The sequence below is a fragment of the Manacus vitellinus genome, unplaced genomic scaffold (assembly GCF_001715985.3).
Source record: "Manacus vitellinus isolate BGI_N305 unplaced genomic scaffold, ASM171598v3 scaffold_56_pilon, whole genome shotgun sequence".
In the NCBI taxonomy this organism is placed as follows: Eukaryota; Metazoa; Chordata; class Aves; order Passeriformes; family Pipridae; genus Manacus; species Manacus vitellinus.
In genome coordinates this window covers 2,571,459-2,715,637 of record NW_021940660.1, presented here as the reverse complement: position 1 = coordinate 2,715,637, position 144,179 = coordinate 2,571,459, and the positions used below count along the sequence as shown (strand labels likewise).

At 38.8% G+C, this 144,179-nt stretch overlaps 2 protein-coding genes and 2 long non-coding RNA genes across 5 annotated transcripts in view; 1 reads left to right on the top strand and 3 right to left on the bottom strand.

Moving 5' to 3' along the window:
- Positions 1-29,221: 29,221 nt before the first annotated feature.
- On the bottom strand, positions 29,222-42,796 carry LOC108641206. 2 transcript variants are annotated; one of them, XR_001921829.2, is made up of 6 exons: positions 42,713-42,796; positions 41,080-41,208; positions 39,222-39,318; positions 34,620-34,697; positions 34,279-34,342; positions 29,222-31,185 (listed from the first exon to the last, which is right to left on the bottom strand). It is a non-coding gene; the product is annotated as an uncharacterized LOC108641206 (long non-coding RNA). The 2 variants fall into 2 exon arrangements; XR_001921828.2 differs by lacking the exons at positions 41,080-41,208; positions 42,713-42,796 and adding an exon at positions 40,619-40,797.
- On the bottom strand, positions 42,794-65,515 carry LOC108641207. The gene is made up of 5 exons (XR_001921830.2): positions 64,850-65,515; positions 64,381-64,455; positions 60,046-60,323; positions 54,225-54,321; positions 42,794-42,915 (listed from the first exon to the last, which is right to left on the bottom strand). It is a non-coding gene; the product is annotated as an uncharacterized LOC108641207 (long non-coding RNA).
- A 576-nt stretch (positions 65,516-66,091) lies between these two features.
- On the top strand, positions 66,092-94,294 carry SNX7 (sorting nexin 7). The gene is made up of 9 exons (XM_029963218.1): positions 66,092-66,168; positions 71,557-71,739; positions 73,636-73,746; positions 74,172-74,336; positions 75,278-75,479; positions 77,353-77,552; positions 80,865-80,951; positions 86,073-86,225; positions 93,900-94,294. Exons 2-9 carry the CDS (start codon positions 71,596-71,598, stop codon positions 93,978-93,980), a joined length of 1,143 nt encoding a protein of 380 aa, XP_029819078.1. The 5' UTR covers positions 66,092-66,168; positions 71,557-71,595; the 3' UTR covers positions 93,981-94,294.
- Positions 94,295-125,978: 31,684 nt separating this feature from the next.
- The window catches only part of PLPPR5 (phospholipid phosphatase related 5), a 44,746-nt gene continuing 26,545 nt past the window's right edge, over positions 125,979-144,179 (bottom strand). The window contains exons 4-7 of the mRNA XM_029963230.1: positions 137,803-137,979; positions 136,000-136,119; positions 131,350-131,477; positions 125,979-128,174 (exon numbers count right to left, since the gene is read on the bottom strand). Of these exons, the coding sequence (XP_029819090.1) occupies positions 128,081-128,174; positions 131,350-131,477; positions 136,000-136,119; positions 137,803-137,979 (519 nt within the window). The 3' untranslated portion in view covers positions 125,979-128,080. The remainder of the gene's footprint in view (positions 128,175-131,349; positions 131,478-135,999; positions 136,120-137,802; positions 137,980-144,179) is intronic.

Here is a 144,179-nt window from a genome sequence, read left to right as displayed (position 1 = left end):
TTCGCTGGCGGCAATGGTAGATTCGCAGCTGAACCTCAAAAGTTTTCCATAGCTCCCATACAGGTCTGGACCTCCCTAATAGCCAGAAACTCTCAACATTGCAGTGAATTTCTGAAAAAAATAATGTCTCAGTCATGCTCCCGCTATGGCAGCCAGAGGAGCAGAGCCACTTGAAGCAGCATGTGCAGCTCTCCCCAGGGACCAAAGAGCTGAACTGCTCCAAACCAAAGCAAGCCTCAGACAGCTCTGCATGTATCACACCAAGATACATTCTGTTGCATCATCTTTGGGTTTGGTTTTCAAATTAATCTCATTAAAAAACCAAACCAGTTCTTTTCCTTCTCCCAGTTACAGGAATCAAAACTGAAGATCATAAACTAGGACACTTGTAAAGTATTATTCCAGCTCTTGAGAAATAAGAGTAGTGGTAAGATTGCAGTCTTATATTTAAAATAGCAAACTAAAAATCCTGATCTTTAACACCTTGACAACTGAACTAAGGACTAATGTCATCAGTAGGAATCAAAGCAGAAAGAATAAGTTCTTAGACCAAGGTAACAAAAGCAGAACGAGGAATGCAGCCTCATGACTTTATGTTGTGTGCTAGATTGCAAGCCATCTATTTGGAATGATGTTTTCTTTTTCCCCCTCTGCTAAAAACTTCTGTGTACAATGTAGAGTCATAGCATCCTTAATGGCCACTTCTGTCTTTTACAGCATGAGAAACTTTTTGCTTTCTTTTTCTTAATCCTAAGGCATGTTGAAATATTATGGGCTCACAATTAAACCTTAAAACAAAAATATGAAGTTGTCTTTGTCCTTATAGCTTCATTTTTTTTACTAGATTGTATCATCTACAAATTTGTCCTGTATGAAAAGGAAATGACATTAAAAATTATCAACAACACCACATGGTATAAATTATTGAACAAAGTCTCGCTGCTTTATCAATAACAAGAACCAGTTCGGAGAACATTACAGAGAGTGTGTAAAATTCTCTCACTTTACACACTGTATGGTACCATGATGTCCAATTACTTCTCAGAAGCTACCCACATCACTTAATCTCCCCATCACTCTAAGAAAGAGATGATGTTTGCTTGCTTGTGCATCTAGGTTTGTTGACTCTTCTCAAGCTACACAAAACCAAGGATGAGCACATTTCACATGTGAGCTTCATGCTCTGCAAGGAATGAAAGGTCAAAGGGTAGCAGGCAAAAGCTATTTGCCATTCAGTTCTAATTCCCCTCATAAATTATTAAACAATCCCTTATGCATTTCCATCTTTGATAGTCTTGTGGTATAAAGTGTAAGTCAATGGATAACCTAATTGCAATAAGCAGAAGTGGTATTTAATGCACTGGACACTTTCAACAGCAAAGTAGTTCTAATTAGTGTTTCTAACTGATGTGACAGCAGTTTACAGAGTGCCAAAATAGTTCCTCATTTGTCAAGTGGGTCCGAAGCTTATGGCAGCTTTCTGATCATCTCCCTTGCCGCAGGACCTGAAAGCACCTTCAAAAAGCTTTCTCTCATTGATCTTTAGTCAGATGCTGACTGAAAGGCTCACAGCTTTGCCAGAAAGTAGATAGGTAGATGCTGCACTAGCATGAAAATGTCACTTACTAAATGAAAAAGGGTACCTGTTTCTAACCCCTCTGTATGCATGTATATGAACACACATGCACACACACAAGCCCAAACCCAGAGAGGCAGTGAAAAGAGGCATTTATTAAGCATTTGAATGTGTGTGTAAAGTATTCTCTGCATAAACTTACCACATCAGATCATGTATGACACAGCCTTATATATACACAAATGATATCACACACTCTATGACTGAAATATTTTCAAAATTTCATTAAGCTTTTCACTCTAGATTTTTCATTCAGTGCATCAGATGAACTACATCATTAATTTCAAAATATCATTTTACTTTGTGATTTTTTCTTCTACTATACCAATAGTTCAGCTATCTTGCTGTTCTCTGAGGGTTGAGGGAGTAAATGATGGCATGTCAGATAAAGAGCAAGTATTTGCTGAATACAGTGTTAAGAAAGTTCAGAACAGTTTTCTCTTCGTTGCAGCTTGTTTTATAGCCATCATTAAATTAAATATTTTGGTTAGTTATGGGATAAACTATGACATCTTCCGATGTAGCTCAGACAACATTCAAAAGAGCCCTAAAAGCACTTATGAAACTTTAAAAATAGTTTTTAAATTCACTACCAACTGGGTTTGCCAAAAGCAACTCTTTACTGAAATACATGCAGTAAATAGCAGGAGCTGTGCTGATGTGGTACAACCAGAATTTTTTTATGGTACCGTTTATGAACCATAAGCTTACTTGGATGCTGGAGATCCAGCACTCCCTGTGATGTTCCAGGGGTGTGTTCCAAAAGTCTCCCAGTTTCTAAAATGAGAAGAGGATGTATAAAGATTTGGGACAAAACAGCCGAGTGGTATCTGCACTTTCAGACCACCCATCTCTCCAGTGCCTGCACTAGGTGGCTTCTGGCCAGGTACCTTAGCTCCTGGGGGGTCTTTCTGGCCATCAAACGTCTGCTACATCCTTGTCCTGCTACATTCCACCAGCAGCCCTTCTTGGTTGGATTTCTTAGGAACAGCACTAAAAAGCCAGCAGATATTTCAGGAGTGCTACATGGAGCCTCCACCAGAATATTGAGGGATATTTAGTACTATTTTTGGCTTCTTATGGAGGGATATCTTGTCCCACTGCTCAGTGTATGTGCTTCCTTAAAACAAAAGCTGAATTGAAAATGCCTAATTTGTGCCATATAGGGGTTAAACCAGTAAGAAAGAAATAATAATGAAGGAATAGCTACAAAATCTTTTTCTTGAAAAAGAAAAGAGATCTTCACAACACATTTTGTATCCAGACTGAACACTGAAAGGGCAACTGTTCCTTCCAGAGACAGAAGACTCAGTATCTAGAAACAGAGACCAAAAGAACACCAAATGAACTTCCATTCTCTTTCAGCTTTACACCCATAAGCTTTACTTCAGCAGTTTTTCAGTCCCAAAGATCTGGTGGAGTCAGGAGCTACTTGGCTGATGCCAACACTCTTTTCTCCCTCAAGGCAACAAAAAAAAATAATAAACAAACAAATGAAAAAAATCCAAAACAACAAAAACCCCGCCAAACAAAACCCATTGCTAGTATGAAGAGCTTTGAAGCAAACATGATTGATACAAAAGGATGTCCAGCTGAGAACAAGACTCACTGTCCCAAGAGGTGATCACTCTCTCCCTCTGGAGTCTATCTCTGCAGATATTCCATAGTTTTTAAATATGCAGTTTGACCAGTTGAAGTAACAGTGTCATTTCAGGTCAATCATGGAGGCTGCTACAGATAAATCTCTCCTCTTGCAGGAGACCACAGCTCATAAAATTGTGTGAAAGGCGACATCACTTAGTGCAGCACAGGCAATTAGGAATATGGAAGGGACTGGGTCAGAACACAAGTCAGAAATAATAGAGAGTATGCACTAATTGGAGAAGCTTTTTATTTTATTAGTGCTTCCATGTCAAATTAGTCAGACTGCTTAGGCACTTACCGAGTAGCAGTGGAGTATGCATCCTGAACAAAGCCATGTGCACCTTCACATCTCACTACCTTTGTTTTCTTCTCTCTCTGCTTTCTGCACTCAGGACTCTGACCCTCATGTAGTTCCTGTCTGTGTCAGCCTGGTCACCTTTCAAAGGCAGTGGTGCTGCAAAACATGTCTATGCTCTGCACATTCCATGATAAGAGACAAAAATCAGTGATATACTTCAATGAACGACATCTCAATACCCAAATTACAAGGCAAAAACCTAGTCTAAGCCAAGTGAGTATTGAAACACCTGCACCACAGCACAGGTCCCTGAGAAAGGAAGAAGAGCTGGTGGCGCAGTCTGTGGTTACTAACCCAGGACTTGCATTTGCACTGCTTTGCTCTAATTTAAGGCATTTGCATGCCTGCTTTCAGGCCAGGCTGAGGATGATCAGTGACCCTTCTTCCCTTTGAAATTCTCACATCAATTTTCTAAAAATGATCCAGAATACTATGCAGCTTTGTTTAGATTTAAAAATATTGCTGGAAAACTTCCGCAATGGAACTGCACTCTCTGCTTCTTCTGATGTTTATGGTTTTGAAAAGCAGATAGATTCTGGGAGATGGAGCAGGAAAGCCTGTTTCTGTTTCCCCTCTTCTTGCTTATTTCCCAAAGAACTTTGTATCACACAGGATAGAAGCAGCCAAGCCACTATTTTACCATAAGTTTATGGTACTTTTTTGATAAGACCTATATATCATGGGGTCAGTCATAGAAGCCCAGCTTCTAACTTGTGCTTTCCATGCTTTGAGAAGTGTTATCTGGTTTAGGACTCAGACCTCTCTTCCAAGTCCCTGTCTTAATTATTGTTCCTGTATTTTAGGATTTGTCCTTCTGTTGTTTGATCCACTTACTGACATATCCATTTTGTGTTCTCCCAGCAAGCCCTCCTATCCTTTTATCAACTAATGTCCTATACTTTCACACTAATTTCTTACTAAACAATAGCTCTCCAGTTTCTTTTGTAGCTCTAGATCTGTTATGAATATTAATAGCTTCTTGCAAGCTCTATTTGTGGGAGAGAGGGCTGGTCTTTGATCTGTGGCTTTTTCTTGAATACACTAGTATCTCTGCAACTGGGTTTTGGGCCCCTTTTATGTTTTCCTACCAGATTCCTTTCTTCATTTCCATCTTTTGCTTTTATTGCAGAGTTGGAAGCTGTGGAGGACCTTTATGCATTTTTCTTTATTAAGTGAACCCTCTCATACTGGCACAATCTATGCCGATTTCAGCCCTCATTGTGGACTATTTCTGTACATTCCCTAAAGACATCAAGCCATTCAGGTGGTAGCATGTAATTTGTTTTGTACTGTAGAATTCCTGCCATGCCTATATGTATTTAGACCACAGGCAAACCAATAAAGTTGTCATAGAAACAAAGTACTTCATGAATAAATCAATTCATAACAAACTTGTAAACTTCGAAGAATCCACTGTGCTTTAACAACACATCTATTATATATACACACTAATCATGTTTGTAATGAACAACGTACATATTCTACACATGTCCATTTGTTTTGTCCTGTTGGGCATCTTATAAATATTATTCAAGTCTTTCCTGTATGTTGTGCATGTCTCCACAGCAAGGAAGGACAGAATTGGATGCTTGCATGATAATGTAGCAGCAGGAATTTTTCTATTTCTTTTTTGATGTGCGCAAGGCGGAGGTTCAGTAAACTCTAAATGCCTTTTTTACAAGCCAGTGAGGATTGAAAGTATCAGTGCAGTAATTCTTTTTCTAGTCACAGACAACTTAATAGGACTTCATCCACTCTTCGTGTAATTATAAAAAAGCCCACACGATGAGAGCCTGATAAAAGAAGCAGATAATATTGCTGAGAGCTGATAATACAAGCACAAGTTCACAGGTTGATAAAATCCTACTTTGTTTTACTCCAGTTTAGTCTTACTGAAATATATGCATTTATGGTAGAAATGTTGCTAGAACTGATCATAATACAGTCTTGATTTTTCACTTCGCACATCGTGCTTTCACTAGCACTTGGGTGAAATGGGTGCAAAATACTACCTCACTGACACAACACTCTGTTTGCCTGGGTGGGAATGGCAGGGAAAACAGGATGGAGATTTTTTGGAGTGTCCCAATCTAATAGTCCCCTGATTTCAAATGGATGTTCATGTGGTAAGGTGTGTATTTGTTGTGAGTTGCGCAGTGAGTTTGAACTCTTAGCTATCAATGCAAAACCAATGGAGGTATTTTCCTGTGTGCCTATGAGAAAGGTGCCTACGAACAAGATGAAAGTAAAGGAGCAGATGTTTCAGGATGCAGGGGAATAAAAGAAAAAAAAAACATTATTAAGGGAGAACATTTAGCATTCGAATTCAGAGGCCGGGTATCTTCCTGCTGATAGATACACATGATTAAAATACGGTTCCATACAAGGACAGCCTTATGGGCCCTGCCCATATGGGTACTCAAAGCCACAGCAGGTCCCTCCCCAGCACCATACCCTCTTTTCAGTCTCTGCAAAGAAAATGGCAAGCTGAGGTTTTTATTACAGTGAAACACCTACCTGCCTTCTCTGTACAACAGCACTGGTAGAAAAAGATCAGGATAATAGTCTTAAGCATCTATCCCAGAAAACACGTGCCTGAATAATAAATTTCTAGCATAAATTGGTAGTGATACACCAGAGCACACGAATCTGCCAGATGAAAGGTGGAGTCTCATTCTACTGATCTCAGTAGTTAAGCAGTAGGTTATAGTTTAATACCACTCTGTAATCCATTAATGTTATGTAAACTTGATCACAAATACCATTGGCTATATATACCTATCTCACTTCAAGGAAACAACAGGGAAAACACAAACAAATTGGAGCAATATGTTTTATAACTACAAGTTCAAAAACATTTCCTTTCTTTGCAAGCCATTTAATTGCCTTTTCTAGTTCACCAGGATATTCATTATTTGCCTCGCAGTTAAGAAAATTCCAAGTATTTATTTTGTTAAATTCTTGCATATTTAAGGAGACAAAGAACTATTTTAAAAACAAAACTCCCCAATACATTTAGGCAGCCTATTTCTCTGCAGAATTCTCCCTTATACGAAATGGGAGGCTGCAGTAAAGAACTTGGCTCACAGACTTATGCTGCGGGTTGGGTGATTTTAGTGTTGCCCATGCACGAGACAAGAGCTCTGATTCAGTTAGTGCTGTCCAGGAATATTCTATAGGGAACACTGGGAACACAACTAAAAAGCAAAGATCATCGGCTTTCAAATTCTCAGTGCCTTCTTTTAACTACATATTTTACACATATGTTATTTCCATAGAACAATACATTACCCAGTAATTAGGTTCATTTACAAAATCAAATCAAAGCTGTCTACATTTCTGCTGGGTAATGTTCTTCACAAACAATCCTCTCTCCTGGTTTCTCTGATTATTTTATGATTCCTCTTGCTTCTTGTCAGTACAGATTAAAGGTAACACATACAGCTGGGAACAAACATAATTTACCAGCAATAGCATTTTGTTTTCCTTAATAATTAACAAGTGCCGCTGACTAACCTTCCAGTATAAAATGTGCACCTTATCAAAAGGGAATGGACACAGGTTAGAACAGCTCACTTGGGATATCAAAATAAGAAGTGTGATTAAAGTATTAAAGATTTAGAGGTTGACATTAAGGGATGAAAGGTGGAATTACTGTAAATATAAAACTGTTCAGCATTAAATGGAATGTGTTGCACTTGAAACAGTCTTTCAAAGTGCTAACATTTGAGCATTAATTATTAATGGAAACTGACAGCTCATTTTTAATTTGAGCCTAATGACAAGGTTCCTTAAGAGATAAATACAACACACAGGCTCAGAGGGTTTGTGGATCTTTTGAAAGGCTCTCTAAGCTGTCTCGACCTTAATCTGAAAATTCCCCATAAAATAACAGTTTGTCAATAGAGGTAAAAAAAACAAACCAGTGAGCACCAGCCTGCCCACTGGCTGGGGACACCTGCTCTACCCCAGCAGAGTGCCACTGGCAGCACTTCTCCTCTCTGCTATGGATCCAGATGGACATGGAGAAGGTTCCAAGGGTGCACCCCCTTCCTCACCAGATAAGAGCTTGGGAAAACGTGTATCTATTCTTCTGAGTGCTTTTCTTATCACAAATACATTCACCCATCACTAATCACTGAATGTCTCTAAAACAACTACCCATCTCATTTTCCTATTTATCATAATTTTGAGTTATGGCACCAAAACAATGATTTTTAGGATCCAGTTCTGATCCCACCTCAGCTCCATTACTCAGTGGTAAAGTCATTGCCATCAAGGATACCAGAAGGACATACACCAAAAAAAAAGGACAGGACCCTGGGTCAGGCCAGGCAAAGGTGCTTTTGCTAAAAACTTCTGTTGCTGCATTTCCTCTGTGGGTCTGAATAAACTTTTGAAGTGTCAGCTATCGATAAAAATATTATTTCTGCTATTGAAATTTGTATGATGACATTAAAGGAAAAAATGCATTTTAGGTATGAAATAGGATATATTCAATCACATAGTAAATTTTTTATTAATAGAAATATTTGTAGTAATACTCAGATGTTTCTTTGGAATGTTAGAAATCTGCTAGGAGTGTGAAGTCCTAAATAAGCAGTCAGAATGAGGGTCAAACTTAGTTCATTAGCTTTGGCAGGTGTAAAGGCTCATGAGTGACAATGTACTTTCTTTCCAGCTATGCAAAAAAATTGCAGCAAGGAGACTAAGTGAAGATATATGGCCACTGCATTCCTACAGGGGAAGTGAGAAATGGGGAAGATAGAAAGTGGATGGGGCAAGGAGTGGGCAAAATAAAATGAAAAAACACCCCATGTTTTAGGATATGGCAAAGGAAAATTTTCAGAAAAAAAGCAGAAGGAACATGCTGATAGTTTTATCTGCTCTTACTGACACATTCAGAATTCTTCAGGGGCTAAAAAGAAATGAGGCAGTTTGCAAGCTGGGCTTTCACTGTGCACAACCCTGTCGCACAATACAACGTGAATTAACTAGTGTCTATGAAAAAGCAATATTTGGCAAAAAAGGGCACCGAGGCCAAGAGACTGTCAAATTAAAGGACATTCAGAGAAAAGCACTTGTATACTGGTTTAATTCCAGCAACAGTGTAAAGGAAGAATAAATAAGGGTAATAAGAAGGAAGTAAGAGAAATCATTGCTTGAGAGTACACTGTGATTTCACTGGAAAGCCTGCTGATGTGAATCTTTGTGGGTGTGTCTTTTCTGTTTACTCTGTGCTTTTGTTCTGCATCAAAGGAATTTGTGCTAGAAGTAGCACGTTAGGAGGATCAAAGTTACAACATGACTTTTGGGAAAAACATTTAGCTAAAACACTCAGACCTTTATTTGTGCTGCTATCTTGTAGTTAGTGTTCACTCAGTTGCTTTTTGGCACATGCAATTCCTCTACAATAGCTTATAGGAAGCCTGATGGAATCAGATGCGTTCCCATTAGTGTCAATCTAATTCTACCTGCTTGTGGTAGTGTCCAGTTAGTGTCTCTGCAGTAATTAAAAATATAATTTGGGAAGCAAGTATTTTTGGTTTTGTTAAAGCATCTTGTGGAGAATTTTCCTTTGCATGATCTCTGTCAATAACTAAACACCTGTATTCTGGCAAGTGGAAAAGCTGAGCTAAGAAAAGCTTTTTCAGTTTATATACAAAATAAAATTGCTAAATTCACCTAAATGAACCATTTAAAGCAAATTGCTTTCCCAGATATGACTCAGGACTATTTGCCATTTAGGAGTTGTTAGTGAAGTATGAAATATGCCTAATGAAATACACAGCTATACAAAAGTCAAGGCTTTTTTTATAAGTCATTCTTTAATGAAAGATGAGCCATTTTCTTGCAAGAGTGTTGCCAGTGTGTATATTTCTAAAGCATATTAAGAAATGTACAATCAGAAGCAGCATGCTGTTCTACCTTCTGCTCATTTCCTTGAAAAAGTTCCTGTCACAAATAGAAATGGTATCTGAAAAGACTCAGCGAGTGCATCTTTTCTAGGAAAAAGAAAAGATTTCCTCTTCATTTGAAGATTTGATTCCAGGGATGACAAGGCAGTTTGCAATTTCAGCATGTCTCCTGATTTTGATAAAAGAGAGGAACAACAGCTTCAAAGGCCCAGCTCCCAAGTATGAAACCCTTTTGTAAATTTATCTCAGCTCCTAAATACCTGCTTTAATAAGCTAGCGTCAATACATACACACCACTTGCAACATGAGGGTTCACATACAGGCCTGATAGTTGTCCTGACAGCCTCATCCCATTTCAGCTTTCCCAGAGCCTTCTGGGTTCCCCCATCATATTTTACACACACATCAATCACAAACCTAAACTGCAGGCTTCCTGCATCCCAACACAAAGGCAGCTCCCCCTACAAAAGGGGAACACACAGGTGTTATGCCATGTTTGGAGGCTGCTCATAGCACAACATGTATCAATATTTTCACTTGTCACAAAACAGGATTTAATCTTTATTTTGGCCACCTAACAGATGCGTACCAGAAAAAAGGTTGTAATATACTACCTACACATACTTTTTGGAGGCTATATAGCCTGCTTCTGCACCAAGTACATACATCCCATTTTATGACATTTCAAATAAGGGCAGCAAGTGTTGATATCGCACATATCTTATTACATCAGAGTCCTGCCACATCCTCTTGAGGGCTTTTAAACTAGCAACATACACTGTAAGTGGCTGCCTTGCATGCAGACTAAAAAGTGTACCACATTTCTCACCTCTCCTTCCCTCTGCCTAACCTCACAACCACCTCAATTGAACATCTATAGAAAACAATAATGTGACTTGAAACAGACAAAAGAGATCAAAAACCTTACTCTCAGGAACTGCAACAAACCTTAGCTGGCAGAGTCTTGGGCTCCTTCCTCACTTCTCCACTACATAGGACAGACTACCACCAGCAAATCTCATGTATACTTACAGGGTAATGCCTCATGCCAGGATTTATAAGACAGCAGCAGCTATAGGCTCATGAATCCCAGTATTTTATTTTTGTAACAATATATTTATCAATAAAACAAATGTGAAGAGCATTGTGCCCACGCTTCTCATTTCTTTTCAGTAAGAGCCTCTCGTGTTCTTTTTTGTATCTGCAGTGGGTTTCCAAGAGAGGTTAAATGGCCCCACTATCTATCTTCTTGCTTGCATTACACAGCTCCCATTCAAGGCCAGACCTTCAGCCAGCACAAACCCAGGCTACATCCCCTGCTGTTATTGGAGCTTTTCTGATGTGCTGCAGATGGGGATTTGGCTCCTGCAGTTCTGATGTACATGATAGCCCTTCTCAGTACACAATACTTTATGGAGGCAGCATTAATGCAAACACAACTCCTTGCTCTTTGAAAGCCAGACACATCTCTTACAATCTGACTCCAACAATTTATACACCTGAAGGGACCCAGCTGAAATGGCAACAGGAACCTTTTTTATTATTATTTGATCTTGTCAAAATGAGAAGATTAGAAGGTGTGTGTTTTTGAAGTGGCACACAAAGGCTGGAGTAGTGGGAGTTTAAGAGGCTCTGCCAAGGAAGAAGAATGCAAACTGCATGTTTGAAGCACTTGGCAATAGGTTATGCAAGTCCCTAGGAAGCAGTGAGACTTGGGGAGTGAGGAAGAGATGAAACCAAAGCATGACAAGACAAGTCTGAGCCCTGGAGACAGACAGGGAGAGGTACCAGGCATTAGCCTGGAAGGAAAGGCAAAAAGTTCTTTCAGTCAGTAGTCCTGAAGGACAAGGGAACATCAGTGCGAGATGTCTTGGAGACAGCTGAAGACCTGAGGATTTGGGGTGGTGTAAAGAATAAATTTATTGAGATAGGAGCTGTCAAATAGGTGCAGCAGGTTAAATCACGTAAGAGCTTGTAGGGGGAGAAATAGACCTGTAAACCACAAGAATCAATAAAATAGATTTTAAATGGAAAGATGCTGCTTATAGTAATGCTGACTAAAAAAATTGAATGGGACAATGAAAACCAAGACACAGTAAAGCAAATACAAATCACTGCATAAATAGGAAGTTCTAGCACATATCTTCTTGGAGAACCAAGAAAAATGCCCACACTCAGCTAGCGTAAACTGGCACAACTCCACTGAAAGCCAAGGATATCAGCCTCAGTGATGCCTTTAGACTTCTCTAAGCTTCTTGTGCATTGTCCCCCAGTACTTTATTAACTACATCACATCATATGCGCAGGCATACCAGGCTAACACAGTGGTCTTCCCCCCAACCTTAAGAAGTGTCAATAAATTGCATTTGAGGTAGGTGGTAGAAGGAGAATAAAAATATGAATATTGACTTTTATCCATTACTGACAGATGCTCCCATAAAGAAAAAAACTAAGGAGGCTTACTGTGTAATTGTTCAACACAATGATTTACTGTACAACCCTCCAAAGCTTATCATGTAACTCATTGTGAAACTCCCTGATTTACTGCGAACACAGCAGAGTTTATCACAATGTTTCTGTGGGAAAGACTTGGCACTAGCTTGGGATAGGGTTTCACAAGCCATTAATGATGACTGACAGGTTCATTTCAAATGAGTTATAAAAGTTCTCTGTACAAAATCATCATGCTGTCTGTGTGATAGTCAGATATTTTAACTTCAGTGCTGTATAAACACTCCTTAACACCAAGAAATTACCAAACAAGCACATATATTATCAGATTGGTTTGATTTGCATTTCTCTTACATTTTTTATATTATCATTAGAGTCAGCCTTAACCTTTTCATGGTCTATAATTGAAAAATTGAAACATTTCACTCTTCCTTCAGATTGGACTAGGTAAGATATGTAGAACCCTCCAACCCAATTATGAAAAGTTAAATGCTCTCAGATTAGGTAAAATATTTTCAAAATCATATATCTGCATTCTTGAGGGCTGGGAGACATGCTTAAAAAATGTAAAGTGTGTGACATGTCAGATAACGCCCAGCATAAAAATAATGTAAACACCATTTAGCTAACTGTTCACCTGTTTTCCTTTTGCTTGGCTGAGCACATTAAACTCGGACAAATAGGATAAACATCAGATCTTTGCAGAACTTCTATGCTTGAGGCAGTCCTGACAATTATATCGTAGTCAAGTACTGGTTGCTACAGATAAGAGGAGAGATACCGTCAGATTTGGGTGGCTCTCTTAGCCAGTGCCATGCTAGAACTACACAGAGATAGCAAGTCTGTCTTTCTACACAAAGGACTGAAAAGGAATGGATGAAAATACTACACGAATTACACGGACAATATGTTAAAAGTTAAATGCAGAACTGAAGAGGGCATCCAGCAGCTACCACCAGTTCAGGCCAATTCACTGTCAAATGTTGCATACAACAGAAGGAGAGAACACTGACTGCTTGCTGAAGCAGTTTGCAGGGGCCAATATCTACTCTAAATACTCATTTCCCCTTTATCTGTTTTGTAAACAGCAACCTGGGCTTTACACAGGATCAAGTGGCTGGGCTTTACACAGGATCCCACTTGACCACACTATGAATTGCACATTATTCTACAGTGGAAAATCTCATTCATTAATCCTGCTAGCATGAGTAAAGGGAAGATCAGGAAATGCCTAATGACCGGTTTACTCCCAACAGCCCAGTGCATGTCACTGTATAGCATAGCCACAGTCTTCTCTTTTGTTGTTCAAACAGGTGGATGCTAAGAGTTGCTTTCCTCATACTGGCCAAAAGCCAAACCTGTTGTAAGTCACCAGATGCTCTCAGTGCACATTGCACTGTAAGGATGGCCATCTCAGACCCCATGTATCAGGGCAGGCTGCCTTTTCCACTCCCGGCAGGGCTCAAAGCAGCCTTAGAGGGAGCAAAGTATGACCCTAAGAACAAAAATGCCCCCAACAAAACAGGGCTGAGCAAAACTCCCATTCCTAAACCATACTCAGTGCTGATATGAAAAAAGTAAGAGCACGGCCCTGCTGCCATAGCTGTGACCATTCATCAGTCAGATATGAACTTGGTAAATAGACATGGGCTGTAAAAACTGCAGCTGAAAATGACAGCTTGGGTGCATCTTCAACTACTCTGTGCTTCTATAGAAGAGCCTAACTTTAAGTGGCCCCACGAACAGCTCACAGCTAATTAGGCAGTGTGATGAGAGACACAGCAAAAGCATACTAATGGCATGGAGACTCACCCAACCCCAAGACCACAGCAAAAAGCAGGTTTGCTTTACAAAAAAGCTAAATTCGCTACGCTATTAAGGTTTTCTTGGATCACACTATGTTAGCTGTGACCACAAGAGGAGTTTTAAAGAAATTTGTTTAAAAAACAAACAAACAAACAAAACCAACAAGCCCAGTTTTCATTGCTCCTGTTGCAAAAAAACATTAAAACAGACCTTGCACTGTTACAAGCAAAGAGCACTGAGCTAGCATAGCCACAGAACTGCCTCAGCTTTGTCTTTTCCATGAGTGAGTGATTTACTTCCCTTATTTATACTGGAAAACAGTAGGATTTCCAACTCCTGTAATTAATTTTCAATACTGTGTAAGACTGGGCACCTGATTCCACTGACTACAAAGGGGACCAAAGCACACATTTCAGTTTAAGCATGTGACAAACTGTTTCAAGTAATTGGTGCCAAGGAAGTGTGCAGTAGTATTTGCTGTAGGTGCTTCCACAGCATCATTTTCCTCCTCATATGCTAACATGAATCAGTGCTATCTTGCCACTGGACTGGCTGACCTATTAAAAATGTATCTGGACATACAGCTGTACCCTGTGATATACAGTTAGCTCTGTTCCGTCAGATTGATTTAGGGAAAGGAATATGCTTATCTGGAAAGGTAAAAATCACAAGGCAGGAAAGGAACAGCTGGCAAGTCTTAAAGACAAAGGGGAGGCTCTCTTCAGACACTTTTCTTGTATAATTTATGCTGTAGACATTTTACTCTGTCTAATTGCCCCATTTCAATCTAATGTCAGTTAATCAATGACTTCTGCATAGCATGGAGGTGAACCCTGGATGCAGAACAAATGCATAAATTTGGTCTGCTTTTTTGCAGGCTCTACTTACAGAGCCTCATCTTTTGCATTTGCTTTCTGGAGTTGAAATTTCTTCTCTTTTGACTCATCCTCAGCAAACACCCACACTCTCCCTCTTTTGAGTCACAGTGGTTTTTGTATTTTTAAATCACGATTACACTTGTGTAAAATGTAGATTTTTTTTCAAGTATCTCATCCCTGCTTTTTACTATTGTTGTTTTATTATCCTGCTATTTTTATTTGGGAGGTCTGCTTCTCAAACCTTTCCAGGCGGTAAGATCCCAGATGTACCATGAAACAAATGTTGTGACTTTTTGCTTCGCTTCTAAAGTCTAGATTTCATGCCTTTCTTTCCCTTACTCAATATATTCAACAGTACTTTTAAAATGAGAATATATTATCCCAAGTGCTTAGAGGGACCCACAGGTTTTTTAATCTGGTAGGCTAATCTATGTAGAGCAGTTGGAAACAAAAAACATTCAGAGATTATGCCAATTAACCCTACATGTAAGGGATCTGATTTGGCAAGTGCTCCAGTCTACAACTTTGGGGGATGAAGCCCATATTCTTCTATTACCTTCACACTACGTTTAAACACACACGCATCCAAATTCACTTGTAGATATCCTGAAGAACAACACTGTGCCTATCCCAGGTGAGCAGACTCTTGCTTCTCCCTCAAACTTGCCCTATCATAATTTGGCAAAATAAATAGAGATTTGTTCATATTTTTTGAGGAAAACAAGAAAACCTGCCCAAGCAGTAGTTAAACTGAGTGTAAGCCTTGAAACCAATAGGCAATGTTCTTCTGTCTTCCCCCGGATGCTAGATCAAGCCTTGTATGGAGCTGGAAAAAAGTATGGGCAAACTAGTTAAGCGACACTGTTTTTTGTATTTTTTTATAAATGGTGGAGAAAGGCAACATAAGGCCAATCATTTATCCAATTTCCTTAAATGGCCTACACATCTAAGTTGTTCTGCTAAATATCTGAAGTAGTGCCATAGGTTTCTTAAGAGCCTGATGTTTACTGAGGAGTATTCAGGGGAATTTTACCTTGATCCATTCTGCTGAAAATCACTACAGCTACCTTGAAACAATCCATGAGATTTTGATCAACTCATTGCCTCACACTTTGTCCAAAGAAAGCAAACTAAGACAAACCATCCAACTTCTTCTCAGCTCCCAACCACCACTGCCCCATCTCTTCTACCATGACCTGCACAAAAGACATGGATGCCAGGAGGCTCATGTCTTCATTTGTGAAACTCTTGAATAATAGTTTAGGTTTGCATACAGAGTAAGTAGACACAAGGTCAGGCAGGTGAGCAAGCACTGATTTCCACAGAAACCTTTTGGCTCCACAGGATAGCACAAACTCAGCAGTAGGTCTGTGTCAGCTCAAGCTTCCTCCAGCTGCATCCTTGAAGGAGCTGCAGCTCTTGTCCCTGTGTTTCTGGCGAAAAGTCTGGAAAACTAGATCTGAAAAGCTATCCCAGATTAGTTGCTCTAGGATATTAAATCTAGCTAATTTTTGTTTTCCTAATGAAGTTCAGCCTTCTAATAAGTAGTAGTGGTTGGAGACATGGGACAAAGCAGGTTCCTTCAGGTTAAGTAAACTCTATTAACAGATTTATTTACCTTGACTAACCCATGTCTTCTTCCAGCAGGACGGGGAGGCAGGAGCTGGTGGCAGTATCAGGGCCAGTCCCATACCAGCTGATGAGGAGAGCAGGGCAGCTTCAACCTCAAGTCCCAGTATCAGGCAAATTCATGGCAACAATGTAGGCCTGGGGGCCAAGATTAGTGGTCAATATAAAGGTCAGGGTCAAAACCAGATACATTCCACAGACTGCCAGACAGGTTCATGCTGACAGGACAGCTCTGTCACCAAGCTTGGAGGTCCATACGCAGGCCAGAACTCACATCAGCAGGAGGCAGGGACCAGGAGCTAGAGACCAGCAGCCCTACAGCATTGTTCAGAAAGAGGCTGCTGCCAAGGGCTGAGCTTAAATCCTGATCCATGGAGGGGGTGGGATGCCCCAGGTGAGGCTGGTCAGGGCCATTAACACCTATCAGTATCTCAGGGCACCTGACACCTCATTTTTTGTTCAATTAATTTCTGTGTACATTTACAGCAAAGTGGGGGCTTAGACTGCATTACAACACATGCTTAAAAAAATATAACACATACTTAAAAAAAAATACAAAAAACCCACCAAAGCAAACCCCAGGTAAATGAAATTATAGGGAGAGACCTCTATTAAAAATACCATCTGTGATATGGAACCTCAGAGGGGATGTGAAGTTTTATTCAGTATTTCCTAGTTGAACTCAACATTCTGCTCAGGGAGCTACAACAGTGCACAATCAAAACCTTCTCTTATTTACCACAACAGACTATTGTATTGTGTCACATTGTTGCTGGTACAGAAGTTATTTAATATCAGTTTTGTAGTTGCAAATTACAGCTCTGAAATTTTCAGTATCTTTTATTCAATACACATTGAACTGCTACAATAATTGTTCCAAAATATGTGGAATTTGCCATAAAAGAACTGATCAAGATCCCACTAATTTAAAATAGCCTTTTTCTTTTGCCCATAAAGAGTAGGACTACCTGGGGATATTTTTTCCATTGCCAAAAGAGAGAATCAGATCAACGATAGTTTGGTTCATCAGGAAGATGTATAATGTATTTTATCTTTAGTTTTTGAGAAAACCCTGTGTCAGAAACATGTACTGTAGGTGGAATAAATTCACTGCTGTATAAAATTAGAAATCATTCTGAGATCACATGTATAAAAACATGGTCAACAATAAGGTTGTTTTAAAAGCTATTTGATTTGTGGTAATATTCCTCTTTTAATACACTATCATTATTATTTTATTGATCTCAAAGTTCTTGATATTTCAAAGCCTATGATTAGAATTTTTTCCATATATGAGGAGAAAATCTGTTGTATCACTTACATGAGCAATCTGAAGTCTGTAGTGTGTGTCACTTTACAGGACAAAACAGTAGCAAAAGGAAATAAAAGCCAGTGTCAATCTTCGATGAAATTAACACAATTTAAAGATGCTCCAGGCAAAACAATGAAATCTGTAATTTATCAGCACAGGATAACATCACCAGGGGAATTATTTAATGATTAACTACAGCGGGCTGGAGCCTGGGGTGAGGCGTGTTGGCTTACGGCTGCGCTTGGAGTGTGTTCTGCCTCAGAACTGAAACACTGCTCATTTCCATGGGAGAATAAGCCCTAGCAAGGGCTGTTCCTGCATGGGACACAGCTGGGGTAAGGGAAGTATGGAGATGACCTCTTCACCGGCTTTGCGAGTGTACAAGTGCTCTGGACTGGCAATGAAAGCACTGACGTATTGGAACAGCTTTAAATGCAAAACCAATAAAACCACTCACCATAGGAAGGGCAGAAGCTGCTCTGTCGCTGCTGCAGATTTTATCACTGACCCTTGTAGAAACAAGATTTCACACCAAGTATTTTTTGCTATAAAGAACTGAAAAGGGGAAAGAGCTTCATGTTAGTATTTAATATTGTAGCGTAAGTACTGGCAAATTACATTTCTGCACTTCATGGAAGCAATCTGCTTCTGTGACTAAACAGATTTTTGTGTCAGAGTTTAATGATGGGGCTCAGAGTGACCTGGGGAAGCCACAGGGAGAGGTGCCACGTTTATCAGCCTCCCACGGGGCGCAGAAACACAGACGGCATTCCAGAGCTGAAGACCAATAACCTGTCTGTACCCTCAGAAAAAAGGAAAACAGGATAACTATTAAGCTGCTGGAATCACAGGCAGGCAAAACTGATGTAACCAAGAACAGACAGCCTTGGGAATGATCTAACATGGTTTGTGAATATATGTACACGCAGCCCTCCTCCTTGTCCTTGTGTGTGGATGGGTTGCTCAGGTTTTGTGACTGCTGCTGGTAGTTCCCCTTCCAGCCTCTTCCTGCACATTTCACAGTGCCAGCACAGCCAGCCCAGCAGTGCAGGGAGCCTGCACCAGCACCCTGTGGGGCCACCCATGTCCAGGCTGCTCTCAGCACCTGTTTCCTGCTGCCTTGGAGCACAGTGGCCTCAGTGATCCACATGGAGGGCACACTTCAGCCAGGTAAGGTAGAGACATCCATCCCAGCAGTGCTACATAGCATCTGCTATTGGGGGCAGCAGGTAGGATCACTGCAGACCCAAAAGGGATGAATTGCAAGCAGTATTTGCAAAACTCAAAGAGCTGTTGGCTTTTCCATGTGGCTGAACTTCTCCCAGCTGAAGTCTGAGCTCCAGGCTTGGCCCTGGCCCTGTCACTGTGGTTTGGCTGCAGGGTCACTTGCTCTTGCCTAAGGTTGCTGGCTTGGTCCTGGCACCTTCCTAGTCACACAGCTTTAGGATGGTGATTCTGATAGCAGGTGTGTAAAAGACTCCACCACGATGGAGCCACAAAGCTTTGGAGCAAGTGTATTTCCTCTGCTGGGAGAAGCACTCTGTGAAGTTATGCCTCTGTGTGGCTTTCCATAGCCAATGAGCAAGGAAGACATCTAATTTGTTTTATTATATTTTGTAGCCTGAAGACAGTGGAAGTGTTGAGACAGAAATACCATCAACTTCTCCATCATGGTAATCAAATAGTGCATGAGTTGTTCATTTAATAATGCATTTTTGTTATAGAGATGCTAAGAGTGTGTGAAGTATCTTCATTTTTAAGTATTATAGTCATTACAAACCGTTGGGATATTAGCTATGTGTTACCTTGGTCATTTTGTGTCTGGGTTCTCTTCAAATTTGTCATTTTTATGCATTCTCAAAATTGTCTTCAAATTGGTGGATCCTTTGTCATCATAACTGCTGGAAGAACACCAGCAAAGTTCTTGTTTCTCCAATTAACAAAACTAAGGCTGTTTCCCCAAAAGACTATTGACAGCAATATCTATACACAGATTTTACTATTCTCCCTCTAAATCTTGTTGCTGATTAACAGGGTGGGTTTCTTCCTGAGGAATATGTTGTTTTTCTAGTTTGCTATTAGCCTCCACGAATGACTGTGTGATGCAGTTTTGTGTCTCCAAGCCTACAGTAAATGAGAAACATTTTGTAGAATTTTCTTTTGCTCTTGAATTTTTCAACATGCACATGGGATAAGAATGTAACAAGACTCCAATAGAATTTTATAATTGGATCAAAACACAGTTCACCCACATATGAGCTGGATTGGTTGTGATAGATGTCAGGAGAAATTCTAAGGCAATACTAAAATTCTTTTATTCCATAACTGCCAAATAAAATAGTACTAAAAGCCTGTGAGCAAAAGCCTCCTGGTTTGGCTGGGTTTAAATAGGAAAAGAGTAATCAGATAGTGGATGAGGCATCAGTAAAATCAAATTATGTGAAGCCAAATGATACGATTGCTGTACCATCCTCCCTGCCTCCATTTCTATTTCAGTACTGAAGACATTAATCATGGCTAGATCATTTGCACCTTGAATCCAAACCAGGTATGGTATCCCATCTTTGGGAATAACCAAAGGCTAAGATTCCTTTCAGCTGTGTGTAATATCTCCTTGCAGCTTGTCCAGCTGCTATTAAAACCATATCAGGTCTGGTCGGCCACCCAGATGCAGAACTGGCCAGAGCATGCATGTCCTTCTGGGTTATTTATTCTAAAGCTGAAATACTGACTTGCCTCCTTACAAGGAAGAGGCAGTAATGTTTCCTCAGGGGTCTGAGGAAACCTGAGGTGCCTGGCCCCACCAGTCTGGACTGCAGGACCCCAGTGGCCCCACACTGCAAAGCTGAAGTTTCCCCCTGCATCAGTCTTGCCCCACAACCTGAACTGCTGCATAGCCCCAGCCTGTCCAGGAGCCTCCTGGCACCAGAGCTCAGCCTCTTTCCTCTGCACCATGTACCCCCAACCTCATGCACCCCTGTGCTGTCCCACACAGTGTCACGTGTTCTGAGCCAGGGAGCTCAGGTGGGTGAGCTACGGATAACAATAACCCTTCCTACACTGGGAAGCCGACTGCCAGGAGCTGTGTGCTGAGCTGTCTGCCCAGGCACTCCAGGCACCATCTCTGAGACATTGAACTCAGCTTCAAAAGCATCAGTTCAGTAAGACAGACACTGCCAAAGTGCCCCCATTTCTTCACAAAGCACAAGGAGAAGGCATCCTGGAGCACCCATGGTCTGCAATAAAACTCCTCCAAGCAGCATCCTTGGTGGAGGCCGGAGCAGTGGTAACGCAGGAGACGAGGATGAGCTCATGCTGTCCTGCCTGTGGTGCACAGCTAAAGCCCCGTCTGCTTGCATTAGCCTTTCCTCAGTGGAGATGTTGTCACCCTGACCCGCAGTCCCTGAGGAAAGCAAAGAAAAACAGGGAAGGCAAAGCAATCCCCAGCCGTGCCGAAGCCCCACCGCAGCCGACCATTGTAGTGTGCGGTGCCTGGATTTTATGTCAGTGATGCAACATAATTAATTAGATTTAGATTAGATGAGAATACATTACACACAGTGAGACGCTACCTTCTTGCCTGTCCATCCTTGGAAGAACTGGGCACACTTTCTTTCCTTATGCATATTCCCTTAATAATATATTTGTCACAAGGATTCTTCCTACACCCATCTGGCATATAGATATTTTTCCAAATTTGTCATTTTTTATGTTCCAAAACCTATTTTACTTCAGATGCTTTCATAATGAAGCAGCAAAAACCTGCCATAGCTTGATATATGGAGCAGAAATCACATCTGTGCCAGGCTGTTTTCTAATCAGATAAAGCACTGAGTACCTGCAGTGCTTTTTCTTCTGGTCTTTGAATAGATGTACCTGAGCAACTTCCAGTGCTAGTCTAGCATTGCATTTACAATTACTAAGAAATACCATTCTTAATTTTAGCTTTCAGCTAATTTCAGTCCTTTTAAAGCAAAAGAAAAAGAAGCATTAGAATTGCCTAGTGGTCCCCCGCACGACACAAACTATGGAAAGTCATTCTGTAACTTGGGCTTGAACTAGAGTGTACTCAGAAGGGCATTTGCCCCTGTTTCTCCTTTTAATGCTGTCATTCACACCATATAATTTAGACATCTGTTATGAGTGAGGAGTGGACTTCAGTGAGTTCATACCGTACCCCAGACAGAAGGATAAAAAGAGTTGTGATGTCACATTTTCACCAGCATCTTAAGTCTGTGGTGGAAGGAACTTCACTTAACAGTCATAAGGAGATGCTTCTACTTTTCTTGAGGCTTCACCTGCCCTGCTGTGCCTGGCTTCTTTGCGTGCACACAACCAACAGGCAAGATGGATTCTGCAGGAGATAATTTCATCTGAAGCCACATTAACTCCCCAGACACACTGTCTGCTCCTCGTGGTACATCCCTGGAGAGGCTCCGTTGGCACAGCAGACAGGAAGGCTGATGGTTTGTGGCACTCCCTGGTGCCAAATCCCGAGAGAGAGTTCCTCCTACTTTGAATTTCCTCTGTTCATATAAAGCAAAAGGACAATCTGAGGCATTGCTCTCAGCATAGTTCAAAACACAGTTTGAAGTGTGAATTTTTCAATATTTGAAGCATTGGCTTTTATGATTTATTTATTGATATTCCAGGACAAGCATCACAGAGTGAGGCTGGTGCCTACTCCAGATGTAACAACAATCATTGAATGGATAGCAATATTTTCATAGACATTTTGTCCATTGCTATGCAGATAAATTTTGTCTCTGTATAATAACACAAAGATGATAAGATCAAGCATATTGGAGAAACACTAAAAAAAAAACAACTCTGAAACAATTTGGTTCATATTGTTTCATTTCTGACAACAGTATGCACTTTATGAACAGAATCTGACTTTATAGCGGGTGTGACTCAGGCATAGGAGGTGTGCAGGTTTTGCTGTCTCTTATCCCTTGAGTCCACCTTGTAATATTGCTGGTATCCGTGTGTAACAGATAGTGTTGTGCAGTGGGCTGGAAGATAATAAATAGATGTGAGCTGATGATTTACAGGAGGGTGCTTGGAACTCCTTGAACCACTGGGGAAGGGAAACTGTGCTGGTGCAAGGTTGTGCTGTCAACCTCGCAATAGTTTTTCCTCTCTCCTGAGGGCAATTTCTCCAAGATGTAACTTGCTTCCTGCCTCATCATCTGGAAATTCACAAATCAGAGGAATTGTGGTTAATTACTAAAATGGCTGATCCATAGATTGTTAGCTGTCAGAGCCTGGGGGGAGGGGTTTAATTGTTGTTTTCCTCTGAAAGGATTTCTCCTAAAGTGATGAAATGACTCTCATTAATGAAACTTGCAAATAGAAGACTTTTGTGATTATTTCCAGTTGTTGGAGAATTGCTTATTTAAAATGCATTCCTTTCTTAAGTGAAGAAACTTATATTTCTCCAAACATCCAGAATAAATTTATCCCTAAAACATTCATAACAGAGGATGAATGCATATCCAGGCTAACACTGCATGTGATCTCTGATCATACAGTAGTTAAGTTATACAATCACAGTGATTTATGGTACTAAACTGTGGAGCCTCATATCTGCAGGGGTGTGGGTAAAGGGGTGGAACTCTCATCAATCAAAAGACTATACTTGTTCAGCATTTGGATAATTAAGGCAGACAATAAAAAAGCATGAAATAATATTTAAAAAAATGAAATCAGAATATCTATTTGCATAGTGTTATTAAGCAATACGGTGCTGAGACATCTTTTCAAAAAGCTTGCCTAGAAATCCACTTATTATCTTGTAGCACTCGATATATGAGTTCTTTATATTCATGCTGAGGGTATTTGTAGAGTAGTTATATAATACACATACTGTCTTCAACTTAAAAAAACAAGATTACAAATAATGGCTATCTTTCCAGTTTATTCCAAGACAGAGACAAAACAAGAAGGGAAAAAAAACAAACCCATAAGCAGTTTTAAAGTGCAAAATTCTAAAATTTCACTTATCCTATTGATAGTGCTTTTCTTCCAATTCACCAACCTCAGGTAGAGATAGTCAGGCATAATAAGGGGCTAGCACAGGGGAACTGTATTAATCAAACAATGTTCAAAAAAGAAGTTTAATTAACTGCATATTTTGTAAAAGCCACATTTCATTACTGTTTGTTAGGAAGATGGAAGCATGCACTGGAAGCACTAATTCTAATTATTACTTCAAGTGGGAGTTTTTGGCAGAAGGTCAAGGAATAATAGAAGAATGTGTGAATCTGTGCTACAGCATAGCAGTAAGACTAATCATTTGAATACAGCCAGTTGCTTTTTCTTGGACTGTCTGTGTGCTGTTCAATGTTCTGGATGAATCTAACACAATCAGCCTGTTCTCTGGTGTATATCCACTTCCTGCTGACTCAGGGCAGCTTGCCCCTTCTGCCATTTATTAAAATGAAACATTCCTATTAAAACAACATTTTTCAGAGAGATGACCAAATAGATATTAGTAATGACATTATTAAAACTATTTTGTTTAAAATGAACTGTCACACTTGTGTGTTGCAAAGCAACACAAACAAATCTATTTCATTTAGTGAGAGATTGCTTTGAAGAGCTGGATTTCTTTCTTTGTATTAGAAGGTATTGCAGAGGGGATGTGATGTGTGCTCCAGGAAACTGCTAGCTTTTATAGCTACTAGAAAGGAAGAATATTGTTTCTAGTACTCTCCATAGCAAATAATGTATAATTCATGAATTTCATTAACATGCAAATATGATCCATGGCCTCCTATGTTTGTATCTCCTAATAATCTATTAATGCTTTTAAAAGTAAAGGGTAATAGAAACATTTTGTATGAGCAACATTTACTCATGGTTCTCTGTGTTTGTCTCTAATTGTATAGTATAAGCATGTATAGAATTAAAACAGAAACAATGGAAATTAATTAACCTATAATTCTCAAATAAATATTTATTGAACATAAGGTCACATGTCCAATAACTTGTGATCCACTAATGAAAGACTCCATTATCATTAGATGACAACATGTCTTAGAAAAATTGTGCTGGGGGATGGAAAGGTATTCATACCATAACTATTGCTTGAAATGACCCTTAGATTTGGAAATAGTATTGAGATTTCAGCTCCCCCATCAAACATGGATGGGACAAGAAAACAAAGAAAGTATAATGTGCATCCTGAAGACTTAGACTTTTCAGTTTTCTTTGTCACAGCAGTAGATAGAAAAGATTTTATACTGATGCAACCTTATTTAGTGTTTTAGGATCAGCTGCTCTCCACTTCCACATTCTGACTGAAACTTTAGAGTTGTCCATCTGAAAAAATGTGAAAACCCTCTTCTTGCTTTGTCAGAGCAGACATACAGCATTACCAGGCAGATAATTCCAGGTTTTGGCCAGGTTTTTTCCTACTCTGAGCACTTGGTGCTTGCAGGTTTGCATGCTTTGCCTCCAATTCTTTGCAGTGCCATTGTACCCCTGTGCCCGAGTGCTGCCACCGCTGCCCTGCCCTGCATTCCCAACTCAGCAGGTACCCCAGCCCCATCACTGAGCCCCTCACCTTTCCCTCTCCCTTTCTGAAATTCCACGGGAGGGATCTGCCAAGATAGTAATTTCACTTCCATATTTATCAGAAACCACATGAAGAGAAACAGTGGACACATCTGCTCTTTGTAAAAAAATACATTTAAAGTAATGATGCTGTAGGCAACAATAAACCATTTTAATCAACTAATCGAAAGAAACATCCTGTCAAGGACAGTTTTGATGATTTTCATATTATAACCCATAAGCACTGGACAGTATTTTAGACCAGGGTTGAGGACTTTTTCTCTGAGTCTGAAGAATTTGTCTGAGCACAAGGAGAAAAAAAATAATACATCAATCCCCACAGCATCTCTCTTTATTTTTAATAAAAAATTTTCTCATATCACAGGAATATGGGAGAAATGATGGACTTCTGAACATCTTTTAACAAATAAATATAGTCTTTTTAAAAACAAATGCATATGTGACGTAAGAGTCCTTTATTTTACCCTTCCTATGATGCTGTTTCTCAGAGAAATGAGAACAAATTATGTCAGGCTGGGAAACACAGGACTTTTACTCAGTGCCTGAGCTCACCCCTTTGTGGGTAACTGTGTGGCGTGCAGATCCTGACCATAAGCTTGTGCCAGTGTTTTAATATTCTACTGTGATGATCTTTTTCAGGCTCACTGTGACTTAAAAGTCTCTTATCCACACTCTTATATGTCACACCTCTACTACATCCTCCTCCAGTCTGAAGCATGGAAGAACACTTCTGTCTCAGAAATGAGAATTGCCTGAAAGCTACAACTGTGTGAACTGGGGAAGCTGGGTGGTGGGTCCAACAGGAGAGAGGTGGTTCAGAAAAGAGCTTATATGCTATTCATATTGACCTATCTGTGTAGAAAAAAAAATTTGTTTGTTTAGTAGAGGCTACCTGTCAGTATAAACAGTCACAATCACATTCACAATGAAGATATGCCAATTTTACACAACAAAAAAGCCTGTTGGTACATACATTTCACAGTTCGTTACAGATTTCCTTAATTAAATGAATGTAACAAGTTGATTAGACTTGAGAAGCTCGGAGAAAAGTCAGATCCATTTATATTGAAAAGTAGGACTAAGAAATAAATTATTCACAGTTGATTAGACTAAGACAAGCATTTCTCAAACATTTCTCAATACTTTAGAAAAAGCGACATATTGAACTCTATTTTACTGTGAGGCTCAAAATGGCAATTAACAGTCCTAAGCTGCATATAAAACTCAGTATGAACGACGTTTACAAGAACATTGTGTGTGAATCAAATTACTTTATCTTTGGTTTGAAGAACTTAGAAATAATTGCCAATAAGTATTCATGTATAGGACCAGTTTTTTGAAACAAGTTATTTTAATTACTACTAGTGTCAGGAGTACGTGTAGGCGATTTTATTAGACTTAATGTGTTTAGTGAAGCTCCCTGAACTGTAGCTGGTTTATTTCTGTAGAGGATGAAATATTTAATATATCTTTATTATTCTTACTTTCTAATATTGTATTTATCTTTACATCAAATCCCAACATTTGATGTTTTTGCCACTTTCATGGAGAATATCAGAATGAAGCACAGGGATGTATTACCCTCAAAAAAATCTGAACACCATATAGCTATGGGTTTCTGTATACCCCACTTGAAAAAATTAATACCCTCCAAGCTGCTCTCCATTTGTGCCCACACCTGGACCCCAGACACAGTCATGAGTGGGAGCCCTTCCATGAAGGAATGTGAATGGGAAAAAAGGGAGAGAGAGGAAAGGTCCCTCAGAGGTGAACATCTTGGTCCTGAAAAATTATAGAAATCCTTGTTGATTTTCATTCAGCAGCTCTTTCAGCAATGTTTTTCGCAAACATGGAGCTGGGGAACCAAGGCCACATCCTGCCTGGCACAACATGCAGTGAGGGGTCACAGGCACAACGCCACTGCCTCCCCCCTCACAGAGGAGCAGACTCAGCTGGCCCTACACCTGCAGGAGCTCTGAAGGAGTAAGGCAGTAAAGGAAAAACAATGTGGCACTTCATGATAATCCATATTTTTCATCACCCAATTCCAAAGGTATTATCTTGCACATGTCAATCCCATGCGAAGGTTTTACAGACGTCTGCAAACATTCATAATTCAAGAAACACAATAGTTATGCACTTTACTGATGTGATATAAATTAGCAGTTTCCCACTCTTCATTGCCACAATAAATCCACACAGAAAGAACTGTTGGTATATACAACAACATCAAAGAGCCTGGAATAGAAATAGTGAATTGCAGTTATAAAAATAAATTTCTAAAAAGAAGAGAGAAGCAAAAAGGGAGACGAATGTTCTAATCTTACCTTCATCATAATCTTATTAGCATTTCTCAGTGAGTAGTTCAAGTATCAGTCTATACTCTTATGAATCTGTCTCATAAATATGTCAAGTGCAAAGTATAGTTATTTTAATAGTCTGTGTTGGTGGGCCATCATGGATTTAATTAAGAGACAACTAGTGTATGAAATATGACACAAAAGCACCAAACTAAATGGAGAAATGTTTTACTGCAGATTTAAATCAGTGACACAGAAGTAATGATGATCTGGCCTTAGAATCCTACCTAGATTTAATTAATGCAGACCAGCACAGACCTGTTCTTATAGAGGAAAAAAAAAAGAAGCATTAAAAATAATGATTTAAGCTATACCATGTTATTTATAAAGACATTTGCATTATCTCCAACTTCATTATGTTATTCATAAATGTGTGTTGGTTTGTGGCTCTTAAATTAATTTTAAAAAGCTGGAAATGCAAGTCCAGTAAAAATTGCTAAAATAGTACTTTCAGCTATCCATTTTTCCAAAATGAAGCATTTATTAAGGTTTCTGCCTTTTTTTGAAGGTTCTCAGAATGCTCAAATGATTCTGCTATAAAATTGTCAATATCTTTCTAAGGTTGCAATGAAAACTGTTATTTTCCATCCAAATCTGCTCTTTCTCCATCTTTTCAAAGAATGAGGGCATAGTCAGCACTGTGAGTATGCAGGATTAGATTTTTCAAGCACTGCACAATTCTTCCTGCTATCATTTTGGTGCACTGTTTTGACTTGATAGGAGAGATTTGGCAAGATACACTGTTTTTAAGAAGCAATGCAAGAGCATATATTTTCGCGTTTAAATTCTTACTACTTATATGAGTTTAACACTATTTTAGAAAGAAAGAATCCAATAATTCCATGAAACTATTCCAATATCTTGAACTGATCTTGCAAAATCATCGACTGCCAACAACCTCAGTTGCACTGAAGTTGAAAGCAAGGCTTACTATTGATTTTTAAGGGCACAGAAGCAGACTCTGAGAATATACAGCTAAGTATATGCCTATCTGGCTCTAGGAATTGATGCCTTGGACAACTACAGGGACCATATTTAGACATGATTTTCATCTCTAGGACTTTGCATTTTATTAATCTGATCCAGCAGGTACTAGTTACTGCATGTTAGCTTTCTCAGTTCAAGAGGCTTCCAGTAACTTAGATCAGAATAACCTTTTATTGGTTGGTTGGTCTAGCAGGCAGTTAAAGTATTCATAGATTTTATTAACCTTTTATGACAAAGGAGAAGAAAAAAGACAGTGGCCAGAAAGCATCACTAAGTGAACTTCATCCCTATTTTCAGAAAACTCAGAGCTGTGGACTCTAGGTGCTCTCCAAACACCATAATTTGGACTGCCAGAAATGTAATAAAAACTGTAAATTGACACAAAAATGGAAGTGCTTGGGAGAAATAAATTCATAACTACTTCTATTTTTTGGTGAAGAAAACATCAAACATTTGCAACTCAGCCTGGAAGGCAAAAACAGATAAAAGGATAGTGCCTATAGTTTCAAAATATCTTTCTCTTTAATGAACAGTTGAAAATATCCATAAATCTCTTCCAGTATCACTGTATTTAAAAAGCAGTCAAGTCTTTTGTGCCTGGCATGTTTATAGTAAATCTATTCTCATCTGTCATGTTTGCATAAATTGTCCAAAAGTTCACCCGTCTTGGCTGTCTTTCAGTTTTCATTAGTACTGAAGTAATTTTTGGAGTAAATGAAGGGGAAAAATGCCCAGAAATTGAGATAATGCATAGAAAGAACGAGACTTTGGATAACTAACAAGAACAAACACAGCTTTATTCAGCCAAATTCACAGAAATTTGTTTCTTATTGAACTAAACAGTATGAATTGTGTATGTAATAAATGAATTGTGTGTAATAAATGTATGAATTGTGTATAATAAATACATGAATTGTATGTAATAAATAAATGTATGAATTGTATGTAATAAATACAGACAATCAGGATGAAATTCCAAATAATATATGATGAGGTAGTAATATAGTGCAAATAGGTATTTATATGGACATCTAACTAATCGCATGGCTCCTGTCAGAGGTCTGCTGTGAGACATCACCTGGATTTAGTATAGCTTTGCACCTTCATCTGATAGTGAGAACTACAGTGCAGAAACACAATGTTAGTCCCAATCTTTCACCTTCTTCCTCAGTTAAGGAGACTTATATAACAAAAATGAAGAAAATAGCATTGCAGAACTGCCATGTGGGTATAGCCTGAAATGTGGGGCTGGCTGAAGCCCCTGGGGAGTGATAGAGGGAGGGGAGGCACTGCACAGCTGAGCCCCCCTACCTTCTCATGGAAGAGAGGATTCAGGTGCCTCCAGAGCTTGTCCTGGGTTAGCTGTCCGCTCCATCTGGGATTTTCTTCAGCACCCACAGCCTGGCTGTTTCCTCTCCCAGCCCCAGCAGCTGGAGGCATCCCCAAGGCCCTCCTTGCAGTGCTCAGCTGGGCCTTGTGTGTGTTTGCAGGAGGCAGTGCGAGCACAGCCCCCTTCCCATCGGGGAGGAAGGAACAAACATGGAGCTTTCATTTTCTCAACAAACACTCCCAATTCAAAACTTTCCTCTCAGGAATAATTAGAGCCACTTTGAGTGGCATTGTAACCGCAGCATCTAAACACCTTTTAGATTACTTTTAGCACGAGGTAGTGACTTGATAAAAAGAGCTGAAGATCAAGGACAGCATTTTGCTGAGTCCCCCAAGTAATAAAGAGGTGAATAGGTAAGAAACAACTGTGCAGCTGCACTGCAACCAAAGAAACAAGGAAACCCAGAACTTTCCACTCTAGACTCCCATGGAATCAAACCTGAAGATATGCAGGAAGAAGTTTACCCCGGTCTACATTCTGCACAATGTGTTCATTAGATTTTAAAATAATAGGGCACGATATCTCTTAGCCTCAGGGCATAGTTTCCTGTGATTTCCATTAAAAGTCTTGTTGACAGCAGGGTTTGTTCAATGAAGTGCGAACACAACAATGATCTTGCAAAGAGTTTTACAGAGTAACTTACATTCACAGAAAGCGCCCCACACCTCTGTATCAAAAACAATTCGCAGAATTAAATATTTAACAAACAAGTTTGAGATATGCAGTGATTAAATTAGTGAGATAATTAGGTAGATATTTAAGGTTAATGTTTACAAGTAGGTTAATTATATCCTTTCCCAAATTTCTGTTTTCATTTCACTTGACACGTTGCAATAACAGTGAAAGTGAGGCCATACTTGCAGGCATGGCAGGCAAGGCAGCAAGTGTCACCAAGGGCGTCTAAACACACGCTTCTGAGGGAACTTTTCTCCAACATACAGTCTTAGAGCTTTATGTTCTTCATGTCCCAGCAGTTCTCCATCTTTTAGGGTAAATTCCTTTGAATAACACTTAAGATCTGTATAAAGAAACATTTTCGACAGGACTTGCAGGATTTCATAGCTTCAAGACTTCATACAGCTCTCTGATGTTAATTACAAAAGAGACAGCATTTAATGCTCTGTGCTGAATTTAGTTCACTTGCACAGCTCCAGTGTACAAGACAGCAGACACAAGGCAATATAAAGAGCTGAAATTCCCTCTGATTGGACTTTGCAGAGGTTATTTCTCATTTACTGTAATGAAATTAAGAACAAAATCTGTTGCAATGATCAGCTGGATGGTTGTAGAAAATCAAGGAGGGAATCAAGTGCTACAATAAAGTTTTAAAAAACTATTTAACAGTTATTTTTGCAGAGGCAACAGGACACAGCATCTGAATTAACTTACATAAAACTATCTTGCAAACATGTCAAGTCAATATACAGATCTTATTTAGACAGTATGTATGGTTTGTAACCATTACATCCACCCCAGCACATTTTACAAGGCTTTCCTCTTGGTAAACATACAAAGTGTAGTCCACTGAAGGCCTCCCAGCCCAGCCACCCTCCCCCAGTGACAGGCAGCCTCAGAAAAAGTTAATTTGTCATTCATAGTAATTTTTTTGGATTCTTCCATATGGGAAGACAGCTACATTTCACATCAGAGTCAGGGCTGCTGGGGAGCCCATGCTCATGAGCTGTGGTATCTGTCCTGTTCCAGTCCCTTGGAGTGAGTGCCTTCAGCTGTCACTGCACAGCAAGGGTGGCTCCTGGACAGGCTGTGCTACTTCTTGCCCTAACACAACCCCAGCGCTGCCATCCCCTGGAAGAGGGCCCATTTCTCCCCAGGAGGAGGGTGTTTTCTAGCTGTTAACTGACATCTGCTTTCTCTCATGTTGACTCACGGCCCAACCTTCCCCACACAGACCCCTTGGGAGAAGCACATGCCAGGCAGCCAGGCCCAACCTGCCCAGCCCCTCCATCCCCTTGATTGTGGAGTCATAAAGCTGTTACTAGAAAAGCAAAGCATACTCATTGCACTACAGGGGAAGAGGGAGGCCAGGACTGAGGGACAAATGAATAAAATGTTTTGTGTCAGATTTTCTCCTGCTACCATTTTGTTGAGCATAAGAATGGATATCCATGTCTTATCACTATTCGAGGAGGATGTGCTTTTCTATACCTCTGCAGCTATAAAAATCAACCTTCTGAGCAAAAGGAGTCACCTTTTAAACTAGAGTAAGCCACAGCAGCTGGTTCTTGGGTTCTGCACTGCAAGAAACTCACTGCACACTACGTTGAAATTTTAACTGCCTTCTGACTTTTTTTAGGCTGTAAAATCTTACTCAGTGTTGTTTTGTTTTGTTTCAGTTTTTATTTTTCATTTTATTCTAGTATGGTGCTGCTATTCAATACATTATTTGATCAATTTGCCATAGCATTAGAAAACACTAATGTGCTGATGCCTGCTGGACCCTGCTGATAAGAAGGCTCACAAGACAGGAGCTGGTGAAAATCAGTCTCTGTCCTTTTGAAAAATTAGTTGAAGTAATTTCACATTTTTACTTTCCCAAAGAGACACTGCAACCATTTCTCTTCCTTTCTTATTTATTGTTCAAAACACTGCAACATAAGCACATGCTTCTCTATCGCACAGACCTACTGCCACAGACACAGCCCCGCTCTGTAGCATTTCCGTGGTGAGCACGGAGGTGGGGATGCTCTGGGCTGCACTGTGTTTGAACAAGTGACTGCTGTGAGTACACATGCAAGTAGAGCAACTGATTTTTGAAAGGCAGTTAGATACCCAACCAGTAATTGTGTGCACAATTACTGTGATTACACATGTAATCATGGTCATTGTGCTTTCAAATGATGCATGTGCTATTCTAAAAATTCGCTGCTGTATTACTAAAATTAATGGGAGCTTTGCCATCAATTTAAACTGATGGAGGATCAAACAGTATGCATTGTGGCAGTAGTCTTGATATATCCAAGAGCAAATGCAATTATTGCAACCCAAATGCAACCCAATTTTCAGTGTGTTTTAAAACAGTAAAAGAGGGATGAAGACATAGTTTCTTAGCATATCCAGATACGTATTCATTATGCATTTGTTAATAAATTATCATTTTTGACTAGAGTTCTCTATTTGATTCAAACTCAACTGACATTAAGCGAAAACCAGGACTCTGGCTCAAGGCTTCTTCCTTTAATGTTTCCAATTAGCTCAGGTTATACAGCCATGCATGCATTTTTTCATGGCAATATCTTTGGTTTTTGACTGCCTTGTCCTTCAAGGGTTAACCAGGATTTTGCAGTGACAATGGTGTGCAACACAGTAAGTATAGTGATATGTAGTATTTAATGTGTAGTCTTTGTCCATGTTCTAACAATGTGCATTAAATTTCTTACTATTGTCTCTTTTTCTGATTAGTTTACAGCCCTGTAGTTCCAGCTGTTTTATTCTGAAACTCTAAAACCCTGTCACTAGGGAGTTCTGTGTAATTGCCCATAATACGCACCACATTATCCATTTCAGGAACTGTGCTGAAAGACAGCAGCAATAAGGGGTTTTCTAAAGGCAGTCTGGTTTACGCTAATGGATCTAACAGGAAGGAAATGCAATTTGAAAGAAGCTGATGCATATGTTCTATTGTTGAATATAATGTTTGATTTAATTATTAACTGTCTGTGATGGAAAGTCAGATCCTGCTCAGTTCTGCTTACAGTTTGGTACTCTCCTACCAGCAAAAACAGATAAGATTCAGTCTAAGGATTTAAGAGTTCTTTGTAAAGTACTGACATATAATTGTCCTTTTATATATATCAGCTGAAGAACCTCAGTTGCATGCTTCTTCCATACAGGCTGGCTTCCTTTTATCAAGCTAAATATACAATATAGAAGCTAACATTCTATCATTTTTCCTTGCAAAAATCAGGAGATTCTCACAGTTAACAATCTGCTATAATTATTTAAATAAATATGATCCAAACTGAGTTCATATTCACTGCTGTTCATGGTCTAGTCCTTTATTTATTTTATTTTATTTTATTTTACATTTCATGTCATACATAGCATGGCAGTCAATTTAATTCTGTATCACCAAGGAAGTACACAATGGACCCAAGTGAATTTTTAGGAAGGAGTTAAAATGTGCTGGCATGACTATACCTACCTTCTTTTATCAGGAACAGAGTATTTGGCAGCCTATTTCAGTCCAATTCTATAACTGGTGTTTTGTGATGTCTAGTAAATTGTTGCATTGTGTTACAAAGGTCCTTAATTCCATGGGTGGGTGTTAACATGGTGTAAGGAATGAATTCATTATGAAGAACTCTTACCTGAAATTCCATTATCCTTTCCTCACCATGGTGACTCCTATCAAACTCATTCATGTAACGTAATCTGGAAAGAAATAGGTACCGATGCTAAATGGCTGCATTTTCAGAGGAGTTTGAAGGTAAAAAATCATAGCTCTTCTGCATGATTCAGAGAAATACAGTAGTATAACACCACTAGTAAACAAAATAATTGAGCAACGTAATTTGTTTTGTATTTTGTATCCATCTGGTGAGATTATTATCTTTGACATAATCTTAAACAGATGCAGGACTGGAGTTGAAATTAAACAATAGTGATGATATTTGGAGTGCATCCAGAATGCATCTTTTGTTAAACATACCTGTCTACAAGTGGTGCACATAACATTAGCTCTGTGGGATGCACCTTCCTTTGCAAGCTCCAAAGAGATTGGTTACTTCTGTCAGGAGGTAACAGAGAGAAGTTAAGTTCCTAGGAAATACACCACCATGCCTCAGACACCTAATTGATTTGGGCATCTTAAGAAAAAGTCGAGACCCCTTCCATCAGGTATTTGTGTTATTGTGTCAGTCAGCAGACTTCAGTCAGAGAGTATGAAAGCGCCACCGCAGCAAAATCCATCTCAGATTTATCTGGAAACTTCTACTTGTAATCTGTTCTCTCTTGTAAGGATCTGAGAAGATTTTAAGCTTTTTAAAAATATCAAACATTTTGAATATTTTGGTTTAGAGAACTACCTGATAGCTCAGATCAAAATATATCCAGACTGCTTTAGCCTATGATTCCCATCAGAGCAGATTTCTGCTGGGTCTTTCCTGGGTCAGAACATCATAGAAACAATCTTTCTTTGGCTGTTTCAGGACTCTTGAAAAGGATTCCTTCTAGAAATCCTTGCCAGAAACCAACAAATTCCAAAATGTGCAGTTTCTTTCGAAAAGTTAACAACAAACCTGCAAAACAGGTATAAGCTGAAGTCACTTCTCATTTTGCCTAAAGTTTTCCCTTAGTTTCACTGTTACTCCTACTCCTAATTAAAACTTTATTGAAGCACTTTGCATACTCTAGTGTATTGAAGAAGCAATTGTTGGAGTGAGAAGGAAAACTGTCAGTTCCGAAAATAGCTTGGACTGCTCATGTGTCATTCTCAGTATATGCTGAAATATCCAGAAAAACGTGGCTCATGCTGAGGATTGCATCAGATACCAACACATGTATAAGCAACCCTCTCTCCACCTTCTCCTCCTGAGGCTCATTTTTACAAAACACACGGTTAGAACTGAGCTGTGCCTCCTGCCATTGGAGTAAACTACAATGGAGCAGAGTACAAAGGAAGTTTATTCCCCATGTATATGTAGGATCTGTCTGTAGAGCTCAGTGTGAGAATTAAGAGCAGACACGTGTAACCAGCACACTGCAGGGAATGGGGGGAAGCAGCCTGGTTCATTTTCTTGGATCCCACGACCAGACCTCAGGTAAAGCTACATACGTGCCAAGTGTCAGATCATTTGCAGATCACAAATGCTAGGTTCTTGCCCAGGTCCTGCGAGCTCATCCTCCTATCTCAGCCATGCCAGAGCACATCTGGCCTGAGCATTCCCAGGGCTCCCCCAAAGCACCTGTACAGTAAGGGTGGTGGGACCAGTCCACCCACCCATTCCCTTCTTCCCTTCTCAACATACAGCTCCCTGCACTGTTTATGCTTTGTCTTCATCCTGAAGTACTATTCTGTGTTTGATGGCTTAGGCATGTCCAAGAAGGTGACTGAAAAGCATATCAGTGGCTACACACAAGGGCAATTGAAAAAGGTTGCTGTGAAAATCATATTCACAGGGAGACAGAACTGAACTCACGCAGGTGTTTCTCCATGTCTGCTGTGACTTCTCTAGGCAGCAAAACAGGTGAGTTTGCTGCATGCTAATCAGGAAAAAAAAAATCTGAAATATGCATCTGCACATGAGCATCTGTGCAGAGTTTCTCCAAACCAGTTCTCAAGTGCATTTTTTTTCCCTGTATGGGCCTCTTTTGTACTTTGTTGTGCCAAGAGGCTTATTTTTTATAGGTGGAGAGACCCTATCCACCAGCCATCAGGGAGTGCTATTAATATGCAACATCTTGAATGCATGAGCTGAATGACAAGCTGGCAGTGTTTGAGAATGTGTGGTCCAAGTTTATGTCTCTCCCTGAAGAGGCGAAAAGCCCCTTCCTGAACTCTCTGCCAAACTGTGCAAGAAATGAGAGAAAGGAGAATGGGCAACCTATTTTTCTGCTTCTCTCTTCCTAATATCTTCACCGTGGCGTTTCCTTCACCTGGCCACAGTTAATGTGAATGGCTGATTTCACACAATTTGCTACTGAGCTTCAATGTCAGAACACAATAGCAGAGTTGTTCTTTTATTGAAAAAAATGCTTGTGGAAGAAATTGGAAGTATTTACTAGAATTTTATACATACATCGTGTTTTGGATTCATGTATCATTCTCCATCCTGTGTCTGAAATGTCCTGACAATAGTGAATTAAATTGAGGTCCTGAATTCTAGACATATTTGCACTTTGCTTTTGGTCCTGCAGCGTCACCATGCAAGGCTCAACTCAGTGAGTTTTTGAACCTGGAAAAACTTGCTGAGTGTTTTATGTGCCTGAATAGGAAGAAAGGATACTGGCATGTCTCATTATGGACTAGTTACAGTTTGATCTAGGAAGAGTAAATGGGTGTTTCTTACTCTCCTCACCAAGAAGATGGGGAAGGAGGGAAGAGGAAGAATCAGATAGTCACCATCCCTGGCCTCTAAACCAACCTATGGCTGTTCCCAGACATTCAGTGGGGCTCAAGAACTGGACTCTGCTTGTGCAAATTAGCTGCACCTACCTGGGTGTTCACCTAGGTCTTCCTGCACAAGAAACACTCTGGACACTTTTATGACACAATCTAACCATGCTGTGGATTGTTTGTAGTGCTGGTAGGTGCCTTAAAGACATACTTCTAGCTTTCACCAGCTGTTCAGCTTTGGGTGTTCAGAGGAATTAGAGAAACAATGAGCCACAAATTGAAAATTTGCTTCAGTCTCGTGATAGAAGAGCCAGAAGCACAGAGATGGGCCAGCATGTGTCCACATAATCTAGGAGCAATGTGTGAGCAGAACTGAAAGAAGTCCACCTCAGAAACTTTTCCTTAATGCAGCCATTCCCGATGAGTCCACGTGGTCAAGCAAGGAACTGGTTTTCCAACTCTCCATGGCAGTGTGTAGTTAGGATCTGTTTTTGCTGTACTAGATGCCAGCTGGCTGGGGCCTCACAAGCCATGAGTTTTAGACCAGCATCTGCACCGCAGTACCCGTGCTAGAGCCTGGCCTGATTAGTGAACGGCTCCGCCCCAGCCTCCACACAGAGCAGTAACGGGGATGGCAAACTGGGCTTTTCAGACACCAGCTGTTTCCCTGGCATCGCTGCCTCCCTCTCTGCATGCCTTTGTCATTCCCTGAATCTCTGCCCGCTGCAAAACTCTTGGAATCAGTTAAAATGACTTTCGGGATGTTTTTCTCTTGCCTTAAAGGACTCATGCGCTTTGTTTTTCCCTCAGTCACAGTAGAACATAGAAAATGGTCTACATGGAAAATGTGAAAGATGGTTTCTATGTAAATTGAAGGTAATGTCAGCCAAATTAATTTCTTAATTTAATGTCTAAAAATAATTTTGTATTCTGCATTTACAAATTTATATTCTTTCTTATGGGAATCTATTTTCTCTATATTCAAGTCATTTTTTAACTGCTCCAACCATTTTTCACCATTTCATAAAGCAGGTTCATTTACAAATTATGCTTATCAATCACAAGGGAAATTACATCTTTTCTTTCTTATTATGAGATTGAAATCCTATCCCTTTTCTGGGAAAATTATGTAGTATCTTACCAAAAATTCTTTTTGATTCAGGAAACAGGGGAAGGTAGGGAAGGTCAGACAAATGCTGCTAAAGGAGTAAAATTATTAGCTACAATGCATCAGCTTGAGGAAAAAAACAGTTACACTCTGTGGAGCGATGTGGAACAAGTACAAATACATACTTTTATAATGTTATGACCTTCCTTAAAATTCTGTCAAGTAAATGCATTAAAATTTAGGTGAGTTATTAAGAATCTCATAAAACAGACAAAGTATTAATATGATCGTCCATGCTAATGCCGGAGGGGCTAGCAACAAACTGTCACTGATACTTTAAATTTGGGAAATATGGATTATTACCATCTTGCCTACAGAAACAGTGAAGAGATTTTCCAGGATAAGAGACACATGGGTAATTTAAACTTTCAGACATCTCTCTGTTGTTGAGTTCAGGTAACCTCCCTAAGATCACAGATAGGTGCTAGGCATGGGTCTTCCACAGAAGAGAAAATCAAAGCTTTGAATCATCCATTTGAGGACTTTTCACAGAGAATGAAGCGAAGTAGTTTTTAATAAAATTCCCAGGTATTGAATAAACACTACAACAGCACGGATACCGGCAGCATGCCCCAGTACCTGGGGGGTACCTGGGCTGTCACCCCAGCTCTGGCCCAGCTCTGCACAGCGCTGTGTGTGTGATGGGGACAATTCCAACTGCAGCAGAGCAGGCATGGGAGTGTCCCTATGAGCACACGGACAAGCCACCTCCTGTGGTAGGCAGCACCTACCTCTCTGTGCTAGAGAGGCCATGTCTGCAACATTAAGCATCCTTTCTCTGGGCGCACTGTGGTGTTCGCTAGTTACAACACCTCTGCACATTGCCAGCATCCTTACAAACATTCCATTCTTCCTATGAGCCACAGTGGCTTTACACCACCAGGCAGCATTGGAGAGAAAACATCTAGGAGTTAAAACCCACCACCTCAGTCTCCTGCTCGACTTTACTGGAGGTCAGAAGCCCCCAGATACCACAGACCTCCAAAGGCTAGGGGCTATTTTAATGACACCAGACAGACTACACTTACCTTGCTGAGAGTGTCCTCTGATGCCACTACAGTGGTGAAATAACTTTCCCTACACTGTCATCAAGACAGATGCGGATTTCTTCAAAATAATAGAGGTCTGGAAATAAAAGGATATTGATTTAGGCTGTCTTGTCAATCACAAGAAAGAAAAACATCCTATAACATAAAGGGAGTTTGTAACAAAATGTGCCTTTGTTTCTAAAGACCAGCAGATATACGTGGTTTTAATGTTGGTTGGATAGACTATGAGCTCCCAAAAATTTACTCTGAGACAAAGTATTTTGCTGGAAACACTCAAGAGCAAGAGAACAAGTTTTCCACTGGACCAAAATAAAATGATTCAAACAACTTCATTAGCACCTTGGAAGGAAGCAGCAGGAAAATCTGAGCAGTGTGCTATGCAGCTGGACTGAGCTTGGCAAGCATCTGGTACCTCTCACCTTGTGCAAGTTCCTCAGCCACTGCTGGCCCTCATGTATTACCCAGATTCTTGATACCTGGTTCTTTTGAGATGCTCCTGAAACAACGGGTCAGCAGCCTCCACAGCCTGGATCGTGCTGTGTTGCCCCTCATTCGCAGCAGGAGGAATGCTGCCAGCCCCAGGCATTCTGCATCGTGCTACCTCCGCCAGTAACCCCTGGCTCCGACAGCCAGCGCGGGCACTTGCTGCCAGCCCTGCAGCACAGCAAGGCAGCCCAGGGCCCCACGGCAAGGGCTGCATGGGCAAACCCATGGCCTGAGAGACTACAGAGCCTTTATGTTAAACAGAGCTTCAAAGCTGCAAAAATATTAACAGACACCAAAAAACAGAAGCATAAAGGTCCTTCAATAGCCCTATGCTGCTCTTGCCATGAGCTCAAGCGCTTAGTGTGGAAGTGACCTTTACAAAATTATTGTTTATGATCTCTCTGTGTGTGCCAGTACAGCCACAAAGAGTATTCCAATTTATTTAAAAGGTTACATATCAAAACTGAATATGCAGTACAACTGTGTTATCACATTGTATAGCTTTTACACAGGAAATCCAATCTTGGCATGTATGCCTTCTAGCCACTGGGGCTGGATTCCCTCACTATCCAAACTAGAGATGAAGAAGCAATAGGTAACAAAATAATTTATTCACCCTTCTTTTCTTATTTTTAAATCATCTACAAATCACTTAGAAAACTCCCCATATAATCCCTGGCTTTAAATTACTCACAAATTTCTTCTAATAAACAGTATTTTAGCTTGCACAATATTTGAACATGGGATTCAAGGTACTCAGCACCTTTGCAAACAAAGACTGTTCTGGCTAAATAATTTAGTTGACTCAGTTTCAGAAACCTGATTCAATTTCTTTTGAGTTGTACGACCCTCTTATGGTACCGTATGCATCATAAACAATTTCCCCTCACCTGCTGCTTGTTAGAGACTGGCTGTGCCTGCCGAGGGAGACTGACCCAGCACTGCCTGTTACTTACCCTCAAGCTGACTCCAGTAAATAGGTGGGAAACCACTTCTCTGCTCCGAGGGAATACCTGTGTGCCAGCGTGTACACTCCTCTGCTCCACCAGTAAGAAAGTGCCCTGAATCAGCCATAGGGAATGTGCCTTTCACTTGTCAAAATAAAAGATGAAAACAGGATACATTTAATACAGCAAAATAAGTGGTTAGACTCTTGCACACCACATTGGATAAACTCACAAAATAAAAACTAAAATTAAAAAGCACATTTCTAGACTGCAGTTATGGATAAGGACCTCACCTAGCCCCTGCAAGATCAGCAGCACAGTGGGCTGCCAAATACAGTCCAAACCTCGCTCAGGCTGTTCACTCTGAGCAGTCTCTTTCCCCCATTCAAGGTGGATGAGCTCACCTTCTCTGGGCCAGCCCGTGGGGTCCTGTGGGCACCTCTCTCAGCTTCCCTGTGCATTGGAGCTCAGGCCAGAACTGATCCCACTGAGTTCACGGAGGGGTCAAGAATCCTTCCTTCTTGTCCCTGTTTCTAGGAATACAAATGTACATGTGCCAAGGTGGCCACATCTTGTCCTCTCAACTCACCTGCTGGTGGCTGTTCTTCTGATATGGAAGACTGCCAAACTGTCATTTCTGTCATATTCCTTAGTAAGAATACTCTTTCTGGCTTCAGTTCTTCCTGCAAGTCACAACAGGCTTAAGGTCATGCTTAAACTGGATACACCATGAGAACAGTTTTATACAAACATCTGATTAGATCTAGGACTTCTTACATGAAGTCAGCTTCTATTTGAAACTACATATCTCATTTTGGAGCTCCACTGACAGTCATTGCATGTAGACCACTTTTCTAATTTATCCCAAACTATCAGCCATTGCATTCTATCAGGATTTTTGTCTTCAATGGTTAAAAAAAAAACCCAATCACTTTCTTAAAATTATTCTGCTTGGATATAGTCAGTGATCATCTGACAGCACAAGTGAGGAGAAACTGGCCTCTAAGATTCGCTTCATGCTGAATTACAATGTTCAATATATTAAAAAAAAAATTCCTCAAGTGGAAATTTGAAATCTGCACAGTTTCTTATTTTCTTGTATCTTCTTTGTTTCTTCTTCTTGATGAATCCTGCAATTCACAAAGTAAAGGTTCTCCAAAGTGTTCCCTCCAGCCAAAGCCTTCCTGAGGGCCTTCAGATATACAGTCCCACTGAACAGATCATGAATATCAGGTAGCATGATGTGAAATCCAAATCTCACAATTAAATATATCCCTGAAAAATTATTTCCTGCAAGTATCTGAAATATCTAATTGAAACTTTGCTTTTGCAAATATTCATGAAAGTTAATTTCAAGTGCTTGTATGCTTATAGGGAGCAAATTCCCAAAGAGTCATAGGTATGATCAATTTGGAGTTCATTTCTGAATTTAAATGAATATTCATAGCCATTTTTAACTATTCCTTTAACTTCAATACAGACTCATCAGCACTCATTTGCACCAAGTTTTTATTACTGTGAATCAGAATTAAAAACATTGAAATCAAAAGTTATGCCTGAAAAATACTTAAAAATCACAATTACACCAGCCTTTCTTATCTTCAGAATAGAATAAATCTACCTTCCTTTTTCTAGCTTCCTTTTCTATTAAAATTTGAGAATGATAAGTGAAATTTTGAAGTTATTGTTCTGCTGTCAGCTAAAGCCATTTATATGCTTTGATAATAAACATTCCTTTACATAATGGTGTCTCTTCCTCCCAGTTCCTTAAAAATTACTCATCTGCAATACTTTTTCCCCATTTCCTTGGATTCAGTTTAAATGAAGTTTATAAAACTCTTATAAAATTGTCTATTTCAGGCTGATTTCAAATGTTACCAAGTTGAATATTAAAAATTCTTCCACTTATGAAAAAATTGACCATATCAAGTAGAATAAGGGAGATATTTTAGACAAGTTTAAGCAATTGGAAATCAATGAGTTATTGAACCATTTTCCTAAAGAGTAGCAATAGTCACACTTAGTCAGGTTACTTACACACTTCAGGTTCTCATGTGACTGAAGAACTTGTGGGATATGATATTAAAGTAAAATTGTATTGTTTGAAAATCTGTAGTCACGGAACTTTCTTTTTTTCCACATCTTGTGATTTATTCTTTCTCAGGTTAAGGCTGTGCTCCGCAGTTCCTCATTTTATTTGTCTCCAAATTTATCTGGAAACACTGGGATGACCCTTGAAGCTGTTTAGAAAGATGGGACTGTATTAAAGGTCATATTTTCAAATATATTCTAGGTGATTTAGAAGTATAAAGGTCTGTCAATCTATAGGATTCAAAATGTCTTAGTCATTTCTAAAAAGGGCATCAATCTGGTACTGTTTGGCTCTTTTGACTGTCTTTCTAACACTACATTGTCAGAGCAATGCACAACAGCAAACTGAGTTGCATCACAAAAGCTAAAAATTATATTAGAGCTAATCAAGTTTGTGCTCTATGATGTCAACCATAAGCCTTTTCAAAAAGCCAACAATGAGCCTGATGACCATCATTCTTGAAGAGTAACCAATCTGTTCTTCATCCTTCTCCCTAGAAAACTGGACAGATGTAGAATAGTGTCTCTTAAGAATATTTCCTTCCATGCCATAGCACTTTCTGGATGTTACAAATGACATATATGCAGTTATTAGTTGCATTTATATGGAGTTAATTGATTTACTACAAAAGAATATCCTGGGAAGTATTCGCAACAAACAAGAAATATAAAGAAAAAACAAACAAAGTTTTCTTAGATTATCCTAACATCTAAAATCAATATTTTTCTCCCTACTTATTTTCTTCAGTACCCAGCTTCTGGGCATGTTTTATATAAGGTAAAGTGAAAGTCTTGGCTTTGAAGTCACAGAAAACTCACTGGCCAAGTGCATCAGTAATTTGCGGAAAAACACATGAAGGCATATACAGAGAACTGGTACAGATCAGAGGAACTGCACAAGCTGCTGTATCAGTTCAGCTTCATTTACTAAGAGGAATTCACAGGATACTCTGTATTGGAGTCTTAAATATATTACTTACAGAATAACAGGTCAAACTTTATTAGAAATTTCTGTTGCTGCCTTTTGCAGATGGAAAGGTCTTACTGCAGGTGGATCATTTATCTCCCCTGAGATAAGACATTCTCATTCCATCCAGCCTGATCACTCTTCACCTTTATTTCTTAGGTGATATTCACCCTCATTGCAATAATCACTAATTATCTACAATTCTGAAAATACAATCAAAACATGATATTTCCTTAAATCCTTGTCTATTATTAGAATACTGAGATAGTCATAAACCTCCTATGCTAATTGATTAGCTGAGATACGTCGTAGTGGAGGAAACTGGTTTAATGTAGGGTTTAATTCCAACTGCAGAATTCTGCAGCATTCTTTCCCATTCAGCAAAAATAATTTTTGTCCTTGTCCTCTTTGCTTTCTCATTCACCCCACAGTCATTTACTCAACGATGCAGTTGTGAAGATTGCAGTAGCTGTTAGTCTACACGAAGAAACTGCTACATTCGCACCAAATAGATGATATGCAAATATACCATTGTGATTCATCTGTTTCTTTAGGCTAATTTATATTTTAATGAATTTTATCATTGGGAATTGAAGTACTTTAACTTCAGAAACAGAGCTTGTGTAAAACCTTTTACTGAAAGACATAATTTTCAAGCAGGTTTTCAGCCAGCTCAAATCATTGTTGAGATCCTTTATTTAGGAACCAACACTTCAGTAAATAAGACAGAGATAGAACTTTTGTATAATAACCCATCATTTTGTATACAGAGTATGGGGACAGAAAAGAAGCCGTGCCCGCTGTGACAGATAGCCAAGCTATTTCTGAGGTGTAATGCAGCTATGAACCACAATTTGAAAACTATTCTAAAATGACTTTGCCTTTGTTTTGTTGCAGAAGTAGTTTTTTTCAGAAGATAATTTAAAGGAATTTAAAAGATGCCATCCCATTGAATAGACAAGTTCTAGTTCATAATTGGGAAATACAGCTAGGGTTGGCTCACATGTTGGACAGAGGTAGGAACGGCCTGATGGGAACACTCACAGGGTGGAAGTGGTCGATGTTCCAGCCTGGCATCACCTGAGATGATCTAAGAAAGACCACCCCACAGACCTGAAAGAACTGTAAAATGAACACAGACTTTACATTAGCACGTGACACAGCATTTTAGTGGAAAAATCCAAACTCACTTGGCGAAGCAAATTCAGGCAGTAACGAAATTGCTTTGGGAAGGGGTGTAAACCTTGCCCATGCTGGGTGTGACACTGACTAGCCAGTGCCTTCTGAATTCATTCAGAAGCTTAAAGGCATTCATTTTCCCTACAGAAAAGCACTGAATTTGAATTTTATCACGGCTGAATATAGTCCAACATCTGAAAAATCTAGATTTTCTGTTGGCAACACTTAGTTACAGGAAATAGGAGCTTTTAAAGAACCTCCCTGCACAACTAACATTTTGGAGCTCTGGTTCATTAGCTGGGGATTAATGAGCTCACTGATGCTGGAAAGCCTGCGCTGTCATGGTCAAGCTAGAGTCATGCATGGTGGCAATTGTCGGCTTTTTAAATAGATTACTTCAGTTTGGATGGAAAGAACATGCAGATTCAAGATCACAATCAGGAGGATAGGGAAAGACAGAATGAGATTAAGAGAAATATCACTAAAAAACCTCACACGCTGAAAACAATGGCAGTAAACTCACAATGACAGAACAATCATTTATGTCATACCAGTTTCAGAGAACATCGATTTAAAAGGTGTAATCAGATCCATTTATTGCCAGGACTAAAAAAATACGGAAACTGTGAAAGTGAATACAAATACATCCTTTGCTGTCTTTTAAACCAGTGGCATAGCTTTACCCAATTAGAATGAAATCCATCTTATAAGAAATATCTAATTAGATATGGTAAACTTATTTTATTTTAAAAGAAAGACATTGATGACTCCTAATTATACACATACATGTTCTCTAAGTAAATTAGTTATTGTCTAAGCCATTATGCCCAGCATGTCCTTATACAACAGTGGCATCTAGTGGCCAGTGGTCAGGCTCTGCTCCAGCTGGAAGAGGGAGATGGTCAAACAGGGGAGTAATAACAAACACGACCGGGTTTTTTGTTATTTTAATAGATCGCATTATTTCACATAACAAAATACTTCATGGTTTATTATGTTCGTGTTAATTATAGGCCTTTCAGCATGCTGGCAGAAGGCATGAACGGACCGATACTTGGACACTGGGAGAGGAAAGGGAAAGCCTATCTGCTGTCAGTTCAGTGGAAACCAGGGCTGTGCCAGGTTCTTTCTGCCATGTTAGCAACATTGACATGTTTAGTCTCTTTCTGTACCTCCAGATTTGTTCCCTGGAGTCCTTTTGGTCCAGGTTTATCATTCAAGCTGGGGGAAGCTTTTCTGTCGACTGCACATTCAACATGGAGCTGATCCTAGTGGATCCATGAAGGGAGCTGATCCCGGTGGATCCATGCTGTCCTACAGCCCTGGCTGCCCCACAGCTGCACCCTGCTGGCAGCACAGGGGGAACAGACACCCCCCCCCCAGCCACCCTGTGCACAACTGAGGCAATTCAGATCAATTTGTGCGCTCAAGTCCACAGCTCCCCGCATCGAGCTGTTCTGCTCCATGCCCTACACCTCTATTGGAGTCAAGAAAGTCTTTTGCAAGTCACTTTGCTTCCTATTAGCCAGCCAACTGCACACAGGTGAGAATACAGCAGCATGTGCTGCCTCTGACTGCAGTACTAGAGACAAAACACCCAGTGGAATAAATAATTACATTTTACAGACCTGCATCCTGGAAATACTGGTAATTAATGAGAAACAGAAAAAAATTATGTGATGACAACATGCCCTAAAAGCAATGCATCACCACAGCCCTGAATGACCTGTCATCATCAGCTGAGCCATGCATCTACCAGTAAATCTTATTTTATGAAAAATAAGAACTTTATGTTCTAGAACTACTTGGAAGTTCTGGATAACAACATTGTGAGTGTACAGCCTTGCAAGGGACACCTACCACAGCATTCAGTGAAAGCCATGTTTTAAAAATTAGATGCCTCTGAGATCCAATACTGATCATAACAGTCAGACATGCAAACCCAGATAGTTTTTCTCATCTCCTCACAGTAACAGTCTACTCCTATTCCCAGAAAAGCCTGATATCAGCAATCCTGACAAATCAGACATCATCAGATTGTCAGATTGGCAAACTGTGATGTTTGAGATAACCAAATAAAATTCAGATTCCACCTCAATTCACAGGAATGCAGAACTATTTCCGAGAGTCTTCAAATATATTCCTGGAAGAATTGTGGCCCTATTTCTTGACACATAAATGTCATAATTTGCACTCATTAAAAGACTGGATTAATTTGGAAGGTCTTCTTTAGTATGTTCTTGAAAAAAAACCGATACATTGTACACAGATTTTCAGCATCCACTAATTACAACTAGTATTGTCTCATACTTAATTTTCCCTGATCAATGACATTATGGAAATAAAGAAAAACAGACAGAAAATCTTGTAGAAATCAGCTGTTTTGTTAAGTTTTTTTGAAGGTAAAAGATAAATAAAGGGCCATATTTTATGCACCAAACCTGATCTCTAACCAGTCTGGGATTTCCCCTGTTCCCTGCTGCTGGGTCCCACTTACCCAGCTTTTTCTTTCAATCCAGCCATCCTGAGAAGGGCTGCACTAAGTCAGCATTCTTTGACTGAATTGTTCCAGTGATCAATAGAGAAAGGACAATGATTTATTTATAAAGCAGCAATGCAGCACTGCAAGAATTAGTTCTCTTCTGGAAATGTTTCCCATTTTGCACATTTTGTACATAAAAGAAGGCACAAAAAACTTCAGCATGAATTACAGTGCAAACCACATTTTAACAGTACCCCTTCATTTGTTTCTCTTTTGGAAGTATTGTGTGGTTTTGTTGTTTGGTGGGTTTTTTTGGGGGGGTGGAGGGTGTTATTATTTATTTATTTAAAGCTTGTTGGATATTGATTCAGCAAGGAACAAGTAATAACCATATCAATTTTCTCACAGTAAGATGTACTGGTAGAAAAACAATTTTATAACTAAACAGGAATGACTGATCTATTGGCTATTATGAGCTATGCTATTATAGATAGATTATATAGCTGATATATATAAATAACATAAGCAAGATCTGTATTTTAGATATGCTTCAACTAACACAGGCAGTATTGCTGAAAGCAAAAGGTCCACATCAGCAGTATAATACACTAGAAATGCATATTTTGCATAGGAAATGGGATATGTGTCTCCAAATTCCTTATTATGTTGATTATTACATTTGGGAGAAATAACACTGAGTATTATTATGGTAGCTTGAGAAATAGCAATGTATCTGAATCTGCAAAAAATACAGCTCGTAACAATCCAGGTACACATTCAGCGTTTCAGAAAAAGTAAATGCAATAGAAAGTATGTTTTACATCTTCAAGAAGAGATTTTTTCCCCCCCTTTTGGGTTGCATGTTTCTTAATAATCATAATTTTGGAATATAATGTCAGAATGAAGCACAAAAGAGAATTTTTTTCCAACAATTGGAATTGCCATGGCAACACCCCAGATCTCAGATAAAGTTTGGTCCTGTACTGATAGTCACATTAGCATTTGTTTTTGTGCTAAGCACAATACTGCATGTGAAAATCACCTCGGTCTCTCTAGTTATGTATAAGAAAATGTAATTTGATTATTTCAGAAATGTGAACTATATAATTTTGACAGCTCCATAGAAAGCTTCATCTTTAAAATCACGTTTTTGAAATTACATGAATCATCAGAAGAAAATTAGGTACGGATATCAAAATTAAGAGCAGTTGTTTGCATCCCTAGTCTCAATTATGCTGAATTTGAATAACTGTCCACTGGCCCCTTTCTAGCAGATCTTAACTTTCCCAAACATATTGATCTTCAGTCTTTGTATGCACATACATATATAAAAAACCTGATGAATTTAAGTGACGCCTTCAAGCTACTAAAGAATCAAAGGAGACTTTTTCCCAGACACCTTTACAAGGATAATTTCCTTACACTAATGCAAAGAATCAGTTGAAGATAAAGACAGACATTTATTTCCTGATACTGAAAAATCCTATCCAAACTATAAGGAAATGATAATCCTCTAAATTACAAATATTCTAACAGGTAAATCCACGTATCTCTAGAACATATACATGCCAACGTACTTAGGATATATTCAGGAGATTTTTATCCTGTAAGATTACTCTGCAGGCTTGTAGAACAACCTACCAGAAACAAAACACAGAGGGAGAACCATGACCATTCGAGCTGAAACCTGATTCCTCCCCAAGCAGAAAACAAAACCAGAATATACTTTCTATCAAAACAGCATACAGTTCCGATTTCAATTACTCATTTTCTCAAATAGTGTAGAGCCAAATGGTATGTTTCAAAAAAGCATGATGGAAATACCTAGGAGATAACCATAATTTTCCCAAATAAACTGGCTAACAAGTAGACAGAACGTCAAATCACTTACTATGAATTTTAACAGTTCTGATGACAAAATAAATAGTACAGAACACAAGATGAGACTGAAATTTTGTTACAAAAATAAGATATTTTAGAAAGATTTGATTCTCCATGATTGGGAAAATGATGAATCATAAAAACAAAACAATACAAGGATGTGATCTTGGTATACTCAAGCTGGTACTACATGCACTGTAATAAATACAATAAAGAATATACTACACGACATTTCCAGCTGGAGAGGGAGTGACTCAAACACAAGACCCATGTCTCCTTTCTCTTTAAGGGACAGACAAATAAACAACATTGGCTGGGAAAGGATCTTCTGGAAGCCTGACATTAAACAAGGCAGTCATGGCTGTCACTGGAAAGATCCTAAATTCTAACATTTTATGAGTTTACAGGGTCTGTTTGAAATCCATGCTGGTGTTTGAAGTGCTACTGTTCTATTCATATTACAGATACAACTTCATGGGTCCAGGATGACAAGCTTAGCTCCTCAAATAAAAAATGGGACAAGCACCAAACTGTATTTAAGGGCAGAATAAGATAATGACCAAAAGCACAAAACAATGAAAATTAAAACCCCAGAGACCAGATGCTGTTGGCTGTTGTGGGGCTCAGTTTCCAAGCACCCAGAAGAACTTTTAAGTCCCTATTTCCTTGCCTCAAGGAAGTTTAATGTACCCAAGAGGTGTACATTACTCTTTACTGGGAATCTCGATGCCTTGACACGACAGCATCCTACCCTGACACACAAGTCCTTAGAGTTAGGTGAGGACTTCGCCACTTTTAAGAGCAACACCCTTGACAGTTGCAAAGCCCTTGGCAGACAAATTCCGCATGTCCCAGATGAGGCTCCAACAAGCCAGGAACACATGCTGCACTAGAGTCACTTACACATGATTCCCTTTTAGTATTTACTGGGGGATACTAGGAAAGAGAAAGGAACATTTTGCTACAATTCTTCAACATTGTTTAACTTTTTTCTTTATCATATTGATTTCTACCTAGCAGGCTGTGAGCTTTGTGATCCAGCAATAATCATTTGAGTTTACCTCTGCTTTAATGCACAAATTCTAAACTAAAGATCTTTCCCACAGAAAAGGCAAAATATTCTGTTAATGCACATCATCTTTCACTCTCCCAAGTAAGATGTTTACTTTGTAAGGGTAATAACTGGGATCTTTTTGAAGACATAGGAATACTTTGAATCAGCTTTTCCATACTTCACATTGTTAGGCATGAATAATTACTACCTATGATGTGAGGCAAAAAAGTTAGAAAACTGGGAGATAGGAAGAAAGGACAGAAGCAGTGAGACTACACCACTGAGCATCTGTTTTTCTCTCTTCTTGCTGCCCTACAATTTTTCTAGTAGCTCCTGTTGGAAGGGAATAATACATAGGTAGCTGTGTCACTGGTGGCTCTATCTGCAACCATGCAGTTGTGATTTTATTATGCAGTGTTGTGTTTTAGTAGCTATTTGAAAGCATTATTGAAATATCCCATTGCACATTACGATGACTCTTGTACCAGTAACTAAAGATGTAGTCCCCAGGAAGTGCCATTTGTTTCAGTGGAGCACAGCTGCACTACAGGAAAAAGCCTGGGGCACCCACAGCAGCAATAGGGAAGCAAAGGGAATCAGCAGCTTCTGTCTGACTTGAAATAAGAGTCATCTCCTCTAAAGTACTTATTTGCAAACACCTTGCACAATTACATTTTAGAGGAGTCTCCATTTGGTTTATTCTTAATTATTTTTTTCTTCAGGTGTTTTGATTATTTTGCTGATCTTTTCCTTTGCAAATAAGTCTATTCCTTGCAAAAAAGTCTGGCAGTTCTTTTTTTAACATCCAATATGTCCATACATGGAAGTTACACATTGAAAAATGTATGCTGCTTTTTAATTTGTTCTTGTGTTCTAATGGACGAAAAGCAGCAAGTCTTTGAAATGTCTTTCTTCCTATGCAAAAAATTTAGTTTTCATTTTTTTTTGCATTTTAGAAAAACATTCTGAAATGACAATTGGAAGCAGTAGTTTCTGAAAACCCTTTCAAAGAGGTTTACAACAGCTACTGTATATAGTTATAATTATTTCTGTAGAGAGGCACAAAAAGGATACAATAAAATTCAAGCCAATTCCAAACTCTTCACCTCTTCCTAAAAATCAGGACTACATTTCTGATGACTCCTAATTTAGTAGGTTGGGCTAGGAATCTACTTCTCATGCTGTCAAAGCCGTGTGTTGTGATCTGAAACAGGTCACTTAATCTGTATCTGCTGTTTTCCTTCTTCCTTCCTTAGCTGTCTAATTTATACAGTGAAATATCAGGACAGACTACAACATTGCTGCCGACACAGCTCATAGAAAAATGAGGCATGATCTTTAAAATACAGTATTCATTATAACACTGGCATTGGAAATGCTTTACTCTTTTACAATGCAAATAAGTACATCTTAGTTATGGAGGTTACGTGTACAGATGTCACAGAAGGACATTTAAAGGCAGGCAAATATATGAAAAAAACAGAAGAATCAGAATGAAGATTAAATTTCATGGGGTAAAAATCTGATCATGAAGGACACTTTCTGCACAGTGCATAATGGAGGGTATGGTGTATTCATTTATATGCCTCAAATGTGTACATTTTCAGTGTGCACCATTTCATAAATTAGAAAAGAAATTTGGATGTCAGAGCTTCCATAAATAACAAAATTCATCAAGATGCATTTTTCTCATGACTTTTTTTCTTTTTATCTGATTTGTAATTTTTTAATTTCCTTTGTGTGATCTCAAGATATTAAAGTCCAAACCACCTAGCTATATCACTGGCAAAATAAGTCATATGTCATGCTCAATTTTTAGAGTCATTAGCTACCTGCAGACATCGTCTTATGCAGTGGAGTTAAAAAACCTAAAGAGAGAAAGACAGAATATATCTGAGGGTAAAAAGCCTTTGTGGGTGTTGATGGAAGTATACGGAAGAAACCAGCAAGAACAGTGGATAATGGAAGATTGGTAGTGCAGGTAGTGGGCTTATCTATATGACAAATTGATGAAGAATGAGGAGGAAAACTATGTTGATTTAATGCTGGCAATTTGAAGCATAGGCTGCACAGCTGTTTCAGACAGAAATACCAAGATAAATTCAGAAGCAACCCCTGCTCTGACAGATTAATAAAAGACCAGGAATTATTTGAGCTTCTTAGAGAGAGGGATCACTAAAGAGTCCTTCGAATACCCGAGATATTGCACATAAGAATAAAAGAATAGCTCATCCAGCCCTTGCCTGTCTGTTATCAAGAATATGCTTTAAACTGAGAGTCAAACTTTTCTAGCAGACATAAAAAAAATACATATTAGAAGTCAAAAAGCAAAGAATAAAGCGAACACCTGCTGTTGATACAATTTTAGGGAAAAAAAGTCATTGGCAGAACCTTCAAACAGGACACCTAAAAAAAGACTTACCTAAAATAAAAAAAAAAAAAAAGCCAGACAGGGTCTTCTGTTTCAACTTATGTTTCTTAAACTCATTACTAGAAATAGGAACATTTATCCACGTAAAGGAAAGACACAGGCTTTTTACATTTCAAAAATAAGACAAACCAATTCCACGAAATATTTTCACCACTGCTTTAGGCGTGTCTGTGAATGCTAAGCCCTTCATTCTCTGGTCAAAAATGAAAGGCCATCTTTCCCTGGTGCTGCCACATGTGTAATACGTGTCCTGCATGCTCACTGCTAACAATGCAAGTCTATATAGTCATTATAAAATATATTTTAGCACATTTTACTAAACAGTCAGCCATGCCTCTTAGCTGAATTTCTGAGGGAAAGTTTGATTTACAGGAATTTTGGCCAGTTCCAGACAATCCAGCACTCTCAGAAAGGTTACACTGCATCAGCAGCTTCCCCTGCTCTGCTCCAGAACCCCTTGGAAAAATAACACAAATTAATTCACAAACCTAAAGATCAGAGCTGAGAGTTAGTTCTATGTTGGGAGAGAAGCTTGTATGGAAGAATACTTAGGAAGTGTTAAGACTGCAAGATAGCACTGAAGAAAAACAGTAAGTAGCTTTGGTATCCCTCCCCTCCTCCCTCAAAAGAAGGGAATACTTCTTTGGAATACTTCAGTGTGATGGCTCACTAATGAATTATTCACAGAAAGGTAGGACTTGCTTTCTTTCCCAGGGGTTACAGCAATGTCAAGTGAAAACACGTCAGTCTGCCAAGAAACACCAATGGTGTGGAATAATTCTACAGAAAATGACACAATCACCTCTCTAATAATATGAGTTCTTTTGATGAGTGTATATGAATTACATTCCTACAAAGGATGCCAGGCATTACCAATAATTTGATACTTAATTTTGGGAAAACTCAAAGATTAACAAGCTCCTCTGAGCAACTTGTAAAGCCAGGTTTTATTTTTAATTTATCAGCATTGCCTAAGCTTATTATTCATTGCACAGTCCTTTTCCAGCACTCTTTATAGAGTATAAGCACTCTAAGCACTAATTTTAATGCTAAAATGACTTGTGTTGTAAAAATGCCCACCACCTCCTCATCTCAGTTCCAGGCAGAATTTCCCAAACCTCAGCCCAATAGACAGTCCCAAATGGTGGGGAAGATGATAGCTCACAAGATCTGACTTGCTCTCCGATATTTGGGGTAAGCCTATTTTTCCCACAATCCCTGTATATAAGGTAGAGAAAATGTGTTATTTAGGATGCTTTTTGTCAAGGTGTTGGTTCTGATGGTCAAGAAGAAAATTCCTTTATCAGGAAACCTATTAGGAAAATATCTGCAGTGGTTTTTTTTCACCTCACTCACAATATCATTGCTTAAATACAATTTAAAAATAAATTTAATTTTTCTAAACAGGTTGCAATTCACAACTTAATTTATGCCTAGTGCTAGTAAGATATCTAAAGCACTAACCTTCCAGGACAAAATTTTAAATTCATCTAGTGGACTTGATTCTTATGGGAAAATCTTTGTAGAGTCAACTTGTTCTTCACAATTTCTCTCTCTCATCCTCCAGAAAAAAGTTAGAGATCAGAGAGTTAGCTGCATTCATAAGTCAGTTGCAGGGGAGTCTCACAGAAACTCCATCATCTGTCTTCTACTCTTATATTAAGTTTTGGTATTTTGTGTGAGACAGTTTTAACCCAAAACTGAAATGCATGTTCGTGCAAATCTTGATCTGCCCATTATGTACAAAAATTAAGTTACAGGCAAGGAATTAAGAAGGAATTCTAGACTGACCCATGCTCAGACACTATTTCAGCCCAGAGGTGGGGTGAACTGGCCCCTAAGAACACCTGGGCCCTGATGAGGGTGTGTGTGCACTGCCTGCAGCACACTGCTAACACCAGCAGTCCTGTGACAGTCCAACACTCATAAACAAAGCTGGATTCAGTCAAACATTTGCAAGTATAGGAAGGATTCCCTCTAAAAGTTGTTCTTAAGCCTCAAGGAAGAATTAAGGCACCTAAGACTACTTGGATCATTTTTCCTTCTCTCTGATCACTGTGTATTTGCTGTCATGTGGTCAGATACAAGACTTCACAAGCCGGTCTCTTTCTGGTCAGGGAACTCTTGATCACCATCCTTCACTAAGTCAAAATGCTTCTGTTTTGCTTGTATCTCAGTTGACAATGACTTTTATCTTAAAGCCTGTAGACTTACTCCTACTAAGCAACCTCCATTTCCCACCGCAATCAGTAGCAATGTTTCTAATGAAGACAGAATAAAACATTTTATTAGTTTTAGGGTCATACATTTAATCTCTGAACAGTGACCCCATGTTGTTCTTAGTGGTTTGTTTCTGAAACTGCTTGCTTAAAGCTGAGTAATTTTATCATGTTTAATATCCACTTCAAGGTCTAGCTCCTCTTGACTTTAATTCACCTTACTCCTACCCTTCTTTAACTCTTTTGCATAGATTTCTCTGCCTGTCAGTCCTTTCCGCAATCTTTTTACATTCTGCTAATTAATTACGTGGCTATTCATCCAGTTAGATTATTTCTACCATGTTTCTTTCTTTGTTCTGGATATTAATGCCAGATAGTGTTCAAACTTTTGAATAAAAAAGTTCCAGACCTTCTCCATATTTAAGTTTCTGAGTTTCTTTGGTAGATTGATTTAATCATTCAGATCTGTACAGTATCAAGCTTTGAAATCCTCAGTTACATGCAGATTTCTTCTACTCTTGTAATTTAATTGATGTGAATCACACATCATATATTCTTCAATCAGCTCATCGAGAATATCTTCATTACTTAAATGAAAAATTATTGATGAAGTGAAAAAAACTGTCAGCTATTATCAGCAGAAATAGCCAGTACTGTTAGCATTTGTTCTCCAAGCTATTCTGAAGAAGTTAAATACTTCTGTATGCAGGGCTGCCCATCCGTATGGTCACAACTCCTGGTCGTACTTAAAAGCTTTAATCGTGCACAAAATGTTAAAACATAAAATGCTTTAAAAAGATCCCTTTTAGTAAGCAAATTCAACCCTACAATATCCTACAGACTCAAAAAACTAATAGAATTGTTCTATCATTATTTGATTTTGAAGTGCTTTTGATTCAAACAACATAGCTACACTAATGCTATTTCTTTCTTTCATCTGCCTCATAAATTAAGATGCAATTCTATCTTTTGTGATTTCACACCTGTTTTACCACTACATTCTTGTAATCCTTCTAACACAGAATCATAAAGGTTGGAAAAAACCTCCAAGATCATCAAGTCCAACCTTTGTCCTAATACCACCATGTCCACTAAAGCATATTGCACTCACTTTTTGAACACTTTCGGGGATGGTGAATCCACCACTTCCCTGGGGATCCTGTTTCAGAACATCCTACATTTTGCTGCTCCAGCATAAAAACATTTTCTCTTTCCAGGCCATCAGTTTTTACCCAGATTAATCAAAATCCTCCTGCTGACTGTGGCACCTCAGGAGCTGCTCTGGCCTGTTGCTTTCCCCTCCAGCTGGGCCAGAAGCACTTCCCTCATCAAACCACTGACCAGTTCCTCCCAGCCACTACCCTGCCCAGCCACAGAGGAGAGGCAGGTACCCTGGAGAGGTGGCATAACATGTCTCCCTTGGAGGTGCATCCTCTGGCCCAGGGATGCTAGAACAAGAACCAGCAAGGAATTCATCTCTCATGTTGCAGAAGCTGGACCAGACTGATCTGACTGTTGTCATGCAGATCATTATTCTTCTCTTATTTTGCCCGTGTTTCTGCTCATTGCCAACTCCATTATCATTGGGAAACACTTGATTCACTTCTTCTCTTAATGAGAGATAGGTTTGGCATCCAAAAATCTCTCTATCTTACCTCCCCTTTCTTAGCTCCGGACTCATTTTGCCAATTGTGCCAACTTCAGCCCCCAGAGGCAGATTACCAAAGCTATTTCCTTATTGTCAGCTTCCTCAGTATGCAGCAGTACATTTTGATCAACTGTGAGATAATCTGTGTCCATTCCACTCTGCATTGTGGTTACCTACAAATTGACTGATTCATTTGTAAATAGGCATAATTTTGTTTAAAAACCATTTACATTTCAGGACATACTTTTATTCGAAGTTCATTCTTCCACCTTCTGTACTGATGTGTACATTACTTGGGGTTTTTGTGCTATAAAAGTAATGAGAAAAAATGCTTTATTAACTAGATCATACTTTTAAATATGTTGCATAACCAGAGGATTACTGAAACCTTTTTTTCTTCAGGGTTTAAGTTTATAACTACTGTGTTTGTTTTTATTGTTTCCTTTCACCTCCTTTCCTTACTCCTATCAGGCATGCTTCTGTGTTCCAGCATGTATGTAAAATTAAGGATAAAGTTAAAAAAGCATCCTCATACCAGCAGCATATCTTCATGGGAACTTCTTGTCTTGTGAATAAACTACATTAGTTCTTCTAGAGCATGGGAATCATGCATCTTCTTGGGGAATGCTCCTAAAGTCCTCAAAAGGCACACAGATATCAAAGGAGATTTGCTCCAATCTATTCAATGACTCTATCAGCAGAGGACATGTCTGAAGGCAAGAATGGCCTTGCTGTGCTCCAGTACTATATTCAAAATACTTGTGTGTTGCCATATCAGCACAGGCTTCAGACAGAATCCATACAGCTCATAGGAAATTGTATTCTAGATTTTTGGCAGAGTGGGAACCAAATCAAAGTCTCCCACATCTTACATCATTCCTCCTGAAGGTTTGAATGGCTTTCTGAAACAGAAATGCAAATTCATGTGAAGGCACTGCTAAACTATTCCAGCTTGTTAAAGAGCTGAAGTAATTCCCAGCTGGTTCAAAACCAGATGAGTTTACCACTAAGATCCTTTCCCCTACACTCAGCTATTGAGGGTGGCATTAGAGTTTGCCCATTTAAGAGGTAGTCTCAAAGAAGCAAGAATCGTTAAACTGGAGTCTCCTCTCAAGCAAACCCAAAGGTGCTCTCAGAGATGCGGTACATGGATAATAAACCCTTTCCAACAGTTGTGTTCTATTCATTGCTGGTTTTCTCATGTATATCACATGAGAACAAGAAAAATTTAAAATTCTAGTCTGTTTTACTAGTTTCATGTACAGTTTAGAAATGTGAACAATTTGATAGTATAAATAATTAAGTCAGTTTAAAGAGGAATTCTTACAGAATACCAATTCAACTACAACAGCATATGTAGCCACAGGCTGAAAAATGCAGTCTATCAGCTAGTCATTTGCTCTCTTAAATGATATGGCACAGAAAAAACCCTATTATTCTATTAAGGCTTCAGAAGTTCAATAAAGCCAAAAGTAGCATGCAGCTTTGCTTTGCAGATAAGGAAAGCACAGTTATAAACTTAAAGTGTAAAGGAACTGACTTCTCTGATTTCAAAACTTTTTCAGAGTATGGAGTAAGTTAAGTGTAAATATTGTACTACACACCTCCTGAGTTCTCCCATATTCCTTCTACTTTTAAAAGTCTATAGCATCCTTCTAGCAATTACTTATCATAAAGATGAATAAAGAAGAGAAATTTAATGTATTTAAGCTTTCATCTAATATGACAGGGATTTAATTCATAGGAGATTGGGAGATACACCTACTCTTCCCTGCAGTTTCATCTTGCCTAACAGCTTTTCTCTTTCTCTCAGTGGTAAACAAGTGCCAATGATGTCTAACTACAGAGTTCACTGTACACACCAGAACACAGCATTTCAATGCCACAGTCCATCCACAAACCTAATTTTAAACAGAAGTTCTCTTGCAAATCCAGTGAGTCAACATCTTAAGTGCATTATCACATCATTCCTAAGTGAAAAGTCAGTCAAATTTAATAGGGACCTCATTAATCCCATTGTTTTCCCTCTAAGACACAGATCAATCCAGTCCTTTCCATATTCTCACAAAAGAGAAAACTGCAGGAAGCAGTGACTGCTTGTGTTGCTACTGTAAATCACATCTGCTGGAATAGTTCTTTCCTATCTGATCTAGAGCTCTTGCAGCTGCAGTCTGACCATACTGTCCAAAGTCACTGTGTCTTAAATTACATCATGATATAAAGTCTTGAAATTTAAATGCTTCTTCTGCTATTCTTTTCTAGAATTTGGCAATGGTTTTTGTCTGTATTTGGAGATAAATACTTCTCAGTTTTGAAGACAAAGAGTCGCCAAAATTGAACACAGTGTAAACACACTAAGACATGCTAAGAGGAAATAAAATTAAAAAAAAACCCAAACCCCACAAAAAAACCCCAAAATAAAAACAAAAAAAACCCACCAAAAATCAGCACTACTAAATTAATGAAGTCTACTGTCCTGTGTACTCGTGCCACACCTCACTCACACATTCACTATATAGCATTCCCACCAGATATATCACATGCCTTAGCTAATCCCAAGCACAACATGCACTGGTGAGAGAACAGACAGTAGCTGGCTTGCTGCTTTTCATGTGTTCTGAGCACAGGAAAATAAATACTGTCACATACTCATCCACTAGGAGCAACTGGTATTTTTATATCATAAAGATATTTTGGGGGGTGGTTAAATATAAAATTAGGGAATACAAGTAGAACAATTGTCTACTACACTACCAGCTTCCTACATATGTCTGCTATCAGGAAAATTTTGAGGTTTCCCAAGAAATTTTGCCTAAGTAAGGGATAAGAGATCAGGCCACAATGTAAAAACATTCATTCTTTCATAAATCTATTTCAGCTCTTTTGGGGGTTTTGGAATCTCTTTTAATGGTGTTGAAACTATTTTGAGATATTTAGCAACTTTATAACAAATTAAGTTAGGAGAGGAAAAATCTTCTTAGACCAACTGCCAAGTTTTCACACAAGGGCTTTTCCACATATTAATATCTGTTAAGGAAACTATCCTAAAATGTTGTAAACACATGTGTTTCCATTCTAGGCTTGATGTCTATGCCAGGCAGGTTCAGTGCTCACAAGGTACCTTAATATTACTCTTTTGTAATTTTTAATTATTCATAAGTCTGCTTCCCTGTCCAATCAAATTGTCTGACAACATACATTGTTCTTTCGGTCAATTTTGAGTCTTGCCAGTTTTCAGATTTTTAAAACCACCTCCACTATTAGTCAAAATGCATCATTTGTTAGCAAGGATCTAACAACAGCTCTTCATACCCTGAGAACAGTCTTTGCCTTATGGATTGCAGGGAAAAAAAAAAATCAATTACAGTCTGTGTAAATGACAAGAGAGGTATCCATGAAGTAAATTCAGAATTTATACCTGAAGACACTGCAGGCACCCTGTCAGGCTGCGTGGATTTTCTTCCAACTCTGTCAGACTGTAATTGTTTACTTAACCTGGATATTGATTGTAGTTAGACTGCTGGCTCACTTCCTTCAGCTGCAATTCTCATTTTGGCAGTTTCACATACATCACTTAAAATTCCTCTCTGCAGCAATGCTGTTCACATTCTTAACTCTGGGTCATAATCTACTAAACATGACCACATTTTTAGTTCTGCATTATGATGATGGGATTTTTCTTACATTTTCTGATCTCTGTAGAACAAAAAGTGGAAGTTTTTAGTAAGAAGGACCTTGAATCACTGCCCTTTACAATTAGTATTATACAGTTTTATGGAAGAGCACAGATAAAAGTGAGAGATTCTGTGGCAGTGTAGCTGTAGAATACATTTTCCATGTTTTATGAATGACTATATACATATCACTTTCTATCAATTAGTATTAAAATAATAATTAGGTCTCATGTAGATCCAAATTTTATGTCAATAGTTCAGATGTGGCTTTGAGGACTAAAAAAATCTTTTATATGAAAACTTTCTTAATAGTCATTCTGGTAGTAATAAACTACGGCAAGAGGCACACCAAGTTGCTATCTGAAAAAATAAACAAAACTATTAAAACATAATGACTATGAAGTGTTAATTCAGTCACGATGTGTCTTGTCTCCTGTATTGGTTTAAGTAGGCTCATCTACTATAAACCTACTTAGGCTCACCTACTACAAAGCTTTTAGGGTCACTAATGTGTTCATGTGTGAACATGAAAGATTGCTAAATCCTCATAAGGCAATTCTGTAAAGGCGAATAAACCTTGAAATAATGGCAGATCCCATTCCTAAAAGGGCAAACAATGATCACAGAGTCATTACACTGCACCAGCTGAAATACAGAATTCTTCAATTTAAATGGTTTATAAAGAGACATCTGTAAAGAAATAACATTCATATAAGTCACTGTCATTTCTTTTCAGTTATTTAACAAACAGGAAAATGACACCTGGTCATTGATAAACAGGATAACTTGACATCCAGTATTATCTGTTTCTCTTTACCTAAAGCTGAATTCCAAATTAGGCATCCGGAAAATTAAAAATAGAAAGAACTCATATTCATATATCAAATTAATTCAATAAGCCTCTATAGGTATGTTAAATATTAACATATTTTTGCATACTTTTGGACTAGGAGATACTCTGATATTTCAGGCCCTCAAGTACAGATTGCTAAATATATCATTCATCAAAAAACAAGAACAGAAGCATTTTTGGAAACACGAAACCATTCCTTCAGTAGAAAAGACAGTGCTAAATTAGAATAGGTGGACTCTATCTGACAACAGTGCAAAGTATTAACCCCTCCTCAAAAAAAATCAATGCTTTCATAACTAATGAAGCTTGGGAACTGTTTTCAGATATTGTAAAAAATATGAAACCCAAAAGTGCTTCACCTGGAATATTTTCATGTCTAAAATTTGGCAGTCACATAACTTTAAAGGATAGCACATCTCCAGATATCGATCAGGGCTTTGTACAGCTACAATGCCATAAAAATGATCTGCAGCTATAAAAGAGATAACATGATTATGAGTACACTACATTGTAATTTCCTTTGGGCAGTCAGAAAGGAAAGACAGTCTGATAGTCTCTGAGAAAAATAAGCTTGGAGGATATCCACTGTCTGACAGAAAAATCATTTTACAATATTCCAACTAAAGCACCTTCCCAACTTAAATAACAACAACAAAAATAACACTAGAGCTTAACAATTACCTTTCAACCAAAACACAACAGGCAGCTGCAAAGCTAAGCAGCTCACAATGTATCTGAGAGTTTTAATGCTCCAAATTCCTTGTGAGTTCAGGCATGGAACATAGATAGTTAACCTTATTTTGAGCCATTAGATGGAGCTTACTAGAAAGCTTGCTCTAATAAATGGTATGATGTGAAGGTCAGCCCTTAATTTACCATCAAAATATCTTCTAGATGTAAACATAATGACTTCTGCTTATGCACTACACAACCCTGACAAGAATGCTACTTGACAGTCCATTTCAGATCTAGAAAAACGTTCTCATTTGCGTCAAGGTGCTGAATGTCAGCAGATTCACTAATACGCTTATTTGCACTGCAGTGGTGGAACAGAGGAAAACACCATGAGCCTCCATACCCTGCCGCTGCCTGGCTAGGGAGCTGGTGAAATAAAACAAGATATAATCCTGTCCATATCACTGTGCAGTTGGTGAAACTTGACAAAGCAACATTAAGTATTCAAAGTGGTATTGTGGTCTAAAGGGATCACATGCAGCTTGCACATGAGAGCAAAGGAATAACTTGGTTCTGCTTCGGTGTTTGTAAATTTAATTTGTTCAAGGAAAAGCAACTCTGGAAGGGATTACTAGCTGGGATCAACACTCTTACCAAAGAAAAAGATAAAATGCAAGTAGGAATAATATTGACATTTTTGTAATACGAAACAGCTTTTTGGGCTTAAGTGAATAAATAAAAGTTGGAGGCAACTGCAGCTCAACCCTGGCATATGAGAATACTCCACTCAGTGTTCCTGAGCAGGAGGGCCTGGAAAGGTTATGTATTTCATGACGACTGTATAGGTATTTAGAAAATACCGTATTTTACAAAATTTAAAATTTATTCAGCAAAATATTGTTGAGTATTCTCAGTGTAATCACTATTTTTTAAATAAGTGGGGCAATAATATTCATGGCATAACAACATCTGATATATTGACTCTTTATTATTGACAACATCTCATTCCACAGGTTCAGGGAAGGATATCTGTGGCTAAGTGTGTAAATCCCAGGTGCTCAGGAAACACTGAGCCAGTGCACATACACACATTTAATTAAGAATAACCAAGATGCAGCAATGCACTTCTGAAATGATAGTACAAGAGAAACTTGTAAATCCCCTTTGCTAAGTGTAGCTCTGTATTTACAGTACCTGCAATATCCCTGAATAGCACAATTTTTCAACTGTTAAAAGTCACCTCTGGTCCTACAGTAGAAAATGAGCAACAAATTTCTGAGTCTGTAAAATGCTCCTTTTGCTAAATACTGGAGTGGAGAGGTGCAGGCAATCCCCTGGGACTTGGCATGGGAGGGAAGGTGCCCTGAAGGTACATTTCCTTACTGGGCCCTTTCCATAGAAATTAGGGACAACTGGGGTAGAGGGTGGGGAGGGCAGCTGAAAGCGACGACAGAACGGTCTCCTATTTTGTTTTAGCAGGTGTCTTTGTGATGACTAAACCTCCAAATAACTGCTAAATGCAATGCATATTTTCCTAGAGTGAAGGACAATGAAAACCTTTTCCTTGCAGATTGATACTTCAAATATAAAGCACAGAAAGATAAGCACTGCCAGCAAGGAAACTAAAAATACATCTTCTTAAGCTTGATTAATGAGCTAATAAAAAGCTATAATAAGAAAAAAATCCAATTAAAGCATCTTGTGATATTTCTCTCAAACAGAAATAAACAACCCAAGAGCATGGTAAAACTTTGAAAAATTATTATGGATTCATATGACAGCCTTAGTATTCAAACCTACAGTACATCAGTTTTATACTTTCTTTGACTAGCTGTCTTTTATTTATCATCTCTGATGTGTATTGCCTAGAATTCTGATCCTTGATGAGTTTTTTTTTTATCTTGTTATTGCCTCACAAGTATAACATCTGAATTTAAATACAAACATATTAAAAACTCAGGCATTATAAGGGTTGAAGATACTTATTCTATTCAGAAAACCTGCAGGCCTCTGGCACAATGTGTGGTACTTGGAAACAGTGAAATAAAGGCAAACTCCCTGGAAACAAAACTCATCCGTTACCTATATAAAGTCAGAAAACAAACTAGCTACACGCATCACTGATGTACAAAGGACAGAGTAGAAAGCATAGAAAATTTATACTGTGATATTCACTCTTCATCAGTTTCTGGTACCTGAAGGCAATCAGAGGATACAAGAACAGCAAGGACACCGGAAAGGAACTGTAAAAGACATAGGTGGGAAGACCTGTAGATTTGAAGCCAGATGAGAAGCACCTGCACCACAAGGAACCCCAGCCTGCACCATGCAGCACCTGGAAGTGAGTAGCACTCAGCCAAGGGCCCCTGACAGTCTATGAGGGAAGGCAGCCCACCAAAGAAACCCCAGGTTCCTTAGAGGCACAGAGCTGGGGCACAGCAAAGAGCAGCAGGGCAGGGACAGTCTACATAGGGTCGTAAAGAAGACTGAGAATCTCGTACCAGAGGCAGTTGTTATTTTAAAACTACAGAAACTGTCTGTTTTAACTTACTGAAACATCAGTGGAGTCTCCAGGATAGGTGCATCCCATCTCCCTCTGCCGGCTGCTCCCCGCGAGAGCGACCTACTGCAGCAAAGGCTTCTGTCAGCCAAAAGGTATAGCGAGACACTGCCCCCAGCTCCCTCTGAATTTCATTTTTTAAACAAGAATTAAAACGTCTTAGTACACATTCTCTAATTAGGCAGGCATAGTCTTTTTCTCTTTGCACAGTTCAGTGAACATTTAGCGTTTCTTTTTATCCCTTTATTTCAAGTTGTGTCTCAAGACTTCACTGAAGAGCATGAAATATCAAATGAATTTCCTCATCAACCGCCAGGAGTGTTTCACGAATACTTTTCAAAATACTTTCGTTTGATGACGGGGTTTGCGTTTTCTTATTTGTCAGCAAGGGAACCAAGATACACAAAGACTACATTGTATCTGCCTGCTTCAGCACCCGCCCAGGATTCCTGAAACTTACATTAACAACAAAGTTGACTTCAGATACTTCAGGCGGCGCCTGTAAAGACGTGCCTTGTTCTACACTGAACCAAGTGTGCCTGGGTGACGTGCCCGACACCGCAGCGGAGCTCCCGTGTGTCCAGCGCAGAATCCAGTCGCCCAGGGAAGCACCGAAACCCCCGCAAGTCAGACCAGCGTCCACCTCACTCCACCTCCCTACTCGTCCCTGGCTCCTGCAGGGAGTAACGCCGGCCATTACTTCCATTTCAATACTTCGAAATTCCGCAATTCTGATGGTTTTACTTAAGAAAAAAAAAAGGGAACAGTTTTACTGGTTTAAAATGTTTGGCGTCTCTCTTCGCGCTCCTTTTCTGATGTAATGTGTTGTCAACTTGTTCTCACAAGCACATCCCTGACGCCAAAGCAGTCCCTGGCCCCAGCACCAGGAGGCACACCCCACCCCAGGGCGAAGGGGCAGGCGAGCCTCCAGCTACAACGACAGAGCGGCTGCCCCAGGCGTGACAGAGGCGACGGGCAAGGCGCGTTCGCGGGCTGCTGCTCCCATGGCGGGCCCTGGGCGTCTACCAGGAAGGGAGAGACCAGCCTGGAGAAGGCAGAAAAGACTGGGTACGTCCCTGCCGGGCGCCCGGGGCTCCCAAGGACAGAGCGGGCGGCTGCCCGGCCGCACGGGGCTCTCCAGCCCGAGGCACTGCAGACACTTGTTCCAGCGGCCCCGGCCAGCAGCGGCCACGCTCCCACGACGACGCCCCGCGGGGGGCTCGCCCACGGCCGCTGGCCCCGCCCCCGCCAGTCCCCCGCCGCGCCAGGGGCGGCCCGGGCAAGGGGCCCGCGCCTCCAGGAACACGCCCGTGGGCGTTGGGCCGCCCCGTCCCGCTCCGCAGAGGTCGCAGCCGCAGTCCCGCCGTCGGGGCCCGCCGGCAGACACGCACCTCCCAGCCCGGACCGGCACTCCCGGCACACTCGCAAACCCCGCTCCCTCCCAGCCGGGCCGGCAAGCCCAGCCCCGCCCGCCGCGCTTCCACTCCTGCGCACTGGCGCGCCCCCCAGCCGGGGCCGGGGCGGCGGGCGGGGGAGCGGCGGGCGGCCAATTGTGGCCCCGCGGGGGAGCGGCTGCGGCGGGGCGCGCCGCCGTGCTCGCAGGGCAGGATGGAGGCGGAGGGCCGGGCACCGGGTCGCTGCTCCTCGCCGGCGGGAAGGGCCGGGGACGACTCGCGCCCCGCTGGCGGGTGCCCCGGCACGGCCCGGGGCCGCTGATTCGCCGCCGCCGAAGGTGCTGGCGCTGGACGAGAGGAGGACGACCTGGAGGTGTTCAGCAAGGTACGGCAGCGCCCTCCGCGGGTCGGGCCGTGGCCGCGCCGGGGCGCCGGCGGGCGGCTGGCTGGCCAGCACTTTGCCCCCGGCGGGCACCGGGCGAGCCGGGCCGGGCCGGCTCCGCCCCGAGCGCGGATCGCGGCCTCTGCCCGCCTGCCCGCGGCCGGCCGGCAGCCCGCGCTCCCCGCGCCGGCAGGGCAGGGCTGGTCCGGCCGCCCCCGGGGCTCCGCTGCGAGGGCCGGGCTGCCCGGGGCGCGGGGCTGCCTGGGGACAGCGCTCGGCGGCCAAGGAGCCCCGGGCGAGTTCCCCGGCACGAAAGGCAGGTTCGCTGCTTCGGACCAGCAGTTCGAGTCATGACTGCCCTTACCTTAAATGTGCCGTGTAATCTGGACACCTTATCATCACTTACGTTCGTTATGTACCATATATGTATCTGTAAATTAAATAAACACTCGTGTTTAGTAATTGCAGTAGTGTTTAAATAAATGTTTGCAAGTTTCAATTTGAGTTTTCTTTTGAAAGATGAAGTCTCCCACCTTCACACAGGAGGCTTGAGAAGTTAACATCTGTATTTTGATGAAGGGAATAAAATAAATGTAACTGAAATATATTAGGGTCCATGTTCAGAAACCACACAGTTAGCTAGGTACATGGGTACCCGTCTTGCCAATATTGCCGATTTTAATTAAATCAATGAAGTGTGGTATGGCTACTATGTATATTATTTTTCATTTTGTACTGATTTGGTTAAGATTAGACTTACCTCTTGCCTTCTCGGCAGTTAAAGAAGAGAACATCTCATGGATCTATTTGCCTTATCAAGGCAGCATCTAAAATATAAAGACATACAGAAAGCTATGGTGGAAAAAATATATACAGAGGCTAAGGTGCTGTTCACCCTCTGAGGCTTGTGAACTGCTGTGTGACAGGATGTGTGCCATGGGAGAGAAACAGCAAATACACTTCTGATTTGAAAAAGCAACAACATACATATATTCAGTAGGACTGGTTGTCATATGGATTAAATGTGTGGTTTTTTATATTTTTGTAGGCAAGATACATTGTTGTGGTATGCATGAATAAAACCATTGGAATAAGGACTTCCTTCTTAGAAGCTATGTATTTAAACTTTGACTGTAGTAGAATTCTTGAAACTCATGGCTTTTAAGGCCGGAAGGAACTATTAGGTCATTTAATAGTTTGTAACATGAAAGACATCAGGCTAAATTTCACCAAGTTATCTGTGTTTTTCTGAAGCATAACTAGGGTCTAGCTGAAATATGTTCTTCTAGGAAAGCACCAGCCCTGGTTTGACATAAAGCAATGAATGATTCACTGAACTTGCATGCAAAAGCAGTGCTAAAATATAATTTTAGTTGTTTGTGCTCACTTTGAATCTTTTTGCTTTTATGAGGTAAGGTCAGGCAGTTCTGCATGAAGGTATCTGCCTATTAACACAATGTATCAACAGCTATGCTGCTTGCTTGTCAAGAGCTATTCCCCTCGGGAATAAAAAATAAAAACAAGTGGAGTTGATAAAAGTTACTGCTGCTATTGGCAAATACCTATATCTTTAAATTTCTACTTGGCTTCATGACAAATATTTCTTACTTATATGAAATCTTTAGTACTATTAATGCATGCTACATGATAAGTTATTCCCCACAAACAAGAAAAAATATCATATTATGTTAAAATACGGCCTTTTTTCCAAAGCTTGGACACCTGCCCGTAGTGTATATATAGACCAGAAATCCCTGGTTTGTTTTCAGGTGTAATTTGAGGGCTGATCTTCTGAGCTTATGAAAATCTGTGAGGTTGTTTAGGCTTTAGACCCTATTTGTTCATGTTCCATATATTCAAGGGAAACTGACAGGCTAAATGTAGCTTCCAATTAAGTGTTGTAAACCCAATTTTTCTGTAACATATTGTTCCAGGACTACTTCGATTTAAATTGTACCTTAATGGGGTTCCTTATGCCAGTGTCTGTAAGGTAGTGGTTTAGCATTTGCAGGCCAAGTGGGATGGCAACGGCAGTGCAGAGCTCGGTACCTGCCACTGCCGTCGACTTCATCTTTCTCAGTTTAGTCCGTGCAGTGTGCCATCTACCAAAATGGTGAAAAATGAGATTCTTAAAAATTGTCAACCTCAATACCCTAAGTTATTATTCAAAATGTAAATACTGGGCTTTTTAATCTATGAAAATCCATAGACATTTAACCTGATAGTGTTATAACCCATTGGCCTGGTATCCTGTGACATATCTCAAATACTACAGACCAGCATCTTCTTCGGCAGCTCTGATAAACCATTTCATGATGTGGTGTGCATTTCACTTTATCCTAGTTTCCACTACCATTGAAAAAGTTCTGACTTCTTTTCAGCAGAGACAAATTCTAGGAGTTGAGTTATGAGTCACACAGGTACAATGTTTCAACCTGCTTTCTTCCATGAGTTTGGAAGTATGGAGTACTGCATGTATTGCAATACCCATTCAGGTATCCTTTGCCTTCCTTGTTAAGTGACACCTAGCATTGGGAAAGCTTCATATGATTGCAAGCTCTGGATCCTTACTGGGAGGTAGGGATGGATGGATGAGGCATGGAGGCAAACCTGTGTCAAGGGCCTGTGCTCTGGGAAAGAGCGGTGTTTAGGCAAACCCCCAGGCTTAATGTCTTCTACAAAGAGCTGCAGTCTCAGCTGTGTGTTCTTTTTTGAGGCCACTCCTGCTGTGTGAGTGTTTTCCTTCCCTTATTTATTTTAGAGTCTTACTGACCAACTGCAGTCAAATGTGAGAGTGAGATAGGGTAACTGCAAGTATTAGAGAAAGGAGAGCCAGAATAAGGTCCTCATACTGCCAGGAGCTTGTTGATTTTCTGTCTGTTTGGTCTCTTGGCCAGTAAATCAAAAGGCCTGACTCGCACACACAGCTCTGCCAACTGCTCTGTCAGGAGTGAAAGGGCTTGGAAGGAGAAGGGATACTCCAGGTAAGTGGGGCTAGGGAAGGCATGGGAAGGGACATAATTTTCTGGGACAGGGCCTTGATGCTTTTTGCATGGATGAAGAGGAAGAAGGTTTCACAACACAAGAGCTGGAAGAATTGTGTTTTTCCTGTGCCGCAAAACTCCTTCTGCCCTCATCTATATGCACACAAAAACATAGTTCCAACCACAAAATTACAGCTGTATAGAAAATTATCATCTTTTTTTAACTGTGTTTCTGTGATGACATCAGACTTAGCTTGCATGAACTTCAAGAACTACTGTAAGTAAACCTGAAGTATCATGAAGATGAAACTTGTTTAAAACACATGCATTCATTCATGTGCACATGACTACTAGACCTGTATTAAACAAATCTGAAGACCTGCTTGTTCTATGGATTTTTATGCCTATGTTTTGTTTCACAAACCACATATTCATCAGCCTTCCCACATAAAAATATGCTTTCAGAAACCTGCATGTATAGAGAAAGTTTTAGTAGCAACCTAGAAGAAAGAATGAAACATTAAGACATTAATGCCCCATGGAAAATGAGAAAATATGAAACACATGTACCTTGATCCAATTTAGGCCTTGCAGAGTCATTAGTCCTCAAGTTATATGGCCATTCAAGTCCCTTACACGCTCACATGCATTTTTCTTTCCCTGGAAATTTCCCGTTGTCTCAGCGCTTTGAATCGCATGGGCTGCTCTGAACTAGCAGTCTTCATTCTTCATCCAGAGTGTGGCCAGCCAGTACTAGCGGGCTCTGAAAACAGCTTCTCTGTTTATTCTCCACCACTCAGGACAGTGCTAGCTGGATACCAGTATAGAAATCACATGTAGAAACACACTGAATAAAAGTAAAATGACTGACAGGTGTACAAGGAAGCCACTATATAATATTTAAAGTCTTGTCTTTAGTCTTCCGTGTTGCTTTTGTCTCCCTGTTCAAAGAACTGGTACATAAGTGCTTTCTGGGCATAATTCCCAGTATAAATTTCTCCTCCATATTTGTGGGAGTACATTGATAAATCCAAAGGAGAGGGATGGCAGTAGGCAATGAGCTTAAGGCAGGAAAAGAGCAAGATACCACATTCCAGAGAAAGTTTTGATCTAGTTGAATTCAAAGGGAAAAAGGAACTCTCCCCAGCTCAGAAGCACTATGGTGGTGTGCTCTTCACTCCCATGAGAGCAGCCTTGGGACGATGCCGTGACTCCAGTTTGTGTGGACTCACACATTTCCAGGCCTGGCATTCAAGCAGTTTTCTCTTTAACTACATCCCTTTCCTCCTTCCTCCATAGTTTACAAGGCACTGGAAAGGGCAACTCTTTCTTAGTGTAGTCTAACTATGCTTTTAGAAAACTTCTAGAAAGTAGATTAATTTTCAAGTTTGTTATGAAAATACTTCATTGCATTGCATATATTACAAAAAAGTATACAATATTTGCTATTTAAAATATAGTGATTTCTTTCAATTGCTCTAATTTATTATTTCTAATGGTTTAATAATTTGTTATGCTCTTTCATGGAGTTAGTGATTTCAATTTATTTTCCTAGTAACTGTACCTTTCAAGATTTTAGATTAGTAGATCTCATCCAGACTTGCATCTAAGGAAGCAAATGAGATTTCTTGCTTGTTTCCAATTTACACTCCATTTCTCAGCACTTGAGTGGTCACCATTGAATGCACTGAGCAGAAGCAGCTGCTATGGGGTCATATTCTTAGAGAGCTGTGTGGAAGTGGTTGATGCTATCAAAAAGTGGATTTCCTCTTCAGCAAAATAGTGGTTTGACTTTTTTTTTTTTAGAAATTAAGCAGCAAATTTGTACTTCATCCTTACTTACTGTTTTCCTTTAGAAAAAAGAAAAAGATTAATTTATGTATCTGTAATTGTTTTCCATTTCAAATTTTATTTTAAAATACATGCAAATTGAAATATCCAATTACAATAAAAATTCTGATTCTGATTTTGTCTTGTTTTCTTTTAAATCATTGGGTTTTTATCTACCCTGCTCAGGTAATTAGAGATAATTCAAACATCATAAGTCCTCAGCAACTGGCTTTTAACATTTTAATAAAACTGGTAAGTATTCTACACAATTAATGGGTGCTTGGATTCATAACTAATTTTACCATTCATAGGCAAGTTCTCTTTGCATAACATTCTTCTCAAATGGTAGTATTTTGCTCTTTCAACAGTTTTAGAATAAATCTCATTTCTTACATCCTCACTGAAGTACATACTGAAAAGGATAATAGATTTTCTAGGTACTATATAATTCTTTCATCTGCTCTATATTATATCTGTTCTGTCAGATTATTTAAAAGCTTGCCATTTTAGCATCTGAGGCATATGTGTTTGTATACAAAGATGTATTGATATGAATGTTCTCATGTCTTATCTGTAGGATACATCTCTGGCTGAGGTAAACTCATTCAGTCCTTCAATGCCAATATCCCCCTCATCAATGATAAACCAATATAAATTTGAAGATGGACCAGAATTAAGAGATCTCTTCATTACAGTCGATGATCCTGAAAGCCACATTACAGCCATTGAAACCTTTATTACATACAGAGTAGTCACAAAGGTAAGCATCTATTCATGGCTGTAATGGCTTACTTTGATAACACCAGTAGCATTTTTGCTCTTCTTGCATACCATTCTCTGTGATATTACTAAATTTAAATTGTACTCTGATTTTGCCATGAGTTACAGACAACTAAAACTGTATGAAACTGTGGTAGATTCTGGAAAAAAAATCAGTGTAAGTCTGCACAGGTGCTTACCTGCAGAGGTGCTTACATTATTTATATTGAGAAAATAGTTAATAAACCTTCAATAGCAAAATGAGTGCTATGTGAGAATAACATTTTCTGTTGTGATCTTCAGCAGGAACATGAAACAGCAGAAGGACAGATTCAGTTTGAAAACACTATATTGGCACAAGTATTTATGACTTTTGGATCACTTGCAGCCTGTGGGTCTTATGTCTGGCATAAATGTTACCTGCTACAGTCTTTCAATTCCATTCTTTTCTAAGTGCATCCATTATCACATATTTTCTAATTGCATCCATTATCACATGGTTGTTTGTTTCCCATTTACAGTTGCATGTGATTTCTGGGGAAACTGCCACAATTCTCTAATGAAAAAGCAATGCTGGGAGACAATGAAGTGTATTTTTAGTTGTCCTAAATGCAAGTTATTTACAGGAAATAAGGAGGAAAGTCAGCCTTATGAGTCCAGCCAGGTCTTCTGAGATTACCAGCAAATAATCTGCAGGCTGCATTTTGAGAATTGCATTGTTAATTTATTTTACTTTGAGTTCTTTTTAAAAGATTCATTTAAAACCAAATTTTCAAATGGGAATTATTCATCTTTAAATAGGAGGAGATATCAATTCCTCATATAATATTTAAAGAGTAGGAAGAGAGCTATCTTCATTAGGTTGCTAGCAATAATTTTCCCTTTATGCATGTTTCTGTAGACTAGAGAACATTTTTTCTTCAGGCAAGTATGGATTGGCCATAAGATAGATTGCTTTTGCCTTTTTTTATCTCTTCTGTCCTTTCTTATCGTATTTAATTTGGAGTACTGGCTGTTGATGATAAAGTAATAGCATTCCTCCCACATACCTGAAAAATTTTTATTCAACAAAAATGTTTAGATTACAAAAGCATGTTTTGAGGTTTTTAGAATTTACTTGCATCGCATTATAAATCTCTGTGCAACAATGAATGCTAAATAGCACTTATTAACAAAAACATGGGCTCTTCGTGGCTTGCCTCTAGAAGACAGAGCAGTGATAAAATAAATCTCATGGTCTGACAATTTTGTAACTTTGTAATAAGCATTTTTTGTAGACATTAAAGGTTTGTTGGCAAGTTCTAACAAAGGGCTACAAAGCTGGAATTGATGATGGGATGCAGAATCCATTAAGCAGTGCAAGAAGTGTTATTGCTGTAATATTCTGAAGTTTTCATGCTTTGAACGTGGGGATTGTTGATTAGTGTCAGCAGGTCCCAAGGATGTGTGTCAGGTCTTTGGGGTTCGTTCAGAATGCTAAAAAATGGACTTTCCTCATTAGTAGATTACTAATCACTTTAAAAGAAGTACCCTAGAAGTAATGAACATAACTGGGATTGCTAAAAGGAAAATGCAACACTAAAGTAATTATTGAAATATTTTGGAAACATTTTGGTAGGACAATTATTATGTCACTGCATGAAGTGCAGTTAAAAGCTTGCTTTTTTCCTTTTTTCCCCAATAGAACTTTGATTTCTTGCTAAAACACGATGTGTTTTAACTCTTCAAGGAGTCGATCACTGTACTTTAAAATAACAGCAAACAAATAACAGGAGCAAAAAGAATCATGTTGCATTCCCTTCAAGTACTCAGTTTTCTCCAAAATCTAAAACTGCATTGTTCTTTTCTTTTTCTGGTATTGTAACCTAAGCCTGTTGTTTCTACCCCTGTTTTTCAGACATCCCGTGGTGAATTTGACTCCAGTGAATATGAAGTTCGAAGACGATACCAGGATTTCCTTTGGTTGAAGAGCAAACTTGAAGAAGCACATCCGACACTGATTATTCCTGTTTGTTTGTTGTTTTTATTTGTTTATAAGATAGCTCCAGTTTTATACAGAGATGTTTGAGGTCTTTTTGCAACTTCTGAAGTCTCACAAACATTAAGCCAACCTATTTTCATTAGCTTTATATGCATGTGATAATTAAAAATCACATAAAGGTATTTATTAGGTTTTTCATGGTGCCATTTGCAATAATTTATGTCCTCCTTTCTTAGTTGCATTTGTGTTCTTCTGCACTGTGTGTTACAAGAACCATATTATTACAAGAACCATGTTATACCTTAGTTGAATATGATAACTTTATATAGCTTTTGGGTTTTTGCATGATAGATTTTACAAGGTATACCAATTTTTTTTATTAAGTAGAAGAACTACTGTAATAACCCTAATATTATGCAAATTGTACAATATTCTTCTTCTTTTTTTCTTAGCCATTGCCTGAAAAATTCATAATGAAGGGCATGGTGGAACGATTTAGTGATGAATTCATTGAGACTCGAAGAAAAGCTTTACATAAATTTTTGAACCGTATTGCTGATCATCCAACTTTAACTTTTAATGAAGACTTCAAAATTTTTCTTACTGCACAAGCCTGGGTAAAATTACTTTGTTTTTATCTACAGTTATGTGAAACCACCTCTTGTGTTAGTAGAGTGTATCAGGAGTCCCCCTGGCTCAGTATTCAATAGTGTCATTCCATGGCTTGTTACAGAAGTGTTAGAAGAAGGCAGGGATTTATGGAATATACATACCTCAAGATAACCTTTTCTTCTGTGTTTTTGGTAATCATGTATGTGATCATAAATATTGCTGTACCTTCCAAAGTAGTTTTTGTTACTGCATTCTGGATTTTTTTGTGGCAATTTCACAGTATGTCAAGTCTGCATGCTTTTTGGTACACATATAAGCTTCCAAGATTATGAGGAAAATAGTGTTTTTAATTAATTATTGGTTTGGCATGGCACTGTCTTTTTCATCTCTTTGTTGTTTTTTTTAAAAGTTATACTGGTCTCATAAAAGAATTTCCTGTTGCGTTGTTGCAAGATGTCACCAGTTGCAAACTGGAGTTTTGTACTCAGCAAAGCCTGCCTCTGAACTTCAGCAAAGGTTATTCTAGCAACATTTAAAAAGAGAGAAAAAAAATAGGTGGATTACTTCCTCCAGTGGGAACACTGTCTGCTTTTCTCAATTACTTATTTCTGCAATCATTACCTCTGCTTTCCTGTTCAAAAAGCTAAACTGGAAACTAGTTAACTCACCCTGAGGAATGAAGGGGTGAAGGTTCTCTGCCATCTTTAACCGTTCTTGTGGAGCGTGATACATGGCATGCTTGTGTTTGCTCAGAAAGGCTTGGCTCATAAATGCACATGACAGGTACAACTCTGACACTTGTCTAATAATTATAACATAAGATTTGTACACTAAAAAGACACAGAGTATGTAGTTTTATTAAAAAAAAAAGAAAAAAGCTTTATGAATTATTTTCAGAGAATTAAAAAAAGTACTTGAAAGTAAACAGAGCTTATTCTGTCTTTAGGAACTCTCATCACACAAGAAGCAGGGTCCCGGTTTGCTGAGCAGGATGGGACAAACCGTCAGAGCTGTAGCATCCTCAGTAAGAGGAGCAGTTAAAAATCGTCCTGGAATGTTTACAGAAATCAACGATTACATGGGAACATTTAGTCAGAAAATAAACTTACTAGATAAAATAGCTCATAGGATTTACAAGGAAGAAAGGGGTAAGTAGAAAACAAGTATCAGTTTTATTGATTTAAGAAATTAATATATTGGAAAAGTAAATTAGTTTTTATTGTGCCAGGCAAAATGCTCTTTCCAGCAAGGAAGGAAAAAGGGAGATTTATGTTTATACTGTGGTTTTATTAATGGTTATGGTTTTGACAGATCTTCCAGTTAGTTTTCATAAGTTCTTAATAGGAATAGTTTTAACATATCGTTCAGCTGCTTATGAGGAACTTTGAAGAAAATGTAGTAAGTGTGGCTGTCTTTTTACCTGTGCTTTTTGGAAAACTGAATGACCTTTTGTTTTTTACTTTCAGGGCAATCTCATGCTAACATAATGCTATCTAGATTCCAGATCTTTAAACATCTCTTTTTTTGGTTTCATTCTTCACCTTTTTTCTGTTTTGACTAAGTAGATTTTTTTTTTTAATAGCTTTACTGTTGGGCATAATTTCTGTCATGGTAAGCTGTGTCTATTAAGAGTTTTCTTAAGAAGAATGACTTGACCTTATTTTTTTCCTTAAGTAACAGCAGTTTGCACACCTACGTGGAATGCTAAGTGATTGACTTTTCTGAGATTCTGAAATTACTCTGATCTCAGACTATGCCTGTTCAGTAGAATTTCCACTGGGCAGCACTTGAGGTATTTTCTTGTCTATATAATTTGAAAAGCTGCACTGTGTTCCTTAATAACTGAGCCCTTGTGCTTTATTGTGCAGCACCAGATCTCAGCATGTCCTCACTGAATTGGAAGGATCTTATAAAAGTAAAATACATGTTGGTGAAAAGAGTTCCTTTTGATATTGTTCCTTTCAATGGAAATAGCTGAGGTCTGTAGGTTCAAGGCATCAGTATCAAATTCTTGGAAAACCTTAAGAATTTTGACATGCTTCCAAATGCTGTAGTTATATCTTCTTCCCATATTTTCTAAACAGCACGTCAGAACACTTGTGTGCAGGGCTGCACTGTTGTGGATCGGAACTGTTGATAGCTGCAATGCAGACAACATTCCTGCTTGCAGTACCTTGATGTGGGATTCTTGATTACATCTTCCACAGAGGTTTTTTTGTCCAATTAGTCTCAAAGTAAACATTACACTCTTCATGCCACACAACTGCTTTCATCTTTTCTAGGATATTTCTTTTTTTGATACATGACCAATGCGTTCACAGTACCCTCCTATGAACATGCAGCTTCCTGGTCATATGGAGCCTTGCCCACATTTAGCCCTACCAAGTGGCACAGTGAATTCTGGGCCCTCTCTCTCTGCTTACAGATTATCACTTGGTCTAGAGACATAAGAGAAGTAATTTGTTGGATATCCCTGTATTTAAATTATTAAAAACTACTGAAGGACATAACACCTGGAGAACTGGTGTGAACTTCAGTGTTTCTTTTGAAGCTTTTGGGACATAACAAAGCTTCTAGTTTTAATAACCGAGACAGGATTTGGAACATTACTGTTTCAAGCAGCAGAGAAATTCAGGATAGTAGACCCAAATCAGACCAACTGCTGCCCACGGCTGCTCATGGCTCCTGTCGCTCTATATGAAGATAATGTGAAGCAACGCAGGTCATTAATGCAGGGTGTCTGAGTACAACTCTTCAGGTCTGCCTGAGTACGTGTGTCCTTTTGAAACTACTGGGGCATTTTTGCTGATAGATTTCTTGAAACTACTTAATTACAATACGTTAATTGATTAGTTTATTCATAAACAATGAACCAGAGTTTACTTACCTTGGTCATTTGAGCAAATTTAAACACTAGCCTCAGCCTCTTGGTTTGTTCACAGTAAGTACAAGGTTGTAATTAGCATCGCTTAGATATCTATTAAAGAACAAAGAGTAATATGTGTATATGTTCCTGTTAAGACTATTTTAATGAAATGAAGGAATACGGCCCCATCCACACCCTCTGGTCAGCATCGGAAGAAGATTTAGCAGACTCCCTGAAGGGCATTGCCAGCTGCATCGACAGGTGTTGCAAGGCTACGGAGAAGAGAATGGCAGGGCTCTCAGAAAACCTGCTGCCAATTTTACATGAATATGTTCTCTACAGTGAAATTCTGATGGTAAGGTTTCTTTAAGGATTGTTTGTGGCTGTAAATAAAATCTGGCTTAGTCCAGTGACAAAGTCTAGGAGAGAATGATGAAAATGATTTTACAGTCCCTGTATTTACTCATTACAAAACATGTGCAGCATAGGATAACTGTCTGTTAGCAGGGAATCTGGTTGGTTCTGTTTCCCTTGCTAATCCAGCCAGAGATGCCCCTTCCAAATAAGAAGAGCTTGACAGTTCTGCTTGGCAGGCAGCCCTTGGTAGCTGTGCTAGGGTGTCTGGTTTTGCCATCTTCAGTGAGCTCTGCATTGTAGCCGAAAGGGTTTGGGAACAGCAGCTGAGAAAGACCTTCTCTGACACGGATAGAATATGAACTCATTGAGTAACAGATTGTGTGTGGGAAAAGGAGTGGAGAGGTTTTTCCCTTTCTAGGAGCTGTTCCTAAACTATGTTTTCTTTTTCCAGAACAGCAGGGAACTTCCAGTCCCTGCGCCATTATATAAGCATGTGTTAGTCTTTGCCATAAGCTACTGCTCTCAGTTCCCTTTATGTATTTTTCTTACACTTGGAGAGAATGTAAAAAATCAGACTCCAGAGTTGATATACTCAGTGTTGGTGGATAATCAACATAATTAAGTAACTGAATTCAGCATGTCATAATTCCCACTTTGCTGCCTCCAGAAAGCAGAACATGTGTACAAACCCCTCTTTGTCTAGGTTTTGAGCAATGCCAGCTGCAGTATCTGTTCTTCTGTTACTGCTGGGAGTCCAGCTCCTACTGCAGTGCCTTCTGAGTAGGGGCTGACAGTGTGTTGCAGGCCATGGGTAGAGCAAGACCCCAGTTAACTGAGCCTTTGCTGGCACTGTGCAGAGCATTGCCAATTTCTCAGTAAGGCTCAGCTACTGAGAGGTTAGGAATTACTGCTGCAATGACTGCTGTATTAAAACAAGCTTCACTGAAAGAGGGGCCATGCTGGTAGGTGGAGGTACTGCTTTGCTTAAAGGTTTAAAGAGATTACCATCCTAGAAATTGCAGCTCTTCTTCGTCTCCCCCACTTCCAGAAGTAATTTTTCAGCATTTCTAAGTCTGTTACCCATGAGTGATCCTAGCCTTCATGCTACTGAAGAGATTCTGCCTGCCCATGACCTTCTGTTTTGCAGCCTGGCTCACCCTCACCCTTTCTCAGGCGTTCTGTCCAGAGCACAAAGAGGTTTCTGTGGACAAGCCCCAGGGTGACTACCTGGCTCTTCATGCACACTTTACAAGTTGCTGTTCCCCACTGCATTTTTTCTGCTTGTAGTTTTCTTGATGCAGCACTTGCAACACAGCATTAGTCTGCCATGAGGTCCTGTCCAGAGGAAAAACCTTCCTTCAGTAGCTCACTGCTGTTCTACAATTGTCCCTTTCCCTTCGTTCACTCTGGATTTTTATTTTTGTTGTGGCTTACTTCCCTCTTGGAGTTTGGAGAGGGTAAAACTAATCACACTAAAAATACCATGGGAAGTCACACAGTAATAAACCTGCTTTCAGAGGTGTGTTTAACCCCTCATGTGCAGTGCTGCCAAGATCACATGCAAATGTGCAGAACAAGGTGTGATCAATACAATACAGTCCTTGTATTTTCCAGTGTTGTGAGTTCAGCCTTTAACTGGGGAATGAAATGAATTCACAGCTAAAATATTTACATCTGGACCAGCTCCTTCCTAACTGACCCACAGAATAAAACTGCTGTCCCTCAGGGTACAAATTACAGCATTAATTGTTTACGAATTCACATAAAGAATTTGAGGGTTTTGTGGCAGGGTATCATTAAATATTACACCAAAAAGCTGTAAAAGTGTAATAATATGTTTTAAAAATATAGTCCCTATGTTTGTCATTAGAAGTCAGCACTTGTCTGTAGTTGTAGCACCTTAATATTAAAATAGTCAGTTTTGTTTTATAATTTGTGATAGCAGCCATTAAAACAGTTTTAAAAGAGGCAAAATAAATAGTAAAAGCATTTGTATTATGAAGAAAAGTTGTTCCAGACATTTGTTTTGCTTCTGTGCTTATAGCTAAACTTTTTCTGTATATATTAAGTTCTGAGCTATTGAGTAGATTTATGAGCATTTGTATATATAGCTAATCTTTTACTCAGAATAGCCCAAAGTCAGGTTTACCAATTTTTATTGTGATTAACAGATCAAAAAGAAACACTGAAAAATTATTTGAAAAAAAACTCCTAAATTATTCTATTGTATTTGATCAAGTGACAAGATCTCAGAGATATTTTCAATCAAATAAGAGAGCTAGAGAAGGTAGAGCTGCTTGTGCCCTGAGATGTTTCAACATGTCCTGTGCTAGAGGTGAATACTGAACATCTCTGCAGCAGAAGCAGTAAAACCAGTTGTGGCAAGGTAAAGTAAAAGAAGATTTTGAGGTTTGTAATTTAATATGTTCTGCTTCTGACTTTTTTCAAAAGGACTAAAGCCTTGCAACACTTCTGCAAGATAAGCATACCTGAGTGTGCTTTTACAGATGAGGAAGCTAAGACAAAGAGAAATTTATAAGGCTTCATCAAGGTCTCAGAGCAAATTAGCACTGGAAATGGAAATTTAATTTGTTAATACTGTTCCTGTTTTGTAGCTTAACAAGTAATGTTCCTTCCCCTCTCTAATTATTTTTTTTACATTATGCTAAAAACCCAATACCTGATAAGACAGTTTTAAAGGAGGTAATAATTACATAAGCTGAAAATAAGCACATATATCAATGGTAGAACAGCTATCATTCCTATGATAATTTTATCTGATTTTTGTTAATTTTTTCTGATTTTTCAGAACTACATTTGGCACTTACAAAATAATATTAAAGGTTAAAGTCACACTTTCAATAAGGCCTTGTATACCATTTTTAGTCATTCTACTTTATATTGTAAATTTTACTCAATGAAGATACTGTCATTCATGAGATTTGGCAAACTCATGTTGCTGTTTTGAGATATGAATATATAGTACGTTGAGCTGATACCAATTAAACTGCTGTTGCAGTTTTGTTCATATAACTAGCAATGATACTGTGTATGTCAGATTCTTGTGGCACTGATTTTGGATTTACTAAGATTCTTGAAAAACACATAAGATAAAATACAGGTATGGAAAAATAAGTCTTCATAATTTTAATTTTTTTAATTAAAGTATATGTATCATGTCAAAATTATTAAATGGCATCATTCTGTGATCTTACTTATTTTATAGAATAGCCAAGGTGTTTGATGGTTTTCTGAAATAGCTAAAATATGGTGTAGTTTACACCTTTTTTTTTTCTTCTTCTATATTAAGGGTGTTTTGAAAAGGAGAGACCAAATTCAAGGCGAGCTTGATTCCAAAGTTGATGCTTTAGCCAATAGAAAGACAGAAAAGGATCTGGTGAGTATGTACAGAAAGCTGAAATCTTCCAGGCCTTATTCTAACTGCAAAAGATATGCAAAAGAAGTGTCCTGAGAAGCCATGTGTAGTAACTGGATGGTGTCTCTGCGATTCTTTGTAGCCGTATGTGCCAGGCAAAGGCAGTCCTGAGAAAGATGCAGCACTTCAGTAGATGGGCTGCTGGAGCAAAAGGCTGGTCATAGTGGGCGACCACTGTGTTTTGTCAACACAGATTGTACCACAGATTATTTTTAGCATTTCCATTTGCTTCCACACTTGGAGTTAAAAGAAAGTAAGACTTGCTGCAATGCTCTTGTATCTGCTGCTCCATTGATGTAGGAGAGGGAGAGGAGGTGGTTAGAATGAGCAGTTGTTCAATAAGCTTATTTAAAATGAAACATTTTGTTCTATCTAGTTGAGCCGAATATTTTTTTTAAGTCCAGTATGACACTTCATTCATTCTAGTGAAGTCGGACTGTAACTGGTAGCCCGTGGGGGCAGGCATCCCCAAAACCACCAGCAAGGCTCAGCGAGCCAGTTAAAAGCAACTTCCAACATGACTATTGGCATTTTAAAATTTTTGATTGTTGAACTGTCACGCCTAAGTAATGTCCTTTTAGCACAGTGTTAACACAAAGTGTTATACAGTGTAAATAATATATAAAACTGACTAATAACTTTTTAGTACATAAAAGGAGAAAGTCCTTGACATTTCAGATACTTTTTATTAGAGTTGTTGTAATTAGTTTTCATGTAAAGATGAGCTGTTTAGATGGTTTTTGGATTTGAAATTCCTATTTTCATTTGATTTGTCACTGAGATGAATAAATAAGAATATATTACCACTCTCTGGTATCTACTATGGCTATGGTATATTTTGTAACAGTTTGCCTCTGTGTACTGCAGTGGGACATTGAGTAAATACCTCTGTTTGTTTTTTTTTCTTGAAGTAGAAATTCTGTTTACTTATATTGTCCTATCATTTCTCTGCCTCTGTGTTCTCGAAACTGTTTTTGTTTCTTTGCTTCCTTTGCTGCTTCTCCTGTCCTTTTTCCTTAGTTTAAAGTTTGAAACTCTTATAAAATGCACAGAGGATGGTAAGTTGGAGAAGTCCTCTAGGCTGGGAACAGGGTAGCAATGGCAGGTCCATTCAGTGATGAATTCCAGTTTCATACAGCTTGTTTAGCAGGCAGTCTCATTGCTGTCCGCCACAGAACATTGCATGGCAGGACATGGCCTCTTCAGGATGTATTCCTGTTATAATCTGATGGAGTCCTCAGGCAAGGTGCATGCACTATCTTTTTTCCTGAACTGTTACAAATCAAGGAATATTTTTACTTTAGCATAGTATTGATTACACCATGTTGATTTGATACTGACTGGTTTATGCCATCGTGAGATGTTTGTACTTGCTTCCAGTAGGATTTTGAGATCAGCTTGCCCAAAGTTATCTTTTTTCACTGTTTCTGTGTTTCAATATCTGCATTTACAGTTTTGGTAAAGCCTTTGGACAGTGTGATTACCCAGGTGTTCAGATATTTGCTTTATCTGTCCAATCCCTCTGTTTTTTACTCATTTCAGAGAATCCTGTTTCTGAGAGCCTGATTCTCCTTGCAGTCTCACAAAAGCAGTAAAACAGATGTCTGTTAGTCTAATCTGATAATAAAATTCTGTGTTCTCTAATTGAGTGGCAGCTGTATCTGAAGATGTTTTCTTAATTAGAAGGCTTTTTCTATTAAGGATAGTTTGATTGCAGAGAATGCTGTACTGCTATTTTTAACCATTCAAGTGACTTCTAACTGTTTTCTTGGTAATTTTTGTACTATTTTAAAATTTTTGTTATGTGTTGAAATATTTTTCTGACACTCCTAACCAAACTGATTTCAAAAAAAAAGGTGGTCATAACACAGGCACTGTTACTGGAACTGGTGCCAAACACTGAGTTTGAGTGTCTTTGCACATTTCTATTCCTAAGCAGAACTCCTGTAGCTTCTAATGATCTCATAGATGTCAGATTGAACTTGTCAGTGCAATCTAGTAGCCAGAAATTTTGCTGACAATGAGTGGCATGAACTCTAATCTCATTTGAAGTACATTTCTACCACAGATAAGGAGACTCAGACTGTCATTAGAGCTGATAAAAGGCTGTGAGATCTTTAGCATTGGTCACGGCAAACATTAAATGATTTAACAAACAGGAGGTTGTACAGCAGAAGAATGTAAAACATCCCCAAGGTCAGTGCAGATGAAATAGGCTGGAATTGTAAATTAAATCTTATGGGACATTAACCTCATTGTCTGGGAAAAAAAAGTCTTCTTGAGCTGTGCTTCTGCAACCTGGCATTTAGGAAGCTGCTTGTGGTGCTGCTAAAAACCCAAAACAATGTCTCCCGCTCCAAAATTTGGTCCATGAAGGCGGCAGTTGTTCAGGGTATGGATGGTTTGAAGACTGTGATTTTGGATGCAGGCTCTGACAGAGATATTTGGGAGGACTTTGGTACCCTCTTGCTTGTCTAGACCTCTCTACCTCCGGAGCTCTGGCTGTGAAGTTGTTTGGATATGTTGCTCCATCACTCCCATGCTCCATTCTGAAGGCTACACAGCAATGCTCGTGTATCCCTCTGTGGTTTGGATACTTTTAACAGTTTTAGTACTGCCACTAGCGCTGATAGTAATTCTGACAAAAGGTTGGTATAATGTGCTCTGACAGAACCAGATAAGCATTAAATGCTAACTTAAGGATTCTAGCGTTCAGGCTTGAAACTGAGTAGTAAAGAGATGAAATGCTGAATCTATTACATTCTGAGTATAGCTTATGTTTTAACTCCAGGCTAAAGGATTAATTCATGTAGCAGATAGAAATTCATGCAATTTTGCCATACTAAGACAGTGTAAAATGCTGTGTCACCAGGTAATTTGGCTATTGGGCCAGGTCTCTTTGCTACAGGTCCCACTCTTCACATCTGGTGGCACTCTGCCCTAACAATGTCTGGCTCTCACCTTCCTGTCCCGTGGTCAGATGTCTGATTAGCACTGTGCTGTCCTCTGGTGATCACTGATGTGAGATTTAATTTCTCACACTTGGTGCCTCAGTGAGATCAATATAAGAAAATGGATTCAGAATCCTATTTAATTTGCAGGATAAATTGTAACAATTTACACCTTGTAAGTGAGGAACACACTAGGTAGATGTTTTTATTAAGATCAAGCCATTCTTCTTTGAATTCTGCTGTCATGGCAGCTGAAGAGGGTGGCATTTATGTTTCTTTTTCATTTTCAAAAAGTAGATATTAAACCTCTCTACTTGAGATGATGGCAGCATAATGCTGCCCTTAGATCTTAAGTCAGACCCTTGCCTTGATACAACACACGGTTCTTTGGGACTTTAAAGGGGGATGTTTAAACTGCATATCCAGGCAGGAATGTAGAACGGGGTCTGCCTATCTATGTCACACTGTGACTACACTGTGGGAGAAATTCGTAGTTCCTAGAAAAGGACAGACAAAAACAAACTGTAAAATAAATTACTTAGAGATATAAAAAACAAGATAAGGGGAAGCTGCTGGAGCCACGACTTCTAAGTCGGAGTAGTTCTTTTTGTGTGTAGACTAGTGCATTCTCATAGAAGAACTTTTTTTTTTGTAAAAGCAGAAAATGGATTCAACTGCCTTTCCTACTCTAAATCATCTTAAAAATGTCACCGTTTTCAGTATTCCGTGTGCATTCATTTTTTGGTGTTTGAAGGAAAAGCAATTAGCATGGGATATGCTCAAAATACCAAATCCAGTTGCCTGTAATTCCTTTAAAGGTAATTCCCCCACATTTAAACTGTGGATTAACTTTTTCATTTTGAATACAGAGTTGGTAGTTGAAATTACCCTTGTCTGTAACTTGATTAGTGGTTCTGGCTAGGTAATTGAACTTGGGCTTTTCAGTAAAGTAGAAATAAGATTTTGCATTTTGTTCTTGATTAATAACTGGTATTTCATTAATCTAGAAGTGTGCCAAAGAAAATCAGTGTAGAAATCAAGTCTAACTAAAAATGTTTATTATGGAACGGGGAAAATACCCATTCAGATGAATTTTTCAGTTTTACTAGCTAAGGAGTTTTTGGCTACTTTTAAGAGCTGAAGGATTCTAGTATGTCAAACTGAATGGGATCCAGGTTCTGTGACCATTTCAGGCAGTGCAGCTTAGTTTGTGTCTAATAGTGGCAGGACTGTTGTTGCACTTGGATTGCTGTTCCCCCTGCATGGTTCAAGCAGGAGGCTGTGCACCAAGGCTTTCCACATCCTGCTCTGAATTTTGATGTTTCTGTGTTCTGCCAATAGAAGAAGAACACAGAAGAAAATCCTGGAAGTTAATCCTGGAATCCTGAACTTCCTATCATTGATAACACCATCTCTACAGAAAGCACGAGTAGCTATCCAAGTTTACAGAGGTGTTGTACGAGGAAAAAAATTATTTGCCTGATAGCAGAATACAAGGAAGCAGAAGAAGTGTATGGGACCTGACTTGCAATGGAAGCAATACAAGGAATTAAATTTCCTGCTTGGTGTTCCTTACTGATGTTCTTGCCTGACCCCTCCTGCTGCAGACAGTCACTCTGCAGTCGCAGCAGATGAATTTGCGCTGTAGCTACAGAAGATGTATCTAGTTCTGTGACTGGGTGCCAGCCAGAACTGACACTGCTGATGAGTAAATGACAATAGGTAACAAAATTACTGAGAAGACTAGAAAATTCATTAAAGAGAGGGCCACTGTGCACTTACTCATCTAATTGTACAGTTGATTCTGCTTCAGTAAAGCCCTCTATATTTTACTTTTTAGATGCATTACTGTCAAGTGCTAGTGAAGACGTGCCAGAGTCTGTAACTTCTCAGCCAATAAAAATATCTTCAGGAATACTTGAATTGTGGTCTAGAATTTCTGTTATTAATATTTCAAAAATTATAGTGAGTTACTAATTAGGAATGATGTTTCAATATGATTTTTTGTGCTAAGTTAAATATCAACCTTGCTTTTTCAGTTCTGTTTGCCTCCACTACAGTCAGTTGATTTCAATAATTTTGAAAATGGTGATTTTCCTAATATTTTTTAATATTTACAATTAATATTTAGTTCTCAGAAGAGATTGGGAAACTTGAAGACAAAGTTGAACGTGCCAATAATGCTCTGAAAGCGGACTGGGACAGGTGGAAGCAGAACATGCAGTGTGATATGAGATCAACATTCACTAATGTGGCTGAGAATAATCTCCGTTTTTATGAAGAGGTAAAAACTTTTTCTCATAGCAATGTTATTTTTTCATTGGTTATTTCAGTGCAAAAGTCCATGGATTGCCTGTAAAGAGGAATTTTTGCATTTTAGTTCAAACATTTGTTAACTTCAGAATCACCTTTTGTGGGAAGAGGGAAGCAGTTATCCTTAATTTGACACATTTCAAGCAAAATGTGTTTTGCTTGTGCCCCAAGTGGTTGATCTTGAATTCATCATCGACAGAGGGCACTCTTGTTTTACTAACCACAACAATTTGGAACATATTTTTCGGTTCAATGTCAGCTGCTATATTTCAGTTTGGAAACATTTTGCTGTAACTGCATGAAGAAGCCTTCTGGAAGGCTCAAACCTGTCTAAATGATCCTGTATGAGGAAAACGTTTCAATATTATTCTATCAGATTTTTAGTTTCAGCTCTAATGCTATGGGTAATATTCTTGGTAAGAATTTCCATTTACAAGGATATGTACTCAGAAGGAGAACTTGAAAACAAACAACAAAATACATTAAGCATTCTGTGAAGTTTCCTCATGGGGAACACGTTCTTGATATGCGCATTTTGAAAATATCCCAGATGTTTTTAAAAGTTTTTAAAAGAATTTCTCCTTATTTTAGGAAAAAAATGGAATACAATAGGCCATCTATTAATCATAAATTAGTATTTTTTGCAGATATATGTTGATATCTGTAACTTCCAGTCCTGTAGTCCGAACTTTTTATGGATCGCCCATTAGCCAATGGCAGTGCCCTGATTTTACAAATCATTTTGTAAAATGTAATTGAAAAGACAGAGCTCTTGATCATCAAGTCTAATTAATTAACATGTGGTCTGTGAGATGCATGGACATTGACAATCTGTTGTTACATATTAAGATCAAAATATTTTCTGAAATCAGACAGCAAGCTTTTGGCATCCTCTCACATTGTCTTCAGTTATTGATGGTTCTGACTTCTATAGCAGCAATATGTATGATAAAACAGTGCTGAATATATTGGAATATTTTGTTTATGAATGATTAGCTAAAACACAAAAATAATTATTTGTTTCTTTTTCCTGTCTGGAAATGCTTTTTGCTGAATCAGAAGTTTAACTCAGAACACCAAAGCTCATACTGTACATGAAATTATTATTTTAGCCACAAACTGCAGAAAAAGATTCAGCTATTTCTGTAACTGTTGGTAGTTCTTCTTAAATAGCCTCTGAAATACTGGACAAATTGGTTTATACTGAGACATGATTCTTTGTGCTTTTCTTAAATATTGAAATCTGCATAAAATGGGTTTACTGTTACATCTCAGTAGATCTACATTTTAGAAAAAAACGCCTTATCTTACTGCAGCAGTTGCACTAATAAACAACACTGTGCTAACTGTATCACTCCTTGCTTGCAACATGAGGGCTTACCAATATCTCTCTGTTTTATCAGAAAATCATTATTTTAATCCTGACATTCAAGAGAATATGATAAAATTAACATTTTGATCGGGAGTTTTGATCTAAAATACCCATTTATCTGAGACCTGTGGTTAATGCTGATGGTTAACTATTGGAGAAGTGATTACTGATTACTGTCAGAGGCCTTTATATTAAAAATTACAGGTGTGCAATGCACTCCTGAAAGGAGCAGGAAAATAAGCTCTGGCATCTGCTCCAGCTGTTTGGAAGTGAAACTTCAGGAAGGGAATCTCAGAAATCCGGGAAGGAGAATATTACTTTTATGCTTGCAGTAGGAAACAAAATCCTGCCTTAAGGGCTTGAGTCTAACTCATTAAACTTATGCACAAACACAGTTCCTGTTATAGTGTTTTTCTCTTTTCAGTCATTACTTGCATCATTAACATTCTTTCACATGTCTGAAGTTACTCATTCAGACTTTTGATGCACCATTTGATGCTTACTAAGCCTGTTCTTGCTGTAGCATCCCTCTTTTCTTTTTCCCAAAGCACATTCTGTGCATTTTCCCAGGCACCATGGATGCCATGGATGTGATTCAGGAGTCATTCCTGTTAGTGGTCATTATCTGCATCCCTTAATTTTCTGAGAACTACAGTGATGAGAGATAGCCATCTATTTTCTGATGGCTTTTGCAGCAGAGAATCCAGTCCTTCAAGACTGTATAAAACTCAAGCCAGTGTGATCAAATACAACATAGCAATGTGTCAAAGTACACTAGAATTTCTAAAATGTTATTTCCTCTTGGTCAAAATATGGGAAAAGAGTATGACCTTATATTTATTTGGGGTTTTCCATAATTGTAGTTGCCTAAGGATTCTGCTGTCAAATTATCAAGCATCATTTAGATGTTAAGAGTATTTCATAAAAGAGTATGTCTCCCTTAAGCTGAATTAATGTTCACATTAATTAAGTGCTACTTTAAAGCATTACCTGTAATTGTATTTCTCTGGCTTTACTAATTCAAAACAAGTAGAGTTATTCCTGTAGCCTTCCAGTTTATTCACTATCTCTATTTAATATACTTGAATAAGAAATGTTGCTTTGTTTCTTCAGCCATGAAATCACCAATCTCTTTGTGTCTCTCAATGCTGTGGTAACAAAGACAACAAATGAAAGCCCAGTGTTGCAAATTTTCAGGGTGCTCCTGTGCAGGCCTATAAAAATGAAAGCTTTCCTGTGATAATGTACATGCTTAATTATATTTAAATATGTCATTTAGTAGCCAAGAATTACCATGACTGACCAATCATTTGCCATTCCTGTAGCTGGTCTCAAGAGTTCATAGAGCTCTCTACTTCCTTTTCTTTGCTCTGGAAAAGATTTGAATCCCTTCTTAAGTCCACCTGTATTCCACAAAGGCTTAAAGCCAAAAAAATATTGTAATAATAATAACTGTAAATGCATTGCTAAAATAGGGGGGATTTTCTGAAACTATGTAAAAAGGCTTTGATTTTTAAAAGTTCAGAACTTTACTTCTATTTGTGAACTAAATAGCATTGATTTGTTTGCCTTACAGAGAAAAGTTCTTGAATGCAGCATGAGTTAACACTGTGCTGTTTATTTTATTCCTTTTCCTGATGCCTTAGGCATGACACTATTGTCGGACACCTTAGTCCAGAAGAGTTATCTGCCAAACAGCTGGAATCACAAACTGTCCACAGGGTGGAGCTTACCAGCTGAGAAAGCTGATTGTCACCATGAGTATTTTCATTAATTTAGGTATAGATATTCTATGCAGCATTACAAAAACCAAAATACAAAGTTGTTGGTGGTGCTGGTAGTATTGTTTAGGTAGCACATTTGAAATGTAACTGGTGCAAACTAGTGAAAAACCGGGCAGTGCTGAACTCTGGTTTCAAAGAGCAAAACCGATTAAACATATGCTAAATTCTTTTTTTTTCCTTCATGTGTTTACTATAGTCACTAGGACATTTACAGCACTGAAAAAAAAGAAATACTTCAATTTTTCTCAGCAAAGAACTTTGTTAACCTATTCTGTTCAGGAAGAACACCAGAATAAGTGGCAGCTCAATCCAAAGATAACTAGACATTATAATTCCAGGAAATATATGAGTTTGGTTTTCCACTGCTCATGAGATGCTCTAGTAAATGCAGAAAGATTGGTGGTTTTTCCTAATGTAGGATGATAGTTAGTTTTGGCATTGAAAGAACATGGTTTTTGTTGAGCAGGGATAAACCTTTGTTTTAAAGTGTAGTGTCTAATTTTATCTATCTCATGTCAAACTAATCCTGTTAAACCTTTCCAGCTTAATCAGATAAAAAGCTAAAGGTACCTCTGATATAGTCAGATTCACGTTGGTATTGACACACCTTAATCTTCTCCAAAAATATAAATGGTTTCCTGATTGTCTTAAATATCTGAAGCATAATTCAGTCTATTTCTGTGACCTACATTGTTGTATAGACATAAATTGATCCAAAAGGTTCACTAGGGCAAAACTATACTCAGTCCCCATTACAGCAACTTCCCTTACGTACCTCTCGGTCTAGTAAAAGCTGTAGAAAAATAGATGAGATTTGTTGCTTGCCCTAGAGGCCTCTGTAATGATGCATTAACTAGTCATTTGGTTGCATAGCAGAGAGTTAGCTGCTCATGCATGTTGATCACATCCCACCTTAGCAATGCCTGGGAATTTAGCTAACAAACTTCATGTGATTTTCAAAAGCTCCCACGTGGCTGAGCCCATTTGTCTTCTGTGCGTGTCGCTTCAAAGACAGGCTCCATCTTTGAACCCTTATTCACTTCATCCATTACGATTTCTTTTAAATAATTTTAGGAAGACATTTTTTATAGTGGGAATGACTGTTTCTATGCACTCTATTTTTTGTTTCCTTGCACCCAGAAATTATGAAAATATTTTCTGCCTTGGACACAAACAAGACTTCATTTTCATATTCTACTCCAAAAAATGCCATCATAAAGGGTATTTTTAAGGTATCGACCATTCATAACAGGGAACACACACGGCATGTGACACACTGCTTCTGCTAGCATCCTTACTACATATTCTGTTTTTATATCTCCTTTTTAGTTATATATGCAATTGTACTATATGAAAAACTTTCTGCTGTTTTTTTTCTAAGATTGATGTTGTAGAAAAGATACATGTCCTGCAGCAGTAATCGGAATATTTTAGGTAAAATAGCCTTATTTAAGCTCTTGCTATTTCATTTTGTGTATTTAGGCTTTTTTATTTCTTCCATTGGGCTTTTACAAGTAATTGGATTATGAATTTCAATCCTGTGCAAAGACATTTAATTTCCTCAGTTTGGATTTTCTGGTGGTTTTTTTTTCCCTTTCTGTGTCCTTTGTGAAAACTGGCTGATCCTCTATTGAGATCTCTGTTTTCAGCCTCCCAGGAGAATGGAGTAGAATCATTCTGTAATAACGTTGAAGTATACATCACTAACAAAATGTCGTTTATGCAGTTCATGCTTCACAGTACGAAAAGCTTGAGCCTAAGGCACAGAGACCTAGTTTTGTTTTGGTATGGTTAATTATAAAACTTGTCAGCTGTAGCAGCACTGTGATGTCTGACAGTGAAATGAGCCACCTCTTACATTTTGAAAAATGTGCTTTGGTTATATAAACAGAGATGAATTAAAAACTGAATAACTTGTGTGAAAAAATGCTTTGCATCTTTGTCTGGAAAGACTTCAGTAGATTGTATCTCTCTGCTTAAGCAATATACTGTGATTGCATTTTAACATGTGCAGTTTGGCTCAGTGTTGCAAAGATAAGACAAAGTCATTTTTACAGTGCAGCCAGTGCTGATATATGTATTTTAACTCACATTACTGAAATTGCAGAATGACAAAACATGGAGTTACATGGTATAAATTAAACTGTGGTTCAGGAAAAAAATCTGTCATTGCCAACAAAAGACTCTTCAAGAAGAAGTGATGTTTTCTTGCCCTATATCTAGAAAAAGCCTAGGAAAACAGCTGTGCCTTGCAGCTCTCTAGGATGGTAACCCAGGCTGGGCTATAGCAAACAGCAATTGATGATTTTGAGCGCCACAGTGAAGACACGTTGCTGCCTCACTGACATTTTAAAACCAAGATGCCACATTCCAACTCAGGCATCTCAGATAGATTCAGCTGCCACAGTGTCACATGAAGTATGGGAGAATCTAATGATCAAACCTTAAAGGCTTTATACAAAAGGTCAAAAAGACCTTTTAAGTCAGAAACCAGTTTGCACCACTTGCAGTTCACTGTTCGTGCCAGCAGTATCTTCACTATTTCTCCCTGATGTACCATTTCAAAATAACATTTATTCAAAAAGTCAATGAAGAAAGCAGATTTCCACATGAATCTTATCCTGTTAGTCCTCTCTTTTCACAGTAATTCAAACATTAGATGTACTCTGAACAGCAGCATAATGTTGTGTGCAATAGCAGAAGTTAGTTGGGGCTTTTGTCAGAAAGATCAGAAAAGAAAGATTGAGGGGGTAGATTCAAGGTATTCATAGTCTAGGGGACAATATATGAGTAACAGGAATGATCTCTAACAGGGCTGATAACAACGAAAAACGTATGCAAGAATAAGCTCCCACATAATTTTGCTTTGTGCTCTTTTAGTTCAGTTGGCCGTTTTAACCACTCTCGTTATCTTGCAGACCCACATCTACTTTCTTATGTCTTCAGAGACAAAACCATTGCTGACTTTTGTTTGCTTTTTCTTGTTACTTTTATCACCCATAATTTTACGGGTATCCCTGGTTCTGCATCCTTCTATCGTCATGGATTCTCCCAGCTCCAGTCATCCTGTGTGTATTCTTTGTTTTGCTCTTTGAGCTTATACTTTAACATTATTCGTGACTATCAGATCCTCCCACTCATCAGCTTGCACATAGATATGGAGCTATACCAGGACCCAGGGTAATATGATTAAATCTGCATATTTAATGGCAGAGCTTGGAAGTCATTCACAAGAAATGTCTAACAGAGATAGGTGGCTGTAAGTTCAAGCAGCGTAATTTCCACATCTCCTAAGCAATGACAGATGGATGCTACATGTTCCACTGTAGCTGGGCTCAGCAAATTGCTGTGGCTTGAATAGCTTATGGCAAAAGATTTCAGTTACGAAATGATGCTGTTTTCAGGCTACTGATTTAATTCAAAGTTCAGATAAATGGAGTGTGCTATCCAGGTTTTAATATATATTTCCTGAGAAATTTCAGAAGACCTATTTATTGTGAATAATACAGATTCTTCATGAAAAAAACCTGTGTACACTAAGTAGTAAATAAGCTGCAGTGTCTAGAACAATAGATACAAATGTATAAGTCAAAATTTTGTTAGAACATTTCCATTTCAAGAGCTTTTTATCAACAGCATAAGAACAAGAAAATTATTGCGTGAATTTCCCTGCCCTGTTTTACTGATAGACTTGAAACAGTAGAAGCCTGGGGCTTTGTCAGCTCACTATGGGTTACCTAGTGATAGCCTTGCCATGGCTCTCAACATTAATCTATGATTTAGAATGGCTTGCCAAGCTGCCAACACTCATTTAAGCCAAATTGAACCGAAGTCATTTGGGGTTTTGGGTTTTTTTTAATTTTACTTGCTACAGTCTTGATTATTTAAATAAAAAAAAATAGTTTTCACAATGATAAATACATTTTTCCATGAGGAGAAGAGAAATGCCACTTGTTGTAAGGATGACAATTTCCCTACTCCCAGCCCCTGCCTTTCTGGTCCCATTTCTTTCCCATTACTCAGGGGAAAAAATGAATCCTCTCCTTATTTAGGAAAAAAATGGTTTCATTTAACTTGGAAGGCAAATTTGGTGTACAATAGGAATCCACAGAGATTACAAGGGAACTGTGCCTGACAATGTGCTTTCTATTTGGAAGAGATCTTTGCCTGTAACTAAAGGGGGAGATTAAAGAGGAGCATAATTAATGTTAGCATCTTCCATGCTACAACATACAATTACAATGCTCACACTGTGCGCTTGTCATTATGTAGAAGTGACCTTTACAGCTCACTCAGCATGTTAGCTAACATTTTGCATATCACTGAGCTGCCTAGGAAACCATATTTTGCTCTTACCATGGTCCCACAAAAGCAGCTTGTGACAATGTGTATGTATTCTGATTTTTTTTTTCTCTTCTTTTTCTCCTTGGCTAACAGTTTACAGAAATCTGTCTGCTGTACTCATATGTATGTGTTTGGTTTTTTTAAGTGCCTTGCTACATGGGAGTCCTTCCTAACATCTCAAACAGTGGATCTTCATGTGGGAGAAGATTCTGAAGACAGGCCTTGAGTAATATCTCTGCTTGATCTCTGCCTTTTCCATGCAGTTTCTCCCAACCAAAGTGCTTTATATGAGATCAAATACATTATTAAATTTAACTGCTAAAATCAGTGAAATTCAGAAAACCAGCTTATTGAACACTCAGGTATTCTAGTCCTGAAATACATTTTGAAACATGCTATATATTGCTTTTTATTGCTTAGCTCTGATTTTACATATTTTTATGCATTTGCATACAATTGTTTTCATAAATATAGCATAATTTGGATATAAAGTATTTTAAATATGTAAAAATAGCTTCATTTTAATAAAAAGTTTAATAAGGAAAGTTTGTCATCGTTCTGTATCCTAGTCTTTAAGAAGTATTTTGGTATTTTAGCATTCTTCTTATATTCTCTTTCTTGAGTAATTTCTTGTAGTTGTAAAATTACCTCATGTAGTTTTCAAGGACTAGGACTTTAGGATTACATTGATAGATCTTGCTGGTCACTTGATGGCAACATGGTACATAGAGACGCCAAACATGTACTGTAAGATTAATGATGTTTAAAGTATTGTTAGTTTAGTTTTTAGACTGCATACTTACATGTCTATTAGACGTCTATTAGACATCTTCAATTTGACATTTTTTAAAGGATGAAGAAAAAACTGGCAGTTCATGAAACAGATTGTCTGTACAGTGATGACACAGCACTGATCCTACCAGCACAAGAGCTTCCATTTGGAGTTTGCAGGATGAAATCTTTTACTCCCATGGCTGACCCTCCTGTAATCCTTAACTTCTTCCCTCTTCAGATAGTCAGTGTGGAAGAGAAAGGGTTAAGAAAATAAAAGAGAGTTTTGCATTTGAAATTATTAGCTGATTCACTCATGCAATATGCATTGAAGTCTTCCAGTCATTCAATTATTCCACCCAAAAGGTTTTCCAGTCTGGACTTGTAGTTTCTGCAGTTTTATTCCCTTTGGCCTGAGCAGGCCGAAGGCTGAATGCGGAAAGAATGAGGTGCAGGAATGAGAGACAGTCTAATCAGGGCTCTAGTGTGGCAGAACAGGAGGGCCTCAGCCATCACCTGCACCTTTTGTGGTGGCATTTTGGGAGCTTGCTCTTGTCAGTCACCTCATGGCAGCAGGGGTCAATTCCAGAGCACACAGCGGCTGCTCTTGGGTGGCTATGGACCTGTCCAAGCTGGGAAAGTCTTTTGTGGTTTTGATTTTAAAAAATTTAGATTGCAAGTGAAACCTGGAATACCATTACGACCTTTTCAGCAACTCTCTCATGCTGCTCCTGTGAAGTAGTAATGAAAGCTCAGCCCTTTTTTTCTTTTTATCTATAAAATGGCAGTTAAGATGCTCCTGGAGTACTGCAGGAAGTATGCATCCCTCCCAGGGTGGACAACTCACAGTGGAGTCTGTGTTAGGAGGAAGGCAGTGTGGTGCCAAAGGGCTGTGCTACAGAGTGTCTTCTCCAGCTGTGCTGGCAGTGGATGCTTGCAGGAGCCAGGGAGGAACAACATGGCTGGACTGTGCTCTTTACCCACTGTATCCTTTCTGAAGATTTTTTTTTAACATCAGAGCTTCTATCAGTGAACTTAATAGGCTTTAATAGCTTTCCCTGTGCTTTCTTTTTTTTCCATCTAAACTCATAGTATTTACAATGCTGAATGGATTCCACAACTTAACATGTAGGAAAAATCAATACATTTTGTGATTTCCTAAACCAGCTGCCCAATAACTTCTAGTGATGCCCTCTACTTGTTAAATTGTGAGAAGAGATGAGCAACTGTTTCCTATTTATCTTCCCTGTGCCATTCAAGAATTTACAGACCTCTAGTGTGTTTTCCAAGCACTGCTGCTTTCCCAGAGGAAAAGCCATAGCTTAATACCATATTGTACAAAAGCCATTTCACATCTGTGCTCATTGTTATTGCTATTCTCTGTATTTTCTAGTTCTGCTGCAACCAGTGTTCAAAATGCAGGCACACCAGAAATGTACACGTTGTCATAATTATGCTTTGATTTTTGTCATCATTCTTTCCCACTAATTTCTAATTTATGTTTTAAAGTACCACTGAATGCTGAGCTGCCATTCCATAGAACTGTCCACTAACATTAAGAGCTATTCTGAAGGTTACTGAATAATTTAATTTCCATCAGTGTGTATATATAGGAGAATTGGCTTTTCCCCAGTGAGCATTTATTTGCATTTATTAATACTCAATTTAGCCTGCTGTTTTTAGCTCCTAATCTCTCTGTGGTGTACAGTCCTATAAACGGGACTCCAGCAAGTCAAACAGCAGTAACACTCTGAATACCAGATAAACGAAAGTTCAAGAAATTGAGCTTGAACAGGCTTACCTGGAATGATAGGAATGTTTCAACGTAACCAAAAATTAATACCGTGTGGCTCATTTAGGCACCTCTAAGGACATGTACTGTCTGGTTAGCTGAAATGGGCAATGCCAGTGTGTGTTGCGTTGATTTTACCTGTATATTCTGCTGGAGCAGAACGTTGCTACCTGAGATCTTTGGAAATCAGAAGTGTTGGACATTTGGTATCCTTGGTAAAAACGCTCATTATGTTCATGATTTCTTTTTCAATTCTTTTCATCTTTAGCTAGGCCATAACTTATGGGGGAAAGACTTTAGCAGTCAGTTATACAGAGGCCTTCTTTTGACCATGTGTTTATTCTCCTGATTTTCTCTATCATCATGCAGTACCAAGATCCATTGTTAAGTACAATCAAACATTGTCCTTTTTGTGACATGCAAATACTTCTGCTACCTAACAGGGGAGCTGTCACCAGTGCAAATAGCTGATAGTAAAGGTAAAACACAGGTGGCTTGTGTGGGTAAGACATCAGTGTCTCTAAGCACTAAGTGATTTTATATGGTTGCCTGGTACAGACTGGTACATTATCTGCAGCAAGATGCACGTCTAGAGGAAAAGGAAATAAATGCGGACCCTGCTGGCCCCTGCTGCTGTCAGCCTACACCCAAAATAGTGACCTTTCAAAATGATTTGTGATTTATTGCCATTTTTTCATTTGCCTGATAGCTATGGGCAGGATTTCACTGATAGCATCACTAAAATAAGGATCATGCTGGCATAAATTAATCATGAAACCAACCTTCCAGCAGGAGCTTTGCAGGCCAGAAGGAATATCAAGTGGCTTTCTTTCATATGTCTAAATCACTTTAATATTACATATCTGCACTGCCCACTGTTTTGGACAAACAGTCCCTTCATGAAGAATGGATGAGGGCAGAGGTGTATGTAATAGGCTGCTCTGATGTGTTTTAAGTGTACTCAAAGAAAATGGCTAAATAAACCTTTTTCTATCAAATAAAGGAGCTCCTATCTGCTACCCAGGGGGACTGACTTGAGTGACTAGAGTGACTAGAGGATCCAACTGTACAGCCCTTGCAGAAAGCACTTGGGCAGCAAAACTTCCATAAAGCACTGCACAGCTTTCAGGTTTTTACTGTGTGAACCTGTTGTTACCCCACCATCATTTTTACTCTACTCCTGCCATTACTGTGGAGAGAGAAAAGCCTTATCTATTCAATCCCACAGAGGCACCTTATTGAATACGGTGTGATTAGAAGAAATGTTGGCCAATAGGGTGAACCATAAACTCCTTCAAGAAACCTACCATGTTGCTTTTCCAAGAGGCACCAATGTTTAGATGCAGCCCCTACTGCTGACAGTGGCTCTGCCTCACTGGCAGTAACTCACCCGAACCTAAAAGGGATAAACAAAAACTTTCAGTGGATTTGGGACTGAAAAGTGAAGGTACATCCTGGTTTAGGTAAAATACGTGATTAAAGAAATGCAGAACTGTCAAATTATGTTCTCATCTAAAATATAATTGGAAAAAATGTCAAAAAATATTGTATTCATTTTCCACAGGCAAAAAGTCATATTTGAGGTTTAATTTTTTTATCTAGACTGTGACATGAAACTGAATTTCCAGCAGGAATAATTCTTTTGATAATTGTATTGCTTAGAAGGTTAATTAAGGAATAAACATTATTATGTCTGCATTAATAATTAATGAAAAGTTGCCAGAAAGCCATTAACTGTTAAAGCCAAACTAAGAAACTCCCTTGGAATCACAGCAACATTGATTATGTGATGAAGACTCATTGTTTTTTAAATAATTGTTTTAACACTGTGGCATCTGAAAGAGCAACTGATCTGCCTTTTTGAATTAACTTTTTTAATCAAAAAAATAAGTAGCTGCAATGTTAGAATATGATTTGATTTTTTTTTTCAAACATAAAACATCTCACCAGGCTCTTTCGCAAATGAAAACAAATAAGATGTTTATTTTTTTTATTTGTAGTCTGGAGTTGTGTTCATTTAAATAATAAATCAAGCTTTCACCAGGAGGTAAAAAAATAGTATGTAAAATGAGAGCTGAGCAAGATGCTCCCTACATGTTCAACTGTCACAAAGCTCCTTACTTCTACGTGGAGAAATGTTTTTTCACTCAGGCATGGCATTATTTGGCTGTCAGGTTAGAAGAGAAAGCCAGAGGTGGTCTGAACATCATCATCTCCTACCCAGGAGGCCTGCAGGAATTGCTTGGGCCCCACAAAGCTGGTACTAAGCCCTTCAAGCTGGCAGGGCCTACCAAAATGAGCAGCAGCTCACTGCGGTTGCAGAACCACTACTGCTTTGTCATCTCTTTTTGCTCCTTGATTCTTCAATATACACAGCATAAGAGTCCGAAGTTTCTGATAAAAGCAAAAGAGCTTTTATATAAGCTATTATATGAGGCTATGAAATAGAGTGGAAATTGAGAGCAATTATATTATGAACTGAAAAACTGTTACAAGAATTAAGTATCCTCTCCTACTCTTGTCCACCAGCAATACCTTTTGCAATAAACAAAACAACCTGGCAGACACTCAGCTGACATAAAAGCAAAGCTAAAGCAAGGTTAGAGAAAGATTTTTAACTGGGTTTGAAATAGTTAAGTTAGAATAGCTCTTTAGAGACTACGTGTTCATTCACTGATGGGACAGTACAAATTTTATAAGTGAATTAATTGTGACAGGTTAACATAGTAAAGTAAGTTGTTCAATATTTATTGGTGCCTTCCAGCATGTTGCTTTATTCCTATTATTGTACCTATTTTGTTACCATCTCATTGTAGGAAAGAAAATTAATGGAGAAATATAAAAGGGGAGGTGCAAAAGCAGAAAAAGCATCAAAATTATAATCAAAATTATAATCTTCTGTGATGATGATTGTGCATTGTGGCATGCAGTTGTTAAAAGAATTTAAAAATATACAAATACAGTTGTGCCTCCTTTTGTCACATAGGGGTACAGCAAATTAAGAAATACACTTCTGCTAAAGGATGAACCTAGAACCCTTTATTTGTATTAGCCTTTTCTTCATATGTGAGTTTTTGCTGGAGCAGAGAGACACTCAGTGCAGATAATCATCAACCACACCCCGAATAACTAATACAGAATGGCAGTACTGGGTCAAACTGGCAAGTCTCAGCCAGGTTCTTATAACCAAGGTAAAAAAAGCCATGCTCTATCTGGTTAAAATGCAGAGATGCCAACAGAAGATGTTTATCTTTTTTTTCCCTTTCCATAGAGCTGTAAAACCACTTCTGACACTGGTTCCTGCTCACCCACTGAGCACCTTGACCAGGTTTAATAAGAGCTTTTATGGCCACATTAGGACAGGGTACACAGACCCCTGACAGAGGAGCTGGCAAAGAGCTGGCATGGAGAGCTGGGAGCCAGGCACATACCAGGGAAAGGGAACTGCCACTCTCTTAGCTACCCCTGTGCTGAGAGATGCTGAGGAGCAAAAGAAGGTACTGTATTTTGTCCTTTACTCAGATTCTGGGAGTGGTACAAAGATAACTGTCATCTGTCACTTGGATTGCAGTTTATATACAGATTTCAGAATACAGAAAATTAAAACATAGAACAGAAGGAAAAAATACCTTGGATACAATTAGAAGGATATTTGCTTTCATGGTTCAAATTATATTTAGCTTAGTTTTTAACCCTTAATTTGAAATGTTCCTGTTCCTACTTTATATGGCTTGCTACCTACACTGAGTGTATGTCTGAAGTTTGTGAGGGTTGCCATGGGATTTCTGGCTTCACTGCTTCAAAAGTCATTATCTGCAATTTGACAAAGCTGATCAACACTACTGCTGTATATGTTCATTTTTCCTTAGAAACATTGGTTTTATGGATGACCTTTATGGAAAACAATATTATTTCATCTCTGCTTTTTAATATGTCATCTCATTTATCAAATGTATTTATTCAGAACAAATAAACTGCAAGTCTGTGAAGACTTTCCTTTGTAGTCCCTCTCCAATAACACGGTTACAATGTTAGATTGTTCTAATTAATTGTCTGTGGTACAGCTATTTTATTTATTTATTTGTATTAATTTTAGTTTTAAAAAAATGGGAGATCAGTTCAGAGCAGAATTGAGTTCCCTGAGTAATTCTAACCATGCAAATCTATTTATATATTATTTGTATTTATATGTTTTTTTGGTTTGCTCATTCATTCTGGGATACATGAACATTCCCAATGTGATTGCTGACCACTCCATCACCATGCTGTGATCCAGAGTCCATGCAAATGAATGGAAAGACTAAAAGCTGCTCTGCTGTTCTAATACAAAGTCTCCCAATCTAGCAACATTCAAATTATTAATAGTATTTAAGGAAAATTTACTCATTGTAAAGAAACTAGAGCAGAAAACTATAATCAGTATCTTGACTTACCCTTATATTTGGTGGTGACCACAGTCTTTCTGCCATTTTTTTCTAAAAGGTTGGAGGGTGATTTTTTTTTTGGGGGGGAGCATTTTCCATTGTCTAATTTTAATTATCTCAGCTGTTTTCAGCAGCTGCAACACGTGTTTAGAAGGGAAGCAATAAAATCTTAATTATAGGGCAGTGGAACAGCTACAAATGCATATTCTACTGCTACATGTTCTTCGGAAGAATGTAATCAATTCACACTGTTTTTGAATGATGTTTCATATTGTGATCTTGTAAACAGATCTTAAAATAGCCAGTTTATAAAGAAAGCTAAATCTCTATAATTAGGAGAGCTTTTCTTTTTTTCCCAATTAATCCTAAAAGAAAAGGTGGAGGCTGGAGGTACATCAGCTTTGATTTTGAACCCCCCACTGAAGTAAAAGAATGCTAATAATTTGAAAGTGGGTTTGGGGTATTTTTAAGAAAAATGTACAGCCATTAAACAACATACACAGCAACTAAATGTGGTATGTCAGAGATGAACTTAAAATGGTGTTTCTGTAATGCCACATCACCATGACTTTGTTCATATAATGATCAGTGACACATTGTTTTGGGTTTCAGTAAGAAAACAAGAAAACAGAGTTGACAGAATTCAGCATTTTCCAAATTCATTTTGTACCATATCATTTAACAAGTGGCTAGTGGCTTCTGATCCACACTGTGAGGTCCTGTTGAAAGCTCAAATCTCTTGTGAATTGAATTATAATTCTGGGTTTTAAACATGCCACCAACTGAGGGTGTTAATGTACCATCCACAAAAAAACTCACCTGATGTTTCATTACAACAGATTTTGAGAACAGTTGCAAATCCCTTGCTATGGAGATGGAACTATAGTATATTCAGAGCATATTTCATCCTTTGTAGGGAACTTTGAAGAAGCTGGGATTAATGGATAAATCATAGTTGTAACAACTCTATTCCAGTCTCTATAGCAAAGTAATTAATGTTGCCTAGTGAAAAAACCCAAATTCTAAAGTATCGCCGAGTTTTACTTTTAAAGTCCAATGGAATTACACTAGCCTTTGCTCATCCATTTTGCAGAGACATAGCCACTGAACACAGGGGCTGAACATTCATGAACATGGAACAGCTCTACCCACAAGCCAAAGTGGCACAAAGATGCCACTGAACTTTGGATTAATGAGGCACAGCTCCATTTTAGACTGTAAGTCCCTCTCTCCTTTGCCACTTGCCAGCAAACCTGAGCACAGCTGTCAAAAAGCTGATCAACAAGCTTGGAGTTTCCATATTTGCTACATATGAGTGTCATTTTGTGTAGCAAGTGCTTCTCATCATGGTCTCCCATGTCATCAAACTTCTGATGAGGCTCCCTGTCCATCTTATTTAACACTTCCTTGCAAGGATAACTTCATAAGTACGTTAATGACCAGGGAAAGAAAGTATGTCTATTTGGGGAATACTGTGTCTTTTTAAACCATAAATGATGTTCTCAAGTGAATAGAACCAAAACTATTAGAATAAACTATAAATTGTTTTGCCCAGTGTCTGCAAGTTGTGTAGGACACAGTCATATCCCCACCCTGTGGCAGAGGGCAAGAAAAGCTTCTCACTTTTCTAAGTCTTCAACAAAATACACATAGTAGGAAGGAGAAAGACTGTCAAGTCTCTTGGCCTTTTCTGTTCTTAAGTTTTATCATGTACTTCTGCAGCATATGGGTATAACTAATTACATTTTCTGAGCAGATGTGCAAGAGATGGATTGATATGCCAAGGTTGGTAAATGTCCAATGAAGAGGCGACTGGTGTGCCCATGACAGATTTTGTAAATGAGACATTTACGGAAATGATGAACGTAAAACATTTCATTTTAATGTGTTACTCCTGAGGTTAAAAGAAGCACAAGTCCATTGTCAGTAGGGAAAAAATATGTAATGTGTCTCCATTTCCACTTTTAGAAAAATTATTTTTTTCAAAATCTGTTTAGAATATGTTGGGATTTTTTAAACTTCTTTCTTCTCTCACATTTTATACTTATGTTGAAAAAGAAAGGTCAACAGGGAGGGATTTGGAAGGAAAAAATAAGGTTAAATTCCTCTTTGGAGGAATTGGTTTTGGATTAGTTTTGAATGTTAAAATGAAGAGTCAACTGATAAGACTAGTGAGAATCTGTACACTATACACATGAGCAAAAGAGCAAACAGGGAATTAATGTTGTTGCTACTGGATGCAGTATGTCAGAGCAGATTTGGCTGACCATTCAGACATGATCAATGGCATGGCAGCTAATGCTGCTGAGTGCGTACCTAAAGCACAACAGAAGCCTTATGGATTCTGTCCTCAAGAAATATAGAATCGCCTTGTCCTAATTCAGTATTAAGATGGTGAGAAAAGACACTTTGCAAAATAAAAATAACACATTATTTGATATTTAAAATGGTATTTTTCTCCAAATGTTACGACCCTTTTGTAAATCAGTACTTCTGATCATGTAATTCCCTTAGCCAGATCTAGGTATGTTCCCACCTGGCTAACTCTAGGGGGTCTTCTTTTTGTTTTTAGACAGAGCTGAAGGAGGCTTGAGAAGTTTGTGTATTCTCTGTAGAGAACTACTAAAGAGGAAGAGTATTTTGCCTCTTGAAGTGACTCATACTTGTCACCATTTTTATTTCCCCCCATTAAGTCTCTTCATTATTATTCACATATCTCAAATCTCTGTATTCACCTTCTCCAATTTTCAGGTGGTTTTCCTTCATACTTAATTTCTTTCTTCATTTCAAATCCTTCATTTCCCTCTGACACCATGTAATATTTATTATATTAGTGCTAAAGCTGCATGAATAATTTATCAACTATTTTGCTGCTTTTCCTATTCATGTATGGACCATAATAATTTACTTGAAATATTCATTATTTGAAATGTGTCACTGAATAATTTTTGTAAATAACTTTTGGCCTGTGTATTGTTCAGAGGTGCAACCAAAAACCCAAGTGGCAGAGCCCCAGCTTTCATCCAACTGTGCCCTGATGGAAGCTCTTCTTATCAAGTGTTATCCAGCACCTGCTGATAATGCCCCACTCACAACTGGCTTCTTAAAAATACTCCTCAATCTTCACAAGTTCTGATATAGAAAAAAATACCAACCAAAGAAGGGCATATTTTTTAGGCTACTTGAAAAGGAAGGGGATTAGAGTCAGTGGTCAAAGCAATCTTATTCAGCAGTGAGTGCTACCTACAGGGAGTTTGCTGCTTGTTTAACTACCCGACAGGCTGTCATGCTCTCTTCAGTCGGTTACTCCCTTTGCTCCTCAGCACCATGGAACAGCAGCAATTACACCAAGTAACAAGTATAATTTAGATTCTTCACCGTGAAGAGGCACTGGAACAAGTTCTCCAGAGTTGTGGATGCCCCATTCCTGTAAGTGTTCAAGGCCAGGCTGGATGGGGCTCTGAGCAACCTGGTCTAGTGGAAGGTGTCCCTGCCCATGGCAGGGGGTCTGGAACTAGATGATCTTTAAAGTCCCTTCCAACCCAAACCATTCTATGGTTCTATGATTCTGCATTGCCAGAGATAACAGTGATACCAAGAGCAACAACAGTACTGAGGTTTCCCTTGCAGCATCAATGCTGGCAGCAGTGAGAGGGCAGCACTGATCCTGGAGTGGAGAGATGCAAATTAGAGGCTTCACTTATATTCAGCCAGATATATTTTTTCAGCCAGCAGCGGCAGCCAGGGTATGCTGACCTCTCACTGTTTGCACAAATGAGGGATGCCACACTTTGGGGAGTGAGGGGCTGGGCTTTCAAGAGTTTGAAATTTAGTGGGGTCAGGAGGTCACGTGTCCCCGTTCCCCATTTTCATGCAGCTGGGTTTGCAATCACTGTCTGTTCTCATCAGCACAACAGCCATTTCCAAATAAGCATCCTACACTATAAATCACTCTGTTAATGTTCCCTCTATTCTTCAAGGAAACCTCCTAGTACAAACTGCCCCCTTGTATCTCCAGCTTTCAGCTCATTTCTACACCTTATAAAAAGGTGCAGGGCTTTCTTGGCTACTTTGGCTTCTTGGTGGGAAAACTGGTGCCAAAGATAAATAGTGGCAACAAATTTTAGTAGTAGCATGATTATTTTTTCCAGGCACTTCTGTAAACACCTATCTAAATATTGCAATTCCTTAGATTGTCAGCTTTCAAGGCCCAGGTGTCTTTCAGTTTTGTTGATAAAGCACTGAACAGAGCAATTTCTGCTCTGAAGTTAGGACTCCTACTTGCTTCTACCTCTGCACATGTATTTTTGGTATGTCCTAGGGTGAAAGCTATTTGTGTTTCTAGTGTTTCTAGTAGGAGCAAGTGGTCATTGTAAACTCAGGGCTAGGTCCCAGAAAAGTGTTACCTACAAAATGCAGTAAAGCTGTTTGCAAAACAGATATAAAGTCAGATCTCAATGACATTTCTCTTGCAGTGAGGAGGCTGCTTTTAATTTAATTGAGAATTAAAAGTTCAATCATTTACTGCTTAATATTCCCAATTTAGCACTAAATGAACATTAAGTGATATAACTGCTGATGAAGTCCCTGACCAAATGATAAAAGGAGGGGTGAGGGGCAACATTCCAAAGCATCAGAGCTCAGTCTGTGCTTATGTCAGTTTTCCACCTCCTCCTTCTGTTAGCAATGGCAAGTGCAGAGTGCTGACCCTCAGGGTTTGCTTCTCTTGAACAACAAAATGGGGAGTGAAATCAGTGTGGCTGTCTGCTGCACTCTGTGAGAGCTGCCAGCTTACCTGTGCTCTGCATACGCTCTGAGAGTGTGTCCAGGGCAGCAGGGAGCGACGGAGAGGAAGAGACAACGTGAACCCAATGGAGCTGTGCTTTGAAGAGGACCAAGAGAAGGTGCTATGTTACACACCAAAGCAAACAAGTGCAACTAACTTAGAAGACAGTAAGGAAAACAAATATATTTTTTCTTTCTGAATTTCTAATAAAACCTTGATATTTAGAAATATACATAAGGAAGACCACAAAGTAGACAAATCTACTGAGAAATAGTCTATAAATCATTGAATATAAAGCTGTGACTTTTTGGAATTGTGTCATTTCTTTTCTGTTAGGCTGAGCTGTCACACACTATAGCCAGATTCTGTGGAAGAATGTGTATCTTGTAATTAATTACTACTTATTGTTTTTCTGTCTGACCCCTGGAGTTGGTTTTTATAAACTACAAATTGTCAGAATCTGACTCGCACTCAGTGCTATGACAGTGGGAAAGATCAGAAGTATTCACTTAACAAATGTAGATGATAAAATAAAATGTCACATTTTATTACATACTTTCGTTCCATCTGTCTGAGCAATTTTAAATGCCAGATTTAAAGAAGTGCCAGCAGGCCATGTCTTTCAGGGATGCTTGCACATGGCTGCACTCGCTTTTAGCATTTCCTTTCTATTAAGAGGATAATTCGGTGGCAGGGTAAACTCCTAGAAGGGTGTAAGAGCACGTGTTTGCAGTGGGACACTCACCTATGCTCCTGCCCCTGTGCCACCATCCTGAGGAAAGCACTGGGAATCACCACCTCCCAATTTCTCTCTCCCTAGCTCACATGACTGGTGTTCATGGCATTGCCCTAGCAGGGAAGCTGCATCATTTTTTCCATGCAGCTTTTGAAGGTCACCATTGCTCACCTCCATGCTGTTTGCTAATAAGACACTACAAGAGCATGTTGTTACTGTGGGCTTTTTCTATCACTCACAGATTTCTCTTGTTTGCCTACCAAATATTGAGGCTTTGGAAAATTTCAGATCATCTTCAAAGTATTTCTGTTTCCATCAGTGAGGCAGAGCAATGGTGGGGGTGGTTAGGTATAAGGTTGTGGTGCTTTTTTAGCTTGTGTGAGCAGCTCCCACCAGGCTGCTCCTGTTTTGTTCTGGTCCTTGTTGGGGACAGTACTTGCCCTGCCTACCAAGACTGTCTGACCAGCCAGACATGCTGGGCCCACCCCATTCTCTTCACCAAAGAGGGAAGTGAATCCACCTCAGCCCTGAAGTCCCTTAAAGACTGTGTATTTCAAAGTTCACTTCAAACTCAAAGCATTTCTGATGCATTTTCTGCTTCAAAAATGCTGTGAAAAAATGAACAGGGAAAAAGAATTCTCACAGGAAATAACAGTAGAGGAAAAAAAATTGGGAAATGGAGCACGAGGAGGTAAAATAAAAAATGTAGAGAATCTCTGATCAAAGAGAGGAGAAGAGGAAAAAAAAAGAGATAATGAATAAATAAGTAAATGCAACATACTACACATCCAACTCCTGCTCTCTGTGCCGGCTCAGTGGCACTCTGGCTCTAATGCACAGAACTGGCACTGCACAGTGAGGAGAGGTTTCTTCTCCTTGGTACAATCTGACTGGCTTTCAAGAGGAGCAATGATACTACACAAGACAATCTAGTACTGCCTCAGTATTAATGTGAGAAAGGTATGACCTAATGAGCTGCCAGGAGTACCTTTGTAGCTACATCCACCTCCTGAAACAGAATTCTCATTCCATTCATCACTCTTTAACACTGTCATGGTTTAACTACAGATGGCAACTAAGCACCTGCTCTGCTTCTTGTAAGGCTTTGTCCTCTGTTGGTTCAGGTGGCTCCTGCTACAGTAATTCCCATAAAATGCAACTCACCAATTTAAAGCTATGTCCATTACAATGTCCACTCCCAGTGCCCTTGGACCAGACCATCACAGTGAATTCCTCCCCTTATCCCTGCTCTGCCTTGGACATATCCACAGACTACAGTCCCTCAGGGCTCTACCTACTCCAGAAGTAGCCTTGTCTATGAGCCACAGTCTCTTCAGGAGGACACCTGCTGTGGTACAGACTTATCCACAGCCACAGTCACTTTGAGGGGCACCTGTTCCAGTATGGTCCTATCCATGGGCCACAGAGTCTTCAGGGATACACCTGCTCCAGTGTGGCCTTACCCACAGCCACTGTTCCTTTAGAGCCTGCCAACACGGCCTTAGCCCTGGCTGCAGTCCCTCCAGGGGTGTTCCTGCTCTGTCGTGGGCTTGTCCATGGCCAAACACTTTGAGGTGCTCCAGTATGTGCTCATGCACAGCCACTGATGCTTCAAGGTGTACCTGCTGCAGCACAGTCGTGTCCTTGGGCCCCAATCCCTTCAGAGGGACACTGCTGTGGCACAGACATAGCCATGGCCACAGACACTTTGAGATGTACCTGCTCCACTGTGGATCCATCCACAGGTCACAATCCCTTTGACTTGAGTTCACTCTGGAGTTCCAGCCTGTCTGGTACAGCAGCACAGAAACAGCAGCAGTGTGCTGGCCACCTGCCAGCCCAGGAGCATCTCCACTGCCAAAATCCAAATGTTCCCAGAGTGAGGTGATCAGCAGCACAGTGGAACAGCCAGCAGGGAAGGCAAAAAGCAGCCACTAATGAGCTCTAGACTCTAATACACAAGTGAGTCCTGTGCAAGCACAGGAGCCTGCCAATTAATAGCCAAAGAGCAATAACAGCTATAAGTTCCATCTAGCACATTCCAATCAAACCTGTTGTTATTCCATGAAAATTTAAATTGCATTTTGAAGTTGAAATTTGCACTCATTTTCAAGTGTTCACAGTATCTTGCTTTTTTTTTAAAGAAGCATTACTTCAGCTCTTTTTAGGTGCATGTGTGGAGTTAAGCGAAGTTGCGAAGGCATGACCAAAGCCACTTATTCCTCTTGAGCCTAAATTTTCTGTACTGATTTAATTAGAGTTGGACTTCCCAGCTAGGAGGTAAACTTTCATATCTGTTCCTGTGAACTGGCAAACAAGATGGTAAATTGCCTTGGCTGCCTTTGAAAAACCTAATGTATTTTTCAACCTTTCTTTTAAAAGCTGCCTGTACAATGGTAATGGTCAGAGGAGATGATGCTAAGCATTTATCAAGTCAAGGATCATTTAAAAAAATATCAGGAAATATGTATACTAGAGCCAAATATGCCACATATTTTAACAACTATTAAGCACCGTTTTGCTGAAAGACACTGAATGTAAGAAATACTCCATCTTTCTATACTAAATCTTTGCAAAGACCTTGAATTTTTTTTTCATGTTTAAACTTTTATCTTGATGCTTGATCCTGGCACATAATAAGAGTCAGGGCCATTGTTTCTGAAATAATATAGATTATAAAGGGAGGTAACTCAAGTATTGGGATTTGAATGGGAAAACTTTGCTGACTCCAGGCTACTATTAGTTTTGCACCCTGCCAGTGAGTAAAGTATGGATTAGACTTGCAGAAATACCCCCAACTGTGCTCATGCCTTGGGGAGGATTTAGATCAGACTGATTGTTCCATTAAGCTCCCAATCTGGTGAGAAGTCACACTAGTAATTTGCATCTTCAAAAAAGAATTAGCAGAGCTGTTGCTTTGAAGTTCAATTATCCATGTACATGTTTAAAGCAGAATATTGGAAATGCACTGTGCTGTTTGCACAGCTGCAGAGAGCTAAAGACATGGGATGTTTGCAGGTTTGCTACCGAGCTTTCCCTGCAGCCAGGGAAACACAGGGCTATTGGGAAGTCTGCAGAAAAGCTAAAACCATGGACAGGCACTGAAGAGAAGTGAAGCTCTGAAGAAAGTTTATAACTTCATTTGTGGACATTGAGGATAAATTCAACCAACCACTTATATTATGAGGTGCCAGCTGCAGCTCTATAGTTAAGGCTGAATTGAGCTTTGAATTTAGAGCAGGGGTTCAACTTTGTTATTTCTGTGGATGATGTAGTTTCCTTTTCTTACCCTGTCTCAAAATATACAGTACTTGCTCTTTGGGTACACAATGGATTTCCTACATGCTATAAAGTAAATCAAGCAGTTAAGAGAATTTAGATTTTGTTCAGACTACTTCTAATTTTTTTCACATTGTTATTACTATTAAAATTCAGTTATATAAAAATAGTTGAAAAACACTATTTATACATATAGGGGTTATTTCGACATCAAAGCTTATGCGGTCTATCATCCCTCCTTGCCAGCACTACCAGCACAGTCCTCCAGGTTACAGCTTCCATGCTACAGTTCTCCAGCTCAAAGCAGGGCAACAGATATGCCGGCCCACCTCCTGACTCCCTGTCACGCTGGTGATCTCCTGCCTCCTGGCTGCTCAGGTGGGATTTGCTGCAAGGCTCTGTAAAACTCCCTGCACAGGCACAGCCCTGCACCTTCCCCAGAGGGCTGGGGTGGCTGGTGGCTGGTAGTTTGGCACTTTAAAGCCTTGTCCTATGGACCTGCCTCAGCACTCCATGTGGGAACACCCTGTGCTCCAGCCCAAGCAGTGCTAGCCCAAGCTGCAGCTCCCACCTGGCATGCCCCCAGGCACCACCTGAGGGTCTGGTAGCAAAGAGACCACTTGCAAAAGCATCTGAAAAATGCACTGATACTGGTCTGCTCACCTCATTGAGAGAGATCCCACAACTAAATGGGGCTTTAGAGAAGCCACATGGACTAGATTATCCATTATGACACAGTATACACTGTAAGAAAAATGAATATTAAAAAAATTGGCCCAGGTAAGCTGCAAAGCAAGCAAAGCTTGCTGCAAAAGCTTTGCTTTGCTGCAAAGCTGCAAAGCTGCAAAAGCAAGTGTCTATGCAAGGCACTTGATGTTATTTTATGTCATTCATCCTTACATAACTGACACAATATTTCATGGACCACTCACTGCTTGCTGCCACTGTGCCACATGTTGGCTGCTGGTCATTTTTGCAGAGAACAGGAGGGATTGCTGCAAAAGAGATAGGCATGGCACATAATATTTATCTATGAGTGAGGAAGACATTTTGATATGACTTTTATATTTATTGCTAGTGACTAATCAAAGTTCCAGCTTGGCATCTGAGGATCAGCATTTCTAATTTGCTGGCTGCCTATCTCTTAATCAGATCACCATCTTAACATCAAAGATTCTGCAGCCTGTGGCATTTGTTATAGGAATATACTTCCTCAAAAACCTAAGAGAAACAGACAGATCTCATCAGAAGGAAACAAATACATTACAGATCTCATGTTATCAAAATTAAATGACTGCCTTTGAACATACTACTTTTCCTATAGCAAAGACAATTACAAAGGGAAATACAAGTGAGGAAGGTATTTTGAAATGCAGTAAGTAACTAAGAAAATTTCATGTCTGAAAATCAAGGGTCTTCCCTATAATTTCATGCATTGATGAATCTTGTGAAAAGGAACAGAATTCCTTAAGCTTACAATTGTACATGTAATTAACCACATCAAAATGATAACCCATAGGAATTCAATAGTTTGTCCCAAAACATCATCCTCTTGGATGTTGTGACAAATTATTTGTTAGAAAATAAGCTTAAAATGTTACAGTCAGATCTGTTCAGTTCACAGTGTGTTCAGATAGCTGTGTCTTCTCAAATGAAAAACCCCGGTGAAAGAGAAAACTATATTTATTTTATCGAAATACTACTGATCCTCAAAGAACTAAGTTTAAGGTTAATCAGATTTACTGCAGTTTATTACTTTTTATGCATGAATTATTGGAATAGCATCAAATCCTGGTGCAGTCAAACCCCTGAGTACACTGCAAATCAATATAAAAATTGATCCAGTCTTTTTCCACAGCACAAGTCTTCCTATTGGAGTGTAAATGCTATTCAACTTAAACTAAACCACTCAAAAAATTTTAACATTATAGCTGATTTCTGGCAACTGCTAGACACCTCTAGCCTGAGACCACACATTCCCTAACTGCACCACAGTCTCAATACACTGCTTTTCAGTGATTCATATTCTCATAATCTACAGAATCATTTATTGTCTCTCTGTATTTAGCACTGCAATAAATGATGTCTTTTCACCGTATTATAATTTCTTTAATATTCCATGGTGTTCACACTACTATTGGAAAAAATATTTTTCCATAGTTTTTAATATTAGAAGGAATTATGTCTAGCAAAGAAAACAAAGTGTAAGAAATAGCACTGCACCACATTATGCCCTGCTAGAATTTATGTTATTTTCCTTAGTTGTTTATGATTCACACACTATTTTCTGGTTACACAAATCATGTTTGTCAAACTTGCAATATTATTTTCCTGTGATAAAGAAACTTCACCTTGTGTTTTATTACTAACCAAAACCACATTGACAAAACAACTCAAACCACAGCTCTGTTTTAATAAAATGTTTGTATATTTAGTCTGGCAGAAAGGGGAAACAATGCCACCCTCCTGATTTGCTCACTTTCAACGTGAACAGTTTGAATTGTAAATACTGCTAAACATCAAAATAAGCCCCTAGTGAGAAAAGCCTCAGAGAACAAAGACTTTTGTCCCAAAATGTGCACAACCGGCAGTGGCAGCTATAAAGAGCCCAGTTCTAAGTTCAGAAATTAAAAGAGTGAACCTCAACTTGCAATTCCATCAGAAATTTTTCTGAGCCATCCCTATTCCCAACAGAAGGTGATTTCTGCAATACAGTATTTTAGATCTTCCCAATAAAATGTCTAATGAACATTGTAGGGGCCACAATTCCTACTGAAACAATAACTTCTCCTTCTGAAGTGGCTGTGCCAGGACTGCTCCAAGCCGGAGGAGCAGCTGGAGGGTGTTCATTGAATGGCAGGCACTGCTGTGGCAGGACAATGGGACAAGGGGACAGCCGGATGGGTGACAGCTTGAGTCATGGCCCATGTCTGCTTCCAAACACAGCAGGAGCAAAGAGGAGGCAGAAGAAATCACCAGGGCAGAAAAGTAGCTCTCAGAAGCCCAAAATGACCTTCATAGAAGAAGATAACCCTGAGATTAGCTCAGCTGGTTAGAGCATAGTGCTAATGACACCAAGGTCACAGGTTTGATCCCTGTATAGGCCATTGAGAGTTGATTTGGACTTGATGTTCCTTGTGGGTTCCAGCTCAGAATATTCTGTGAAATCTGTGAGGTAAGTCTGTTGTAACACCCACATGCACAGAGGGTGCGCTGTGGACACAGAAGTGGTTATGAACAGTACACATTACTCACAAGTGTCAGCAATAACCATTAAAATAAATACTCAGTAATATGTTGGAAATATCTAGAAAAAGTGCACGATTGAGTAAGGATAATTTCCCCATGTCAATACTAGAATATAAAGCTCTTTCTATTCCCAGTACCCTTAAAAAATTAATTGTTTTTTAACTCCTGAAAAGGAAAAAAGAAAAGAAAAACAAGAAAAAAAACTAAAAAAAATTATTCGCTTGGCAGCAATCTGGTAGCAGAGAGAATTTACTGACACTGAGCCAACAAAACCAAAACCTCCACATGCTCTGTTTGGTTCCTCACCCACCAGATTGTTTCAGGGAGGTGATGTGTGGAGGAGAATTATATCGTTTCATTGGGTATTATTATCTATAAAGTACTAGGTAGGCCCTGAGGTGTAACCTGTAAAAGGAAAAAGCATCTGCAGTAAAGAGCATGATGAACATAATTCTTTGCTTATTTACTATTTAGAAGTATTTTAAATCTTGTTTTTATTTCCAAGTCATCTCAGTTTGCAAATGAACAATGCATCATTATAACAGCTGCAGATAATATTAGAAGAAACGAATTGCAAGTACACTTTGCAGCACTGCATTGAATCATTGAGGAGTGCTGGAGAATTGTTCTTCCCTTATTTTAAATGTGTACACATTACCAAATAAAATTAAAATATCATGTATTATTAACATTGTATTACAATACAGTGGGTAGGTTGCATAAAATCCAGAAAATGATAACCAGAAAAACTCTAAAGTTCAAATATTTTAATAAAGTTTGTAGGATTTAACTTGTTACCTGAAAAAAATTACAAAAATGAGGTATAGATACAGGATCTACCCTTGATCTCAGAAGGAATTTCATTATATCAATTGCTTTACAGAAGAAGCTCAGCTTTTGTATGACTTATTTTTTTGTGGTTTAATCATTGTAGGCTTCTCTAAATTAAATTAAATGTTCAGTTGTTTGGAAAAAGAAGCATAAATTATCACAAATACATTAGAAAGTATTTTTAATAAAATCCTGCTAGGCCCTATGAATGAATGGTGTTAAGGACTGTAAAAAGTCATTCTAAAATGAACTCTTGAACATCAGAGAAACATTCTCATGCTTAAATGCAAGCTCATAGATTTTTCTCTAACATGGGAGCATTATTCTGCAATGAAATGATGGAAATGCCATAATATGCCATAAACACAATTTAATACTTTTTTTTTTCATTAGCAGAGTGCAGGCACAAAGATAAACTTATTACAGCAGAACCATGGTGCTTTCAAAGTTAATACTTGATAGCGTTTTCATTTCAAATTGGTTTATTCTGTGGTTTGTAACTTGATAAATTTGCCCCTGGACCACAACATGGTTCTCAAGAATGTCAAGAAGAGGTAGGGACCTCATTTAACAAATTACATTTAAGCATGTATTTTAAAAATAGTGGAAAACATTTTCCATGACTGAATCACGATGGCATGTGACAACCACTCAGGATGCACGGTAAGCTGATAGGGTGGTCAAAATCCATAGAGCAGGTTAAATATTACCTTTTCAGCAGCACAACAAGAGTTAACAATCTGTCCCTGAAAATCATCATCCCTGCCTGCAGGAGCTTTATTTTACCAGTAAGAGAAACAATTGGCATTGGGAAAACATGAATGATCATCCATGCTGAGACATGTGAGCAATCAAGGCACAAAAGGTTCTCCATTCTCTGAAGGGTCACCCATCTGCCAGTAATTCCTATCAGATGCCTGCTCACTAGCTATTGGGTAAGTCACAGGCTTTTGCTTTCTAGTGACTTGCCCAGGTTTCCACAGATGTTAAACCCCCAAAACCTCCAACCATCAGCCTACCTGCCAAAAAACAACTCATCTCTCTAAACTTTTTCTTTTCTCTTCCCTCCTCCTTCCAAAAGATATTTCTCTAAACTGGAAGCTTCAAGTCAACATCAGAGATTGGCAAATTAAGCCTTGTGTTGTTTTCTTTCTGGTTTATTCAAAGACAAGTAGGGGCCAGAAATGTTACTAAAATACATGTGCTAAGTGCATGATGGCTGTATGCTGGAGAACTAGGTTTTCCAGCTTGAATGTTGCATAGCTCTTTCCTGCTGTCCTGTAAGTGTGGGAAATCTCTTAATACACGCTAGAGTTGAAATGAAGATTTCTTTGCTTCAGAAGCAATCTTCCAATATGAAGCTTAATAGTTTTCAAAAATCCACAAACTATGATTTCAAGAAAGGGCTCTTCAGAGCCCATAATCTGTCACTTAAATTCTCAAATGAATAGCAGAGACTGTGCACAGAAAATCTACTGAACTCCCACTGCAAACTAAAAGCATTTGACACTTTATTTCTACAAATTTCTACAGCAAATCCCTCAGCTATGGTATAGTCTCCTGCAGAGACTATTTTATGGCCCGACAGGAGCTGGCTGGGCAGCCTCGGCACTGCGGCCAGCATGAACACCTCAGCGGGAAGAAGCAAGGCCACTCCATTAGGGAGAGCACTTCTTGCCATGTCTGTCCTCAGAGCACATGCTGGAAGGGGGAATTCAAGGCCTGCCTTTTCCACCACCCTTCTGAAATGAGATATAATCTCTGCTTTTATACTTTCATTCCTGGGAATCTTTCCAGGCTAATCTGTTCTGCACGGACTGTTTGGGCCGCCTGTGCCCCCGCTAAGTAAGCGATGAGGCACTCATTGCTTTCAATTCCTGCTGGCTGTGTCCAATGAGCTCATCAAGAGCTTGAGACAAATCCAAAACCTCAAGCTGAGCTCCTCAGCATGTTTGGAAGCCCTTCACTGTGTCTGTCCCACAGTAATGTATTTTCATAGCTCAGCACCCTATGCAATCATATTTCTCTGCATAAAGCCAAAAAAACTAAGCTTTTCAAGCTGAGTCTTGTAGGATCATCCCACCATCAGCTCTTAACTGCCAGTGCACTGAGCCCAAGTCCAAGTGTTTAGCCTAATATTAGACTGTTTCATCCAGATATAAGCACATTCACGAAGATGTGGGCAGTTAATACCTTTGAAAAAAAATGAACATTTGAAAGTTAAAATGCATTTGAAAACTTTGGCCCAAAGACAGAAAAAAGTAAAATTGCTATCAACAATTGAAAAGCCCAAGTCAGCTGTAGGTCTACTAAGCTAGCTCTACTAGCATCTGTTCAGACCTAAATACAAGTTTACAGTAATCAAAAAGAGATCCATCAGTACAAAAATAGCTATCAAATAAAATTAAACACTTTTATAAGTAACACAACTTCTTATAAGCACTTAGAGAACTTCTTTGAGTTTACAAAATAATAAAGAACAACTCCATACATGTAAATGAAAATGTAAATCAGAATGTGATTTCTCTATGAAGAACGACCTTCAAAGCATAAACTACTCATTCTTATATGTAGTGCTTTCCAGACTGAATGTCCTGCTTAAAATATACTTCCCATATTTCCAGCTCTGTATTCCCCATCTATCCCCTTGTTCTTTCACATTTTATAATAATATGTTTCATGTATTTATCTCATTATTCTTCACTTAGTTCTATTTTATATAGTAAGACAGATACCAAGGTGTGAGAAATCTCTGCGACAGACTTCAGCCAAACCCTGAAAGGCACAGCTAAGCAGGCTACAGATTATGGAAATATGAAACCTAGTAAAGTACTAGATGCCTTTCAAAATGAATTTATGGCTCTTCTTGCCCACAGATGGAGCTTTCCTTGCAGTATTTTTCCTTACAATTCTCCTTCATGCTTCATGAAAGTGTTTCCAAACAGGGTAAACATGAGGCAAATGTCATGCTCAAAAGACAGTCTGGACACAGTTTTATGCATCCAGCATCCTTGTGCAAGTTTTCTAAGGACCTTGACAACAATATGCCTGCCCTAAGCCAGTGAGGCTCACCATCCAGCACTGTGTTGTTGGATATTGTTTGCCTGGTCCCAGCCTGCCTTTTTAACCACTACCATTTTTGCCTAGTTACTACCCTGGATTGGCTGTTTTAGTGGTGCACAACTATACCAAACTGAAAAACAGGAAGTAAAAACTATATCAGTCTATTGGTGGCACTGAGTAAATTAAGCCAGGCAGAATATACTTGGAGGTTTGCCAGAATACAAAATGTACTACAGATCTCATCCAAATGGCTAAGATCTTGGATGACAACTCAGGCTAAACTCCATTTAGAAAAGGAAACAAGACAGCTGCAAACTTATATCTGCAACTAAGGTGACCTTTAAAATAAAAATTTTGAAGAATAGGGGAAGAGAAAGATGGACTCAGATCTTTTTGCTGTTGCCTGCAATGTCCTGCTTCTTTGATACTAGCTGAGACGTGGAGACCAGGAGAACAGAGAAACAGAAACAAGAGCAATGCTCGCTTCTAACAGCTGCTTCTTTCCACTGAAAAGAGCAAGTTTCCAGAGAAGTAGGTTCCCCAAGGCAATAAACAGATTTTAATTACAGCCAGGGGAGACCAGACAAGGGACCAGGTCCTTTGCTACCAAAACTAATGCATAAGAATTAAATTGGCTGTTTTGGCTGAAAAACAAGTCGAACAGCAATGTGTTCTCATTACCTGGGTGACCACACTGGTCAATATCCAGCAAACCAAAATCACCTGCTGTTTTTATACATCTGTTTAATCATTATAAACAAGCCTATATTTGAGGGTTTTTTCCAGTTGTTTTAGGATTGTGTTAGGTGAAAGAAATTGAAACTCAGGAAAATGAAACAACTATTAAATCCAATTTTTGTTTTGAGGAAGTAAAGCTTTATGTGTTTCCTCTATGTTTAGTCTTTTCCATAAGAGTACCAGTAAATCAACATAAAGGAGAAATGCATTATTTTTTAACATTTCAAGAAAATTTAATGTGTATTATATAATTTTACTGTCTGCCACTAATGTTCAATGGTTTACTTATCTGCCAACTCAAACCAAGGTCTTCCACTGGCAGGACCTTGCATCTCCACTTCCCAAGCTTTGATTCATTAGGCTAACTCTGAGGCAAGGTACTAAAAGATGCAGAACACAACTATTACAGGGAGAAAAGAAATCCCTCAGTTCCTTCAAACCAAACTTTCACTTCTCTGGAGTCTCCCAAGTGCTTCAGAAGTACTTGTGGGCTGGGCAGGTGTGGCAGGTAGCAGGTGATTATACTAGGATGAAAAAAAGATCACTTACCATGATTTTGCTTTTAGATACCACAATGAACAATTGCTTTAATAGTTGATGAGTGTGAATCCTCCTATGATGCCTTCTTACAGAGTCCTGTAAAGCTGAGTACCTTATCTGATAAATGGAGCCTTATGTCATTACTCAAAATGCACTCACACAGCTGTAGAACTGATTTCCTGATGTTCCCTCAGCCTTTGCCTAACAAATCTTCCTCCCAGACCTCTTCAGAAATAAATGAGCAATGAGAAACATCAGGACTCTGATACCTAAAGTCAAACTGCATGTAAATTGACAGTTTGTTTGTCTAAAAGGCTCTCAACTGCTGTAATTAGAAACTGTAATGTTATTACCAGCAGTGGAAATTTCTACTGCTCAGTCATAAATTGAGAGATTTGGTTATAATATCTCTTTGTAGGAGCATGAGTATGTAATAAGGGAATCAGTGAGTGATGGATTCAGTAGCCATCACCCCCAGCTCCCAAGCTGCTTTTTATCTAGCTGATATCAGCAAGTCCTGGCTGCACACCCATATTCAGCAAAACTCCACTTGATTGCTCATAGTGATCCTGATGAGCTACATTCAGGGAACAAGAGGTCAGAAAACAAATCCCTGTTACATAAATATAATCTATAAATATAGTCAATTTATACTTTTGTACACTGATCATATACTGCAATTTCCTGCATAGGATGGCGCAGCAAAAGGCTCAGTCTCAGAGAAAAGGCAGAAATCTATTTGCATTTATTTGAGTTTACATTGTTTCTTCAGTAAAATATTTGGAAAGCTTCCTTTTTGGTAGAGATTTTTTTGGTAATTTTTCATCTGATGTGCTTATCATGGTTTTTATGGAATACCACATATCCACTGGCCCCAGCCCGTAAAATGGGGAGGAGAATCAGAAAAAGGCAAAAACTGTGGGCTGAGATAAGAAAACAGTTTAATAATTAAAACAAAGTAAAAATATAATAATAATAACAAGAAGAATAATAATGGAGATTAAAAAAGAGAGAGAGGACTAAAACCCAAGAAACAGAAGTGATGGACAATACAATTGCTCACCACTCACTGACTGATGCCCAGCCTGGCCCCAAGCAGTGATCAGCAGCTCTCAGCCAACTCCCCCCAGTTTATATACTGAGCCACATGGTCAGTTGTACCTGAAGATGAACGTGACAACAGATGAGGTGACACATGCACTGATGACACATGCAGTAACACGTTATGGATTTGCTCAGAGGCAGACAACAGAAAACGAAAAAATGTTGGGAGACCTCTGTGTTTCTGGCATTACTCACTCCACCTGGATCCTGCTGACACAGAAACAGAAGTGTACAGGTAAAACAGCAAAATACAACTGTCATTGTGACAACAGCACTAAATACAAGAGCAGGGCTCCAAAAGGACCACTCTGACATGTGCCTGTGCCAGAGCTTCCTGAGTCTCACGGCTGTCTGTGCCAGGAGAGCCAGGAGGACACTGCTGCCCAGACTAGGAGGTTTCTCCCTGCTTTTAGAAAGTTTCACATTTCTCCTCACCTGTACCTCTGCACTGAAACTAGCACTTATGTCCAACAATACAGGATCTGCCAGAACTTCACAGTTCCACCCCTGCCACAGGGAGACAAGAGCCTAGGTGTTGAAAAGTGCAAGGCAAAGCTGCCTATTTGTCTATGATATATTCTAAACCAAACGCTAAACTCCAAATCAACGTCAAACAATGAGGAAGATGAAATGCTTAAACACTGCCAAAGTGTAACACTCAGCAGAGGAATGGCATTGTAGAGAAATGGAAAATTTTTGAAGACAGGTTAACGTATGCTGCAAAGCTCTTTATGCCATCTAGAAATAAGAGCAATAAAAGACGAATATGGAAGAGTGAATAAGTTTGAAAAGTAATCAAGAACAAGAAATTGGCAAATGAAAACAAAAGATGTCATCTGTTACAAAGAATGAATGGAAATCACATCTATCTCATACTCAAGGAATAAGAAATGGCAAACTGAAAGCCAATTCTGACAATGCACTGTCCTGGAAGAGGGCTATGCCAGGACATCCTAAAGCTTCTGGGAGACAAAGCTGATAAAATTCACATGGTAATTCTAGTCTCCATTTGGCAAGTGAAAGAGCCTTTTCCTGTTCCAGGGCTAACCACTAGCTACATGAGCTTGCAGCCTCTTGTAACAACTGAGTCTGTAAGGAAGAATGATACCAATACAACAATACAAATATGCAATACTCATCAGCAACTAAGACCATGGCCCAACTTCCCTCAGCATCCTGTCCTGCTGAAGACATTTGGTGTCCTTTTTTACCCAAGTAGGAGGGAGCATGATTGTGTATCTCAGCTCTAGCTACAAAACAGCAGTGACAGGGGAAGGTAAAGCTGTCCTGTGTCCTCCTCACAGCTATTGCAAAAGCTGTGTTTGATAATGGTCTGTGTGCACAGGCTGGAGTAGGGGCAAGAGCAGAGGAGAGATGTACAGGAGAGGAAGAACTGCATTTGCATTAGGTGGCCTATATTTTGAGGTCTAATTCAAAGCCTGATCACAGTGGGTTATGGGTTGCCTCTGAAAGCAGGAGGACACAAGGTGGTTGAAGAGCAGTGATGATGATTGGGATTTTCCTGTTGTCTCACATACATCTTTGCTGATTTTTTTTTAGTAGCTCCATACAAGACATTTACTTTGGAAAGGGCCATTTGTCATATCTAGAATGCTGCTCCCAAATACCACATGCATTTGAAACAATTAACAAACATATGGTCCAATTTGCAAATGATAAAAAGATATAAGAACAGTGTCACCCCCTCCTCCTTCCCGCCTCCACCTGGAGTTAGACAAACCAGAATCAACAGGAGCAGTATCTAGTCCTTCCCTGACCAGTTTTCTTTCCTGTTATATTGCAGGAGGTATGATACAGACATCTTGGCTTTCCGATTAGTTTTTGACTCATCACAAATTCAGGCCATATCTGTGCCCATAAACGTGACTGTCAGACCACTCCCTGTGGGACCTGCAGTGTCATGAATTAACCTTATATGATCTCTTTGCTTTACCAGCTGTATAGGAAATTCTCATTCACAGTCTATAAAGTCACTACACATTATATCCTTTAAAATTTCACTTGTATTCAGATTATCTCATATTTTTTAGCAAATTTTTCTCACCACCTCTTCATTTTTTTCTGAAACAACCTCATTTTCTGCTCTTGCTCTACTCCCATTAAAATAATTGGTACCACACCACATTTTTTTATTTTTATATTCATATCTGCATCTGAAAAAGCAATTTTATGTTGGCAAAGGTCTAAGTCCAATCCACTTCCTGGTTATTACACAATGTGACATAGCAATATGTAACATGTACTAAGAAATACAAATGCCAGAAGCAGAGTGAGAAAGTGAAGACAGAGCACAGAGTCATATAACAAAAGGAGCAGGTATACTGAAGGCCAGTGAGAATGAAGAAGTTTTAGTACTGTTCCCTTTTGTGTTGACAGCTATGCTTCTCAGTAATATTCTCTCCAACTCAAACCACAATCATAGTGAAGTAAGTGGTACGTTTGAAAATCAAAACACAGACTTGTGATCAAGCAGGTCATAAAGACATTCATAAGTGGCCAAACTCTCGTGGTATCTTCTACCCTACAGTGCTCAAGACTTGTAGCTAATGGTTCTTCCACTGAGCCCGTAGAGGTGACTCTTCCCCACAACTACAAGAAGCTTTTAGTTTCAGTTTTACAGCAGTACACGGGTAGAAGTGAGTTTACAATCCAAAGTTTCAAAAGAAATGACATCCATGAGAGAGATTTGCTTAACCTCTATATGCAGATCACCAGATTCCTGGAGAAAAATTTAATTTTATTAACTGTATTAAAATGAAGTATACAGTCTTTTAACTTCAATATGCAGGGAAACCAAGTCATCAGGCAGAAAATAAAAAGCAGCAGCATAGTGCCCAATGCCATAGGATTATCATCTTCTCTTAATCTGACAAAGAACTAAAGATCAAACATCTCACGATTATCTGTTCTTCTAAGCAAAATGTTAATTGACTGAAATATACACACTATCAGCAGGCAGCATTCCCATGGGAGACCCAGGATGACAGACTTCTGCCACATCAAGTCCTTACTCACTTGGTTTCTTTCCTGAAAAGATGCAGCGTAGTAAATCTCTCACCCTCTAATTGACAAAAAATAGTTTGTTTAGTCTTTCTATTCCCCCTCTTTTGGGCTGATTTTCATGGTCTTCGAGAGTGACTCCACAGAATAAACATAATACAATACCAGTGGCATTCTCTGTTTCTCCCTGGAAGATTATATGCTCCAAGCTTACATCCTTATAATGTTTTTTCTAAGTTCTCAGGGAAAAAAAAGGGTATTAATCTCTACAAAGATCTACCAGCTTGTCTTGACAAGGTGGTAAAGTATTGCCAAAAGGCAGGGGTCTTATCTTCTTCCTGATGTTTCCTACTAGGATTAGCTTCAAGTCTCCTGTCTTCAACAAGAGCCAAAGGGCATTTTCTTTTGTTTTGCCAAATAAGCACTTTTTTTCTCATCACATCAGACTTAATTTTAGAATATTTGAATAGACTATCTTTGTCAGTTGCTACTGTATAAATTGAGGTTGCTAAGGAAAGAACAGAAGCTGCTTTTCCTTAAGCAACAGTAACAAATGAGGATGAAACAGCAGATGATTTCTTAGCAGTAACATCAGACTAAGAGCAGCAGTTCTCTTTTACTGCAGTATTTCAAAAACATAGAAATGCCATTCACTAAAGCATTAATATTTTATGTTAGAAAAATAATGCAAATCTACCTCAAATTGGCATACATGCTAATGAGCGTAAGAAGGCTTTTCCCCTGCTTCTGAAATTCATCCCCTTCTCATTTTGTAGCTCTAGTTTTTCTTTTAAAGTTGTAGACATGTTTACTCCCATTTTTAGGATTGTTTGCCTACTTCAGAGCAATCCTAGGAATTCACAACTCAAGGATCTAGCATTTAGAACCACATTAAAGACTGTCAGCAGGGCTACAAGTTCCCTGTAGCTGCAGAAAGTATGTATTTAGGTACAACACTGGTATTTAGGGAGAGATTTGTCAGAAAAAGGATTTGGTTTCTTATATTTATTTATTTTGCTCTGAACATTTTCAGATGAGAACACTGGCGCAAAGACTTTGGTTTTGAGGACTAAAGCTCTTTACTGGAGCTTCTACTGAAGTCCCCATCTTGGAGGATGGATTCAGTAATTTCACATTTGGAGATTAGCATTGTGCTCATTCTAAATCACTTTCAGAGCCCAAGAGCAGTTCTCTGCACCCAGTCTACTAATACAGCCACTGGCACATGCACAATTTAGAGACAGATGATTATTTTGCTGATGTGACCACTTCAGGAAGCTGACTGCTGCACACTGTTCTGGCTGTAGTCACTAGGGGAAGATATTACAACAGCAGAGCTACTCTGAAGGGGAAAAAAAAGGCTTGGGACTTGTTCACTCAGGACGGTTTATCTGAATTAGCTAGAGATTTACTGTGGATTAGTTAGAATCATAAAACCTCTGAGGGTATACTTTTGCTCAGAATTAAATTGTTCTAATTCAATTAGATTAACCTACTTCCAAATGTTTTACACAGCTAGCGACAACAAACCAGACAAGAAGGCACGTAAGGGTATCTAAAACAGTCTGTGGATGAACACAGTCACGTTCCCCTTATGCCATGTGAATATCACATCTCACAGCAAAATGTAGTATCAAGAGCTGACAACTGGAATAGAAGAAATTGAGTTCAAGGACATGATAGGCAGAGAACTGGATGTTATCACCATCTTCAGAAAAAATGCAGTTGGAGCCCAGGCACTAGCCAGTTATAGTGCTTCCAGCTAGAATGATCATCAAACATGCCTGGATCGTGATATCATTTCAGGCAAGTGGAAGTTAAGCATCTTGGAAGCCTTAATGACAGCTAGCTTACCACCAGCTTGTCTGCGAGAGCATTGAGCAGACATGGGGGACAAGTTTCATGCAGGATATGCTGTCCTTCCTAGGATTCTCTAAAGAGAAAAAACAAGCTCCAGTATTGAGCAGGGAACCAAGCACCTAATCCTTTGTGCTAGAAGTGTACTAGGGCTTTATGATAAGGCAGCTTGGTATCAACAGCAAGCCCCTTGGAGTCATACCTTAACATGGCAATGGCGAGTGCTGAGGAAACAACCAGCCTTATCACAGTCACACCAGGGGTTCCAATTCCCACTCTGGCAGGGATATTTCTGGGGTGTTCACAGTGTCTTCTTCCCCGAACATCAGGTCAAACCTGGAAACTCTAAGAAGCTTTTTCAGCCATCCTCGCATAGGAGAGAATGACAAAAAGGCAACACTGTTTTAGGGAAAGTCCCTAGTGGCCAATAGCAAGTGTAAAGCTTTCACACCCTAGGCATGCAGCAGAAGTTCAAGCAAGTAGAGAGACTGTAAAGATTTCCTTTACTTTCCTTTGTGGAAGCCCCTGAAAACCAAAAGGCCTAGAAAGTGGAGGGAAAGGCCAAAAGCTGGAACCATACTTGGTCTTCGTTTAGCTTTCCACTTGTCCGAAAGAGAACCAGGCAGCTGCTGGCTCCAGCTGCAGTCGTGCTTGTAGTACACTTCAGGGTGAGGACATGGCATCTTGCCTGATCTGTCCAGTATCTCAAAGGTGCTTGAGGGGAGAACAAAAGTGTTCATGCTGGTGTACAGCAGGAAAATCCGGTGTGTTGGGGTTGAGTCAGCTGTCAGAGGCAGAGATGGCTAAAAATGCTTTTGATGTGCTTGGAGGGAGGTGCTGCAGGGCTGAGAGGTCTGGAGGTCTGCTCGCTTTTCTGTCTGCAAATGCTCCTGAGTGTCCCCAAGGCCAAGGCTGTGCAGATGGCCAGCGATGTATTAGATCAAAATAGACCCAGTTTATCTGCTCCTAAAATGTAATGCACTCTGCTTTCTGATGGCAAGCCTCAGAAATACCAGAATTAGACTTGAGAAGAGTATAAAAAGCTCCCTGCTAACCTAATGTGCAAATGGACTGTAGCACTTACTGTGATCTTGGGCAGCAACAAAATTAGAAGGCAACAGCAAACATGAAAGAAAATTGCAGTTGAAAAATACCAACATTATCCTCTTTTAATACATATTGTTAAAATGAACGTTTTTAAAAGCTGAAGAGATAGGAGCCTGGGTGCTATCACCGTATGTCTTATGCAGTTCATGATTATTAACAAACAGTAGAATACATATAAAAGAGTCTGCAATGGTATGGATATGAGCCCAGCTGGTGTCCCCATATGCCTTACAAATTCCATTTTTAGGAACACAGTGGCATATAACATTAGAGATGCTTCTTAAACATCTCATTTATAAATAGAGCAGAGCTATTTTACTGAAGTACAGACAGAAAAGGTCTACAAGAACAATAAAATCAGCTGCATTCAAAACCACTGAAATGGTTCAACCACACTGTTTCCAGTAGGAACCACTCTGCACCAGAATATTCCCTGAATGAGGAATGATGCTTGTCATAGGTTCATCACTGGGATTTTTTTAAAAGCAACCACCAAAAAGACATTTTAGTCAGAAAATGCCAACTTACTTTTGTTTTGGCAAAACGTTCCTCCTGAAAGGTTTTTCGGGTCCAGAATGGAAGAAGGAAGGCCCAAGCTTCAGGGCAGTGGAGAGTTACAGCTGTGACTGAGCAAATTCTTGCCACTTGTGAAAATTAATCAAAGTAGGGTCTGGAGCCTGGCTGGTCCACATCCTGGGGAGAGTCCTTCACCAACAGGCTGTGGGGACTCTGCAATACAGCTCCTCTTCCAATGCTTTTCAATTTCAGCAGAACCGCCTCTAAGGGAAGGTAGTTAACTGTGGGGATTCCTGGCTCATTGTGAAAATATATCAACAAATGCATTTGACAAAAAATCATAATTTTGTTATAGGTACACTATCAACCAAAATATATCTAAAGCAGATATCTAAAAAACATACACTACATATGAATGAAAAATTATTTTATTTAAAAATACATTATACAGCAGAGTGTCTCTCTTTTTGTTTTCTCACTGCTGGTTCACAGAGATAGTATGATAAATTTAACCCAAATATTTGACTGGGAAAGATCCTGAGAAAGAGACCAGTTACAAGCTGATGATATACAGTACACTGAAAAAGAGTCATCTCTTTTAACATAAAAGAATCTCTTGGTAATCTTATAAATCAGATATAAAAAATGCAGGTTTGCTACCATGCAAAAACGAGTGAAGATTTCATTTAAATCTGCACACAGAGAAATCATTAGTACCTTGGACCCTAACTACCTGGACTAAGAGAAGGGTGAGTGTGCCTAACACGGTGATACAAACTTTGGATCTACTACGATTTTGTAAACACAGCTGATAGTCTAATAAAGGTGGATTTTCAATCACCTAAGTATTGTAGTTGTAGCTAAGGACTCTATTCTAAGATTTTTCTCCCCATTGATATATTTCTTCACTCTCTTAATTCTCAGCTTAGCACAATGACTTTGTGACAGATGCTCTATTGCACTGAAAGACGACTTGGCCTTGCCCTGTTTGCCAAGTGCTCTTTAGGTAGTTGAATTTTAGTGAAAGCAGAGGTTAAAACAAAAAGCAAAAAGCAGGCATTACCTGATGACTATGTGGGAATGCATTAAAATTCATCATCGAAAAAAATATACCCGCTTCTACATCCTTATGTTTCAAACATACTCTAACAATGATTAACGTACAGGAAATACATTGAACTGTGGAAAATTTAAGGCCTAAAATGCTCAACAGCCTGCACTGAACAATAGTATTCTCAGTGTTTCTGTAGTGCTAGCATTTTATCAGCTGTTGCCAAAGGAAAACTTTCCAGCACACATTAAGAATGTCGTCAGCATCTACAATATTCCAATCCATTTGGTGCTCAATTTTTATAGGACAACTTCACTACGTATTGTCAGCACGACTGTCTTTTAAAGGGGGGACTTAATCTGATTAGTCACAGCGATAACAGAGCTATGATAACATCGCCTGATGTTGAAGAAAAATCAATTCATCAACACCACACAGACTGGCAGAGGATTTTCTTTTTTCCCCCAAGAACAAGCGCCTGAAACACAAACAGAGATAGAAAGCTTTGTAGAAAATCTGCCTGTCCTGGTCACTTAGGCTGAAGAAAATTAATGAAGCCATTTTGGCTTTACCGTGCGTTTTCCATGAAAATGGAGAGTAGAAATTCAGATGCACTTTTCTCACTAAGCCAGTGACCCTCTTCTTACCTTAGCACCCATTCTCCCAGCATAGTATCAGGGAGTACAACAAACATGAGAAGATGCAGGCTTTCTTAAATAACTCATTTAAATAACTTATGAATAGCATGGTTTCCATCAGATATGCTAAGCTAAGAACAGAGCCCTTAACCTTTCATGGGATATCATTAGTAATAAAGAATATATCAATGATCAAACTTGCTATATTATTTTCATTTCTTTTAACCTAGATACATATATATCATTCAAGACATTCAAGAACTACAAAACAACAATTCAACTACAATTATGTCAGGAAAATATCCAAATAAATAAACCTTTAATTATGATACAATACTTATTACAGTAAAAATTGGCATGTTTTTCTCTTCAAAAGCAGAAGCACCAGTCTTACATGTAACATATTGTTTGAATGATATCTTACATGAAATACAGCGTAATACAATGTGCAAACAGCATCTTCATACAGAACATAATATTTGTCTAGTTTTTATACACTGAAATTGCCTCAAATGGAAACAAGTTCATGCTCAATTAAAAATGTAGATTTTAAAAATCAAAGTTAAATCAGAATACAAAGTACTGTTGGAATAGGTACATGAACCATTAAAAACAATGAGAAGCCAAAATAGAGGGTATTATAATTAGTGCTCAGTTTGTCCCATTCCATCATAAAAGTAAACAGTTAATATTTTTGCTAGAAAGTAAAGTGACCTTCTAATATTTAAGAATTCTTCAAAATGTTGGTATCATTTTAATGATGTAAAAATCAAGTCAGAAATAGGACTTTTAAAAATTTCTTATTTTTGATACACTGCAAATATCATGTGTGGGCTGTGAAAAGAGATGAAGTCCAATGGAGTGAATATACATCAGCGTCAACATCATGTGACTTCTGCAAAGGCCGTGATGTGGTTCTACAAGTTAAAGGAAAAACAAACAGATAAAAACCACAAAACCACACAGATAGACAGCAGTCACCATTGTGAAAATTTTTGCCTCTTGAGCTTTAAGGGCAGCCTTGTACTTGGAGGTTGTTGCAGGACAATATCTTATTTACAATAATTACAATATTTTATTGTAAATAAAACTGGTTTTCACTGCAGTGCTCTCACTCACTCTCAAGACAATTCTTTGTTAACCGCTGAAAGACTGGATAGGGAAGTATGCTGAACAAAGTTATTAGGTGTGACAGTTCTACAATATTTTAGTTTCAAATGTTTTGGATTTTTTTTTAATGAAGTAACAACGTGAATAATTGAGTTAGCTGTACCTTTATTGCTACATTATTCATTATTTAAAATAAAATTCCTAGAAATTAAAATGACCGTTTCTGACAGATTATCGTTTTCTATTTCAGTGTAAATAAAATTCTAATGTTAATTTTTTAAAGAATAATTTCTCCCCCTGAGCTTGATGGCACTGAATCAAGTAGCAAAATGCTACAATCAAATTGCATTTGTCAGTTGAGAACCATATTAAAAATTTCTTTTTCAGAATCACTACAGTGTCCTCTTCACTTGCTGTGTAAGAACATTTTCCTCTTTCTGTCAATGGGACAATTCTTATGAACACAAAGATGTGTATCAGAATGTGAATATACTATGTGTGACTCTACACAGTAAAACTGCAGCATCCCAAAGAGCTTTGCTACTTTTTCATACTCTAACCCAAGCAAGTGACTCTGCAAACATTCAACAAGTAAAGTCTCAACTGCACAGTGCTATGCAGGATCCAAAGGAAATGTACGTTCCCTTGAGGCACACACAGTACACTTGACTGCCACCATTTTTTATAAAACATGCAATGCATAAAATTAATCAAGGGAATCTCTATGTTAGGCCATGTGTTTGCTCCCCAGCACAAAAATGCACACAGGGTAAAATACCAAGCAAAGCACTGCAGATTTTTCTCATCACTTTGCCTCCTGGAGCAGACTAAAGTCAGAAGAGAGGAGGTGTAAGCTGAAGAGGATGAGTTATGTAGATAACTTGGAGAGAGTGGGACCTCTTGTTTTTTACTTAAGGGAAGTCCTTCAGAAAATCTTTTTATCACACAGCACAAAAAGTGACGGAGAGAAACAGTGGACACCACCTAAGTTTATATTTCTCAGTTCTTCTTTAAATTGTCAGAATATTTGTCTATCAGTCCGTGCAGGGGAAAGCAGGCAGGCATCTTTGATTTGCACAATAAAGGAAATCAGAAATACCCTGACTGGGAGCATTGGAGAGCTGCCCCTTATCCCCCCTCTCCAAGTCAGGCTGTCAGCTTTGCTCTCACTCTCACTGTGCTGTAACTGTACTGTGTCCAGGAGAAAAAGCTGTCTTCCACCTCCCCTACAACATGCCTTTTAGCTCTAGCAATGTTCTTGCTGCATTTTATGACAGCTTTCATAAGAGAATACTACCAAATAGTAAGCATCTATATACAAGCATCTATACAAGTTCTTCTCCAAAACAGAATAAGTATATTTTAAAAGAATAGTAATTATTAAACCATAGGCAGAATTTTTAAAGAAGCATTAGAAAAACAAGTGTGCCACTTTCAGTGAAAATGTTTTCAGTAAACAATATTAAAAAATGCCATTGCTTGCAGATTTTAATACTGCAGAAGAAATGCAAAATTAGATTTCCTAATTAGAAAACAAAAATTAAGAATTCAAAGCATTTTGGTTGGTTGGCCATCTTTTGTTTTCAGTACATAAAAGATGATATAGCAGGTAAACTCAATGACTCTGGAGTTGCTGTGAGGCTATTATGACATTTTCTTCATAGTATTTATTTTTCTTTTTCTTTGGACCTGAAAAGTCATCCTGTCAACTTAAACTATCATCAGTCTAAAATTATTCACTTTGTTAATAAGTAAGATGGTCTAAAAACAAGGAATTGGAGGGGAAAAAATTTCCTCTTTATTTTAATCAATTCTTTCAAGTCCTGCTTTGTGCCATCCCTTTCCCTAAGTGACACACATTTGCCTGTGATGCAGAGAACCAACTGCTCCCTAGTAAAGGACTGTCAATTCATTTCCAATGGACTCAGAAGGGTGATGCATAACTAGGTCAAAATTAATCACTTGCTGATGGCAAGAATCACTGATACAGATTCATGCAACTGTCTGGTTATTCATGCTTTTTCACGCTATTGTCTCAGGCAAAACTACAAATAAGCCTTGCTGAGACTCAGCAGAAAAAAATTAACAAACGGCGTCCCTCCTTGAATAACTGCATTTAAACTCTCTTAATTCTGCTTAGGTCACAAAGTTCAGTGTGAGATACTAACTACTGTCAGCAAACAGATGCACACAGATGCAGGAGACAAGCGAAAAACATGCACAAGACCTCAGCTTCTCCAACTCCATGGGAAATTATTTTCCCTACAGTACTCAAAAGAATTAGAAATGCTGAGGGTCTGCTCAGTGGCAGCAGTTTCACAGACAGGCCCACCAGTATTTGTACTATCCATTCTAAATAGACAGTGAGCAAGGCATGCATCATAACCATGCTCTCACACCACTAACAAAAAAGGGAAAGCTAAAGGCTAAGCCTTGAGTGCAGGTTACTTGGGGAAATGATCCACACCTGTATATCTTCTGTTAAGTTTTAATTAATTTCTGTTCATAAGCAATGCTATAATGTTAAAGCATTGAAAAAATACATTAAAACGTCTTGTGATTTCCAGTTTTCAACATATATTATATATACTGAACTTTTTTTTTGTTCTGTTATCATCAATTCAGTTAGAAATATTCAGAAACAGTCATCATCCAAAAATTTTTCATTTTTGACAACAGGAATTTGTAAAACTGTTTGTAGTCCTTGTTAAAAGAAACAGAAAAATACTATGGTAGTAGTTCAGGCAAATCATAATTTATCAAACAATAATAATACTGTTATCGTACAATTCTCGGAGTGCGCAGAGTATATTTTACGCTTTTACTAGACAATCACATTTTTAAAGGAAAAAAAATGCATTCAAGTGAAATTCCCCATTTCAAACGTTGCAGACCTGCACAGAACGCTGCTGCCACGCTGCATCTGCCTGGGTTCTCACACACGCTCACTCAGGTGCGCTCTCGCGCACATACGTTTATTGCCTTATGCGAAGCTGTTCAAAACGGTCTGTTCCCGATATCCAGGAGAAGAACCTAATGATGCGAGCTTTGAGGGAGTTTCGCTGCAAAGGATCTTCTTGATTGTTACTAATACCTTGATTCTGTAACATCTACAACATGCATGGTTGGGGAGGTCACACTGAATACATTGTTCCACTTCCCATATTTAAATATTATTTTATTTAAACGTTAGACGTGGTGATCATAGTTTGCATTCAAACAGAAATAATTCTTGTACAATGCCCTAGAAGCTGATTTAAGCAGAAGAGTAGGATAGAAATGCAAATTCAGCTGCCTGACATTGAAACAAAATTGCTTACGGTTTTTTATGAGCTGACTCTCCCATGTATGCGTTGAGGTGTGTGAAACAATGTTGTATTATGTCTCCTTTAAAAGACTGTATTATCACGGAGAACCATTATGCCAACAGAAATTTGAAAACTGCCTATAAGCTAATGTAAGCACATGGGCTCTCCTCAAACTTACCTGGAGAAACTATATATGGATACCTACGTATACTTTTGGACATCAAGCACTACAGTATTTGGATATTTATCAACTAAAACATTTTGAAGCAACAGAAATAGACACAAACCATCTTCCCCATTTGCTCATAGCACAATGAGCTAAAACATCTTTGTGTTTTGCTTTTAGCTGTGAACTCAGTGAGAGGTGTTCAGTCTCCCTAGAGAGCTGCAGGGATCAGACCAGACTCCCTAGGCCATGCTGCCGTGTGATCACAAGGGCACATAATAAATACTATCAGAACTCATTGCAATATCTACACTTACTACTGTTAAAAGGTTTTATCACCACTACCTTTGGCACATACACAATAGAAAAAGAATTATAGTGCCAAACTCAACAAGATTTCTGGGACAATTAACCCTGATAGTAGCAACTGGTACGATGGGCAACAGCAATGTCACATATTATGAGAGGAATTCCAAATAATTATAACCATTAAAAGTTGGAAATAGTAGAAAAAGAGAGCACCTAATCTATCTCTTTCTAGTTCAGTCATGCTGGATAGACAGTCCTATGGGGGAAGTGCAAGAAACCACTTTGTAACAAGGAACAGGGACTGTGTTTTGGAACAAGGTTTGGGCACTGCTGACAGAAGTGGCAGTATAAAGGAACACCAAGCAGAACTTGGGGAATTAATGCACTTTAGCTGTCAAACAGAGCACTGCAAAGAACCCTCTGTGCAAATAAGTAACACTGAATAGCTACAGAAAGAACTGATTATCCGACACAGTAATTATCTCATCCCACAGGAGATGAACCATAGCACATCTCCTAACCAAACACTTCCTCCTAAAACCTTCTCTCTCACTATTCTATCTACTGCCTCAGTTAGTCCTAAAATGGTCCATGTTGCTTGATTTTTTCGAAGCTAGAATACTTATTTAAAAAAAAAAATCAAAAACCTCAAACCAAAAAAACCCTTAAAAACAGGCTAGGAGAATCAGAAGCTACTACAAGACATGCATGGAGCCCTCTGTGAGCCCCAGCCAATTTCAGGTGACTTTTGCATAAAATAACGTCAGACTCCCCTGAAACAGTGAAAACACAGTCTGTGACTGCACGGGATGAAGCTGAGCTTTTAAACTCTTCCAGGTAACACCAAGAATATCCCCATTTCTCAGTAAGTCTTGCAAAAGAACAGGAGTCTGTAACCTTGACTGTGGCAGAATGAGAGCTTACTCTTTGCAGGAGAGTGCCAGCTAACTGAAACACAAATTATCTTGTAAGAGATGAACAAGATCAGAGATAGGAGAGAAGAAGAGGCAGATGGGTGAGTGATGAGGTTTCTTGGCTTCCATTCTTTTCATTAATTCTGAATATGATTGTAGTTAAGGTAAAAGCACTAAGTCTGCACTGCTGAGCCAGCTCTGGCAAGGATTCCTCAAGGAGACACTCTGCAACTATGGCTTGAATGCATGAGGAGTGGGTACCCCGTGCAGAACAGCTTAATCATCTGCATGCACCACAATTAAACAGAAGTGTCATGCAAACAGTTATCTAACCTTGTCATTAACGAGCAGCAGTTCAATTCAGAATATTACAAGTACACTTATTCCTATTTAAGTGCACTTCAAATGTAGCTCAACCTCCACCAGAATTCAGACAGTGGCAGGACGGTGAGCATGCCAAGAGCATTCATTCTCCATGGAGAAAGCACTGGAATAGCAAGTAGCAGATCTGGAAACAGAAAAGTAACGTGCTTCCAGGTCTGTGTGATGCACCCTATGCTTATTCATTTGGGGGTGAATTTGTAACAAAATAGCAATGAGTGAGGTCGTACTTGGTGGGCATTTCTAAATAAGTTGTTCTTTAAAATAGGATCTTTGAATTGCTTGCTCCCAGATACCTATACAGTTATTATTTTGAAACACCATTCACAATTGCATTGCTTCATGCTTGCGCTGCCTTAGCCTTTGATAACTTCAGACAATTAGGATCTGTGCTACTCTTAGTAGCTAATTTCTGACAGTAAGCTGTCTTTAATATTGGCACAGGAGCTTGCAGACTGAAAATAAGGAAATACAGTTTTAAAATAAACCAAATGTAAATCTATGTGCATTCAGAATGTTGAACTAGAACAGTCCTAACTGAAACGTAGTGAAAATCAACTCACACATACCCAGGCAAAGGCAAATAGCACACAAATTATTTAGTATCGCTCTGTCTTCAGTGGAGAACAAAGGATGTAAAATAGGAAGGGAGTTAAAAAGCAAAGACTAAGTTAATAATGCTTGTAGTGATGGTAATTAATTGAGATTAACTAACTTAATTTAGACCTTAGTTCCCCGTAAGTATTATTCTTAGGGCCTTTTTTTAAACAGGGTCTGTCTTCTATCTAAAACTTTGGATTAAGCATTTAATAAAAAAACCAAAAAATAAAAATAAAAATATAAATAAAAATAAAAATAAATCCACAGAAACTCAAAATCTAAAGCACTCACAGGTAAATAACTTTTTCATGAACTATTTGCTAATTCAAATTTAAAGTTTCTGAGAGTGGAAACAGAAGACAGCATTTCCCAACAATTAGCAAAGTCTCTACATTATTGTCCTCACATTCCATCCTCTCTGTCTGGAAAGGAGAAAGGTTTTGCAACACAGACAAAGATGAACTATACACTGAGACCTCACCAAGTGTTAGCACCCTGCAGACAGTCTCCAATTCAGTTATCTAGAGAGAAGTTCCATGCCGGCAAACAGCTGCTGTCTACTGCCCCAGGAATACGAGCTCAGAATGAAAGAAGTTTGTTCATATCAGAGTCCTGGGCAGTTCACAAATAGTTTTTGCCACAGCATCTCGAACTAGGCCAAGTCTCAGGAAAAGAACATTATTCATCATGAGTGACAGGTTTATTAGCTATGATGGCTTTCGAGCCACAGAAATGGTTGCTATTGCAGGAGAGCCTAGCATGTAAATAAGACATGCTCTTATTAGTGTGGTATGTCCTAGGCCAACTGACATCTTGTTTTGTTTTGACATTTTACAGAAAGTTTACTGAATGGATTATTTTGAAGATACACACTCATCATGTAAATACTTGTTCAAGCAAATGAGACTCTGACCTCCTTATGACAAGACATCAGCAGAAGTAGCTTAGACACATTTGGTTCAAAAAGGCATGTTGGACCATTCTGAAAAGAAATCTTCTTTCCCTTCAAGGAAAGGAATGAAACGTCCAGGGCCAGCAGAAATTCTTACTAAAGGACAACTTCCATCACTTCCAAGTGGCTAAGACAGGTTGGGAAGTGATTAAAAAAAATTTCTTCTTAAAAGAATGCCATAGAAAAGTACTTTTAGTGCCCTATCCATTGTGGAATTCTTTACTATCTATTTCACTACTTGTTTGCTCACAAAATTGTTCAGACATAATCTTACCTAACACATAGTACACCATCATCTTCAAAAAACAAAAACGGTTATCACAGTAAACTAAAATAAATTTTAAAACACATTTTGTGATACTTACTCAAGCAAAAAGTTTTGGCTTGAAAATTATCACTAGCATGCCCTTGTCCAAAATCCTATTTGTTTTGACAAGAGATCATGGGGTTTGTGCAGTTACTATAAGACCCATGTTACTCTCACTTCCAAGTGGGTACCCTGTCCTGGGGTTAGCATGTGTCTGACGATAAAAGCACCACAGCTGATCCAGAAGGGACTGGATGCTCTATACTAGCCTGAGGACATATCACAAAGAAATAGGACAAATGCCACCTGTACCTGAATTGCATAACCCCTTGGGCCCAGGGGTTAGATTTTCTTTCCAAGCACTTCAAGTTCTGTGGACTCTCAGACAGTGTTAATCAAATTTACTTCAGGACCACAAGGGAAGAGGCCTCAGATCTACTACTCATCCTGATTCCATGGACTTGGCAGCAGTTACAGCAGTAAACTGGACAGATATAGAGCCATTGTCCTCATAGGCAACATAAAGAGCCTCCCATGGAGTGTCACTGAATTTATTCTTCCCTTCTTTTTCCTTCACTGGCATGTCTCCTTATTTTAAATCTGATTACCTCGGCACTCTTGTTAAGATAGTGTGGTATCATCCTTCCAGGAAAGCTACATTTCATTTCATTGTTTTTAAAAAAGTCAGACATTACCTTTTCTAAAGGGCTTTCTACTCGGGGTATGCTGATCATGGGCATCTGGGCCAGATTATCCATATGAGAATGCTCATGTTCTGGCTGACGTCCTCTGAAGTTATTTACCACACAAACAACCTAGAAGGGATTAGAAGATAAACAGAATAGCTAAAGAACAACTTATTTTTTTGAACTTTGATCCTGACATTCATAATTAGGCAGAAATGACACCAGCTTTAGTCACAGCTTTACAGTAGAAACACTGAAATGTGAAGTTCATGTTTTACAGAAAATCCTTAATTAATATTTCAAGACAAAAGACTTTCAACCAATTTATTGTTACATACATCATTTGGGAACTAAAAAACCCTCTTATATAAAGAAAATCCTTTATAAAGAAAATCCATTACTCAATCTGAATAATAGAACACTAAGGCACGAACCCCGCTACAGAACACCAATTATCAGTGTCATGAAGAGATGTCCAGAGCACGTGCAGCAGCACATGGCATTAACCTTAAACTCCTATGAAGGCCAGTACCCTCTAAGTTTTGATCAGCAAAGACTTCTTCAAATGGAGAGTGAGAAAGGGAACAAAGCAAGGACCATCCCCAAGTCTAAATGCAACTCTAAATCTGTTCAGGGCAGCAGTGGTTCTTCCACAGGGACTTAGGAATGTGATATACACCAGTTTGTTTGTGTTTCTACTAATTCAGATGCTCAGCTGAGTAGCAATGTTTGCCAACTGTATTTTCTTCAAAACACAACTAAATTTGATATCATGTTACTCAAAGGAGTTTATGCAATATACATCAGAAAATACAAGAAAAAGTGTGGGACAGATTTCTTCTCTATTCTTTTCTATTACTTTAGGGGAATGAACAGAATGTAAAAACTTAAACATGAACAACCAAGTATAACTCCTGGACACCTTGTGTGGAAGGGAACATTTGGAAATGCAAGCAGGTATATTTTAAAAGAGACCTGCAACTGTCCTTGCATTTCTCAGAGGATAGAAAATACCCATCGTACCCATCCCTGGGAGGGTTCTCAGCCAAGCCAAGTCTTCAGATTCAAGATCTTGAGACCAAGAAAAAAACCCCTCAAAAGTGTTTTCAAGGAGGAAAAAAATCAAAGGTGTACTTAGAACTATTACAAGCAGCCAGGCAGACAAACTTGTAGGCAATAAACAGCAGTGACTGTTCTATTCTATAGCCTTGCACTGCAGATATTAGTGGAGCTGATTAATAGATCAGAAATAGCTTTCTGACACACACACTAGTCATCGGGAACTGTGGTTAACAATCAGGTTTTGGAACACAGTTCCAGAAAAGGAAAAGGCTAAACAAAGATAGTGGGTTTTTTTTATAGAGAATAACACAAAATTTCAATGTAAACCCAAATCAACATGAAAGGAATTCATTAGGGTTACTTTAAAGTCAGAAAAACAAATGCTACCTATTCTCTGATCAGTGTAGGTATCACTACATCAAATTTAATACTTTATACATGAAATCATAACTATATGTTTTTCTGAGGCATATATAATTCCTTAAAGTGGGCCTTGATGCAAAGATTACTGTTTGAAATGCTACAGTCTGGTTTATATGGAAGTCAAAAGAGATCACACGATCAGTCCTTTCATGACTTCACATTTGTGAGAGTATCTAAATATAACAAAGGAAACTGATAACTAATTAAAAACCCTAAAATTAGCAACACATCTTTTGTCATTTAGTGGTCTGATTTTATTTTTTTTTTAGAGATGCAAACTTAAACATTGATTTTTTTCAAACAGAAGTTACACAGATACACACTTACCAAGAAGACTGCTATAGATATTCCGATTACAAATCCTGCTATTACATCTGACCAGTGATTTCGATACTCTGCTACTCTGTTGATTCCAGTAAGGAAAGCCAAGCACATTAAACCCAAACATAGAACAGGTTTTGCAAGCCTTGTTCCTCTGGCTTTCACTGTATTGGTGATATACATCTGAAAATTAGAAAGGAAGAAAGTGTAAGATTGATGGATCTCTTCCACTAATTAGTGAATAAAAACTCTACATTTTGTTTGAATAGACTCTGTGTATTTGATGCCTTTTTTTTTTTTGGAAGGGGAGGTGGTAAAGAAATAAGGAAATAGAGCACTAGATAAAGTCACCACGCTCTTTTGCTGGGGAAATAGAAATAGAAGCAGACCATACAGCAAAATTACATTTTATATGAACCTGAAAAGCCCACAGAAAACCAGGCAAATTAGATAATCCTACCGTATTACTCCCAATCTATGTATTTATTTATTTTTATAAAGGTAAAAAGACTGATTTTCCACTGTGCAGTGCTGACAGCTACAGAAAAAGATCTTTACTCTGAAAGGGGTTACATAAAGACCTTATTTTTATTAGCAAATGCTTTTTTTCCATTTACACCACTACTTCATGTGACTAATTTAGTGATTTGTCAAAAATCAGTGAAAAGGTGAAAGAAAAGTGTCAAACAGCAGTGAAAATTAAACTAAATGTCAGCATTTACTTTTATAAATAATGTGTAATGGTTTCAACCAGTGCTGAACTAATACAACTCTGTACTTCACACAAACCAATCTAAATGCAGCAAGTTTTATGCATCAGACTGTGAGAAATCCATTTGCCCTGCTTGCAGTCTGACTCTCCCTGTGCAATACTACTGAATTAAAAGCACTGCTTGATGACAGAGAAGCTCTTCTGCCCTAAAGTGCATTAGTGACTACTAGGTTTAAGCCAGCACTCTCCAAGCTCTGATGGGCCAATGGAAAAAATGAATATAAAATATTTTAATATCCTTTCTCTTGAACCTTGGCATTAAGACTGCTTGAAAGACTTCTCCACTCTCCACATTCCAAAAAAAAAAAATATATATATATATACTTCAACCGATAAGATTTTTGAGGAAGAAGTTTCTAATTTCTCCAATTAAACCCCTGAAATTCTTAAATCTTCAAATTTTAAACAGAGTTCAAGTTTTTTGATGGAGGAATGCAAGTATTTCCTATGGAGCTGCACTAGAGAATCCAAGTGTGTAATGCCATCACTTTGAACTGCAAAGGGAAACAGATGAATCTCTATTGAAGAACCAGTACCATGTTTCTGGGCAACAAATGGTTGGGGTTTTTTCTGTACTAACTGAAACTTCAGTGGAATTTACTGTGTAATCAGTTAATGAAGTGCTTCAATAATCCAGTCAAGAACTGGTTTAGAAAGTGTGGATAAATTAACTGATAAAGTAGTGGACAGAATTTCTTCAAAAAGAGCAATATCTGACAATAATTTCGTCCAAAACACTGAAGAAAGATCCACGGTTTAGAGAATGAAACAAAACTTAATCTTAAAATCACATCAGAGTACTGCAACACAAATCTTCAGTGTACTTTATATGATGAACAGCAAACAAGTAGCAAGCTTTCCACTAATTCAGACAGAGTAAAGGTTTGCAAAAAGAGGTTTGGGATGTATCTCCAGGCCACATGTCTCCTCTCTTCTTCCTAGACCATTTCAGAAACAGTGTTTCTCCCTTTGCTGACTATCCTTTTATCTTAGCTCCTTATATTTAGCAGGCTATCTTCAGTGAGTTACTCTTACCATGCAGAAGGCTGGACAACAGCAATTTCCAGCTTTTTAGCCCCACTGGTTTTCTACGAGCTACAAACAGAGTAATGCACAATGAATTAACTCAGCAACCCTCTATTTTAGTGAGTCTCATTGTAGTCCTGAATACTACCACCATTATCCACATTCACACTACATGTTAGGACATCTGGTGATAGCAAAAATATTTGAATATTTTGAATACACAGTAAGAACAGCTTGGGTGAAGTTGACAAGGAAGTTGTCAGGAAACTACCCTGCATGTAATTCTGTATTGTGGCATATTAAATTGAAATTACTACTGAGAAGGAAAAACCTGCTTATTTCAGTAACCTATAACACCTGGTCATCACTCAAGAAGAATATCTGCATTTTTATTAGGACAAAACACATAATACAAATGATTGATTCTGCAGTACTTCAGTCAAACTTCAACATTTTTAATATAAAGCTAAACCAAAAAGTGTGCTGCAAAAAATTCTCAAAATCTTCCCACAACAAAGCATGTCCTTCAAATTCCTACTCAGACAAAGCACTGAGCAGAAACAACCACATGCTGTGGTTCAACACATTCATGTTGTGCTCACATGAGTAGTAATGACCTCCATTTGTGAAGTCCCTTCCTATATGTGCAATCAAGATTGTCATGCCCAGTTCATTACTCAAAATAACCTGAGGGTTCTGACAGCATAGGTACTATTTCTGTCTTTTCTTTAAATAACAGGAACCACTGATGTTAAGAATAGCATTATATTAAAATATTAAGAATCAATAGAAACAAGGTAAACTTTTCCTGAAACAATGTAATGAAAAGTCTGTATATATGCAAAACTCTATATAGCAAATGTAGTCTCTTTCCAAGCCAGGATTCACAGATAATCCATTTTAAAACTTGACCTCTTGCAGCTCTAGAACAATATGTTAACACAGTCCACTCAGTCAAAGATCTGATTTGCATTAAGAAAAAAATATCATTAGGCTGTTGTTTTCTTCTTAATTCTGGTGGAAAAGTTATAAACCAGCACAGTTAGTAATTGACAAAGAATAAACATCTTGAAAAGATGACAGGATTTTTCTTCTCTTATTTTTAATAAATATTAATGCAATATCAACAAAGGAAAATAGCTCAGTGATTTTAAAACATTAGTAAGAATGAACAACAATATAATTTTTTACATGGGTAAAGATGTTTACTGAACAACTTCATCTCAGTTCCTTTTAAAGAAAAAAAACTGGGAGATGAGGAATCTAATTAAAGCAAACTTTTAAATTAGTCAACAGCAAGACCAGCAGCAGAGATTTTGTATGTAAGGTAGAGTAGTTAGAATTAACTTAGGAGGTTGCACATTCTTCTGCAACATTAGATCAGTGGTGAATCTTCTCTTGAAGAACCTCTGCTACTGCTTTTCCTTCTTCCTGAAATAAGATTTTAGTATTAAAAGACATAAAGGTGACACCAGCACACAGACAGTGTCAGTCATACAAGGAGGTGGATTGTTACCTGATCACACAATATAACAATATTTACTAGATTTTCAGAAAAACCGCAAATATTGACCTTCAGTCTTAGAGATACTGGAAGTGAAACTGTCAGAGAATGTTGTAAATTGAAAGAAAAACTTTAAATGAAGTGGGTTTGAAAAACATGTATTTCAAAGATCAAAGTCAAAGCAAGCTACCTGTTTCTGACATGACTGGCTCAGAGCATAGTGTAAGGAATAATCATAGCATTGACACTCAGCTTGTGCTGGGAAATATTTCAAAAGTGTTGTGTTGCAAGTCCTATGTGAAATATGTCCCAAATCTAGTGTAAACAAAATCATTCCAAAACACATAATTTTATGTTTAGTGTGGGACAAAGCAGACTCCTGGGCTATGCTGGAAGCTCTTCCTAGGCATCTTTCAGCTGTCTTTAGGCCCACCCACATAAACATCTGCACACACAAACACACATGGAACAGGACCCAGACTCCCCTTTTAGTTTCAGAGGAGCTAGATGTCAGCCTGGGTGCACCAGCCAGGAGAGAGGATACTTTTCCTAGCTGATTTCATCAACCTGGGGCCCAGGTATGCAGTAAGAAGATTCCCTTCATTCCTCCCTGAAGCAGACAGTCTGGAGGACTGGCCAGTCCATTAGTGGGCAGTGAACAATGACTCATGAAGCAGAATGAGGAAGGAATCACAGTACACGCACCTATCTCAGGCAGCACTTCAAATATAAATTATTTCATGGTTTCTTTTGCTTTTACAGTATGTTATCATTAAAGAAATAATATTGAACTATTCAAGTAATAGAAGAAATGTTATAAATGGTCCAAAGGAACTTTCAATATTCATCATACTTACTAGAACAGGGACACTTGGAGACCAAAAAGCTGAAAAAGTAGTGGGTTGTAGTAGTCTATAACCAGGTTCAATGTTTAGTTAGAATCCTGACTGACAATCTAAAATCTCTTCAGCTTCTTCTGTTAATAATTATTTCTAGAGCACACCACAGTCATATTCTCAAATCATCTGTGTCCTTCTGCAACTACCCACTGAAGATCTTTTTTAGTATTTCTGAAGCCTCCTCCAGCTTTCTCCATATGTTTTGCACTTATTACTGATGACCTCAGACAAAGACTGGCTTTCAAAGTCAGGGGTCTGGGTTGGCAAAAGGAAAAGAAAGCTCTAGAAATTCTGAACCTTACTATTCGTTTTACCACTACAAGCTCCCCACATCTGTAACTGTAAACAACTGGAGAAGGAAAGAGGTATCTTTCACTGTACCAGGAATACAGAGGTTGTTATCTTGAGCAACTGAATTGTCATGAAGAGCTGACTGGCATGAAATATCTGTAAGTCTTTAGATAAATAGCGTGATCAAACTGTAATGTTATTTTATTATTCAGCCTGAAAATAACCAACACACTCAACATATGAAGCCTATGATGTTTGTGGTACAATTAGGATTGAGGGACACTTTTACTTGCTGCACCAGATACCAAAAAGAAATTCCACATTCCTAACATTACCCCTGAAAGACAGCCCAAAGAATCCTTTAATTCTTTCATTTCCTAACAAAAAATGGACAAAGTTGACTCAATAAGGTGGCTCTGCTACTACCTTTCCTCCTAAACACTCCTGCAAGTCCATCAGAAGCCTATCATGGCTCAATCAGCATCCTGTTTAGCTGGAGCCAAACAGGCACTTCAAGACAAAGCACAGGTGAAACTAGACCTACAGCTAACAATTGGATCAAGGAAGGACACTGAGGAGAATGTCACCATGTTGCCAGCACTGTGACCCCGACTGCCTTGCTGTCTTTTCCCAGTGACTTACAAACACACTAAACTGTAAAAATGATGCAGCAGAATGTCAGGAGCAAGAACCTTGCAGGAAAGACGATCATAGGTCAAACAAAAGCTCTGCAGAGAAGAAGAAACTCTTTGCAAGCTTTACGTGTTAGTCCTGTCTGAGGCTGTAGATGAGGCCAAGGACTCACAGTACAAAGCAACAAAAGCTGCCTACAGACTTAAGGGCTACGTTATCAAGACATTAAGCCTGTTCCTCTATTATTACAAATCCAAAGGAAGTCTGAAATGTATGTGGTAACACCAAGTTCAGACACTTCCCTACAGACTGGTTGGCTGCCACCTGCTCTTGTCCAATGTAGTAAGAACAACAACAACAAAAAAGCAAAATTTTAGAGAATTAATTAAAATTTGTCTTGAACTACAACTAGCAATAACTAGTCCCCTAGGTCTGAAGTACCAAAGGATGACTGGTAGTCACAAGTCTTATATTTAAATCTATGGGAATTGGTTGACTAAATCTTCATATATCACTTTGAAATCCTACCAAAAAAAAGGACTCGTGACTTCTCATTTCTGTGTCTCAGTTGTAGAAAAAAACCCAAGTATGTGCATACTTGGCTGCTTCAAAACATCCCTCTACTTGTCCAGGCTGTGTCAACTTACACATAGCAAAATCTAGCTTATACAATTCTATTCTATTTGATAAAGTTGCAGTGTTTGCCTTAATACCTATGTTAGCAAATGTTGTTCCAGCTGAGAAAGGTGAATTGCAATGCTCATAAGAAATGAAAGTAAAAATAAACAAACAAAAGATCTCGGATGAGTTGAGCAGACACCTAAGGAAAAACGCAGGTGGTAGCCAGCTCGGTTAGAGATTTCAGAACAGATTTACAGTAGTTCATTTGGAATACACTGGTACACTGGGAAAAATAAACCTGAAAGTCTGAAGAAGACAGGTAATGCATTATTGAGAGCATGTTTGGAGCAGGGTAGAGAAAGCATCTAACCACTGTGCTGCCTTTCAACACTTCCATTGCTAAGTCCTTCTTGAAAGAAAGTAATGGAGGAAAACATTTACAGAGAGGTCTAAATATTAGCAATACAACTGTTTGAAAAAGACTGTACTTTCAAGCAGGAGGGGAATTCTGGGTTACCATAGCAGCCACCCACTCTCAAAATTGGGGAAGGGGGAAAAAAGAAGAGTCAAGAACTTAGATGAAAAAAGAAGCTATTGTTAACCAGACAATATGCTAGGTGATAAGAACGTGGCTGCA

Bases quoted from the DNA above. Each gene is read 5' to 3' on its own strand.
- SNX7 (XM_029963218.1), top strand. From the start codon at position 71,596: ATGCCAATATCCCCCTCATCAATGATAAACCAATATAAATTTGAAGAT. The intron at 74,337-75,277 runs GTAAAATTACTT...TTCTGTCTTTAG, and splicing joins TTCTTACTGCACAAGCCTGG to GAACTCTCATCACACAAGAA. The intron at 77,553-80,864 runs GTAAGGTTTCTT...TTCTATATTAAG, and splicing joins TCTACAGTGAAATTCTGATG to GGTGTTTTGAAAAGGAGAGA.